General features: G+C 45.8%; 1 protein-coding gene across 5 annotated transcripts; it reads right to left on the reverse strand.

The window, feature by feature from the left end:
- Positions 1–515: 515 nt before the first annotated feature.
- Positions 516–86,043, reverse strand: NF2 (neurofibromin 2). Of its 5 annotated transcripts, XM_032309306.1 has the most exons (17): positions 85,394–86,041; positions 52,607–52,732; positions 50,528–50,650; positions 48,181–48,264; positions 39,386–39,454; positions 38,503–38,585; positions 36,564–36,639; positions 32,344–32,478; positions 29,295–29,369; positions 26,211–26,324; positions 23,530–23,652; positions 22,377–22,594; positions 20,920–21,025; positions 17,984–18,111; positions 16,035–16,200; positions 14,146–14,190; positions 516–3,420 (listed from the first exon to the last, which is right to left on the reverse strand). In XM_032309306.1, the coding sequence occupies exons 1-16, from the start codon at positions 85,505–85,507 to the stop codon at positions 14,155–14,157; spliced, it is 1,776 nt and encodes a 591-aa protein (XP_032165197.1). In that variant the 5' UTR covers positions 85,508–86,041; the 3' UTR covers positions 516–3,420; positions 14,146–14,154. The 5 variants fall into 5 exon arrangements, with proteins under 5 accessions (XP_032165197.1, XP_032165196.1, XP_032165198.1 ...); XM_032309305.1 differs by lacking the exon at positions 14,146–14,190 and having other exon boundaries at positions 85,394–86,040; XM_032309309.1 differs by lacking the exon at positions 516–3,420 and having other exon boundaries at positions 13,143–14,190; positions 16,028–16,200.
- Between the last annotated feature and the right edge of the window lie 14,911 nt (positions 86,044–100,954).

The following is a 100,954-nucleotide window of genomic DNA, read 5'->3' on the forward strand; positions in this document are numbered from 1 at the left end:
ACAGAGACCTGAAATGTATTCCGATGTGTGGCAGGCCCCCGAAAAGGCCTGATAAGGCATTGTGCTGCCTGAATCTTTCATTTTAGGCTGCATGATTTGAGATAGAGCTGTCCCATGGTAGTTGCAAGTCCTTATCTCCCACCCCCTCCTCTAGCGCCCAGAATGGGGACACCTGGACGCAGAAGCACCTGAAGGGGCTGCTGAGTCTAGCACCCTAGTTGTCAGGTCTGGCATTGAGGACAGGCAGGGAGGAAAGGAAACACAACGGGACCCTGTCCAGGGCCCTCTCCGAGACACTGAGTGCCCCACGGGGCGTGGTAGGGAAGGAAGGGCATTCCCAGGTGAAAGTACAGTTAGGGGTGATCTCGTCGACCCGGAAAAGGTGATCCTTCTGTTACAGGTGAGGTCCCTGGGGCAGGCAGGGAAGGTGGAGGCCAGGTTTCCTCAGCGCCCACAGAGCGAGCCCTGCCACACCCAGGCTGGGGCAGCAAGCAAACCAAAGAAGCCCAAGACACTTTTGACAGCTTAGAATTTTTATTAAAACAATCATTTAAATTACAACAATCCCCCGGAATAGAAAATAGCCTTCCGTGGTCAGGCCCTGACAGGAAACGAGACTCAGACCTCACTGGAACAAGTGTGGTCTGACATCTTTGAAAAGGGATGGAGATTCCCTGGAAGCCCACGGGGGTAAGGGGGGGGGGGACTGCCTGGCCCCAGGGCAGCTGGGAGGGGCTGTCCCCGCACTGAGGTGGCCCCTGCAGCCCCAGCCCTGGCGGCAGCGGCGAGTAGCACTCCGTCCCAGTCCTGGCTGTCGGCCTCTGGATTTGCTGTTCTGATTTGTCAGAGAGAAGAGAGGGAGAGAGAAGCCTGTCCCCAAGATTACAAAACACTATCACTTGAGAAGTGTTACATAATGGCACAGGGTGTTGTCTAGCGGGGCCTGGCAGGTACGTGAATAACTGAGTGGACACCACAGGTCAAAGCGCTGCTGGAGCTGACATAGGGCCCCGGTAAGGACGGACGAGGTGGTCTGTGCACAGCAGCAAAGGGCCAACGGCGTAGCCACAAGTAGTGTCACCAGTGGGGCAAGGACCGTCAGCAGCGGCTGAATGAAATTGCTGCGGTTAGGGCCCTGCTCTCAGGGGGGCTCAGAGGCCTCTACCTAATAAGATCCCATGCCCCCAAAATGTTCACTCGAAAAGAACACAGTCACCTGAGCCACAGGCACGAGTCCCTGTAAACCACATTCCTCTTTCATTCCTTTTCCTTCTGCTGTGGCTCAGGGCCTTTCGGAGGGCCATCACCCTCTCCGCCCACCCATCTCTGGGAGGTACACGCCAGCTCCCGCCTCCAACGAGGGCTGAAGTGTTCCTGGTTGAGCGAGGCTCTGCTGCCCACCGCACCCCCACCCCTCCAGTCTGCTCTTGGGCCCGAGGGTGCTCCTGCCACAGCTCAGATGCCAGCTGGCTCCCTTGTGGCCACATGGCTCGGCATTTCCCGGACTTGGAACACACACACAGCAGTTAAATAATAAAAAAAAACAAAGCCCGACAGCATTTATATAAACCACTACCATGCTCCTGTGCCCACAGCCACTGTTACAGATTCAATTTGCAGGTCGAAAAGAAAGGAACTCGTCATGGAAATTCAGGGGTGGGTGGTGAGGCCAGGGAGACAAAGCTTCAACACGAGAGCCAGGCCCTCCCTACATTACAAACGCCTCAGGACTCGCTTTACTGGGACCACATCTAGGGGGAAGAGGGTTTTGAGGGACAAGGAAACCCTGTCAGCCACAGCTATCCACACTTAGCACTGGAGGTGGAATTCTACCCTGCATGCCCCAAGCTTGAGTACACACACGGTTGCCTTCCTCAGGGCAAGGGGGTCCCAGGTGTGTGTGTGTGGGGGGGGGGTGGCCAACAGGGGACACCGTCAGGTCAGCCTGACTATGTAAAGAAGGCAGGATCTTTGTGAGTTTCTTGAAACCACAGAGGACAATCACAGACGCCCCCCTCTCCCGGGAAATCTCCAGACCCTCACTCACATGTCTACACTTAATAAGCCTCTTCTTGCTGGTTCTGACTTATCTCCTACTCTGTGTAATACCCCACTGGAGGGATTTGAATGGCCAGTGGGTCACAGCACCACCAAACCAGAGAAGAGAAAGTGGCCCCGAGCTGAGCAGCACGGTGCCTGGGGTGGCTCTGGGACCTGCTGCTGCCCAAGCAGCAGAAAGCCGTGCACAGCCGATGCAGAGCACCAACAGCGAGGGGACACCTGGCTTGTGCACCTGGCTTGTGCTGGGACCCCGTACGGCCCAAGGCGGAATATAAGATAAAGCCTGGGCTGCAAGGGCAACACCAAAAGGAGGCCCAGTACAATCAAGGCTTAGGAAGGGCTTGCCGGCGCTGGCCAGGACAGGTGATCTGGGTCAGCCGCACAGACGAGGGGCTCAGCAAGAAGTACCTGGGGGGACTCGAAGCCCTAATGGAGCCTGGCTGGGCTACCAGGGGCTAACTACCAGTGACCAGGGAGCTCCCCAGCCTGCCACGGCAGGAAAGACTAAGGTTGAAGGGGGGTGAGGAAGACACACAGCTCCCGCCTGCCTCCCTGGTCTGGGGCGTGAGCGCGTGTTCTGTGGAGCAGATTCCCACACAGCTCTGCTGGCCTCCCTGCCCCTCTGCTGGCAGCCAGCCCGTCATCACAGCCTCAGCCTGAAGTCTTCCCCCCGTCACAGCTGTCTTCCCCCTTGCCCACCAGCTGGCAGCCAGAGCGCGGTCTCGGGGGTGCCTGGGCTGAAGACCCATTGTGTGGCCTGTCACGAGCCACACACCAGCTCGCCGGTGACATGCAGCAGGCAGGCTGGCAGGCAGGCCGCTCCGGGCCTGGGCCTAGGCAAACCACACTTCTTTCCATGCCAGTTCCTCACCAGTGGAGATGAATGTTCTGGAACCCAGGGTGGGGTGGGGGCAGAGGCACCAGCCTCCCTGTCTCTGGGGCTCCCATGCACTGCACTCCCTACAGCCACTTCCCTGGGTTGGGGAGGTCAGCGCTGGACAAGGACCCACATGCCCCAGGGTGCCTTTGACAAAGGAAGTATGGAACCCCACATCAGATGAGGAAAGACAAATACTTCTTTAAAAATTTTAAAAAGAGCTAGAACCCCATAAGAGAGCTCTCTGCAGGTCACAGTTCAAGGCAATTGCACATGAAGGGGGTTGGGCTCTCCACTCAGCTGGGGAAAGTTCCAGAGCTCCCACAGAAGCTCCAAGCCAGCACACCTATGAGGACTCCCACGGTGTCTGACCCATCCCTCTGGCGCCGGGAGCAGCAGACGTGACAGATCCTGGGGTGGCTGGGCACCTGCTAGAGCTCTTCAAAGAAGGCCACTCGGGACTTGGCGCTCTGCAGGGTGAGCTGCAAGGAAGCAGAGAAGAAGTTGAAAGGCAGCTGGATTCCTGCTTTCGCGACAGGTGCCGTCCTGCCTTGGGCACTAAGGGGTCCAACCTCAGCGCTGGTTTGGAGTGAAAGGGAAGACTGCTCAGAGACACTGAAGAAGCTGGCGGCCAGTCCCAAGTAAGTTTCCAGATTTGCCCAGGAACTCAAATGAGGAAGTGACAAATGAGGACATGCCAGGAGGGATGGCTGGTGGACAGAAGCATGTCAGCAGGAATGTCATCAATGTCATCTTTTCACAGAGGGCAGGAGATCCCTGGACACTGTAAGAGTCTCACGTCCCCATCTGCAGGAGTCTCTAATGTGCCTCTGTGGGGCCGTGCCTATGGTCATGTCAGCCTGGGATGCTCATAGTCTCCAGGGCTCAGAGGACCAGCTCAGCAGCACAAGCCTCAGGCAAGGCAGGCCTGTGTCAGACAAGGAGGTGTGTGTCCCTTCCACTGCTGGTTCCCCTGGTGGCCCCAAAGCAGACTTGCCCGTGACCCGGCAGCTCAGAGTGGGTTTCCATCTACAGGCTGGGAGGCAATGATCTTTCTAGCTGAGGCTGGTTTGGGCAAGGAGGATGGTGTCCAAGGGGCAGTGCTCTGTCTGGAAACTACAAGACCTTCCCAGGAAGGCTGCTGCCCTGAGATGCACAGGGTGGGGAAACAGCAGAGGGAAGGGGAGGATCAGGGGTTGAGCTCTTGGCGTGCTGGCAAAGGCATGAGAGTTTGTGACCCCCTGGACTGCTGAACCCCTATCCCCTGACTCAGGAAGCCACCTCCCAGATCTCCCCCAACAGAAGCATCCGACTCCTGACATCACCCCCCTGGGTGAGACTGTGCTCTACATCCAGCTCCTGGACTTGGCAAAGGGGGTCTTTAGGGAAGGGGGACACTGATCACCTTCATATCCCCTAAACCCAGTTAGCTTACTGTTTCCTACCTAGTAGCAGCTCCAGTGTTTGCTGAGTGAATCAGACGTAGGCTAGAAAGGGTGGGATGCACAGGAAAGGCAAGAGCTCCACATGGGGCTGAGAAGACCTGGGCACTAATTCTCCTCTGTCACCAGCTTGCTGTGTGGCCTCAGTGGACCTCTCTGAGCCTCTTCCCGCTGGAGTTAAACCACAGAAGCCAGCTGGATGGTCTGGCCATAGCCTCGAGCTCTGGCAGTCTCTAAATCTGAAAAGTCCTTGGTACTATCTCTGCTCCCTAAAGGTGGGGGAGGAAGGCTCGAAACCCATTGCTTCGCCATCAAACACAGGCAGCGTCGGTGTGCTCAGATGAGACAGCTTGAGAGCCGGCTCTTTAAACCCTGCCAAATCTTGTGGCCTTGAAGTTCCTGACTAACAAGCTGAGTGTAGGGAGGCGTCTGAGCTGTCTTCTTTGGTGGAACCAATTTCAGAAGCCCTCTGGAAGAGCCAGCTCTAATAAGACTGGAGAGAGCTTTCATTTCTTTGCTTAAATGGAACTCCCTCTAGAAGGGAGCCAAGTTTGGATGGGTTTCTCCCTAAATGCAGTCAGAGGAGAACGGCCAGGAGTTATGTGCTCTGTGATAATGGGACTCACAATGGTAACCAGGAAAGAACGAGAACCCGAGTCTCACTGGGACAAAATCCTCTCAGGGGAGAATTTAAATCAAAAGGTGTGAAACCAGGGGCACCTAGATGGTGCACTCATGAAGAGTCCAACGTGGCTTCTACTTGGGTCCTGATCTCAGGGTCCTGGGATTGAGCCCCGTGTCAGACTCTGCAGTCAGGATGGAGTCTGCTTGAGATTGTCTCTCCCTCTCCCGCTGCCCCCTGCCTCCACTCATGCTCACATGCATGCTCTCTCACTCTCTCAAATAAATAAATACACTTTTTTTTCCCCCTAAAAAAAAGGTGTGAAAACCCAGTGTCTCCATTGAGGTTTCTTAGACCTCAGGTGGGCTCCTCAGGGGGACAGGGAGACACCCACAGCCCTTCCCCACACTGAGTCACACACAGGCACAGCCAGGCTGCCTGATCCAAAGGCACTGACCAGCTGGGTGGCCCTGGGCGGGTCACTCACTCGCTGTGCCCTCAGCAGTCGGCTGTGAAGAGGGGTGGTGGCGCCCCTTCCTCACAGGGGGACACGCAGTTACTGGGAAGCACCGTGAGGCACTCAGCAACATGCGTGAGGTGCGCTGAGAACTCAACAGCTGTTGTTACTCATCACGACACCCCGCTTTCCCCCAGCTCTGGCTCCTCTCCTTCCAGGGGGGAGCAGGGCAGAGTGCAGGCTGGAGGTGGTACAGGAGAGGGCAGGCTCAAGCTCTGTGCCGGCCCTCACAGCCTCCAAGATCAGGCACGAGGCTGCCCCCAAGAGACCTGGCTACTTCCCCAGGCAGGAAGCCCAGGCTGCGGGGGCCTCCGAGAGCTTTCCGCTCGTTTGTACGATGTTGGCTCCAAGAATTCCTGGATCCTCTACCCAAGTTGCATGCTGGCTGTCCCCTTGAGGTGCCAGGGGAAGGTTTTGGCAGCTCCGGCAGCACCACATTCCAGTTACTCAAGCCTGTGTTTGTTGGGATGCAAAACCCTGTTCCGGTGGGCAGAGGCTTCCCTAGATCCGCACCCGACACTGCAGGCCAGGGGCTCAGCCTGACTTCTTATCTTGCGAGAGCAGAAGTGGCACCCCAGTCCGAGGAAGGGTTTGGAGTAAAGTCAAATACTCTGGCCACACAGAAGTAGGAAAGCACCGTAGACCCATGCCCTCAGCAAGAGGAGAGAGCACCATGGTCTTCCATAAGGCACTAGGCTGCTACAGCGACAGGCAGACCCACCAGACCGAGGTGGCTGACCACACTGCTGCCACTGAGGATGCTAGGAGCCTCCCGCATCGGGCACAGGCAGACTTGACTGTTGTGTGGCTCCTGGCGGTCCTAATTCCATTAGGGACCCTGCTGTCTGAGGAAATTACCTCCATAAGCCCACTTATCTGCTGCTGGAACCCATCCAGTCACCACCCTGGCCTCTGCCTGCTCCCCCTTTAGCAGCATTCTTTCTCTTAGACATCAAAATGTCCTCCTCCTGAGTCAGCCAGCCAGCTCTCCCTGTGCTCGTGCAGGAAAGCAGGTGGGGGAGGCAGCCAGTGAGAGAAGGGTCTGCAAGGAGAAGCCCTGGGGTTCCTTCCTCTGGGCGGCAACTCAGAAGCCCAGGGGCAGAGGTCAGGAGGGCCTCCTGGACACTGCCAACAGCAGCTCCCAGCTGTGCTCCGGCCTGGTTCCTCTCACCTGTGGGATCTGTCACCACCTGCTGTTTCTAGAAACCTCACTGACTGTCACGTTTACTGTACAGCTACAGGCAGGAGGTATTCATAAGAGAGAAGGGGAGGGTTCAGAGGATCACAGCACAAAGCAAGCCCTTCAGAAAACAAACGGCCTTTGTGTGTCTTTGTGTGCTCATGAGAATTGGCTAACAAGCGTCCTGGTTTCCCTGCCACCCGCTCATGCCCTAAGGTGTATGAGCTCACGTCAGTGTTTGGTCTGCCTTGTCGCTCAGTGACAGGACCGGCTCTCTCCTCACAGCACCACGGAGCTGGCCTGAAGAATGCCCTCACCTCGCTCCTGCGGGTCAACTCCCATGGGTCACACCGTGAGAACTGAAGCCAGTTTCTCAGCACCCCCCCCACCACCCTGCACTCTCTTTAGCGGCCCAGCGCTACCCCTCCTCACCCTCCTGCCTGACCTGCTGCGGGAGGGGGAGCACTGCCTCTAGGAGCCAGGCGAATTCCCCAAGGGGCGTGGGCTCTATGACCACACCACCACGGCTTATCTCCACGTCTGACCAGGAAGAGGTCTCCTCCGAGCTTCAGTAGGTGTTGAAGCAGAAAAGCCTCAGGATGCCTCGCAGACAATGGCTGCATCATTCTCGAGTGGGCTGAATCTGGTCCACCTTTTTGGATTCCTCCTGAGGACAGGCGGCAAGAGCTCTGTCTGAACACAACTAGTGACCGTGTCTGCCACGCGCCATTCAAAAGTCACACTGACTCCAGACAAGGGCCAGCCACGGGGCTCTTGGAGGTCATGCCCAGTGCCTCGGGGAAGCGGTAAACCACAGAGGCCCTGCGCAAAGCCCCCAGCCCGCAGTGCTCTTGCCAGTTCCCTGAAGATGACTAAGAGAACATGAAGTTTCCTCACCAGGCACTGGGCTGACCCGCTTCTCTCTTCCAGCTGTCTCTTCACATCTGATTAAAATCAGCCGTGTGAATAATACAGGAGGAATTAAGTTCTCTCTCGACCGAACCGGCTGTTCAAGTCTGTCACTAATCCAATTCCACTCTGAGGAGACAAACTTCCTCTGCTTTCCCTGCCGCAGATCTATACAGCTTGGTTTTTATCTTACAGTGGCTCTGATCCACCTGTTGGGCTGGACCCTTCTTCCTGCCCAGCATCAACAGCCTCGAGCCCGGTAGAGTCCCCCTCGCCTCCTGCTCATTCGTCCCTCAAACTGCCAGTTGTTCTGTGGCCACCAGGCTGGGAAAGGGCAGGAGAGGGAGCCACCCAGAGAGCTACACCTCTTCAAGCAATCACAGGTGTGTGTGGTGTCACCATGTGGACACATCCACGTACTCCCAAGTTCAGATTCGGCAGACATATATGCCTCCTTAAAGAGACAGAGGAGGCTGGCTGCTCTCAAGCCTCGGCAGGACTGGGTGCCCAGCAGGCGCTCCCTAACCTGGGCATGCAGGCCAGATGCAGACTCAACCGGTTCCTGCTCAGGTCAGCATTTCGGGCAGCCCCTTGGGATACAATGATCTGGCACTTGCCCGCTCCTGAGAAATGGCTCCAGGGTCTGGGGACACCAAGCCTGGAAGGCACCTGTGACAAGCCCAGGCTCACCAACCCCCCAACCCCCCCCCCCCCAGGGGAAGGCTCCCAGCTACAAAGGATCCTCCAGCATCATTCCCAATAGTGCCCCCTGCTGGAAAAACACAGCAGGAGGCGATCTGCCAACTCTCCTTCCAGCTCTCCTCTAAAAGTCCTTTTGGGAGAATCATTTCCCAAAGTGATGTGAGGGTAACGAAATGTATTCCGGCACGGAGCCTGCAGCAGCAAGGCTGCTTGATTAAGAATGAATTACACTTTCATCAGCACATAGGGAAAATTGATTCACAAGCCTGCATTGTGATAATCTTGTTCCTAAAGCAAAAAGGGGTGGCGTGGGGGTGGGCAGGACACAGAGCCACTTCGGCTATCAGTGACGAGAGAAAGGAAGTGCTACAATTAAGCTGGGAGAACAAAACTAATCAGAGCGCCAGGATTCATCCAACTCGTCTCTGGAGGCCTTGCCTCAATCCACGCATCCCCAGGGAGGAGAAAGGAAGGTGGGAGGGGGACCGTCTAATTCATTTTCAACAATAAGACCCACAATGCTGAACCCATTTTAGATACTAACCTAATAACTCTAGGCTCGGAGACTCTTCTTGTCCCATAAAAATGCAGTGGAATTGAAACGCAAGCCCTAAAATCATGTTATACTTCCTCTCCACCACTACATATTGAAAATGAAGGAGCGGGGGAGGGCACAGATTCAAAAGGACATGCAGATTCTCTGGCGCTGGGATCCTCCAGGAGAGAGCCAACTCTGGAGCAGAAAGGTGACAGCCAAATCCAGCAGTGGCAAATTCCAACATAATCTTTGGTTTCGGGTATAATCAACATTCCCCCTTCCAAATCAGAGCTGAGGGGGCAGGGCCAGGGAAAGGGGACAGTTGTTGTAAGGTGGCCAGATTGAGCATTTCTGTCATCTTGCTAGTGATGGCTTGCACCCAGATGCCATCTGGCGATGTGCACGGGGAGAGAGCTGTGCGCACACTTACCCCTAAGCAGGGGTGGGATGAAAGGCCAAGTCCATCCCAATTAACACATTCATTCAATTTGCTATTAGCTTCTTCATCTGCTCTGGAGAGAAATCGCCAGGGAAAACCCCGAGGGCCTCTTTCATACACTAATCCTTTAGGGACCTAAAGCAGGAAGATGCCTGGAAACTGATGCGTGCCTGTGTCTTGAGCTGCCCATGTGATGCTGGCAGGGCCCTTTGCTACCCCGTTCCTCTGTCTGGAAATCGGACTAATCGGCCTGATTGACCTCCCTGGGCAGGTAGAGGCTAACTCACAGCTAAGGCATACTCTGAGCGCGAGTACCTCTGCAAGAAGTTGCAGATATCCTGGTGTCGTTTTCAAATCGCCACTATCAGAAGGGAAATCACGGCAAGGATCGTAAGAACAGAACCTCCAGCCCGCAGAATGAGTTTGCATCCCGTCTCTTCCCTCCCACTGTTGCAGTAACAAATCAGGTGCTGGAGGAGAGCTGCACTGAAACACATCTCCAGTGCTGAGGGACCAAATGGGATGTTTTACTGCATCAAATAAGGCCCAATAATGTCCTCAGGCACTTCCAAACAGTTGTAAAATATCCTAGGAGGGCAAAGCAGGTTTTGTAGGCTCCTCAACGCCTCCCAAAGGGCAACTGCTTGACGGGGTAAAGTCTCCCAACCAAAAAGAGGAACTAGGTCATGGTCTTTTGGAAGAGAGGTTGACAGAACCTTCTACCTAGAGAGCTACCGGAAACAAGCAAGAGAACAGTACGCCCACCCCAATGGAGAGGCCCGTGGACATCTAGTTGGTGCGTGTATGAGGTAGGAGTGGCCCTGGTGGGGGGGTGAGCCCCGGAGCATCCAGGGAGACCACATTCCCTGAAACCAGGCTGAGCTTCCCAGCGCCTTCCCTGGGCTTCCCCCAGAGTGGGGAGGAGTTCACCACTGCCCTCTCTTCCATGTGTTTTCTATCCTGCCTGCTGCTGGGCCTTGCTAATCCTTGCTTCCACCCTGTGCCCACCCCCCTTTCTTCTTCTGCCCCGCTCCAGCCTCTGCCGCCCTTCAACAACAGCAACAATGGAAGATTCTGGAGCCAGGGAGCCAGTGCGCTGCCTCTTATGTCAGGGAGGAGGATGCTGCAGAGGTCAGGGCCCAGTCTGCAAAGCAGGCAGAGCCACTAGGCTTGAGCTACCGCGGTCACGGAAGGGCTGAACACATGAACCACACACCAGCAACAGCAACTGTTCAGAGGTGGCTGACCAGAGGTCACCAGGGAGGCTCTGGCCGTTTGTTTTAATTGTGGGAGACGCCTTTCACGCATACGCAGTCTTGCCCTGTGATTTATCACTTCCCCGGGTGTTTTAAGTGTTCTACTTCACTTCGCCAGCCCTACGTCTCCAAGGGGAGTCCGCGCAAATTGAAGATGACATTGGACTTTTATGTCTTCCTGATTCAAGAGGCAGCTACGGCTTCAGAGTACTGTCAGGGCTCCTCATTACTGCTCCTCCACCAGCGCAAACCATAGCTGGACCTTGAAGGCTCAAACCATTTTACTAATAAAACAAGTGTTCTAAGCTCTATGACCCCCATGATTCTCATCTGTCAACTTCCTTTGAAATCCCATGCTTCCTTGGAGATTGGGGGCACAAAACTGATGACAAGTCTGCGGGCACTCAGATAGACTCGGGATCGGGGGAGTTGAAATCTGTCCCTTGAGAGGAGATGAAAGCAAGACCCTGAAGTGTGCAAGCTCCCGGACTGCATTTTCGCCTCCCAAGTGTGCAGCACAGCTGGCCACTGCTCACCTCATTAGCACTGTGGCTCTGAAGCCCATGACACCTGTGTTCCCCTCACCCCAGTCTCACTGCTAGACCTCGCTCCCTCACTCACAAGACTCAGAGGCCAGGAATATGTGTCACTGTCACTCTCCCTGAGAATGAAATGAATCTCGGTTCGGGGGTGGGGGAGATGGCTTTTGATCACAACGTGCCAATCTGGGTCAGGCGCAAATGTCAAACCAACTGATTGTCAGTTGAGGGGGAAAATGTGGGGAGTTAAGATCGGCAGGAGGGGCAAAATACACCCTCGCAAACTCAAATCAGATAGTAAAAGAACCAGGGAAGTTAATTCTGGCTTTTTCTAAGTTTTTACCTCCAAATTCCTGGAAATTAATTGCTGAAGTCTTATGGTAAGCTATTTCCTGTGTATTACCTCATTTACTGCTCAAAACAATCCTGGGGGTTAAGGACTGTTTCATTCACTTTTTATAGCAGGTGAGGACACTGGGCTTTAAGAGTAAGTAAGAATTATGGAGAAAGTAAGTGGCAAAGCAGTGGTAAGCTCAGTTAACCAGACCAGACAGCCTCTTGGCATTTCTAAGGGAACACGGTAACCCCTGAACCAAAGGGTAATCCCCTGGAAGTTAGCATCCCCGAGGGTACTGCGCAGACAGTGTCAGACACGGAAGCCTCACGGTTAGGAAGAAGAGCACTGAAGGCGAGGAGGAGGAGGAGGAACGTGCCCGGATCACGGTAGGTAGGTTGGCAGATCCATTCTTTCCTTGAAGAAATCAAGGATCAGAAAACATTAAAAACAAAACAAAAAGCAGGGCAGGCTGCTTTGAACCAAGACTCAGGAGTGAAACTCTCTAGTTCACCACCAGCCTTCCATATCCCGGACTTTGCAGACGGAGCTTTGCCCTTTACATTCTCAGTGGTCTCACTTGCAAAGCCCACAGTGGTGTTTTTTCTTCAGTTAGGCTCACTTTGGCCCAGATGGGAGCAGGCACGACCCCAGAGCTCCCTCTGAACAGGCAGGTGGCTGCTCGGCAAGTGTGGTCACTGGCCCCAGGGACTACCGAAGTCCAGGCAATGGAAAGGGTATCAAACTTCAGGTGTAGCAAAAACTCCATTATTTCATCTAGTGATCCTGAGATAAGTCCAGCTGTATTAAAAGCCAAGTACATGCTTTTATTAACCCTCGAGTAATCAGAATCCTTGATTAACTGGAACATGGCAGCCTGCTTTGAAAACAAGTTCACATCAAGATTTTTTTTAAAAAAAGGCTTCTGTGAATATCCTAGGAGCAGTACAAATTTGACTACAAATCAAACCTCATTTGTCTATAATAAGAGCTCAGTGAGAACTGATGGTCAAAATCAGGCCCCTGAAGAATCTAATCGTTCTGAATCATTACAGAAAGAAGAAAGATGAAATCGTCTCAAGGTGGAATGGTAGGGTCATATGCAGGCATAGCTGACAGCACCGGCTGAGACAGGAAGGGACTTTCTGCTGGGCCCGGTGCCAGCCACAAAGTCCAGGAAACCACAGTGGATCCACCCCATGGTCTTCTGGGCACCACGGGGTCATGAGAACAGATGATCCCCCTGTCCTGCCTAATTCTGGGATTCGGTCATATCGCCCTGCTCAGAACATGCACGGCTTGGTGCTGGGGCCTTTGATGTCAATGTGTGGTATGAAAGCTGAAGAAACAGGAGTCTGCTAACTCAAAGCATCACACACAAATCGGGTTCATGCTATGGGATCTTGGAGCCACTGACAGATAGAATCCATCTTGTAATGCGATCCATCTGGGACTTTAATAGCGAACCTCTCTTGCTTGGCTAATAATCGCAAATAAGATCTATCTTATGCCAGATCTCGCTTTTTGGTAGAAAGCTTCCAATGTGGGGCACCTGGGTGGCTCAGTGGGTTAAGGCCTCTGCCTTCGGGTCAGGTCATGATCCCAGGGTTCTGGGATTGAGCCCCGCGTCGGGCTCTCTGCTCGGCAGGGAACCTGCTTCCTTTCCTCTCTCTCTGCCTGCCTCTCTGCCTACTTGTAAACTCTGTCAAATAAATAAATAAAATCTTTAAAAAAAAAAAAAGAAAAAAAAGAAAGCTTCCAATGAAGCTACCTATTTTATTCTAATAGCAGAAACTGTGCTGAGGACACCAAAGGACATGTCCTACGTGACCGTCGGGTGTCAGTGGACTCACTGGCTTTCATACCGCTGGGGATCAGGAGCACAGGGAGGGTGTTATGTTATTCTGGGCACTAAAATGCTCCCCTACTGCTGAGGCATGTTGGGAGGATGACGAAGCACTGCAGAAGGAAAGCAACAATCATTCCACTTATTCACTCAACAACCACTGACTCTGCTCATGTGCTGGGTGCCGGTGGCTGTCCCAATGTGAGTTCGTGCTGGCCACAGCTCTACCCCAGGCTATGGCGGAGCTGAAGCAGAAGATGGCCTTTATGGTGCCGACGGACAGACGGTCCACTTAAACAGACTACAGATCAGACTGCTGTGCTGGTGGTTTGCTTGACTTGGAAAGAAAGAGGATGTGTACAGAAAGGGGAGGCTCTAACGGGAAACGAGAGATTGCGGGCAGCCCCTTCATTCCACCACCAGAAGTGGCCCGCTTTGACCATGGGTCTTTGGAAACTGTCACCACATGAAAGTCTTGATCTGGAGTTAAAGATGTCCCAATTTATCCCGTTTCCATGCTCAGGCTATTTGTCTAAGGACTACACCACTGAGACAAAGGACTTTTAGACAGACCTCACTGGACAAGAAGCCACGACCATCCCCAGCCCAACGATAACACAAGATGTGAAGGACAGCCGGTCCTATAGCCCCATGACATGCTCTTCAGAACGAGGCAGCCTTCTGGACCCCGGAGGCTGGTCTGGCCCCACAGGGTGGACGCCTGCTCTCAGACTCAAAGCATGCTGCGGCCAGTACCCAGGTACCACCTGCCCTTGGGAGGGCTCGGCATGGCCCAGGGACAGAGACAGGCAAGCTCATGCATGGGTTAGTATCACAGAGGGTAGTACCATCACCACATACAGAGTACCTGGGAATAACCTACTTTGAGGGCTCAAATGCAGATAGGTCTTCTGCCTTGGGCTTGAGGCTAAACCAGCAAAATAAAATGAAGAAAAACAAAAACATACCCTGTGATATCAACAATGCCACATGTGCCATTTGCAAAATGCTCAGACAGGCCTGAAATTGTGACAAGTGACTTCATTTGTTTGTGTTTATGGCTGGGAAACAGGTCTCTCCGGCTTCCAGCACTCCAGGTTCCCGTGGCTGAGGGCCCAGCTCACCGCAGCAGCTGCAAAGATGAGACTGCTTTGGGGACCCAGACAGGGGATCCGGGGGCTGGGGAGGGGACGGTGCTGGGGTAGCTCCTTCAAGGGCGGACTGGCTCACCGGCCCAGGGGTCATTTTACCTCTAGGCTCCCTGCGTGAGGCCTCACTTGACCTCTCCTTCTGCTAACTGTTTAATAATTTCATTTCGGAAGGGAAACCCAGTAAATGACGGGAGCAGAGGAAAGCAGAATGTGCACTGAGGTAAAGTCTTTCCTTTCCGGTTATGCTAGTAAAAGGAATTCTCTACGGGGTGCCAATACTAAACTGGAGTTCGGGAGAATTCCGGGCTCCTGACTATACCCATCAACAATGGCAAGGAGGTAAGGAGCCCTTGGGAGTTTTCAGATACAGCTCAACTATTGAAAACAGATACTCCTGGGGCGCCTGGGTGGCTCAGTCGGTTAAGCATCTGCCTTTGGTTCAGGTCTTGATACCGGAGTCCTGGGATCAAGCCCCACAGCAGGCTCCCTGCTCAGTGGGAAGCCTCCTTCTCCCTCTTCCCAGCCCTTACTCATGCTCTCTCTTGCTCTCTCTCTAATAAATAAATAAAATCTTTTTTTTTTTTTTAAATAAAATCTAAACAACACCACCAGATACTCCTTAACCTGGGACACCACTTTAAAGACTAAGGTAAAGAATAAAAAACCTATCTAAACCATCAAGATCGAAACTGAATGAACAGTCTAATCTTAATGACACCTCTTTTACAGGCATGTGCCTGACCCTGGGCTATCAGTCAGAAGCAGGTGACTAGTAGGATAGGCCATTTCTGCTTTGCCCAATGTGAGAGAAATACACTCTTGGGCTGACATGTATACGGGATGTAACCTCCTCTAAAATGTTGAAAGCTCAAAGTATCAGTAGAGAACGATCTGAAACTACTAGCAACATAAATAAAATTTCACTTTTTAAAACGTTAAGCTTCTTCTAGATAGTTCCGTGTTAAGTATGAAAAAATGTTAAAAATTCAGGATTTAGGGGGCGCCTGGGTGATTCAGTGGGTTACAGCCTCTGCTTTCGGCTCAGGTCATGATCCCAGGGTCCTGGGATGGAGCCCCGCATCGGGCTCTCTGCTCAGCAGGGAGCCTGCTTCCCACCCCCCTCTGCCTGCCTCTCTGTCTACTTGTGATCTCTGTCTGTCAAATAAATAAATAAAATCTTAAAAAAAAAAAATTCAGGATTTGGTTTCTTTAAAACAAGAACAGAATTTTTTTATAGTCCTTGCATTTAAAAACCCAAAAAGACCATTCTCAACAGCCTCTGTTTCGTTTTGCTTTCTCAAGAAGTAAGACAGCTCCCTGGGCAGAACTCCCCTTGGCTTAAAAGACAGAATCGCTTTACTGCTAAATGATGGATCAAAACCCATCTCGTAACAGTGATTCATTTCATCTGAGCTTTTAATACAGGCTCCCCTTCCATCAGGCCAATGGGTTCACAGTCATTGGTGGATTAAATTCCCTTTCTGGCATGAGTTAAAAAATTTCCTCAAGTACATATAAAAAATGGTAACAGTCTAATGACTCGGCTGCTCAGGAAACCAGATGCCAACCTCACATTTCATTAACAACCATCCTGATCGGAGAAGGACTGGAGACTCCATACCTTTTTGATGGTATTGTGCTTGCTGCTGGTGCCACCCCGGTCGGAGTTCTCGTTATGCAGAATATCCAAGGCTGTCTCCCTCTCTTTGAGTTTCAGGGCCTCGATCTCAGTCTTGAGTTCATTTAGCTGCTCCTGCAAATGCTTGCTCTTCTCCATGTACTCCACTCTGTCAGCAAAAGGACAGTGTGTGTCACAGCTTTTGGTGGCCCTGAGACATGGGATCCAGAGCCCCATGCAGTCCAGGGTCCACGTCTCTGCCTAGCCACTACCAGGCTGAGAGAGCCTGGGCCCATCACCTAACAGGTCTGTTTCCTCAGGGTAATGCTCACAGAGCTATGGTCAGAATTAAGTAAAAGCAAGTGCAGGAAAGGCCTCTGGTAAACTCTCATAAAGCAGTCTCTACAAATACCCATGACGGCAGAGAGCTTTGAGTTCTGCACAAGCAACGACACATGAATCAACACTCCCGGCAACCAAGACAATTTCCTTGTCTCAGTCCTGCTCTGATAAGTGATTCTGTTCAAGCGACCTCTTCTGATAGGCCCTGGCCACATCCCTACTTGTTTTGCGATGTCATCTCCTAAAGAGCATGCAACCCCAGGAAGAAAAAGATCCCCACCATCGCCTGCAAGTAAATACTCTGTATCTGTGACGGTGAAAATCTGGAAATCATCCTCAAAGTGCCTTCAAGGGCATCAGGCAAACCATGCAACACAAACATAGGCACTTTCTGTAGCGATGCCCATGGCTGGCATGTGGAGTCTGTCATGTACACCGGTAATAAGGAAACACAAAGTATAAAAAAACAGGACTCAACAGAAAGTAGCCTCACCTGCTCACAACCATGAAATGCTCACTGTGCCTGGTCATCGGAGAAAGGCTGGAAGGGCAACTGGGACAGCAGATACCACAGACAAAGAAGCCGTGGCTGCTCAGCCTGGGCTCCAAGGAGACACTGTCCTGAGAGAGCAAGCCCAAGGATACTGGACAAGGTGAGAGCCTCACAGAGGCCTCACACAAAGACTCACATAGGCTTGGAGCTGAATCCTCGTTCTGCCCCTCACCAGCCCTGTGATGCTGGATGAGCTCATTAAACGATGTAGATCTCATTTTTAAATGTCACACTAAAACCTACCTCTGATGTCAGCTTGATGTTCGTTAGCAAGAATGAAATGAGACAATGCTAGAAAGCCCCACCACCCAGGCACTCTACATGGTTCTCCAGCAAGCCGTGGCACAAGCGGCCAATTTGGGGGTATAGCTCAGTGGTAGAGCATTTGACTGCACAAGCGGCCAATTTACCTATGGCTGGGAACTGGGGGAACTGCAGCCGGATTTCTTCTGCAGCGAGACTCCTTGCTTGCCTCGGTTCCACCAACCGGGAAAGGAAGGAGGAGCGCACAGCAGAAGCCGCTACAAACAGGGCAGGCAGGGCTCAGCTCAGGGCTGCCCCAAGCAGCAGGGCTAGCCTGACCCAGATGTTTGCTTTCCTCTGACCTTGAACCCAAGTCTCTTCCCTGACCCTCATTCTAGACCTGGGAAGTGCCACCCGCACCTGACTCAAGCGCCAGAGAAGACAACCAGGAAACCTGTTCTGTTCCCGTGTTCGGACATTATCACAGGCTCTACGTCCATGCGAACAGCAGTCTGACTGACTCGGAGATCCCTGACAAGCAGTCCTAGACTGTAGATGAGGTTTCAAGCCGCCATAAACTCCAGGTCACCAATCAAGGATCATTGTTAGCCTGCAAGACTGAATGCTGGCGTGATGTCCTTCACTTCTGATGAGGAAATTCTTCCTTCAGAGGGTGGGAACAGAGCAACCCCTGCAGGGCTAGTGACAGGCTCCTATGGTGACCCTCCACATTCTCCAGGTCCAGATGACCCCACTCTAGCTGGGGAGGGGACAAGGTCGGGGGGAGGGGACAAGGTCAGGGGGGACTACGTACTTTTCTTTCTCTATCTCCATGGAAAGCCGCTTCATGTCAGTATCCTTGAAGTCGAAAGACAGGCTGTCACCAATGAGGTTGAAGCTTGGTATATCAGGAGGCAGTGGTGCTGGAATTGGGTTCATGGGCTATGAATGAGAAATCTCCAGTTAGGAGGGCCAGGTTCTATAAGAACTGAGCCACTGCTGTGTTTACCATCCCCCTCCAGCAGCCACAGAGGCAATGGGCACAGCTCGGGCCCTGCTCCCACCCAGCACCACCATGGCCTCGCATCACCACTGTCACTCATTTCTCCTCCTCCAATCTACCCATGTTGGCTGCTGCCAGGTGATAGACCCCAAAGATCTCAGATCCAGGTAAATCATTCCATTCCTCTCCCCTCAGACCTTTAACAGCTCTTCGTGCTCAGCCAAATTGAAAAACAAACTCCTACTCACTTCTTCGTTGAAAAAGACCCCGGGCCCTGGGCTAGGAGCTGGAGAGGCAGAGAACAAGACAGAGTCCCTAGCTTGGAACAGCTGAAAGTATTATCCAGTCAACAGAGGTGCTCATAGACCATCATGGTTAGGTAAGAGAGATGCCGTAGCCAGAGAGTAAACAGTGGCCAAGGGAGCTGGAGAAGGCTTGCTAGAAGAGATGCTACTTCTGCTGGTACCAGAGGATGTGCCAGAGGAAAAAGCTTAACCGGCAAGAGGCATGGAACTGGGCAGCGCAGAGAAGGCTCAGTGAGAACGCTGACGGAGGTGGGTGGGAGACAGAACCAGACCCTAAGGAGCTACCCTGCATGCTGAGGGGCTTGGGTTCAGATGGAGACAGAGGAGGGCTTGAAGCAGAGGATGAAGGGATTGGATGTGAGGACTTTCTCATCCCAAAACAAAGGGTCATCTCAAATATGGTCCCAATCTAGTCTAGCTTTTCCGAGGAACTGGTTGCCCTAACCAAACGTGAACAGTACCATTTCTGTTCCTTTGCTGAAACCACTGCTCTCCCTATACACAATCTCTCTTTCAAGGCCCTTCTCAAATACTAGGATTTCTCACCAAAGCCTTTCTAGACCCCTCTTGGCCAGATGGCAACTCTCTGCTATGCATTAACATTGTGTTTCTGGTTCTGTTAGGGCACTTCCCTAACTCCGCCCTGTAAAAAAAAATCCCTTTTGGCTATGTCTTCTTCCTCGCTGTTGGCAAGTTTCCTAAGGGCAGGAAGATCTGCCTCTCTCTTCACCCTTGGATCCTTGGCTGAGTCTGGGATGGCATCTGGGAAAGGGGAGAGGCCCCGAGTACTCATCTGAGACGATGACAAGGCCTGAGGCAGACTGCCTGCGTGGGCGTTGAAGGTGGTGCTGAGAGGGGGCTTCTGGGGTACTAGGACGTTCTGTTTTCTTATTTGGGTGCTGGATGCATGGGTGTATTGAGTTTGTGAGAATTCATCAAGCTGTACACTTATAATCTGGGCACTTCTCTGTACATACGCTATAGTCCATCAAAATTTCCGAAAAGATGGGCACAGAGTGCTGCACTGTGGGTGAGAACAGACATTGGTACGACCCCTGTGGAGAGCATCTCGACGGAAAACCTAACCCCACGGCTCTATTTATGAGAAGTTATTCTACCAGTATATTCACCGTATGTGCGAAGATTTGTGCTCAGGGGTATTTTCTGCAGTTTTGTTCACAACTGCGGAAGAAAACAGACTAAACACTCATCCACAGAGAACCACTTAAATGAATTACAATCCATCCGTACTGCAAAATATGATTAAAAGACTGATATGAACTCCTCCACAACTTATTTATTTACTGCGTGTAGAGTGTATAAAGTTTGCTCCAGTGTGCGTTGTTTTATTTATTTCTAAGATTTTATTTTTGAGTTATCTCTACACCCAACGTGTGACTCGAACCCGCCATGGCGAGATCAAGAGTCACATGCTCTTATCGACTGAGCCAGCCACGAACCCCCCACATCTCAGGTGCCCAGCCCAGACAGTGGCAACCCGGCAGGACCAGCGGCCCACTCAACCCACCGGGCCGTGAGAGACAATAAGGAATGGCTGGCTTGGGGTAACCTAGAGAACTGGAACAGATGACAAGAGCACACTGCTCACATTTCCCTCCACTTCAAACCCTGGGCTACTTCAGTCGCTGTGCACCTCTTCACTGCCTATGCCGTACGAGTGGCCAGTGCGTGTGTTTGTGCCTGTGGGTTACACGCGCACACCTGTGTGGTGGCTGAAAACACCCCCCAGTCTCTTGCCCACCTAGCTCGTTCTGACATCCCCTCTAAGAGCCTGCCCAGGTGCCACCCTATGCCTCTCCTGCCGTCCTCAGGCTGGGCTACATTCTCCTCCGGGCCCCTGTGCACCCTGTCTGGGTACAGACTGAGCATCTGCCTGGTATTACATGGAACAGAACTGTCTACTGAACTGAATGCACAGAGGAAGGGGCAGGGAAGAGACTTCTCTATTCACTGTGTGGCCCTGTTAAATTGAAGTCTGCCTCCTTGTCCCAAAATTGAGTCTGGAAGCTTGTTTTTACGTGGCAATCATTCATTCTGAGGTACATGGGGTACCCCTGCCCAGAACTACAATGACAATATATGGTATACACAGGTAGCTGAAGGTTACATTCAGCTTGGCATCCAGAGCCTATCCTCTTCTGAGGATAACCTGGGACTATACTACTTAGAATAAGAAAAACATTTCAGAGCTGGGAAAGGCCCTGCTGCCTGTTATCTAAGTAACTGGACAGGTGACTTGTCCAAGGCCAGACGGCAGACCAGGCATCCTCTCCAGTCCCCAGCTGCAGGCCCGCAGCAGCACTCACTCTGCCATGGCCACCCGGGGAACCGGAGAAAGCAGGGGAGCAGAAGGGCTGGGAGGGAAGGGAAAGCTGTGAGGTCTGCAGCAGCTCAAGGCCGGCAGCCCCCAGCCAGGCTCACCGGGTATGTGGGCTTGGTGGTGATTTCCAGGAGCTTCTGCTTGGCTCTTCGCTCTGCCTCACGGGCTTCCTGCAGGTCCTGCTTCAGCTGATCAGCCTCCTTAGCCCTGCAAGGAAAGGAGGAGCCAGTCAGCTCCACGAAGGCGACAGGTGGCAGAAAACGAGCCCTCTGCCCGACTATTCCCCTGGAAATGAAGGTCATGGGTTAATCCTGAGGATGGCACCAGATCAGGCAAACAAGGCCAGTGGCTGTGGGGGCATTTATATGAAAATCAGAACTTCCAAAGCAAGGACAACATTCCTGAGTTCTGTTCATTGCAACAGTAAATCTAAACCAGAAGAGCAGGGAAGCTAGTGGGCATAAGTCAAGTTCAAACCTTTGCAGTTGGTGGAGGGGGAGGAGAAGTGGGGGAGAAGCTAGCAGCTTCCTCTGCTTCTCTTCTGGGTGAGAGTGGGCTGGGCAAAGGTACAGTACAGTGGATCGGAGGTCTTATATTGGATTCTGAAGGGCAGGATGGGAGAGAACTGATTCTTCACAGCCCCTAAGTAAAACCCCTGCAGGCCTGGGGCCAACCTCAAGCAAGATGACGAGCACCAACGCTGAGGGCGTCACACCTCACCCTGCAAGACACAGGACCCAGGGGGCCCGGCCCAACATGCATCAGTCAGCAGGGAAAGTGACCTGCACACAGAAAGAAAAGGGCCCGAAACAGGGCAGGAAACCAAGAACCATATTCCCAGAACGACATGCAAAAAGGGGAGAGGAAACTGTAGTGAATGCACCTTGGTAGCAAAAAGCCAAATTCAGGTGTTCTGAATCAACAGAGCCAAACACTGTGGGGAATGCGCCAGTGTTAATCTGAAGATGGCAGGGCCAGAACAATCCCGAGCCTAGAATAGTCTTTGGGAAGTAGAGACTACAGTTGCATCCTTCAACCTGGTTGTGAGCTGGCCACAAAGAGGATCCTGGCCCTCCCCTCCTATCTGCCTCAGGAGCCTTAGCACCAAGAAGGGCTGCAGGGAAGGGGGTTCCTCCTTACTTCGTTAAAGGTAAATAGCTGCTGTCTCCCCACATGTCCCCTAAATGAAAAGGGAAAAGAACCACATTTTTTAAATATAAGAAGAGCCTGCTTACAGCTCCTCAGCTGAAAGCAGCTGGCGGCTGTGCTTGATGGCTTTCCTGCCAACACAACTATCAGAGGGACGGCGGTTTATCACAGGCCCAAGCATGACCAGAGGTCCACTCAACAAGAGAACTGTGTTCCTGTGCCTTTTTACTAATTCCAGCCCTCAAACCCTCTATCGGCTTAGGTACCAGTTCTCACCAACCTGTCAAGGGAGGAGCCTCCCCCCGCCCCAGAAGATGGAGAAGCGGCTTGCGGACAAGTGCAGTCAAGCTCTGCAGGACCGGATGGGCCTTCGCCTGAGCCCCAGGGCCCGGGACTCCCGACCTCTCACCTCCTCTCTGACTCCTCGGCCATCTTCAGTGCCAGCACCTCGGCCTCCAGCACCTTCTGCTCCATCAGGCGCTTCTCCTCCTCTGTCCGAATGGCTGTGGCCTTGATGCGCTGCATTTCCTGTTCAGCCTCTGCAGCCTTCTGTGCCAGGAGTTTGGCCTCCTCCTCTGTGATTTGGGCCTTTTCTGCCAACAGGTCAGCCGTCTCCTCAGACCGCATCTGGAGAAGAGCACTGTCAGCTGAGACGGGGACCACGTACCCATCATCCCCCTCCAGCTGTGGCCTCAGACATTCAGGTCAGCGAGAACCGGGGCCTCCAGGGCCCTGCCACTGAATGTCCCGTCAGAGGACACTTGGGCACGGGATGACAAGCCAAACTTTCAACTGTTTGGAAAGGTTCTTCAGGTTCTGCCTACGGGGAGCAAGAAGAAAGCACCTTTCTGAGTGTCCACTTGAGCTGAGGCATATGCTGTATGAGGAAGAAAACCAACTTTACCTTGTTTTTTCCTTTTAAATCAGTGGTTTAAACCAGTAGAGACTGCTCCCCTGGGAGACAGGTAACAATGTCTGGAGGCATTTTTGATTGTCACAAGTGGTGGTGGGGGGGCGTGCTACTGGCATCTAGCGGGTAGGGGTCAGGGACACTGCTAAGCATCCTGTGAGCCACTGGACAGCTCCCACCATAAAGGGTGATCTGCCCTAAGTATCAGCTGAGAAGCCCCGCTTTATTTATTTATTTTTTAAAGAAAGATTTTATTTATTTGACAGACAGAGATCACAAGTAGGCAAAGAGGCAGGCAGTGGGGCGGGGGTGGGGTAAGCAGGCTCCCTGAGAGCCCAGTGTGGAGCTCGATTGTGATCATGACCTGAGCAGAGCCGAAGGCAGAGGCTTTAACCCACTGAGCCACCCAGGCGCCCCAAGAAGCCCCACTTTAAAGGCGAGGCCCAGTCAAAGTGGGGCTTGGCCGCACATGAACTTCACCAGTCCGCTTCCGCCGACACAGGTGGAAAGAAAGGCACTGATTTTTTTTTTTTTTTTTAGCTGAAATGTCAAAGCATATGTTAATAATCTGTGGTCGTTGGGAGGCTTAACTTCCTAAACCCACGCGAGTCCCCATGTAGCCTCCAGGGGCCCAGACCCCCAAAGCAATCACCAGAGCTTCGTTGGCCATTGTTGCCTCTTCTTTCATCTGCAGCAGCCTCCTCTCCAGCTCGTCCCTCGTGCGCTCTGCCTCCTCCCTCATCTGCTTCTCTCGAGCAAGTCGCTGCCGCTCCATCTGAGGGCCAATGACAGTGGCCACTGAGTCACGGAACCCATGGCCTGCAGTGCCACAGAGGCCCGAGAATGCCCAGTGTCCAGAGTCCCCCAAGGAGACCCTCTTCTCTCCCCTTTACTTTAGGTTGCCAGTGTCATTCTTGTCACCCGCCACCCTTTGTCCTTCGAAACCAGCTGTAGGATTGAAGGCTGTGTCCCTTGAAAAAACATCTAGAGGTGAGAGAACAAACACAACAATAAAAAGGCAAGCCCTGTCAAGTGTACCCAGATCGAAGGTGCCATTCTTCCACACTGTGTGCTGAAATGGCCACCCTGCCAATATCCCTTTTTGTTGGGAGACCTCACGTGGCTCTGCCCTGCGGCTGAGAGGACACAATGCAGGTCCCTTCTCCCTGAGACGGAGCCCCAGAAACACACCGCTCACTTCTGGCTGGAAGAGCCACTTTGCCATTTCTCTTCCACACGGACCCCTCCCACATCTCTAATTTCTTCCCCAGTCGCTCCTGCCGCTGACCCACAGAGAAGATGGAATGGTTCTACGTGAGACATCGGGAGTTCACACAGTGTGTGTCACGGTGGGGAAGCTGCAATGCCACCATACAGGGGCCCAGCCTCACGCAGAGGCAGCTCCTGGCCAGGACTGCGACAGGAGGGAGCCGAGCAGGGAACGCAGCAACCTCCCCCAACCCCGTCCTTAAGGCACCAGTACAAAGCCACTGCTGCCTCCCATGCCTTCTGGATCACTGTATTAATTGGGCCACATGCAGAGCTTAATAAGGGGAACAAGCACAGGACAAGTGCTATTCTCTGTGATCGCAGGGTATTAACTGAGTTCAGAAAGCAGAAGCCAGAAGTGACCACAGCTCTATTTTCTTCCTTAAATAGAGCACATTTAATTACTTCTTGCTTCAATCTTCTCCCAAACACAAGATTTTTAAGACTGCTGCCTTTTCTAAACACTGAGCCAAAAAAAGGGCATTGGGCCTCGAAGGAATAATGCAAAGACAGCAATAAAATACTGTAAATTCTTCTCCAATTTTCCACTTGCAGATCAGTGAAAAGCTTGGCCAATTTTTTTTTTCCTAATTTCCACTGCATTATGATTTCCATTAGGTAGATTACTGTACCTCCATTATTCTCCACTTGAAAAAAATCCCAGGAAACCACCTTCTGTTCCCAGCACTGCACTTTCCTGAGACCGCCACCCACTAATAAGGGGCCTCTTGCCTACAAGGTCGTTTCAGTCTGCAAAGGCTTTCAGGGGCAATGGTCCTTTGATCTGAGACCGAGAAGACATACCATTAGCTCCACTGGACAGATAGGAAAACTGAGGTCTGGGAGGTAAGTCATTTACTAATGTCACATACTAAGTTTCCCATCTGGCTCCAAGGTCTGTGTCTATTCCACTGGGCCATGAAGCCCTCAGCCTGTGGCTGCCAGATGCCAGGGACATGTCTCTGGTGTTCTACAAGCAGTGCAGGCCAGGGCCGTTTGCATTCTACTCTCTGCCAACAGCTCCAAGGCTGTCGCACTCATTGCTGTTTTCAGATCTCTCACTTCTAAGCTTTGCTTGTCTGAAAAGAGGTCAAAGAAGGCTCTTCATGAAGTTGCCACCTAGACCTGTGCTGGCTCAGGAGTATTTCTTTGTCCAAGAAAACCCACTCCACCACTGTGGCCCCCAAAGCAGCCCAACAGTCTGTGGTCTCACAGAGCAAAGGGATGGAAGGCTGAAGGCATGCTGGCTCAAACTGGGCATTTCGTTCCAAATCTCAGGGCAGGGAGCCAGCCTCACCGGAGTCCCCACATCAGAGAGCTGCACACAGACTAATGATTACACCTCTGAGCCTGCAAGTCCTGAGGGCAGCTGACTGCAGCTGCTGCTACTCTGTCTAGGAGTTGGTCCAAAACCACAGTGGATATTCTCGGCAGCAAGGCTGAGATTAGTTGTGTGGATTTCGGTGAGTCAACATGATTTGTGAGTAGAAAACAATGATGCGGACTGTCCAGTCTGCTGATAAGCACTCCCAGCACCTCCCACCATGGGCAACATGCCGCCTGGGCTGACCTGTGGCAGGGAAGTGGGGCCGGAGTCTAATTAGCATTCCCTCAGCAAGCATGAGACGCTGCTGTGCATTCTATCACCATCTAATTAGAAAAGGACAAGGCTGGGCAAAGGAGACAGGCAGGCAGAAAGAAAGCAAGCTAGCTAGGTGGACAGACTATGGGTGGATGGATGGATGGATGGATGGACGGACGGATGGAGAGATGGATGGACATAGGCTTGCCTATCCCTTCCCAAGCCTGCATTAATCACACTTCACTTACTTAAGTGGGGAAATACTAGAAATGTTTCTTTTACATATGCTGTCAGAGTTTATTCCTCCTTTCAGAGCAGACACCCCATTGGCTGGGCATCAGCCAGTGAAGATCCAACAGAGATAAAATGAGAGAAGGTGTACCTATGGCTGAACGACACCTGTCAGCCCATGACTGCTGCTCACCTCCCAGGCCAAGACCACGAAGCAGCGACAAGGGTGGTTCAGACACGGTCTTGCTCACCTGCTTTCTAGCCTTCTCCTCCCTGGCCTGGGCTTTCATCTGCTGAACTTCCAAAGAATCGGCCTTCCTTCTCCTCATAAAAAGGTCATGGTTCCCGATACAGAGCTGGAGAATCTGTGGTTGGAAGCAGTGGCAATGTTAAAGCCAGAAGTTTACTTCACTGCCTACCAGCTCACTAGCCCTATGGCGTCTTGGTTTCAGGGCTCTTGGGGTCAGCAGAAAACCTGAGAAATAAAGCACGGAGTGAAACACTGAGGCCCTCCCTACTACCGGCCTCCAGGGCTCTCTGCTCCAGAGACAGGCAAAACGGAGGTGCCTTAAGGATGCCAGGGGGGCAAAAATCACAAGTGAGGAGAGGAACAGATGACACTTCTGCATGTCTTCTGGCTGCATCTCATTCTCCTAAGATGTAGCTCTGCAGAGGAGGGAGGGTAGGAAAGTTCATTCAATAGATTGGGCTGGGACGACAGGTGATTCACGTGGAGAAAAAGAAGCTAGGCCCCTCCCTTACACCGTACACAAAAATCAGAAGGATTAAACACTTATTTATTTTTATTTTTTAAAAGATTTTATTTATTTATTTGACAGAGACACAGCGAGAGAGGGAACACAAGCAGAAGGAATGGGAGAGGGAGAAGCAGGCTTCCCTCCAAGCAGGGAGCCTGATGCAGGGTTCAATCCCAGGACCCCGGGATCATGACCTGAGCCAAAGGCAGATGCTTAATGACTGAGACATCCAGGCACCCTGGATTAAAGATTTATATATTTATTTTATAGTAAGATTTTATTTATTTATTTGACAGAGATCATAGGTAGGCAGAGAGGCATGCAGAGAGAGAGGGGGAAGCAGGCTCCCTGCTGAGAGAGCCCGATGCGGGACTCGATCCCAGGACCCTGAGATCATGACCTGAGCCAAAGGCAGATGCTTAATGACTGAGCCATCCAGGCACCCTGGATTAAAGATTTAAATGTGAAGACTAAGCCCTTGAAATTTTTTAAGAGACTGTAGAAGAGGGGCGCCTGGGTGGCTCTCTGCTCAGTGGAGAGCCTGCTTCCCCTTCTCTGTCTGTCTGTCAAATAAATAAATAAAATCTTTAAAAAAAAAAATGAGGGTGCCTGGGTGGCTCAGTGGGTTAAGCCGCTGCCTTCAGCTCAGGTCATGATCTCAGGGTCCTGGGATCAAGGCCCGCATCGGGCTCTCTGCTCAGCAGGGAGCCTGCTTCCCTCTCTCTCTCTGCCTGCCTCTCCATCTACTTGTGATTTCTCTCTGTCAAATAAATAAATAAAATCTTTAAAAAAAAATAATAAATAAAATAAAAAATAAAAAAATAAATAAAAAAAAAATGAGAGAGAATGTAGAAGAATATCTTTATGATCATAGGATAAAAAAAGATGTCAAACAAGACACAAACAGTACAAAGGATTAAGGAAAAGATGTATATATTTGTCTATATTAAAATCAAACATTCTTTGTTAAGACCTTAAAAAGGGAGGGAAAACAAGCCACAGGATGGGAGAAGGTATAACCAATAAAGAGTACAAACATCCCTGAAAATGATGACCGAAGGGCATCAAGTGCTTGACAAAAGAGACAATGAACTCAGGGAGGGCATGTGTTGTAATAAGCACTGGGTATTATATACAAGACTGATGAATCACAGACCTGTAGCCCTGAAACAAATATATGTTAATTATTACAGACAAATTATATGTTAATTAATTAAATTTAAAATTTTTTAAAAAGACAATAAGCTTGACCAAAAAATATATAAAAAGATGTTCAACTTCATTAGTAAATAGATAGATGCACATTAACTTGCACTGAGATACTATTTCATATGCACAAGAGTGACAAAAAAAATGTTAAAGGCTGATAATATAAGCACGGAAGATTCAAAAAAGGAAGTTGCACCCACTGCATGGGATCTGCCAATTAATTCACCTTCTTTGAAAAACAACATGGTGTAATCCTGAATTTGGACATACACTACAGTCTTGCATCTGTACTCCTAAGCAGATACTCTCTAGAGAGACTACTGCAGGAGGCAGGTACAAGAATGTTCACAACAGCCTGGTTAAAATGGCAGAGAACTAAAAGCAATTATTCATTAATAGAAGAATGACAAATACACACACACACACACACATATATCCATAAAAGGAATACTATATAGCAATGAAAATAAAGGGATCATATCTTGAAGCATCAACAGAGATACACCTCAGAAAATAATAATGTATGAAAAAAGGTGACAGAAGAACACAGACAGTTGATAGCACTTGGTATACTTCAAAAGGTCACAAAACTTAACAGTATATTCATTTTGCTATATATGAAGTCAAGTTCTGAGGAAAAGCAAGGGAATAATAGGCACACAGCTTAGAATGGTGATCACCCTTGGGGAGGTGGGTGGGGGAAGCCAGCGGGATGCTAACATGAAGGGTTCTAACAGTACTGGAAGTGTGTTGTTTCTTAAAGTTGGGTAGTGGGTACGTAGGTGTTCATTTTTGCCCCTTTTTATACCTAATACACATACTTATCCTTTTATATGTATAAAGTACCTCCATAAAAATAATTTTTAAAAATTTCCCATCATGGGCACCTGAGTGGCTCAGTTGTTAAATGTCTGCCTTCGGCTCAGGTCATGATCCCAGAGTCCTGGGATCGAGGCCTGCATCAGGCTCCCTGCTCAGCAGGAAGCCTGCTTCTCCTTCTCCCACTCCCTCTGCTTGCATTCCCTCTCTCACAGTCTCTGTCAAATAAAGAAATAAAATATTTTTTAAAAAAACTCCACATCACAAAATCTAGGTTTGACTCGTTAGGTTAAGCTAAAGGGAAGAGTCTTTCAAGGTCTATTGGAAAAGCGTGTAGCAGGTGAGGTATCCTTCTACACTTCACTTGAGGTTATGGGGCTCTCTGCTCGGCTAGAAGCCTGCTTCTCTCGCTCTTCCACTCCCCCTGCACTCTCTCTCTCTGTCAAACAAATAAATAAAAAATCTTTAAAAAAAAAAAAAAAGCACTCAGAAAAAAGTATCTCAGAAAAACTATAGTTATCAGTAATAAAAACCAGGATCTCAACTTACCAGCTTATTAACACGAAGCTTTGACGAGTTAAATTTGAAGACATCGATTTTCTTATCCAATGGCTTAATAGTAAACTGAAAGAAGGAAGCAGAAAACAGTTTCAGTCTCACAGCCTAGAGTGTGAGCACCAACTGGGAAATTCCACAAAAGCAGCAACCAAGCTGGCAAAGATCCAGCATGAGGCTGTTGTGCCTTGTCCTGGCTTCCTGGTGCCTGGGCACTAAACCATGGTAAATTATAAGCGGCTGAGGGCGCCAAGTCTGGGGCTGTAGAAGTCCAGGATCCTGGAAGGTGTGCTGTCAGCACCATCTTAGGCTTTGGAACTTGAAACACCAGCCTTCAGTGGGCCCCACTGTGAGGCCAACAAATGGGAAGCCTATTGCAGAGCCGCAGGCCCAGTTCTGCCTTCAGGAAGCTCACCACCTAGCAGGAACCAGACTAATGACGGTCAGTTACTCGAGAAATCACATCATCTATTAGTGCCTCATTGGGAAGCACAAATCACAAATGTCATGGGGGTTCAGCATCAACCTACCATAAGTAGGAGGGGAACTTCAGCTGGTCAGACACATAGAGTATGAGAGGGAAGTTAAAAGGTTGGACGGAGGGCCATTCGGGACAGGGCAAACAACAAAAATGAGGGGGAGATAAGGAAATGAGCTGCGTGTGTGAGAGAGAGACACACACACACACACACACACTATTAGCTCTCTGATGACTAGCTGTCATGAGCTCAGACTGGGAGGAAGGCAGGGGTAGGCTGGGGTTTGATGGGGCAGCACACAGGTCATCACTCCAGGTTCTGAACATGGGGATTCTCAGCTAAAAGCTATTAATAAAAGGAATAAAGTGTGAAGAACAGACTGTGGTAGAAGGGGAAACTGGTCCTGAAATCAAAGGGGAGAGAAAGCTGAGTAAGGACAGAGTGGTAGCCAAGTAAGAGATCCCAGGACCAGACCGCTAGGCACAGAAGCATACGAAGAACAAATGGCAACCGCTGTTCTCAACCATTCCTATCAGACCAGTCGGATCCTCAGTTGCAAAGATGCACTGAGAAAAATGAGTACCTATTCCCAAGAAAGATGTGCTAAGCAGATAAATACGTCTGTGAAGATAAATTCTTGGGTATGTCTTTTGCATGTTATTTTGTCCGGGGAGGAGTCAGCACACGGAGGAAAATGATCCTTCGGTTAGCTTTTGGTCAAGCCAACTTGGAAGCACTATTGCTTTCGTGTAGGTCATTTGTAAATTTCGTGAGCTTATTTTTGGCTTTGAAGTCAAACCCCGGAGCTGTCAGTGGGAAACCACAAGTAGTGGGGAAACCACAGGCTATGTGCTAGGTCCGGACGTGCACAAAGAATCAATGGATCACTTAAAATAAACCAACATTTCTGTTTTGACAGCACAGCTGTCATGCATAACTACTAAGACTACTTCCTATTATGTCAAGTCAGCTTGAGGTCCTCTTACTGCCTGAGTTATTGACGTGATGGAACATGATGGCACCCTGCCCCTGGAGAGGGTGTATTAGGGTTTATTGTGTCAGGCTGTACTAGGGGAGACTTTAAGCCTTGGATTCTGTGAAAAACGAGTGTCTTGGGAGCCTTTAGCACACAAATGTGGGGATATGCAGTAAACAGACTTTATGAAATTAGAGATAAAAAACTACCACACCATAGCATACCTACTGCTTTAAGTCACGGGGATCGTTCAACTGAAGTACTTTAAAAAAGAAACACCTAAGTGCTGCTCTTCTGGGCTACTTACAGAAAATTCGAGAGCCAGCATGTTTTGAATTACGCAGCTCGATCTGTCTCATCAAGCATGGCTGAGGAGATCTCAACCACATTACTGGAAACCAGAGGCCTGGGGTTCCCTTTCTCGAGTTGCTATTAGGAAAGGGAAAACAGGAAATCTGTTCCGGTGGGGGCTCCACACAAGCCGTCACCGTTCCTCACTCCACACTTGGCTTCCCAGCTCTGCGGGTGCCAATACGTCACTGAGCACCATCCGGGCCTGCTGCCTTCTGCCCAGTTCCCTGTGTTCTCAGGACTCATGCTCTGCACCCCCACCACCAAAGCCCCCCACCCCACCCCGGGGCCAGGACTTCAGGGAACATGGAGCTCAGCGCCTGCTAGTCCCTTCACAGATCACAGCTTGCCTGATTCCTCTGCAGCTCCGCTCCCTGATACAGCACAGACACCCCAAACCCGGCCCCTAATCTTGCTGCATGTTTTTAGGAGAAGGAATCAGAGTTGGGGTGAGAGCACCCGTGAGTGGTAAAACAGAAACGTACTGGGTCACCATCACCTGCACCATCAGTCAGGGCCTTGCTTGACTCTAACGTCCCTGGGGGCTGAGACTGGATTTCCTACATCTTTGTTATAAAACCTAACACAAAGCAGATGCTTGATAATTCCTTGAAAATTAACAAAGAACAAACAAGTGAAGAACTGAACATAAGATGACAGTGTTTGGGAAAGGTCACCATTCTGCATTGAAATATCTGACTTCTAACTTAGCATGTACAGCCAAGTTATTCGAACTGAATTATTCTCAGATTTTCACAAGTAGTTCTGATAGCCTTATTTGTATCATTGCTGCGACACACAGAGATAGACAGGTGGATAGATAGATAGATTAGATAGATAGATATCCCCACATGTATCAAGCACTGGACACTGAAAGAGGACTTAATGTCCCCCACACTTAAATGCACATAGCGAATTTCTCACTAGAAATAGCAAGGCAAGTAACAAGAAAAAGTTACTTTCTGGTTTGTTCACTATTCTTTGGAGGTTCTTCTGGACAAGCTGAGCTCCCCAGCCTCTTGTTAGTCAGCAGGAGGGGATTAGTGATGCCATTTGAATAAAGGATGCTGATACCATTCTCTAAACAGAAAACAACAACCCCAAACCCAAAGCCTGGGGATTAAAGGATTTTACTGGTAACAAGGAGCAGTCTGGCTGGGGACCGCTACAGCGAGGAGAGATGGGAAAAGCCTGAGAGCGGCACTGCTGGCGGGTCTGCATGCAAAGCACGTCCTACCTCCTTGTCGCTGTACGAGATGTTTCGGATTTCATTCCACGGGAAGGAGATCTTGGGGGTCAGCCTGTTCTCAGGGTCATAGATGTGAAGCCCCAGAGCATCCACTCCAAGCAGCAACTCGGTGCCCTTTTTATTCTGTAGATTCAATCAAGAGCAGCTACCATCAGCTCCAGCGGAAGTCTGAGATTTTATTCAACTTCCCAAAGAACCTGGCACACACTATTATATGTGACGAGTTCCAAGAGGTCCCAACAGAAGTCACAGCTGCTATGTAACCCAGGGGGCCTCCAGCTTCCTGAAACTGGGGCAGGCAGAGACAAAATACCATTCTCATGACTCGTGTCCCGGAGAGGGATCACGGGGGGCTTCTGTTACTGGCTCAATGGCTTTAGTCGCAACCTAAGCACTGTTACCTCCAGTTAAACACAGCGGTCGTCCCCAGCCCCCTTATCTGTGGTTTGGCTTTCTACGGTTTTGGTTACAAGGTCTGGAGGCAGATGATTCTCCTTCTGAGTTACTGTCAGGTCAGTAGTAGCTTAATGCTGCACTGTAACACCTAAATCAGTCATCTCACTTCATCTCATCACGTAGACACTTTATCATCTCACATCATCCTAAGAAGGGTGAGTACTACAGTAAGATGTTTTAAGAGAGAGAGAACGCGCTCACATAACTTTTGTTAGAGTACACTGTTATAACTATTTTTTATTGTTATTGTTAATTTCTTACACTGTGCCTAATTTATAAATTAAACTTATCACAGGTATGCATATATAAGAAAAAAAGCCATGGTATATAGGGTTTGGTACTATTCACAGTTTCAGGCATCTGCGGGGGAGACTATTAAAACCAGGTTATCATAGATGTAGAATAAAGACCTGTAGGATTGAATCTCTCTTAAATTAAAAGAAAATGTTGTACTACCAGAAAGAAAATTCTTTTTTTTTTTTATTTTAAAGTATGCTCTATGCCCAAAGTGGAGCCCAACATGGGGCTTGAATTCATGACCCTGAGATCAAGACCTGAGCTGAGATCAAGAGTCGGATGTCTCGGGGTGCCCGAGTGGCTCAGTGGGTTAATGCCTCTGCCTTCAGTTCAGGTCATGATCTCAGGGTCCTGGGATCGAGCCCCGCATCAGGTTCTCTGCTCAGTGGGAAACCTGCTTCCTTCTCTCTCTCTGCCTGCCTCTATGCCTACTTGGATCTCTGTCTGTCAAATAAACAAATAAAATCTTTGGGGGAAAAAAAAAAGAGTCGGATATCTAACCAACTGAGCCACCCAGGTGCCCCACCAGAAAAAAAATTGGGATCAAAGTGCTGGGATCAAATGGTTTTATGTTAAAATGTATTCTCAGTGTGATAAAGCCAATATAGTAAAATGTTAATTAAAGAACTCAGAAGTGGGTATATATGGGTATCCACTGTAAAATTCAACTTTCTTATATGTTTGAAATTATTTATAATAGGATGTTGGAAAAAAATATATCAAAATGAATTGTATATAAATGATACCTTGGGGTGCCTGAGTGGCTCAGTCAGTTAAGCATCCGACCCTTGGTTTTGGCTCAGCTCATGATCTCAGGGTCCTGGGATCAAGCCACAGGTAGGGCTCTGTGCTCAGTGGGGAGTCTGCTTGAGATTCTCTCCCTCTCCCTCTGCTCCTCCTACCATGCTCTCTCTCTAATAAATAAATAAATCTTTAAAAAATAAATTATACCTCAATAAAGCTCTATGAAAATTTAACTGCTGGCATATACATTGGTCGGCAGTCAGAGTAGACAGAGGACAAGTGCCCTTCACCCTCAGGTCACTGACCCAGCTATGGGCCTGGAGGCTACCTCCTCAGGCTGGAGGCCCAGTCACCTATACTGTGTAGTGTGTCCCTTGTGTGGTGGTGGAAGGAAGCTCCCTGCACAATGACCTAAAGCGCCTGACCCGTTGCTGACAACTAGGACATCGAACCAGTTTCAAGGACAGCAAAACAGGTCTGCAAACCAAGAAGGTGCTCAGACTGTGATGAGAAGGACCAATCGAAGAGCAGAGGTCAGGTGGACAAGTGAGTGCTCCAAGATACATCTTTTAGTCCTTCTAATGCTCCTTAAGTCAGGTGCTGTTACCAAACCCTAAAAGAGATTCCTCTTAGTCTGCAAAGCTCTTAAAAGTACTGCATTAACATAAGTGCGGCTTTGTACTTTTAAGTGCTACAGTACATTTTGGAAAAGGAGATATTTCATTACGTTTGTGTCTGGTTCTAATTATTAAAAAAAAAAAAAAAAAAGGGTTCTACCCTTTGATTCCTATCATGACCCCCAACACTTCTACAGAATAAACAGAGAGGCAAAGTTCAAGCAGTCTCTTCAATTGTTTTAAGCACTTAAGTTCCTTAGTTGATGTGAAATCACAGGAACTTGAACACAAAAGATACTAAAATATCTACCAGCTATGTCTACTGTGTAACACAAAACACACACACAATTGTGTATTTTAGTATGACTACTGAGAAATATTTCCTAATACACTGTTTTTTAAGGGCTGTAAAACACTACTTTTCTAAAATCTAGATGGTGGACATATGGGCCAAGAGGAGTTATGTTGCCAAAACCACAGAAATGTGTTAAACTAGCCTGCCCTTAAACAAACCAGACAATTAGCAAATAGAAATTAGTAAAACTTAAGAAAATAACCTTTTGCATTATTATCGAAAATCTTTTAGGCACTTGTTTACTATATGAAATAACAAAACTTACCATTGTAATTTTATACAAACTAATCCGTTTTTTAAAAGTCTATATTTAGAAAACAAATCAGGGGCACCTGGGTGGCTCAGTGGATTAAAGCCTCTGCCTTTTGCTTGGGTCATGATCCCGGAGTCCTGGGATCAAGACACACATCTAGCTCTCTGCTCAGCAAGGAGCCTGCTTCCTCTTGTCTCTCTGCCTGCCTCTCTGCCTACTTGTGATCACTGCTGTCGAATAAATAAATAAATAAATCTTAAAAAAAAAAAAAAAAGACAAATGAGGTAGAAAGCTATTATTTAAAATGTATTACAATTTACTCAAATTTCATACAAAAATTTTTTAAAGATTTTATTTATTTATTTGACAGAGAGAGCACAAGCAAGGGGAGCAGCAGGCAGAGGGAGAAGCAGGCTCCCGACTGAGCAGGGAGCCCAATAGAGGGCTCAATTCCAGGACCCTGGGATCATGACTTAAGCTGAAGGCAGATGCTTAACCCACTTTGCCACCCAGGTGCCCCTCATACAAAATTTCTTAACCGAAAAAAGGAAAGCAAACCATAACTATGGTGAGAAAGGTGGACCACAGGGGCACCTGGGTGGCTCAGCTGGTTAAGCATCTGACTTCTGATTTTGGCTCAGGTCATGATCTCTGGGTCCTGAGATTGAGGACCACCACCCTACCCCAACCCCCACCCCATGTCTCTGCATTGGTCATGGAGTCTGCTTAAGATTCTCTCTCCCTCTCCCACCCACCTCCCCACCCTAAAAAAAAGGAGGAAAAAAGGAAGGAAGGAAAGAAGGAAGGGGCGGGGAGGGAAGCAGGCCAGCCACTGTGGGCAATTGTTCAACATCTACTTATCTGCAGTCTGGAACCAGCAAAGGAATGGCTGAGCCAATGGCCTGAATTCCTTTAGAGGGAGCTTGTAGGTCCTGCATCTAGCAACAGAACCTTGGGAGAAAGATGCTGAAGGGGCCCACCCAGCCAGGACTGAAAACTGAAGCCTCTGGTACAGAAGCAGTGGGCTCCCAGAGGACAGTGGGACCATTAATGGTCGGAATAGAAAACCAATTAGCCTGCTCGTGAGAAGGAGAGTCCCACCCACAAATCAGTAATCTATAAAAGCAGCTTTACTCGCCTTGTGCCCTGGAGGAAGGAAGTATTTACAGGTGCTCCCTGTGGGCCAGATCTCACAGAGCCAGAAATAATCAAACATTACACTCAGAGCATTCAAACAGGTTTCTGCTGAGCACCGGACAGGCCCAAGTCCCCCTGGGGGCTCAACCGACACTTAATTATCAAGGATCTAATTAAAGTCCAAAAATAGAAAATGAGGCTGTAAGACCCTCTCCCCTTCCTCTTCTCTTGTCCTCCACTGAACCATTAAAGAGTGTCACTCTGGAATAAGGAAATAACCCACTTTAGCTGTCTGCCTCTAATTCAGTCTCTGTTTCTACACAGGGAACTCCAAGGGGCTTCAACACACCCGGATTGCAAAGTAGTTCACACCGTACATCTCCAGGTCCTGAGCTATCTTCAAATATTCCATTTCAGCTTCATCCCTGAGAGAAGAACGAAAGACAGTGTCACCAGAGCTAAGTGAGAAAACGGGGGGGGGGGGGGCACGCCAACCTGCACGCCGGAACATGCCAGCCAATGCAGACACCAACACGGCTCTTCCGAGCCCTGAGTCTATGAAATACACTGAGGTCAAGCAGAATTTCCCATCCCCATAAAAGCCAGAGAACAGATTCATTACAGCGTCTCTTGGCTTCAATTTCACGCTTTGCCCTTGGTAAATAATGACACCCGGCTCAAGGATTCAAGAAAAGCACGTGGTGTTATGTTCTTCCCTCGAATGGATTTGTACATGCAGATGTGATTTAAGTTGTTGCTTTATCTGATCATGAACTTTCTTCACCTAGGTTTTGGTATTGAAACAATTCTCTCTGCAGGCTACCTGAGAGCTACCTTCCTGATTTCATTTCTTTGGGTGCTGTCAGAGGTCAGGCCAAGAGCTATCTGGGCTGTAAACTCAAGCCACATCACCTACTTGTAAGCTGTGAGTCAAATTTAAAGTAAGCTCTTAAAGCAGCAATGACTTGCAGAAAACTCCCAAATAGATACACTCTTGAAATATTTTAACTGGATCTCCTGATGACCTTGCTCTTCTCTCTCTCCAGTCTCAAAATGCTCTCAAATGAATTTTTTAAAAATTCAACCTGAGAGAACACAGTGTTGGCAAGCATGTGGAGCAACTAGAAATCACACACACTGCTAATGTAAATTGGTACAATTACTCTGAAAAACTGTTTGCTGCTATTTATAATAGCAAAAACCAAGAGACAGCCTGACACCCTCAAGGTCCATCAACAGTGGAGTGGACAATTCATGCTTTAATATAGTGGAGTTCTGCACAGCAATGAAAATGAACATTTCACTGCTGTTACATACTACAAACCCGAATCTCACAATATGATGAGTAAAAGTGAGACACAAAAAATAGAGGCTGTCCCCCTGCATTCATGTAAAGCTTAAAACAGGTACCACTACTCTGTGGAGTTAGGGATCAGAAGAGTGGTTAGCTTTGGGGAGGAAGGATGTGGAGTTATGGCTGGTGGCAGGTGTGGGGGGGTGTCACATGCTCTCTTGTCACCTGGTGTTACACAGTGTTTTCACTTTGTGAAATTCACTGAGTGGTATGTTTACGTATTGTCCACTTTTCCCTATACATACTAGGAAGTTGATTTGAAGAAGAGGAAAGTATTTTAAAGGCTAATGAAAAGATGATCAATTCCTCAGGGATCAGGGAAATGCTAACAAATACTTAAGATACATTTTTTAGATTACAAAAATTAGACTGATAAAAATGAGTGTTGGGAAGAGAAACAGGGGAGGGGGGAAGACACGCACATACACTGCTGGTAGAGGTAGATAGGTATGACCTTTACCAAGGGCGATTTAGTGGCACCTGTCAACACAAAATGCTCACATCCTTTGACTCAGCAAGTCTTGTAAAGAATGTATCCTCAGAACTACTCATCTAATTATATAACAATATATTAGATTGTATACTGCAGGAAGCAAAAATCTATAGCTACTGCAAATGTCATCAGTAGAGGAATAGACACAAAAGCTATGGGATATCCATACACTCTAATTCTTAACATGAAACTGAGTCACCAGTGGAAGCAGTGGGGCTGTACATCTGGACAGGCTGTGCTCCTGCCTATCTTACACCATATGCGCTTGAGGGAGGACACACACAAAACTGAAGAGAGAGCTACTCCCAGCTTTCCCTTTTCCTTCTAACTACCTCAGGTACTGCCTTTTGTTCAACAAGCATGTCCTAATTTTGTAGTTCTTTGGAGAAAAAAAAAAAAAAGCCCATATGGAACTGTAAACCGATAATGAAGCAGCCTCACCTGGCTCGTCCTCGGTGCTCTGCATACCAGGCTGTAATTCTCTCCTCCCACATTTCTGGAGTCATTTGATACAGATTTATTACCTACCAAAAAATAGAGCAAAATAAAAAACCCACACACAAAAAAGTTTGGGTATTGTTTGCCATTTTTATAATTATGCATCATTTTTACAGAACAGCAAAGCTATTTATTACAAAGCCACATACAGGAAGAGCCAGTCACATTGCAGGGGTGGGCGTGTAAACAAGCGCCATTCAATATGAGTCACAACTTAGAAGGGTGTACCCTTCCTCGGGCCTAGGTGCAACCCTCACCCAGCTGAGGCCCCTCTTTCCCGGGCTGCATGTCCCAGAGGGAGGAGCTCGGCCAAGCGGAGTGTGCTGCTGCTTCCTCCCGCAGGAAAGCCATCAAAGGACCAGGGAAAGTCAGGGAGAGGTGAGAAGCAGGGCTTCATTACACAAGACAGATGAGTGGGACTATAAAATCAAGAGGAGTCAAAGGGTGGGAAGGCCTGCTTCTGTGGCTAATGAACAAGATGAACAGCACCAAGGATTAAAAACTACAATATCCCCCAATTCATCTTAACCCCCCTGCCCCTCTGCAAACATCTCAGCTCTCTGGGCGGAAGACAAGCTGGCTGCCCTCTTCCCCAGGAATCACATTCAAGGCCCTGCTAGCTCTGGCAACCGCAAACGGACTCCATGAATCTTTGCTTTTTAATATTCTGAACAGAGACTCTACATTCTTTACTCAAGACTGATTACAAAATATTTATTTAAATGATTTCGCCGTGTACTTCCAATATTCCTTCAAGTCCCTCAGTCAGCTTTTTCATAGACCACATATCTGCTGTGTTTTCCCAAACAGGGGATTGATCTCTTACCCTTTTTGGAAGCAATTCCTCTTGGGCCAAAAATCCACGCTTGTGAACAGAGGGGTCGTAGTCACCGTACTGGAAGGAGAAGAAAGGGAGGGCAAGCGACTGAGATTCTCGAGACAACTGCCATTTCTGAAAAGAGCTTGACTATGTCTTATCCCCTCCTGGCTTGGGGAGCAATTCCATTACAATTCAGTTCCGATGACAAATCAAGATTTCAACCTTGCTAGTTTGTTATCCTTGAATGAAAATACAAAGCTGATTATATCTATGAACAGCGTTGCATAATCCCATGAGGGATGGATGGGTGATGTGCTCATGTGACATTTGTATGGAAATGTAGCTGTTTTCTAACCCACAAAGAAAGCAGTCACTGCCAAAACATTAGCTTTTGAAAGGAAGTAACAAAACACAACTGTGAAAGTTGTAATTAGCAATGTGTGATAAGAGTCTTACCTACAAATCCTTCTAAGTGGCTGGTAATTGGAGCCAATTGCTAGGTTGGGAGTTGGTAATAACGCAGGCAATAGTTTTAATACCTTTCATTCAGGCTCTGAAAAAAGCTTTGGAGAAATCTGATGCCAACGTTGTCATTCCCATTGCAAAAACAAAGAAACGAGTCAAAGGTTAACTGATTTTCCCAAAGCTGCAGAGCAAGTCACTACCGGGTCCAGAAATGGGCCCTGTATTTGAAGGTACCCACCATTTAGGGATAATAACTTGGAAATTTGCTTTCTGATTTAAGAAAAAATATCCTCTTTTTCCTAGAAAACTTAAGTCTGACCAGGAAATAATAAAAAATGAAGGGATCTTTAGCTCTTTCTTTTTTTTCAGAGAGAGAGAGAGAGAGTGTGCATGAGCTTGCAGTGAGGAGGGGGGAGCAGGGAATCTTAGGCAGACTGCATACCCGGCACTGAGCCCAACACTGAGCTCAGTCTCACAACCCTGAGACCATGACCAGAGCCAAAATCAAGAGTCAGACACTTAACTGACTTAGTTTCCCAGGCGCCCCCTAAAATAAAGCCATTTTTTAGAAGAAATTATAAACATATAAATGTAAAATCAAAGCTTATCTCTTGGGATAGAACAATGTTTATCAGCAACTTTAAACTGTGCCTCATTCCCATACCACCCTGCTAAAAAAGCACTGTAAATTTAATGTTTTTTAAGAATCTATGGAGGGGGGGGCACCTGGGTGGCTCAGTGGGTTAAGCCTCTGCCTTCGGCTAGGGTTGTGATCCCAGGATCCTGGGATCGAGCCCTACATCAGGCTCTCTGCTTGGCGGAGAGCCTGTTTCCCCCCACCTCCGCCCCCCAGCCTGACTCTCTGCCTACTTGTGATCTGTCAAGTAAATAAATAAAATCTTAAAAAAAAAAAAAAAGAACCTATGGGGGGGCGCCTGGCTGTCTCAGTGGGTTAAGCCTCTGCCTTCGGCTCGGGTTGTGATCTCGGGATCCTGGAATCGAGCCCCGCATTGGGCTCTCTGCTTCTTGGGGAGCCTGCTTCCTCCTCTCTCTCTGCCTGCCTCTCTGACTACTTGTGATCTCTGTTTGTCAAATAAATAAATAAAAATCTTAAAAAAAAAAAAAAAAGAATCTCATCATTATCTTTCAAATAGCAGAACTGTACTGCATCATTTTTGTGTTAAACCAATTAATTCACCAAACTTAAATATTTAAAATATGCCAGTTTCTGTACCCCTGTCTAGGCACGTCATTTAAAAAAACCTGAAGGAACCTGGCCTCTCTTGATTTCCCAAAGGCCTGAGGGATGTGATGAGTTAAGTAACTAGATGGAGTTTTAAGGGCACTCTCTCAGGATGGAGCTGCAGGACACAGGTAGGAGACTGACTCTGGAGGCAGGCTGCGTAAAGTTCAGTCCCAGCTTTTCCACTTTTCAGCTGGGACCTTGGAAATTTTTGTGTCTCTGTTTTCTCATCTGTTAAATGGGGGATAATAACAGTATTTGTCTTATAGGACTCTGGGGGGATTAAATGAAATAATACCGATTATTAAATTAAAATTGTGAAAATATGCTTGACACAACACTCGATACAACCTGATACCAAAAGACAAAAACTCAGATTGTATTACCTCTGAGTCTGTTTCCTCATCCGTCACGTAAGAGCATCAGTCTTAGCGGATTTTGAATGGGGAGAGTCTCTGGTATCCCTCAGAGGCCTTAAGTAAGGATTCCTCTCTCTCTCAACCTCAGCTTTCTCATCTGGAAAGCCAGGGTCATAAGCGTGGCTGCCTCGTAAGAGGGTAACGAGGATGAAGATGATCTGGAGAAGCATTTTCCATACTGCCTGGCTCACGTAAATGTACTAGCGTTACCCTCTGCATTATTTATGACATTGGTCACTGTTTGCTTCTCTGATTTCTGAAGGGGTAGGATGCTAACGCAAGCCCTTGTTAGTCACATTTGCAAACCTCTTAATGGTGCTGACCAAACTCTAAATGCAGAAGTAAGCAGATATGCAAAGTTAAAGTTGTAAATTCAGGTTTCAAAGGCTTACGAGATTAACGACCCACATTATCATACTGAGCTCCCAGCTACTTCAGTGATCAAATGATGCACATCTGAGCAATGCGGAGGCAGCAAAGACCCTGCTTAAAGAACTTCTGCCACTGGACTAACTCCACTTAAAACTTTAAGGCCACCTTGATGCTTGTGTCTGCTCTCAAATGTCTCTTTAAAAAATAAAAGAAGGAGAAAATCCTTAAGTGTGGCAGTTGATTAATATAAAAGAAAGTCATACCACTCCATAGACAGAGATGGCTGTTCCTCATCCTCGCTGTACAGATACATTCTGATAACATAACCAGGAGTGAATTTATTTATTTATATTTCTTAAAATATTTTATTTATTTATTTGACAGAGAGAGACACAGTAAGAGAGGGAACACAAGCGGAAGAGTGGGAGAGGGAGAAGCAGACTCCCTGCTGAGCAGGGAGCCCAACATGGGGCTTGATCCCAGAACCCTGGGATCATGACCTAAGCGGAAGGTAGACACGACTGTGCCACCCAGGCACCCCATAACCAGGAGTGAACTTACTTTGAAACTAATGAAGTTTGGGTTTGAGGTCTCTGTATCTGTGTGGGCTTGACCCTAATTTTATATTCACAATTTGGTATTCTTGCATTGAAAAGAAGACCCCTAAGTTCTATCAGTGTCAGGCACCACAAAACCTGGATCCACCCCTGATATAAACCAGCTGAATTTAAATTCAAGAAGGGAGTTCACCATTTAAGGACTCTCGAAGTCAATTCTTAGGTTAAACAGATGCTCTTTCTGGTTATGAAATACTATCCTCTGCCAAATACGTGAAATATCAGACCAAATGCTCTGAACAGGATTTCACAAATCTTTTAAGATTTGATCAATACATACACAGAGTAAATAGTCAGATTCCTACCCACGCACCAGTCTACTAAATTCCAGGTGGATTAAAGGTCCAAACCTATAAATGAAAATCCATAAAAATACCAGAACAAAATACAGGGCATGTGTATAACAAAACGGCTGGTGAAACCATTCTAAAATCACTCAAAACACAAAAATATTGACAAGTCTGATACGTGTAAGAAAAGACAAAAGGTTAACACCCATACTATATGGCACTCCTACAAATCAATTAGAAAAAGATAAACAATACAGTATAAAAATGGGCAAGTTTTTGCAAACTTGATGCACAGAGGAAAGAAATACAATCACCAGTAAATCTGTGAAAAGGTTCTCAACCCACACGGTTATCAGGAAATAAATACTTAAAAAAAAAAAAAACCTGTCAGATTAGCAAAAATTTTGAAAGACTGATAGTATCCACTGTTGATGAGGATGTAGAAAAACAGGTATTCTCACATGCTGTTGTTAAAGGTTAAATTAGGACAAAACTTTTCGAGGACAATTTGGCCATAGATATTTAATGTTTTTCATTCTGATAAATACACAAAATTCACCATTTTAAGCAAACAATTCAGTGGGTTTTAGGATATTCAAAATGCTGTACAACCATCACCACTCTAATTACAGAATATTTCTATCACCCCAAAAAGAAATCCCATACCCATTAGCAGTTAAGTCCTGATTTCCTCCTCCTTCCAGCCCCTAGCAACCAGTAAATCGACTTTCTGTCTCTATAGATTTGCCTATTCTGGACATTTTATAGAAGTGGAATCACACAATAGGCAGCCTTTTGTGTCTAGCTTCTTTCATTTGGCATTATTTAAATTTTAAAGGTTCTTACCCTTCGGCCCAGTTATGCCATTTCTTGGTATTCATCCTAGAGAAAGACTGTTCATATGTGCCCAAAGAGGCATATGCAAAGATGTACGCTGCATTCATTTAAATAATAGGAAGAAAAACAAACGTACATATCTACCAACAAAGAGACGTTTAAATAATCCAGTCCCTCCTTTTCAGGAAATACTGTTCGGTAGTTTAAAAATGAAGTGGGACGATCTCTTTTGATGGTTTTCAGTAAAAATGACAGCTGTATGGGAGTTCCTCTGGAGTAGCCAGAGGAACTAGAACCAGAGCTAGAAGTGGGATTTCAGGGACTCGGAGATGGGGTATCCCCTCTTCTGATGGGTTCTTACTGCATCCATCGCTCTACAGAGGTCATGCCAGTTCATAGTCCTTTTCCACCAGCACATGAACTCAAATGCTGCTCTCCTATTTAGAAATCCCGTCAACCTTATGGGTTTGAAATGGTATGTTGGTGAGGCTTTTAATTTTTCTTTTTCTTGAGTACCAGTGAGATTGAACATCTTTTTGTATTTACTGACCATTCTCATGTTCTCTTCTATAATGTACCTGTTATGCATGCTCTTTGTACCCATTTTTTTTGCTGTCTTTTTCTCATATACTCAAGAGTTCTTTATATTCAGGGATATAGCCACAATTCTGCTAGTAGAAATCAACCTTAAGCGGAGAAAGCTTTTGCACATGTACACAAGGACTCATTTAAAAAGATTTTCAGTAAAGCACTGTTTATGATAGGCGGAAAAAGGAGGAACTAAACCTACCTCTTCCTTAAAGGGGGGATGGATCAGTAAATTAGGTTTACTCATCAATGTCCACCACATAACAATTTAGATCAACGTACATCTACACATACAACATAATACATCTCAAAATCAATGCTGAGTGGGGAAAAAATGTCAATGTCTAAAAGCACAAGCCAAAAAAGTGGGGAGGGATATGCAAAGTATAGCACCATTTATATTCAACTTTTACGTCCTGGATATTTTCAAGTTGGTCTCCTCCCATCCAACTGAACAATGCCTGAGGTACGACCCCAGAACCTCTTACCAGTTCGACCACGATATAGCCTTCTAACAGGTCTCCCTGCTTCCAAACCTGCCTCACTCCAATCTGTCCTTCACAGAGCCACCAAAGGGTCTGTCTAAAATATGAACCCTTCACTGTCTCTGCACCACCCACATGATCAAGTTAAGACCTGATCATAAGACTTTATGACCTGGCCCCTTACAGACCTCTCCAGCCTCAACTCTTCACCTATACTTTACATATACCCAACTTTTTTTTTTTTTTTAAAGATTTTATTTACTTATTTGATAGAGATCACAAGTGGGCAGAGAGGCAGGCAGAGAGACCGGGAAGCAGGCTCCCTGCTGAGCAGATAGCCTGTTGTGGGGCTTGAACTCAGGTCCCTGAGACGATGACCTGAGCCAAAGGCAGAGGCTTAACCCACTGAGTCCCGCAGGTGCCCCTATACCCAACTTCTTTTTTTTTTTTTTAATTTTTAAAAAAATTTTTTAAAGGTTTTATTTATTTGACAGAGATCACAAGTAGGCAGAGAGGCAGGCAGAGAGAGAGTTAGGAAGCAGGCTCCCCGCTGAGCAGAGTGCCCGATGTGGGGCTTGATCCCAGGACCCTGAGATCATGACCTGAGCCGAAGGCAGAGGCTTAACCCACTGAGCCACCCAGGCGCCCATATACCCAACTTTTTAATTGCCTTTTGGCACTCTGTCCCTAACTGGCATCAAAGAGTACCAAGAAACACTAAGCCTCTTCTCCCACCATTCATTTCTCTCTCTGAACCCTAGGAGTCTATAGGCCAGCGCTACATAGAACTCTCTCCCAAAGTCATTTTTAATAAGAAAACATTTCAAACACCAAAATCCAACAGGTGGCTTAAAACATTGCAAGATGGCTTGCTGTGTCATATCAATGGACCCAAAAAAAACCCCCAAAAAACAAAAACCAAAAACCCAACAAAACCCAGCTCAAACATTTTGATTCAAACATTCAAACATAACTCAAACTCTAACCAAGAAATACGGTTCTTGTTAACTGAACCATGTGATTAATATTTGTATTTATACTTTGAGGGTAATTGTTTCTTTATGCCTTGGAATTAGCTGTGTCTGTATCATTCGAACAGCTGAAATACTGTAATGAATACATTTGTGCATAATTACATTCCATGTGTTAATGAGCCCGATTCCCTTTCCGCAACCACACTTCTAAAGTTCCTTTCTGTTTCAGAAAGGTTGTGGAAGAAAACAAACTGAATAGGAAACCAGTATGGTTTGCTGAAAAGTTTGGACTTATGTGACCCTATAAATGAATCTGGAATTTGGTCGAGGCAGTGCGTGCTTCCCAGAGACCTCCCTCACACGCTACACAGGGAGGTAAGAGCCGAGTGCTGAGTTAGGCAACCCGGATGTTAGGGTTCTCATCCTGGCTCCACTCTCACGTTCCGTTCTGCTTCAAATCCTGTCCATCAAGAAGTGGGCTATAAATTCCATTAAAAAGGAATTAACATAAAGTATTATGACATTAGACAAATTACTAATCCTTTCTGAGCCTTCAATTCCTCATCTGCAAAACGGGCATAATAGTCTCAAGCTGCGGCTCATGGAAAAGACTACGCTGAGTACAGCACGAAATATTCATGTGTAACACTCTGTAAAACTGTAAAACATTACAGGTGCGTCAGATCATATTAATACTGTAATCAGAGGCACCTTTGTAATATTAACCAACAGTTTTAGAAACCGGAAGCAAGCTATAATAATCTTTTGCAGACTTGAAGCCATAGATTACCTTTATTTGTAAGATCCTGAAAATTTACACCGGAAAAAACAGTTAGAACATCCTCCTCCATATGAACCACATATGCTGTCTGTGAATCACTTTCATCTCTAAATTAGTAGGATCCAAATTAGTAGGGCTTTCCTACAGTGAAATCTGTTTAAGCAAACATCTGCTGGTTCCCTGAAAAGTTTTTTTTTCCACAGGTGGCCTTTGAATTTGTGGCCCAAAATCTATGCAAAGGAAATGTAGCCTTTGAGGCTGAAGCCCTTCAAAGAGAGGTAATGTCCTTGAGAGTTTGGGTCTCCTCTCAGCTGGGGAGAAAGCGTGCTAAAAAGGAACTCGGTTCTGGGCCAGGAAGTGCTCGGATTTGATGAGAGTGACAATGACTGCTTCATCACTGTCGGGGCAATACTGATTGAAAGGACACATTTTTCCTGTTATTAATATTCTTAATCAAAGCATAAAAGGAAGCATATGTTTTAGTTGAATCAAGGCCCATTTTCTGTTTTTTCAATTACTCATTTTTCTGGGCAGCAGAAGAGGGGAGGCACAAAACACAATCCCAAAGCCATGAATTCTGCCCTTAGCTTTACCCAAGATTGTCCAAATGACCTTGGGCAAATTGCTAAGAGCAGATACTCGCTTTTGTGTCTGTATCTATGACAGAGTCAACAATCCCTCCACAGGCCTGATGAATACTCAGCAAATATTAGACGAGTCATCAAATCATTGAATTGATTCTGGTGCTTCTGTTAGTCTAACCAGCATGAACAGACTCTTTTTTTCCCCCCAAATGACAGGCCAGTCATTTCCGGGCTTTGATCTGAAATTTTATTAAGCTACCCTAAAGAAGTGGGCTAAGAAGTTAAGAGTGTCTTACTAATTTTTATAACGCCCCAGGGAAATGGCTTTGTAGACACCTCTAACAAAAAAGGAAAATAAAAATGGAAAAGATTATGCAAAATCACAAAGGTAATGAAAGTGCCCCAATTCTGGGGACCTTTCCTTATGCTGCCGTGGGAGACAGGAAGCAGCAGAACCAAATACAAGGGGTACCTGAGGGACGTGAAGCGCCCGACTGCCCCTGCAGTTGGTCTTTTTTTTTTTTTTAACTTTATTTTTTATTTACTTTACTTTTATTTTATTTTATTTTTTGGAGTTGGTTTTATGAAAACAGAGAGGATAAAACACAAGAGCGGTGTGATCCTTCACCACAACTCCCAATCCGTGGTTACTTCTTCTCTGTGAACAACACCCCGGCAGCTCCACTGGGCTCAGGGCATCAAGGGGCCTGCCGTATCCAGCCAGGCAAGCGCGTCTGTCAGGGACCAATGAAGAAGGGCATTCTCTAGGCATTAGTGTGGTTCCCGCATACAGGGTGGCTGGTCCTCGAAAGATGAGTTTGGGGCCTTTCTGACCTAAAGGTTATAGTGGGGCCTGAACTGGAGACCATAAGTTCATTTTCCCTGGTTAATAAAAAGTCCTGTGACTGTAATTAATCACATGTGCATAATGAGATTACACAGACAGACTTCTCACAAGAATTCTCACAAGATTACACAGAATCTGGGACAGGGATAATGGTTTCCCCCAGCCCACAAGTCCTAAACCTCTCCCTCCTGCAGAAAGTTTCTCTGAAGCCTAGAAAACCCAAAGAAACAAAAGATTCAGTGATTCCCGTGACACACATTAATGCCAAGGAGGGAGGCACTTGCCTTCTTCAAGCCTACCTTGGCCTGGACGGCGTAAGAAGCCAGGAGCACAGAAGCCTCGGGAGGGCAGTAGATCTTTTCATCTAGAATCTGCTTCTTTACCTAAAAGGGGCAACAAGGGAGACATGACACTATGTGCGCGGAAGTGAGCTGTGCATGCTGGTCACGGCAGATGGCTGCAGGGTGTTCTAACGAGGGCTGCCAACCCAGCCTGTTAATGATTTTCTGACAAAGGGTACAATTTTTTTTATTGCTGCAGACAGGTTGGGAGTTCAGGAACTGAGAAGTTATTGGTAAGATGACTACGCATAAGAAAAACCCTTATCTCTTCTGTTCCTGATCAAATGCTGAAGAGGAAAAACACTTTTCTGTGGTTAAAACAGAGACTGATCTCCGGACTATGACAGAGAGGAGCTGTGAATTCGGGAAGTGTGAGGAGCAGCTCTGGTGGTGATTGTGGCCTTGGCCCCTGCTGAGCGCACACAGCACTGGAGGAAATGGAGTCTACTTTAAAGTCTTAACATAAGAGAAAAGTCAGCAAGGCCACTGAGTTATGACTGCGGGGTGGTGGTGGGGGAGTCTATCACATTCAAAATGCCTGCTCTAAGGAAAAAGGAAGCAATAAAGTTTGATTGATTAAACTTTTAAGTACATGTGAGGTCCAGGAAATATAATTCTTAAGCTATAATGTCGAATTAACATATCTCATTGCATTTAACTTCTTAGAATGGGGCAGCGTGTGATGTTCCAGACACAGAGGCAATGAGAGCCTCATAGGGGGGCGGGGGGCACAGTGAAATAAACACAACAGGAAAGCCAACTTCCTTGTCACAGATGTCAACAGTCACCAGATTCCTAAGAGTAGTAAATTTTGCCTTGCTCAGCCACGAAAACACTCCAGTTTTTCAGTATGAGGGAAAATTAAGCCAAAGTCACATGTGGGATGGGCACTGCTTCTAAGGAAGCACTAATAAGAAAACCATCTCTGTAACGCTAGCACATTCTGGGGCCTAGGAGATCATTATGTGGTTTTAGTCAAAGCAGTGCAAGTTTCTAACCCCTTGGTTTCTTTTCAAAGGGGGAAAAAAATCCACACTAGAGAAAAACTGCAAGGGTATCCTTTTGAAGGAAAATAACAGGGACAGGGATGTATGCATATATGTGTGTATATGTAAATATATATGCACTTGTGCTTTTTTTTTTTTTTTTTAATTTGACAGACAGAGATCACAAGTAGGCAGAGAGGCAGGCAAAGAGAGAGAAGAAGGAAAGCAGGCTCCCTGCTGAGCAGAGAGCCCGACTCGGGGCTCAATCCCAGGACCCTGGGATCATGACCAGAGCCGAAAGCAGAGGCTTTAACCTCTGCTGAGCCACCCAGGTGCCCCACTTGTGCTTTTTTTTTGCAAAATAAATTATTTGGGGGTTTTACTACCTTTAACTTAATATTTACTGGACGTAATAATCCAAGGCTCAAACTAATTATACGAGGACTCTGTGACAACACACATACATCCACTTTGGGAAGTCATGTAACTAACGCCCCGGGCAGTCTTTTCTGTCACTGACAGCAAGCACCTTTGGGCACACGGGCAGCTCCAGCATCAATCACTACAACTACCCATGAAACCGGAGCAGCGCTCTGATCAAGCGATAAGAACACCAGCAAAACTGACAGGGTTTTCATCCTCCCACTAATGCCCACTCACTGTACCCCCAACGGCCAACTAGCAGTCTTTGAACCCACAATTACAGAGCTCCGCCTTTCTTCAATTCGGTTGAGCACTTACTTCTGGAATGCCCACTGGGCACTCGGTGAGCCTTGCCTGTAAGGCGCTTACACTGTAATGAAGGAGTGGGAAACAAATAAGACATTTATAGATAATGAGCGGCATTAAGCACAGTGTTTGAATTTCCACCATGTGTGGGATTAGCCATATGGAGTTAAACTCCAGCTTACTGGCATTGTGAAGTCCTGTCTCAATGACAGCAGATTTCAAACTTTCGGAAGAACTACTCTTTCTAAGACCCTCTCTTTGGACTTCCTTTGTCACTCCCAGGTACTTTCCACTCAGTGACAAGAAAAGAGGATCCATCCTCAAAGAGGCTTCCGGTCAGGTACCCCTTCATATGTCACCACGGTTTTGCCATCTCCTCTGACACCCATCAACATCACTCGAGCTTAGCTCTAGCCTGAAGACTCTTCCCCATCACTACGGAACCAAACGGACTGACTTCCCAGAGGCATAACATCTTCACACCGCAAAGGAGTCTGTGGTCAGCTCTGAGGGAGCCATCCAGGCTGTCCTGGCAACCAGGCCTAGGGGAGTTCTCACAGAATGAGCGGGACTAGCATGCACTTGTGTACCTGCAAGAAGAAGAGATGCTGCGTGATCTCCTGAACCAGCTCCTCCTCTGCATTCTCAGGATAAAATTTGGCCAGGAAGTGAAAAGTGACCGGCTCTTCCTTTGAAACATCATGATCCAGTACCTGCACGGTTACAGAGCGAAGGAAGAACAAGCTATGTTGGCACCTGTTCCTCCCCTGCCACCACCAAAGAGCCTTTTACAGGGAGCATATAAATATTTTTCCCTCTCTAAATTCATCACATTTCCCAAAGGTTATGATCTTACGGTTTGAACCATTCACAAAGCCATCTATAACAAGGGGGAATGTTCACCTCCCATGGCGTTTCTGAACCAAATTAATCAATATCCCCAAGGGGTGAGTGTAACTGAGATTATTAAGGCACAGATGTTCTCAAGGCCACAGAGATAGTTAAAAACTACAAATTTTTAGCTCAAAGGTATTGGGCACTATCTTTTATAGTAGGATGAAGGGTTTTTTAATTTTCTAAACTCATGGAATCTTCCTTTTTTCTTTTTTCTTGCTGCTAACCCCCAATGTTTAGGTCCATATTGGGAGCGAGCTTAGAGATGATTGACCTTATCTTTGTGAAATCCCCTAAACATTAAGTGAGCAACAAAAGACAAACGTGTCCGTGGTGGCAACCCTTTGCTTCAAGGAACCTCTAGAGATGCCCTACGAAATACTTGAGCACAGTCAATAAACCATGCTGCCTTTAATCTTCCAACAATTTCATCCACCCACTGAAAAGCCTGGACCATCTGCTCTCCAGAATGAATTTCATTTCAGGACATAAACATGCCATGTGACAGGCTACAAGGCTCCATTAACATGTGTCATAATTTATTTCCTTTGAGCAGCAAGGTTCCACGGCTCCTGATGCCCCCAATCTAATATCCATTTGGCCAACACTCAGGTATGATTTAAAATTTACTTTGCGAAAGAATCACAAAAACATACAGAAAATTCTGCTGTCTTAGATAGGTAGCTCTTTGTGCCCCTACCCAAATTCCAGGGGGCAATGTCCAAGAGACCCACAATAAGCCAGATCTAGGACATGCTCACTGACATTGGCACATGGTGGCACTCTAATGTTCATGATCGTTGGCAATTACCATAGGAAATTTATTATCAGCGGAGAGTCCAACATGAAGATTCAGATTACTGCGTACATATGGAAACACAATTTGAACATTTGAGCTTAGAGTCAAACTTGTAAAAAAAAAAAAAAAAAAAAAACAGGAGGCATTCATTGTCTATCATGCCATGCAGCGGATGATAAAAATCAATTGCTGATGGTACCATTTGGGGTAAGGATTAGACACTGACTTACTTTGAGAGGGGTCTTTTAGTGGCTACTAACAAAAACAAATGGCTCCATTCCCAAATATCTTCCCGGTTAGGTAGGCAGGTAAGTAGGTAAGTGTGCCTCTGTGTGCACATGTGAATCCACACAGACAGCAACAATTCCCTATTCCCAGGCAATATCCATTTTTAAGCCACATTAGAACTGCCAGGAGCTCCAACTTGTCTTTCAAGCCTTAGAAGCCCCAGAGAATAATAAAGAAAAAATGGATATTCTTTCTTCACCACAGGAACCAGGGCACTCTCTATTCCTTAGATCATGTGAATGACTAAATTGAGTTGGGCCACAGTATTTCTCAAAGACTTAAAAACATTCCCTAAAGAACATGAGTCCCAAGCAAACCTTTCAAAGATATAAACTATTAAAAAAAAAAAAGCAACAGGTTATCATAGTAATTTTTATTCATAAAATCTGACTAGTGGTTCAATAAATTGAACAGCATAAAGCCAGAAGCTTTAGTGATGATGAGTAAAGAAGCCAGGGAGGGCAACAGTTTCCTCCTGGTTGGTTCTGTGGGCCTAGGAGAGTGTGTGAGGAGCAGAAAGCCTGTGGCGTCTCAGGAACCTGTTTTCTACACGACTTACTTCAGGACTTGCCCCCTTCTCTACTGGGTGTCCCTAGTGCCCCATGATGAGCAAAGAAGCTAGGCATATGCACAGGGAAAAACCGGAGCACACACTAGCCTCACTGATCTCATCAAGTTCCAGCCCAACCTTCTTGTCCATTTTGAGCCAGGCCACGGTGTCCTTGATCGTGTACTGCAGTCCAAAAAACCAAGTTTCCCGAAGCCCCAGGGTCCGGCATACCAAGTCGAAGAGGTCCTTCCCTTTCCACTTCATCTGGAATGTAACAGACCAAAAGGGAGGGTGTTGTGAGCAAAAGTCATAATCCACTTGAGCAAAAACCTTTTTTCTCTGCGCTCCCTGCTCTCAGGTTCCAAAACATGGGGATGACACTAAGACGAGCACAGCAGAATCCCTCAATAATTTTAAAGCTTCCTACACAAACCATGAGTGGGGAAAATACCAATTAGAGCTTAATGGCTTAATCACTGCAAAGCATACACAATACCTCCCTTGGATAGTTCCTTATAGATCTTAATATCCCCAAAGCTGCTAATTTAGGAAACCTGGTAAATAAGCACCTTCATTTAGGAGAGTCCAGCCTCTTGAGTTAACCCAGGGAGATGGCTAGCTTCTAGGACATTAACTGATTTTTTTTTCAATTGATTAATTGATTTTTTTTCCCTTTTTAAAATCATGACACTGTCCTTTGATAAAAAGCTACCAGGTTTTTTGTTTTGTTTTAAAGACTAGACTTCCTGCAAGTTTTTTTTTTTTTTTTTAAAGCAACAGAGGAGAGGAAATGGTAACTGAAGTCCTAAATCATGCACAAAAAGAACCATTAGCGACCAGTCAGCCGGACCACAGGTCTCTCCTAACCCAATGAAGAACTGAGGCTAAAGGAGAGGGGACTCAGCCACAGTCACACAGAGCAATTTCAGACTTTTGGTATTTAAACTTGGGGATGAAGAGACACCAATATACTGCAGCAAGCTTACCCCATAGCTTCACTTTCAAAAGGACCTAAAGCAAGGCTGCTAAACCCTTTTCTCAGCTTCAAGCTGAGAAAATGGAAAAGCAAGTTTAGCATCTCAATAAGAGAGGAAAATGCCCAGCCGTCTTGGTAAATGTTGCCACCTTGTGGTTTCCAAGTTCAATCACGCAGGATGTTCCCACACTAGACCCAGGCTCGCCCCTGGGCCCCCAGCTCCATTCCCAACCCCTCCATCTGGTGGACATTCAGATACACACCAGCTGCAGCTGTGAGCACATGAGACACATCCCAGAGATGGAGGTCACAGAAAGAATAATTTGGGGATTCAAATGCAAAGTCGCCAGACACCGGAAGGGCAAGACCACTCGGGTGCAAAAGCATCTGTCCTTCTGCCCTCATTAGAAATCTCCCAATGTCCTGGCACACGGAAGATGCATAATGAAAAGGACTGGGAGAAAATCTAGGGGTTAGAGACAGGTTATAATAGCAAAAGGAATAAGTAAGTTAGACCTCTGATACCAGATTGACTTTTGCCAAAACCTGATTGTACAGAGGATTTTTCAAGTAGGCCTTCTATTTTTAATATATATGAATGAACAGTGTGTTCTTTATGAGGTACTCAACAGGAAAGCCCATCCCTTCTCTGTTTACAAAGAGCAAAGTAGCAAGAGAGATGGAAGGGCACCAAAACCGCAGCAGACAAGTGGCTGAGATATGAATTGGCTTTTGTCCTTCACTGGGGCCATTTCTACTGTCTGCCCTTCCAGCTCCGCCCCATCAGCTCCCATGACTTCAGTGAGGCCCCTGGAACACTCTAAAGGTTGAGGTCTTTAGAAATGATTTTGAGTAGAATAAAATAAAATGACAAGTTCTATGTATAAAAAAAAAAAAAAAAAGAAAAAAAGATTTGCAAGGCTACGAAATGTTAGCACACCCATTTCTCCAGTCTGATAACAGCCCAAAGGGTTTTTTAATTCACGGCAGGTTTTAATTCCTACAGGCAGACTTCAATGAAGAAATGTTACTTTGGAAAACTAGAAGCTTCGGGACGCTGATTATCCTCTTGTCTCTATTTTAAGCCAGTACATAGTACATAAATTATAAATGACTACCTTTCTACAAGATAATGTAGCGCTAAAGAACAGACATTAACTTGGAGAAGTTGAACACCCAAGGGCCAGGAAGCTCATGGCGTCGATTCCCAGGCTGCCATAACTCACAGCCGCAGTGGGGCCCAAGCTCGGCCATGGAGGGGCCGTCCGCAAGCAGGATGAACACTGCATCTCAATCAAGGCTTCAAAGAGGATGAGTGAGTGAATTTCTTGACACTGGGGGAGTTTAAATTCTCAAGCATAGTATCATAAGAATGCAGTTTTCCTGTATTCCTTTCTACTTCTTTGTTTTTAAAATGCAAAACAATCCCTGCCAAATGCAAACAGACAAAGTCTTTGTTCTCAAGAAGCTTCCAATGGGGGGGGGGGATTCTCCCACCAATTCAGAATGCCCTATTTAGATTCTTAACTTTGACTCTAAGGATCACAGAATGTCAGAGTCAGATGTGAGAGCCAGAGTAATTACCTACTGTTAGACCCTTCCCTTTAATTATAAATAAGGAAACTGAGTCACAGGTTCTTTGGCAGCTTTCTGAGCCAGACACTGGTCTTCTCCCTGGTGATCTAAGGTGGGCAACCCCTCAGTTCCTCAGTGGCCTCTCTGCCTGCTCTGAGGGCTTCCATTTGTCTGGCTCTCCACCAGCACTCCCCAACTACCTTTTCCAGTAAGAAACTCATGTTGTAAAACTCTTCTGCCCTGAAACCAAACCCATTCTTGGAAGAGCCAGATACTGCTTCTTTACAGCTCAATTAAAGCCTCAGCTATTTCTTACTCTTTCAATAAGCACCACAGAGCCCGTCCTCTGTGCCCAGCAATGCCAGACACGGAGAATGCAAAATGTTGGACTCATGGTCCCTGGGAGACACAAGGAAGGACACTTAAGTGAGAAAAGGTGTTAGAGAACAAGTGAGAGCTAGACGAAGGAAGGAAGGAAAGAACTCTAAAAAAGAAAATCATGATATCTACAGGGAAATTCAAGTCATCTGATAGAGCTGAGACAGACAGCCTGAACTCAAGATGGGGTGTGGTGGGAATTCGGTGCCATGTGGGGCCAGGTGGCTCGCCATGGAGTCCTTGAAGACTCTTGGGAAGAGAGGTGATGGGATCAGATCAGGGTTCTGGAATGTGCCTCCATCAACAAGGCAGAGAACGGGTTGGAGGAAAGGAGCCTAGAATCAAGAAAAGAAAAAACAGAGGCCAACTCTGCCTGGATGAAGGAAGTGGGAGAGAGGGAAGACAGACTGAGCACTGGAAAGGAGGGAGTCGCCGAGCTGACTCCTGAGTGCCAGTGGGGACTGAGGGAACAAGAATGACGAGTAACACCTGCATTTCTGGCTTGAGCATGAGAGATGGCAAACAGGAGGAACTACACGTTTCAGGGGGAATAGATAAGCAACCAAGTGTTAGGATAAGTTAAAGTGCTGGAGGAAACCAGGTAGCAATGTGCTAAAGACTTTTGATTGTAACTCTTATTAGCTCTACTTATAAAAGAAGATGCTCTATCATTAAGAATTAAAAAGTTTTTCTTTTGGGTTAAATCTAACCTCCAACATGTTGTGTACCTACATGAGCTTCTACTTTTCAACATGCCCTTCCCCAAGTGTATGAGGTTTGCTTAGTCCTCCTAATTTGGGCTTCTCCTTCTTCACAAACAAGAACCACTGGTCACAGTTACTCTAGGTGGTTCCCATGACACTCTGTGAAGAGAGGTCCTAGGTTGTGAATGGGCTTCTCTGGTGCCCGCTGACTCACCAGAATGTGACCGTGCCTGTCTTTACAGTTTTATCAGTGACCCCCTGCACTGTGCTGATGCTGTAACATGATCTGAATATCTCCCAAGATTGTAGGCGCCTCAGAGCAAGAGGGACATCGGTCATCCTCTGTTGCCCACAGCACCCAGCTGACTTTGTATATACAAGACACAGCAAACAACGACCATCCAACAGAAGACTTGTCTAATTCAAAAACCCAAAGCTCAAAAACTTAAAGCAAAAATTAGCCCCCATAAGGGACACCTGGGTGACTTAGTTGGTTAGGTGTCCGACTCTTGATTTCAGCTCAGGTCTTGATCCCAGGGTCATGAGACTGAGCCCCACATTGGGCTCCACACTGGGCATGAACCTGCAGAGGATTCTCTCTCTCCCTCTCCCTTTGCCCCTCCCTGGTTCCCCTCCCTCACAGCTCACACACGCTCTAGCCCTCTCAAAAAAATAATCTGGAGCACCTGAGTGGCTCAGTAGGTAAAGCATCACCTTTGGCTCAGGTCATGATCCCAGGGTCCTGGGATCAAGCCACACAATGGGCTTCCTCCTCAGTGGGAAGCCTCCCTCTCCCTCTGCTCTTCCCCCTGCTTCTGCTCTTTCTCTCTCTGTCAAATACATAAAATCCTTTTTTTAAAAAATGATTTTTTTTTAAATCCTTCAAGAAATACTTGGTGAACACAGATTGTGTCTAAGCACCACCCAAGGTACAGGAGATAGAGAAAGAAGACAGTCTCTGCTCTTACAGAATAGGACTAGGGCATGAGTCAATCAGGAACAGATAATCACCTCCCTCACCCTACACACAATAATCAACTCCAGTTATGAGTGCCAAACAGGGACCCTCAGAGGGTGTAGGGACCCCTGAGAAAGAACCCTCTATCCTGGAGGGGTGGGAAATGGTATCTAAATCAACTATCACGGTAGGAGAGAAGCATTAAGTGAACACTGGGCTTGGGGAAGGAGCGAGCCGGGTAGTGTGTTCCAGGCACAGGGAATAGCATATGCAAAAGTCTAGAGGCAAAAAGCTCAGATGAGGGCACCTGGCTGGCTCAGTCAGTGGAGCATGTGACTCTTCATCTCAGGGTCGTGAATTCTAGCCCCACATTGGGTGTAGAGATCACCTAAACGAACTTAAAAAAAAAAAAAAAGTGGGGGGGCATCTGGGTGGCTCAGTGGGTTAAGCCTCTGCCTTCAGCTCAGGTCATGATCTCAGGGTCCTGGGATTGAGCCCCACATCGGGCTCTTTGCTCAGCGGGAAGCCTGCTTCTCCCTCTCTCTCTGCCTGCCTCTCTGCCTACTTGTGATATCTGTCAAATACATAAATAAAATCTTTAATTAAAAAAAAAGAAACAGCTTAGATGGTCCTTGTAGGAAATAAAAGCATTTATAGTTCAGTTTGACTGGAGAACACTGCTGTACTTCTAAAAAGACCAAAAGTACCACCTAAAACCAATTCTTTGTCAAAAAACTCCACCTCTTGTTCTAACCACAGAAAGTGGTTACCCACCAAAAAGTTATTCAGGTGACTGTTTTCTCCTTTTTTTCTTCCAAAGGATGGAATATAACCATATCTAGATATTCTAGATACACGGGAGAGAAGTGAAATCATTACTAAGATGGCTGCCTCTGTCTACTAGGGTTTAATTCTTTCCAGGAGCCGGTCTAAGAGGCAAAGACAGGCGATAGTTACCTAACATCAGTATGAATCTCAGCGCTGTCACTGTGTGACCTTGGGCAAGTTATTGAATTTCCTTGTGCTTCGCAACGGGGCTGATAAACAGACCCTGTCTTAGCAGACTGATCTAAGGATTAAGTGCATTAATATATTTTAGAAGCCTAAATGCTTTAGTAAATATAGTGCCCAGCCCATGGCAAATACTCAATAAAGGCTGGTTATTATTCACTCTAAGCCCTCCTCCTCTCCTTACATTCTCAAGTGGTGCCGTGTAAAGCCTCCCGGTCCTGTTTCACTCCAGGGATGATGGATGACAGATCAGAAAGGGCACCATCAATTCTCATCGAGCTACCCATACTATCACTCATTTGACAAACATTTATTGAGCACCCACTACGTCCTAGTCATTGTGCTCGGCACAAGAGATAAATGATGAGTTCAGGACAAGACGCTGTCCCCATTCATGTCTGACAGGAAAGAAAGGTAGGTAAATGAATAACGAAAACGCACCCTGGGAAATGCTAACAGAACAGGGAACACAGTTCAAGCCTGAGGGATGGGGGTCAGGGGCTTCACAGAGGGGACACTGTCTGAGCTGGGTCTGGGGAGCCAGGCAGTAGCTGGTACCCTGGTGAAGGGGCTAAAGAAAAGGAAGTCATGCCAGCCGGAGGGAACAGCATGTCTGCCACTCAGGTCCAAGCTGTTGCAAAGTGAAGGAATGTTCTTTGCACTTTTCTGGTATCTGACGAGCAGCCTAATTACGCTATCTGCAGTACTGAATGTTCAATGCGGTACTGAACACGCTTCTGCCCGATGCATGTGACGCTTCGGACTCCACAAGTTGACGACGAACTACGCTGCTCGGTCCCCCGTTCTGAACGGCCATGCGTCCCGTAACAATACCCACCAGGTCTCTAAGGAGCTATGGCCAGGGGGATGAGGCTCATGTTTATTTTGTTACTAAAATATTTCCTTTCCTGATACCTTTTAGCCCATAAGCCTTTCGGGCTTTGCACTTAACACTACTTAAAGGTCTTCTGCCAAAAACAGAACAGCTCCTGGGTCTATTAAGTGTTCACTGAGGCCCACGTCTCCACCTGGCCAGAGTGTTTGAACTGCTCCACACACACCAACACACCAACACTGCTCCCCTCTCAGCCCCTGAAGAGCAGGGACGCTCACAGGCTGGTGATCATTTTGCCGACAGAAAGAGAGAGACGGCAGGACTGAGAGAGGCGATCTGCAGGGAGAAGAGCAGGGAGGAGCGCAAATCTGGACTCCACAGTGTGACAGCTCCAGCTCCGTGGGCCTCGTCCTCAAGGTGCCCTTCAAGCGGGAGGGGGCTAATGGTAGTGAGCCTGGAAGTACAAGGCTTCTCACTTTGTGCCTCTGCTCTCCCATTACTTTAACAGGCTGCAGTGCTATTTCATAGATATATACTTGTGCCTGTATCAGAGATAGATGCGTATGAACTTTATAAACAGGACTAAGTGCTGTCAGCTTGTTATTTTTCGTAGGGGCTGGATTTATGAGCTTTACCCAAAGTGAAGTGCTTATAATTTATCAACCTAGAATGTTTTAAGTAAATAGCACTAAGCACTCACCCTCTGCAGCAGGGAACAGAGAGCTTTTCTGCTGTAGGAAGCAACTGGCATCAATAAACTACAGTGCTGATTGGGGTCTATTACCCCAGGAAATGTTATGAATAGCAACCACAACGGTCGTCTTACAGTTGGCCAGGTTTGGACACACAGCCCTAAAATTTCTTTCTTTTGAGCCTTCACACTGCATTCTCCCACTCCTTTCTCTGGGCCATGCAGCCATCAACAATCAAATCCTTCTCCTTCTTATGGATAGAACCAGGGAGGGTCAACAGGAAACCAGCCAGCCACATGGTGGGAAAAGGCTATGGCTGAACAACACGATTAAACGACAACTTTTTTGAAGAAAGAGAATCAAATTTGGCCGCCATATGTGAAATGCCCGAGAATTAGGCCACAGAGAAACTTCGACTTTACAGAGAAGACTCAGATCTGGGAAAAGCTACAGAGAAACAATACTCCATTTCATAGAGGTCTGGGGGACTACATATTTTGGCCACACAAAGCATGCTATTCGATTAGCTATCTATTACACAAAAGATCAAAGAGAACAACAGACCAGACAAACCCAGCATTCACTTCTTAGGGTTTAGCTCACAAGCTGCCCTAGCATTTGCCATAAAAACTGTAAAGAGGCTGGCCCTCTTACATATAGAGTGATGAAGGAACTGGGTCTCTCTGTGCTCAGGATATGTGCCACGTGTCTACCACTTTCAGAAACAGAAAACCAAGGATGACTGTGATTTCCCCTCTCAATATTTATCCCTGACCGACTTCTGCAGTCATAACTAGCCTACAAGAACTGGTTTATAAAAGTCTAGAAAACTTAAGATGTTAACCTAAAACAACTTTTATTTAACCATTTTGGAGGGAAAAAAACCTAGATGACAAATACTTCTATTTATAAGATAAACAAAATGGAAAAAGTTACAAAAAGGATTCTGCTGTGCAGTAAGTGAATGAGGAGCTCCATTAACATCTATTCTGGTTAATCAATGAGGATAAAAAAGTGTAGTAATGCAGAGGTAAAACCGACAGGACCCATTTCAGGATGTGGTATCATCACACTACAGAAGCGGGTTCTTGTGTTTCATGAGCCGAAATTGCAAAACTATCGAGTCATGTCTTGTCACAAGTAAAGGATATCCCAAGCCTAATCAGCCATTATTTCCCAACACAAGGGAAAGGGGGATCCTCCAAAAAAGAGACTAATTTCTTTGCTCTATCAATCACAACCCCTACATCCCTCATCTAAATCCGAGCAAAAACCTCTTTGCAAAAAACCCCACCTCCAATCTTTTGCCTGTCAGTTTCTGCCTTAATCAACTGCAGCCAGTAAATTTCCTCTCCCAGTCCTTAAATCATCTGCTGTTTGCCAAATCCATTTAAATTAATGGTTTCAAGGCCCTCCACCAATTACTTCCTCCCTGCAACCAATTACCCTGCTTGTTAAAACCCAGCCTGTGCCCTCCCCAGTCAGCAAACCTACGTGCTTCCATTTATCCAGAACCAGATTCTTCTGAAGTCCATCCCTCACCTCACTACTGTCCCCTCTCCCATCCAACTCCAGATAAGTCAGTATGTACTTTACATACACAGAAAAAGGAGGTGTTTGTCTTTCCCCAAGGTTCCTGTCTTTCCTCCAGTCTTACAGGTCACAAACTCTTTGAAGGCAAGGGTTACTACGTACACATCACACAGACACACACACTTTATGTCTCCCAGAACCCAAGCAGGTGCGGCATAACCTGTGGCCACCCTGTGCATGCTTCCGGTTGCCTGATGATGTTGATGGTGATGATGATGATGATGACCAGATAAGGCTTCTGAGTGGAACAGTCTTCTAAGTCATGATTGTAATGAAGAAGCAAGAAATTTATGACACTCCGTGTTAAAATTCAAACTGCAGAATTGGGCCTTAAGGTATGTATTTTCCCCCCTTTGGTGACACATACTCATTTCTTCTCTCTAAAAATTCCTTGGCAAGGAAATCCAAATCTCTGAGAACCAACCAAGAAAAATTTCCACAGAACCAAAGAAACGAGTAAGAAACAAGTCACAGACCCTTGGGAAGCGACAAAATGGAGGTTTTAAACCCTCAGTCTTTCGAAACTAAATGAATGATAGTTTTCTAGGGGAAAAAAGAAGTCCTTATTTTTGTAGCTTCTGGCATGTTTCCTGCTACAGTGGAGAGAGGTTATGTGAGCAGCAGTGAACCTAGAGAATGGATCTGGATCCTAAACTCCCTCCCTTTACCACACACACAAGCCCATATATAATCCTGAGTGAGCCACACAACTCCACTGGGCTTCGGTTTCTTCTTCTGTCAATCTCTTACACCCCATGCAAGGCCCCAATTCTATGATGTTATGAAAAAAGATGAGGCATTTCAAAGTCAGCTGACAGATGACAGAGCGAAAAGAAACAATACAGTTATAGTGTTATAAAAGCAATACAGTCCCCCAAAAGCCAAGGAGACAATCTCTATCTTTGGAATTTAGCTCACAACATGAGAGCAATCACAGCCTTGTCAAATAGCTACAAAACCCCCAAACCTGCTGTGTTGGGAAAGTCACTTAACCTCTCCGGGTCTCAGCTTTCACAGTCATCAAGTGGTCTTGGAGGATTAACACCCTCTGAGTCTATGAACTCGAGATGGTTTTGTATAAACCATGTAGCACTTTGTCCACTGCTGTAATAATTTTCTGGGTTTTTTTTTTTTTTTTTTTTTTTTTAGATTTTCTTCATTTATTTGAGAGAGAGCAAGCGAGAAAGCATAAGCAGGGGGAATGGCAGTGGGGAGGGAGAAACAAACTCCCAGCTGAGCAGGGAGCCCTCAGTGTGGGGCTGGATCCCAGGAGAGGATGCTTAACCAACCAAGCCACCCAGGCGCCCCAATACTTTACTTTTAATTCTGTAACATTCCATTCTGTATCTTAAAGTCATTTCAGGCATGTAAATGACACTTGACACTTAATTTATGTGTGCTTTCTATGTGCTTTTTCCTTACTTAGGTCCTACTATTGCTGCTGTGTTTCTTACTCATAATAATCAAGAGCTGACTATATTAAGAATAAACTCTCTAATGTAACAAAAGTGGTCATTGTAATGCTGCTGAAAAATAACCTTCTTTTAGCACCTAGCACCCTGCTGATATTCAGCAAATATCAACAATCACAAATGTTGAAATACTGAGAATAATTCCGCAGAGAGCTACAAATAGGAAACAATCGTAGATTCGATGCAGGTAGACACAGAGCTAAATTTTAAATGTCTAAATAGGTAAAACCAACAGACCGAAATAAAACGCATGATAAAATATCAACCAATTGATTAACTCCTCCTGCCCTGGACATCACAAAAATTACAGTCTGTATTTAAAAGAACATTCTTTCAAAAAACTTCCCACCAAAACAGAGCTAGAGCATTAATCCATTCATGCAAACCGGCTCATGAAGAACCCCAGCTCTAGCCTGGAAAGAATTTTTTTTTTTTTTTTTAATTTAATTTATTTATTTGACAGGCAGAGATCACAAGTAGGCAGAGAGAGAGGAAGAAGCAGGCTCCCTGCTGAGCAGAGAGCCTGATGTGGGGCTCGATCCCAGGACCCTGGGATCATGACCTGAGCCAAAGGCAGCATCTTTAACCCACTGAGCCACCCAGGCGCCCCGGAATTTTTTAAAAAGATTTTATTTATTTGACAGAGATCACAAGTAGGCAGAGAGGCAGGAAGAGAGGGGATGGGGGAAGCAGACTCCCCCCCTGAGCTGAAAGCCCAATGAGGGGCTGATCCCAGGACCCCAGGATTAAAACCTGAGCCAAAGGCAGAGACTTTAACCCACTGAGCCACCCAGATGCCCCTGGAAAGAAATTTTAAACATTCGGGTTCCATTTCTAGGTTGACTTTTTAATTCCGTTTCATAGTCATTGGCGATGTTGACACTGGTATAACAACGCTGGAAGGATTAGGTATGAGTGCACAGGGCTGGTAAACACGTCTGCAAATGGATGAGAACTACTGTGAGTTGTAAATTTCTTTAATACATTTATGAGACCTTTTTTTTTTAAGACTTTTATTTATTTGACAGAGGGAGACACAGCAAGAGAGGAAACACAAGCAGGAGTGGGAGAGGGAGAAGCAGGCTCTCCGCTAAGCAGGAAGCCCGATGTGGGGCTTGATCCCAGGACTCTGGGATCATGACTCTGGGACTCAAAATGATGACTCAAAGTCCAGGACTCTGGGATCATGACCTGAGCCAAAGGCAGACACTTAACTGACTGAACCACTCAGGTGCCCCTCTGAGACTCTTTTTTAATCTCCAGTCAATCTCCAATCAATACACTAGATAAAGAAACTGTTGCTGAATTTAAAACTTTAGATCAGTTCAGATAAGTTTAATAATGACTCTGGGCTTTGGTTTTAAGTTTTACCTGAAAGTCAAATGATCAAAACAACTACAACTAGGAGATTAAAACTGGCAAGGTGGATGGGGAAATTGTAAGTAACGTAACTCACTAACAGAGAACTTTTGGAAATTTCCAATGCTCAGTCCAAATTTGGCAAAGAAGGAAAAAGTCGGATGGTAGTGAGGGCTGAAGAGGAAAAGGACCCAGTGACTTTAGAAATGATGTGCTCTGACCCCACCTAGTGGCGACTGGAGTGATTTCTAACACCTTCAGTCTCCGCACTAGTGACTGAAGATTTGATTCGAGATTTTTTTCCTCCTGAGGTCAGCACTAGTTTGGTAATAAATTTTTACGTGCTAAAAATGTACTAAAACATGTGGATTTAGAATCTAAATTAGACAAAGCATAGACAGGAGGATGGAACACATCATCCTGTAACAAACCAGAGAAGCCTCATCACCAGCTGGCTAAAAAGATTAGCAGCTCTGAGAAAACTCAATTCTGGGTTTTTAAGACCTCAAATGCCTTTAACTTCTAAAATTAAAAATAAACAAGCACCAAAAATGTTCTTGGACAAGAATGCAAAACTAGCAGGAATAACTGGAAAAGTCATTAGAAACAAAAAAAAAAAGGGGGGGGGGGATTGACACACTGGGGACAAAAGAACAGGGAGCAAAAATGGCAGAAGAGAATCCTGCTATCACAGTGGACATCAAGCTAGACAGAGATCAATTACAAATAAATCTTTAAACAGAAATATGGTGTCAGATACAGTTTATAATTAGAGTCGAAGAGTCTACAATTGCAAAGGCATGGATAATCTGAAAAAGATTCAAAGAAAATGAAGATGATTAAAGGAGAAAATTCAGGGGTGCCTGGGTGGCTCAGTGGTTAAGCCTCTGCCTTTGGCTTGGGTATGGTCTCGGGGTCCTGGGATGGAGCCCTGCACCGGGCTCTCTACTCAGCGGGGAGCCAGCTTCCCGCCCCTCCCCCTGCCTGCTGCTCTGCCTACTTGTGATCTCTCTCTCTCTGTCAAATTAATAAATAAAATCTTTAAAAATAATAGTAAAAATAAAAAATAAAGGAGAAAATTCAGAGTGCCTTCTAACATGAGAGCCTTCCGCTTTACTCCCACACTCCCATCTCATGATAACATGAGAAGCTAGTATTTACCAAGAGCTTCCTAGACTCAGGCCCTGGGATAAGGGCCCATAAAGGTCCACCTCATTCATTCACACTTTAAACAATCCTATATGAAAAATGGTATTTTTCTCATTTTATAGATGTGGCAACTGAGGCTTAGAGAAGTAAGTCCAAGATCACTCAGACAGCAGGTGGCAGTGGTAGGACTTAAACTCAAACCAACATACCCCTTCTATTGGGATGCCAGCTCTTGTTCCCTAAGCAATATCCTTCCTGTCCTCCAGCAGATTTTTCTCACACCTACATGCTCAAATCCTGAGATGGTTTCCTACTAAGAAGGAAATATGAAAGGGGGAGTTGTGCAATGAGCTTCTTCCGCCCAGATCACCTAAAATAGGATGCTAAAGCAGAGGGCCTTTGGAAATCAAGTTCTTTCCTCTCATTTTTCAGACTAGGAACTGAGGCCTAGAGTTGGGGGAAAGAAGAGACATGGCCAAGATCACACAGAGGAGCTCTGCCTAGAAGCTAGGGGTTGTTCAAATACCAGTTCAGGGCTCTCAACGGGTTTATACAAGTAACATCCTGATTACAAACCCAGACCAGATACAGGAAGTGTGCTGACCGCCTGAGCACTATGCTGGCTAGGCTTGACTGAAAAATTGCCTCCTGCTTGGCTGGCCTTGAGGCCTGAGGACCAGCTCTAGACCTTGGTACCTCCTGAATCTGGGGCCTAGAGTTCCCCTACTCATTCTTTGTCACAGAAGGCCCTGATCCCTGGCCTCATCCTCCTAGTGCCCAGGCCTTTGGATTCAGTCCAGTTTTGTCCCAGGCCCTAGCTAGTTCAGGTTTTGGCGTGACACCTGGCCCAGAATGTTTGTCTTCTAATTGGGCTCTTTGTTTCCAAACTCTTCCCATTCCCACCCCCAAACATTTCAAGTCATTCTGCATGGAGACCACTTTAAATCACCATGATCACTATTGAAATCTGGGACCTTCCCTCTTAAATATCTTTCTGTGTGCCTGAATGCCTTAAATATTGGCTATTCTAAACCTGAACTGAAGCAGGGGGTGGGGGAAAAGGAGGTGGATTTCAAAGTTAAATAACTTTTCAAAACACATGAAAAGGTCTCAGAATAGAGAGGTTAACCAATTGCTATTTATGTGCACACACCAAATTTAAGAAAATATCAGGCTGAATAATAGGGAAGAATATTCGGACCACAAAGCTTATTAAATATGCAACCAGAAAATACTGAACTGTTGCAAAAGAAGGTCAAAGGCAAGGAATTGCAAACAGGATCACGGCAAGTGAAAAGGATTCACTTATGGAAAGTGTCCATCTGATTCAAAGGAAAACCAGACACTGATCCAATGCAACAGAGGTCATCAGTAACATCATCCACTGGCCAAAATTTAAGTCCACTGGCAAGTTCACAAAATGTTTTGAAACGGTATCTTATGGCAAATGCAAAAAATAATAATAATAATAATGCCATAGACAAATGATTGAGTTAGAAAGTCTAAGTACTTTACCAACGACTCAGTTTTAATCCCTGTAACAATCCCTTGCAGGAAGAATTATTATGCTCCCCATTTTACAGATGAGGAAATAGGCATCTGAAGAGGATTAAGGAACCTGTCTAAGGTCATTGAGCTGGTTAGGGCAGAGCCAAGGATCAGGCTCCTGAGACCAAGCTCTCCCCAGATGCTCATAACCTCCAGGCTGTGCTGCCTGTCTGTCAGAATCCAGACAAGTAAACTGGAACTTGAGCTAAGACCTCTCCAACTAGGGCGCCTGGGTGGCTCAGTCATTAAGCATCTCTCAGGTCATGATCCCAGGGTCCTGGGATCAAGCCCCGCATCAGGCTCTCTGCTCAGTGGAGAGCGTGCTACTCCCTCTCCTACTCCCCCTGCTTTGTTCCCTCTCACTGTGTTTTTCTCTGTCAAATAAATAAAAACCTTAAAAAAAAAAAAAAAAAGACCTCTCTAACTGACTTGAAAACTTCGTTGTGAGGTTCAAATAAGCACTGGTCATTAGTGAGATTCTCCTGCTGTCTAACAGTCCCTGTCCTCTTCTTTCTCTTTCAGAATAGACAGTGGCTCTGCGGGGACTTTAAGCAAGCTATGTACCCTGCTGGAGTTTCCAATTCCCACTCTGAAAATGAAGCCAATGACAAGACCTCCATCCTAAGTAGGTCTTGATCACTGCTACGTCCACACGGGTACTCAGTAAATATCTGTTGAGTGAATAAGTGAACGAGTCTCTGTTGTATCAAATGAGATAGTATATGTAAAGCATTTAGCATGGGACCTGGCACACAGTAACTGTTACTCCCTAGCCCTTCCTCCTACAAAAGAGCAGACATGGGGGCCAGCAGATGGCAGCACCAGCCAGTGTATGTCCGGCTTCCTTCTATCTTCACCAGCACAACTATATCCAGCATTCACCTGACTGCCCATGTCCCATATCCGCAGACCCAGGCCATCTGCGGGCATGCAAAAACCCCATGGGAGAATACGGATAAGGCAGAAACAATCTTTCTTCTGAAATAAGAAAAAAGGTTTCTCGGGGCACCTGGGTGGCTCAGTGGGTTGAGCCTCTGCCTTCAGCTCAGGTCATGATCTCAGGGTCCTGAGATCTAAACCCCCATCGGGCTCTCTGCTCAGCAGGGAGCCTGCTTCCTCCTCTCTCTCTGCCTGCCTCTCTGCCTACTTGTGATCTCTGTCAAATAAATAAATAAAATCTAAAAAAAAAAAAAATGAAAAAAGGTTTCTCAGTGCCCTCATATAGAGTCCCATTACTATACACAACTAGCAATGAAATGACCACCACTGCCCTCCAGAAGTCTGCATCCTTAGAAAGGAAGCATCTGCCTAAATCTTCAAGTGTCTGGGTTGTAACATCTTACTGAAAATACCAGGGTCGTTCTTTCTGTTTTCCCCTTTCAAAGGTTTCTACTTTTTGTCCACTTGTATGTTGGAATGATCTGTAATGCTGGTATTTAATCCAGTCATATTCCCACTTGGGTATGTGAAAACATTTGGGATGTCAACCAACAGAAGAAGGAGGCTTTGTTTCCAATATAAGATGGTATTAGAATCTCTCACAACTCAATTCGGAGAGCTTTTTCATATTTGGCTCTTCTTACTGATAGATTGAATTATTAGAGTAAAATTCCAGCCTAGATAAGAAATAACATAACCGTTTAGCCTCCTGGCAAATTATGTTCAGCACCCACTTTCTCAAAATGACAAATATCAAATCTCTCAAGTGGAAAAATCCTCTGAAACAACAAGCCAACTGTGCAATGCAGCAAGTAGTGCAAGAAAGAGATTTATTCCCTATCTCTGCAGCAAAAAAGTCTGAACTTATTAGCATAAGGTAACATGATTCATATGTTAACTACCACTGGTTCTGAAATTGAATCCTTAGACCATCACCTACCCTTGACCTCAAAAAAGTCAAGAATTCATCAAATACCATCTCTCCTCTTTTTTTTTTTTCCAAATGCATCTGTCATCTCCTTGCATTAGTACCTTCCTCAGTTAATGTACAACATAAAAATAGCAAGAGAGAAAGATAGTTTCTTAGAGCTCTATCCTCATAAATCAAACTACTGTTACTGGCTTTTTTTTTTTTTTTAGATTTTATTTATTTGACAGAGAGAGAGAGAGAGATCACAAGTAGGCAGAGAGGCAGGCAGAGAGAGAGGGGAAGCAGGCTCCCCGCTGAGCAGAGAGCTGATGCGGGGCTCCTTCCCAGGACCCTGAGATCATGACCCTAGCCAAAGGCAGAGGCCTAACCCACTGAGCCACCCAGGTGTCCCTACTGTTACTTTTTAAACAGAATATTTGAACATACTCATTTACAAACAGGTATTTACACTGAAAAGTCACTGAAATGCAACGGCTTGACAAATCATAACAGGGCAGTAACCATGGTGACCTGAGCTGCCTCCTACTTTTAGCCAACTCTAGTCCCTTCTAGTTCTTACTTTCTGCCAGGCACTATGCATTCCATGAATCCTTATAAAATCTTGCAAGGCCAAATAAATAAATAAAACAAAAATTGGCAGGGTCAGTATTACTAGTTCCATTTTACTGATGTGGAAACTGAGGTCCAAAGAGCTTAGGTATCTTATCTAAGCCAGGAGTAGGTTAGCTGGAATTCAAGCCCAGACCTATTTTATTTCAAAGCCTATACACTTTCCACTAATGCTTTGCTACTCAAAGGATGGTCCCTAAATCAGCAGCCCTGGCATCATTTGAGAATGTGTTAGAAATGCAGAATTCTCAGTCATACTATAGACGTACAGAGTCAGAATTCTCATTTTATCAAGATCCCAGGTCATTTACTGGCACATTTAAGTTTGACAGACTCTAAGCTATACCATTCTGACTCTCTAAATATCATTACTCTTACCTTCTTCTATAGATTAGTGGTTCTCAACACGGTGGCAGGGAGAGGGGGAGAAGGAAGGGTACTCCTCCCCCCCAGGGACACTTGATGATTTCTAAAGACATTTTTGGTTGTCTCAACTGGGAGGGTGGGGAGGTGCTACTGGCATCTAGCGGTGCTTCTAAACATCCTACAGGGCACAGGACAGCTGCGGCCCTGACAAAGAATTATTCAGCCAAAATATCAATAGTGTCAAGGTTGAGGGATGCCTGGGTGGCTCAGTGGGTTAAAGCCTCTGCCTTCGGCTCAGGTCATGATCTCAGGGTCCTGGGATCGAGCCCCGAATCGGGCTCTCTGCTCATCAGGGAGCCTGCTTTCTTCTCTCTCTGCCTGCCTCTCTGCCTACTTGTGATCTCTGTCTCTGTCAATAAATAAATAAATAAATAAATAAATAAATAAAATAGTGTCAAGGTTGAGAAGCCCTGCGATAGCTGGTAATATTGTACATTCTCTTTGGGTCTGGGGTCTGTTTAAAGAAAAAAAGAAGGGTGCCTGGGTGGCTCAGTGGGTTAAAGCCTCTGCCTTCAGCTCAGGTCATGATCCCAGGGTCCTGGGATTAGCCCTGCATTGGGCTCTCTGCTCAGCGGGGAGCCTGCTTCTCCGTCTCTCTCTGCCTACCTCTCTGCCTATTTGTGACCTCTGTCTGTCAAATAAATAAATAAAATATTTAAAAAAAAAAAAAAAGAAGAAGAGATTTTCATGGTAGAATTGTGGCTGAAGAATTCTCATACAAAATCCCTTTCCCTACCGGTCAGTCTCTCATAATCTCTCACAACATTTGCCAAACAGAAACTTGGATCAGGGGGGCAAATGGCTGGCTCAGTTGGTAAAGCATGTGACTCTTGATCTCAAGGATGTGAGTTCAAGTCCCACACTGGGTATGGAGATTACATACATACATGCATACATACACACATAAATAAGATATATTAGGGATCAGCAAACTATGGCCCACAACACAAACCTAATTTGCCCTCTATTATTGTACCATCTGAGAGCTGAGAGTAATTTTTCCATCTTTAAATGTAAAATTTACTCATTTATATATTTTTAAGATTTTATTTCTTTATTTGAGAGAGAGAGAGAGCACAAGTAGCGGGAGAGGCAGAGGAAGAGGGAAAAGCAGTCTCTCCGCTGAGCAGGGAGCCAATGTGGGGCTCAATCCCAGGACCCCAGGATCATGACCTGAGCCGAAGGCAGACACTTAATGACTGAGCCATCCAGGTGGCCCCTTAAATGTAATTTCTGAAACATTTCATCACTTGTGAAAATTATATGAAATTCAAATTTCAGTGTTCACAAATAGTTTTACTGGAACAAAGTCATGTCTTTTGTTCCCATTTTGTCAAAGGCCACATCTTCCTTAACACAGCCTGAGATTTAACTCATGTACCTTAAAAATTCACCTATTTAAAATGCACAGTTCAGGGAACCTGTGTGGCTTAGTCAGTTGGGTGGCAGCCTTCAGCTCAGGTCATGATCCCAAGGTTCTAGAATCAAGCCCCACATCGGGCTCCCTGCTCAGTAGGGAATCTGCTTCTCCCTCTCCCTGACTCATGTTCTCACTCACTCTGCTCTCTCTCTCTCATAAATAACCTTTTTTTAAAAAATGCACAATTCAAGGGCACCTGGGTGGCTCAGTGTGTTAAAGCCTCTGCCTTCGGCTCAGGTTATGATCCTGGGGTCCTGGGATTGAGCCCCGCATCAGGCTCTCTGCTCGGCGGGGAGCCTGCTTCTCTGCCTACTTGTGATCTCTGTCTGTCAAATAAATAAATAAAATCTTTTTAAAAAAATGCACAATTCAATGGTTTCTAGAATATTCACAGTGTTGTGCAACCATGACCCCTGTCAATTCTGGAATATATTCTTCACTCCACAAAGAAACCTTGCATCCCCTGGCTATCACTCCTGTATCCCTGTACCCTTTTCCCAGTTCTAAGCAACCACAAATCTACTTTTCATTTCCCTACATATCCCCACTCCAGACTTGCTGATGAATGAAATAATAAGCGCACTTTTGTGATTGCTGCTTCCACTTAGCAATAATGTTTTCAAGGTTTATCCATTTGTAGCATGTATTTATTATTTCATTCCTTCTTAGTGCCAAATAATATTTCATTGTACTGATATACCACCTTTTATTTACCCTTTCATCAGCTGATGGACAAATATTTGGGTTGTTTCTACCTTTTGGCTCTTATAAATGTTGCTATAGATACCTGTGTACAAGTTTCTCTGTAGATACACATGAATTTCTCTTGAGTAGATACCTAGTAGTGGGATTGCTAGGTCAGATGATAACTCTATATTTAACTGTTTGAAGGAATGGCCAGACTGTTTCTCAAAGTGGCTGTACTGTTCTACAGTCCCATCATCAGTGTATAAGGGTTCCAATTTCCTCATATTCTCACCAACATTTATTATTATATGACTTTTTTTTAAGATTTTATTTATTTATTTGACAGAGATCACAAGTAGGCAGAGCAGCAGGCAGAGAGAAAGAGGGGGAAGCAGGCTCCCTGCTGAGCAGACAGTCCAGTATGGGGCTCGATCCCAGGACCCTGGGATCATGACCTGAATCGAAGGCAGAGGTTTAACCCACTGAGCCACCCGGGCGCCCCATATTATATGACTTTTTGATTCTAATCATCCTAGTGGTTGGCTCTTATTGTGGTAAAGTGGTATCTCATGGTGTTTTTTATTTTCATGTCCCTGATGACTCATGATGTTGAGCATTTTTCATGTGCTTATTGGCCATTTGTATATCTTCCTCAATGAAATGTCTATTCAGATCCTTTGCCCATTTTTTTAAAGTAAACTCTATACCCACCATGGGGCTTGAACTCACAACCCTGATATCAAGACTAATGCTCTACTGAAAAGCCAGTCAGGCACCCCTCAGTTTGCCCACTTTCTAATTGAGTTATTTGCCTTCTTATTACTGAGCAATAAGAGTCCTTCATATATTTTAGATAGAAGAGCCTCATGAGATACATGATTTCCTAATATTTCTTTTCAGTTCTTGATGGCATCCTTCAAAGCATAAAAGTTTTTAATCTTGATGAAGTCAAGTCTACTACTTTTTCTTTTGTTACTCCTGCTTTTGTTATATCTAAGAATCCTATGCCAAATCCAAAGTCATGAAGGTTTATCCCTGTTTTAACGGTGTTATAGTTTTGGCTCTTATATTTACATCTTTGATGCATTTTTAATTTTTGTATGTGGTATGAAATAAGGGTTCAACCTCATTGTTTTGCATGTGGCTCACCAGTTGTCTCAGCACTGTTGGGAAGTCTATTCATTCCTCCACTGAACGGCCTTGGCACCCTTATCAAAAATCAGTTAACCATAGATAAATGGATCTATTTCTGGACTCTCAGTTCTATTCCATTGATCTATATGCCAGTACTTGACAATGGTTGTAGTAAGTTTTGAAATAAGGAAGTAAGAGTCTTCCTACTTTCCTCTTCTTTTACAAGATTGTTTTAGCTATTGTAGATCCCTTGCAATTCCATATAAATTTTAAAATCAGATTTTCAATTTCTACAAAGAAATAAACTGGGATTCTGATAGGGATTATGCTGAATGAGTAGATCAGCTAGGGGAATACTGCCCCCTTAACAATGTTAAATCTTATGATCTATGAACAAGGGATACCTTTCCATTTCCTTAGGTCCTTTAATTTCTACCAACAATGTTTTAATAATTTTCAGAGTATAAGTTTTACACTTCATTGGTTAAATTTGTTCCTAAGTATTTTATACTTTTTGATACTATTGTAAATAGAATTTTCTTTTCATTTTCATATTGTTCGTTGCAAGCATATAGAATTACAAGCGATTTTCGTGTATTGCTCTTGTATCCTGCCACCTTGTTTAACTCATTTATTAGTTCAAATAGTTTTATAGGAAAATCCCTATAGGGGATTTCTTAGGGTCTCTATATGTGATCATGTTATCTCTGAATATATTTTTATTTTCTTCCTTTCCAATATGAATGTCTTTTATTTCATTTTCTTGCTTAAGTGGCCTGGCTAGAACCTCTAGCACACTGTTGAACTGAAGTGGCAAGATAGGGGCGCCTGGGTGGCTCAGTCGGTTAAGTGGCTGCCTTTGGCTCAGGTCATGATCCCCAGTCCTCAGATGGAGCCCACACAGGGGTCCCTGCTCAGTGGAGAGCCTGCTTCTCCCTCTCCCTGCCACTCTGCCTACTTGTGTCCTCTCTCTCTGTCAAATAAATAAATCTTTTTTTTTTCAAATAAATAAATCTTAAAAAAAAAAAAAAAAGTGGCAAGATAGGGGCACCTGGGTGACTCAGATGGTTAAGTGTCTGCCTTCAGCTCAGGTCATGATCTCAGGGTCCTGGAATCAACTCCCACAGCAGGATACTTGCTCAGCAGGGAGTCTGCTTCTCCCTCTCCCTCTGTCTCTGTCTTTCCCCTTGCTCATTTTATGCGCTCTCAAATAAATAAAATCTTAAATAAAAAAAAAGTAGCAAGATATCCTTGTCTTATTCCTATTCCTGATCTCACTATTAAGTATGATAGTTAGCTGTGGGTTCTTCACAGATACTCTTTATCAGGTTGAGGAAGCTCCCTTCTATTCCTATTTTGTTCAGTGTTTTTTTCATGAAATGATGCTTGATTTTGTCAAGTGCTTTTCTGGCATGTATTGAAATATCATGTGATTTTTTTTTATTCTATTGATATGATGTATTATGTGTGGGGAGCCATGCACTTGTGGATGGCAGTCACGTAGGTGACTAGGCCCAGGATAATGGGACTGTGAATGTTTAACCCAAGGAAAATGGGTGCGCTCGTGGACGACGCACGTTCAATGCCTGGAGTCACAAGGAGGGTATATGATTAACCTGCAGTTTTGGGAAAGGCACAAGATCTGTAGAACAATAGAAACCTATGGAGTCACGTAGGTGCTCACGAGCATCTCACATGCTCATGGATAAGGTCACTAGTAGTCCTTCTGATTGGTGTTTAGGTGAATCGCGTGATATGGTGATTGGGCATTTGTAACTACTGATACTACTATAATGGGCTTAATTTGAGGAGCGGGGTTCCCGGATCAAGATATGTAGAAGACTGACAATAAAGAAGTTTGCCACTCAACCTCGTCTGCGGGTCGTTCTTGCGGGTCGAGAGCGACATCTGGTGCCGAAACCCGGGAACCCGACTCTGGACGTGGGCTGAGGATTGGGGTAAGTGCAAGAAGTTCACCCTAAAGGGCCCTAGGGTGACGAGCTAAAGTGCGCGCCTATTTCCTGTCTTTAGACGGGAGTGAAGTCTCTGGGGACTATTGTTAGTGGGCAATTTTTTAAGGTTCCTCAGAGGTGTAAGGGTTTCCAAAGATGGGAAACGAACTTGCCCGCTATAAAATGGAAGGTCCATTGAGAGACCTTTTGAAAGCTCATGGCACTCCATTAAAGACTAAAACTGCTCGCGCCTTCTTAAAAGAGGCCGGTGAAATTGACGATACAAGTGAAAGTTCCCTCGGCAGGGACGATACAAGTGAAAGTTCCCTCGGCAGGGACGATACAAGTGAAAGTTCCCTCGGCAGGGACGATACAAGTGAAAGTTCCCTCGGCAGGGACGATACAAGTGAAAGTTCCCTCGGCAGGGACGATACAAGTGAAAGTTCCCTCGGCAGGGACGATACAAGTGAAAGTTCCCTCGGCAGGGACGATACAAGTGAAAGTTCCCTCGGCAGGGACGATACAAGTGAAAGTTCCCTCGGCAGGGACGATACAAGTGAAAGTTCCCTCGGCAGGGACGATACAAGTGAAAGTTCCCTCGGCAGGGACGATACAAGTGAAAGTTTCCTCGGGATGGGGAACGAGCTTAGTAGACGTAGAATGGAAGATCCCCTAAAAGACGTTCTCAAGATGAACGGTACCCCCTTAAAGGCAAAAACAGCCCGAGCCTTTTTAAAAGAAGTAGCAGAGATTGCCCCCTGGTTTATAGAAGAAGGGCTCCTAAATGTGCCACAATGGAAACACCTGAGCGAGGACTTAAAACTCTGCCCCTCTACATCCCCGGGGACTCTCGCCGTGTGGTCCCTGGTGAAAGTATGTTTGCATTCCCCCCGAGAGCCCCTGCAGCGAGCAGTACTACAGGGAGGGGAAGTTTTTTTGCAAGTGAAAGAAGAATCCCGTAAGGGCTCCTCCCGAGACTCTGACCCTGAAAGCGAAAGCTCAGAAGGGATGTCAGAAAGCGAGTTGCAGGAGCTAGGAAAGGTAGAGGCAAACAACAAGAAGGAGGAATCTCCCAGTCTCCAGACAGACTTGGAAGCCATGAGGCAACAACTTGAGGATAAAGAGGCGGAATTGCAAAAACTATTAGGAGAGTTAAGAGTGCAGGGAGAAGTAATGGCGCAGCTGAGAGCAGGGGCGGAAGCCGCAGTTGTAGCGCAATCGAAATTAAAAACGAAAGTTACGCCGCTTCCGCATTTTAGCTCCACAGCGCCGCCCCATGAGTGGCCCCCGCCTTATAAGCCCAGCTGCACCAAGATGTGCTATTGTTCGGGCTGCGCCGCGGAGAATTGGAGAGAGGTCCTTGGCCCGGGAAAAGGTTTTTTTTTCAGTGTTAGAAGATCAGAATCAGCAGAGGACCACCAGCCACTAGATTTTAAGTTGGTGAAGCAGCTGAAGGAGGCAGTTAGCAGCTATGGTTCCCAAGCAGCCTTTACGGTCTCCCTTGTGGAGTCGCTGGGAGCACTCTATCTCGCTCCCGAAGATTGGGCTAACTTAGCCAGGGCGGTTTTGAGTGGGGGGCAGTATCTAGAATGGAAAATCCAAAATCAGGACAATTGTCTGGACACAGCACGAAGAAATGCAGCCACGGGTAACCCGCAATGGAATTTGGAAATGCTGACAGGCACGGGGCCATACCTCGGGGCCCAAGTGCAGAGTACATACCCCCCTGCGGTGTATCAACAGATAGCCACAGCGGCCCTCAGGGCTTGGAAGACACTGAGAGGGGCAGGAGACTTGCAAGGCCAATTATCCAAACCCGACCCGGTGCTTAGATGGCACCGAGGTTCCCTTTGTGTTTTCCCACAGGATGCGCCTGCTCCACTCTGGGTGCCGGAGTGGAACCTGTGGAGAGTGCTGGTGATGGTGATGATAGTAACGACGACCGTCCTACAGCCTGTTCCCATGAAGGCGGAGCCAGTTCAACTGTGGTCGAGACAAGAGACTGCCCAGCTTCAAGCCCTTCTTTAAATGGCTCAGCATAGAGTGCAATCTTCTCACCCTAACTCATGTTTGTTACTGACGCTTAAAACTTTGTAAGCTCTTTATTTTCTCACTTTCCTTCCCTGACGCATGTATGGTATGTTGTAGGAACTATTATAGGTGTGCTAGTAGTAGTTATTCTTTTCATGTGTCTCTTGCCCTGTGCAGAGATAATTGTCAAAAAAGCGGAGGGTCCTTTGTGGACTGAATGTTATTTGCCAAGACCATTGGTCATCTCCCCGACGGGTATTGATTTTCCTATCACGGACTGGTCTAAGAATGATACACGAAGTTCTTACCATTATCAATATATTCCAGGAAGTATACTTACTACACAACAAGAAATGTTTCATCCTGACCTGTGGAAACTGGTAGCCGCTATGGGACCTATTAATAATTCTAGAGCTATACCAGAATCGGGAAGTCTTACTTTTCGTACTTGTGTACCTAAACCATTTTTGCTTGTAATAGGGAGGGGGCAAGTGGTTAAGGATTATAGTCTCTATCACATAAGTTGTATTAATTGTAAGCTTTCTAATTGTGTGCCCGTTGATACGTATAATCCCAATGTACCTATTCATGTGTTTTTAGTTATGCAACCACCTTTTTTCTTGTTACCTGTTGAGGTGGAGGGACCGTGGTATGCTAATTATGGTTATCAATTTGCCTTAGAACTAGAAAATGCGCTGTCTAGAAAAAGGCGATTTATTGGAATGCTAATAGCTGGAATAGGCGCTCTTATTACTTTAATAGCTAGTGCTACGGTATCCTCTTTCGCATTGGCACAGACCATACATACTGCTGATCATGTTAACGCGTTATCTCAAAATATTTCATTAGCATTACATATACAACAAGATGTTGATCAGAAATTGTTAGCACGCCTTGATGGAATAGAAGAGGCTGTAGAATATCTAGGCACACAACTCTCTGCTCTAAAAGCGCAAATGTCTTTCATGTGCCATGGTGCCTATCAACATATTTGTGTGACGCCCTTGTCAGCCAATAATATTTCTTGGGAAAAAGTACACAACCATTTGTGGGGAATTTGGCATGATACTAATGTTAGTCTAGATCTTTTACAGTTACAACGAGAAATCACTACCATTGGGCATGCGCGATTAGATATATCTAATCCAGCAAAAATGGCTGGTCGTATTTTGACTACTTTAAAAGATGCTTTACAGGGATTTAACCCAGGAAATATTTTACATTATACCTTCTGGATTCTAGTAGGAATTTTGGGAATCATCTTATGTCTATTGCTTATAGGAGGAGGATTTCTAAAGGTCTGGTCCAACTTCAAAAAGAAAACATGTGCTCAGTTACATATGATACAATCAAAGCATAAGAAGAAAAATAATATAAAAGGTGCAGCATGAGGTAAAAATTATAAGTATTAGAATAACCATGCTGCAATGTCCACAATAGCCAAACTATGGAAAGAACCTAGATGTCCATCAACAGATGAATGGATCAAGAAGATGTGGTATATATACACAATGGAATACTATGCAGCCATCAAAAGAAATGAAATCTTGCCATTTGCGACAACATGGATGGAACTAGAGCGTATCATGCTTAGCGAAATAAGTCAAGCAGAGAAAGACAACTATCATATGATCTCCCTGATATGAGGAAGTGGTGATACAACATGGGGGCTTAAGTTGGTAGGAGAAGAATCAATGAAACAAGATGGGATTGGGAGGGAGACAAACCATAAGTGACTTTTAATCTCACAAAACAAACTGAGGGTTGCTGGGGGGAGGGGGGTTGGGAGAAGGGGGTGGGATTATGGACATTGGGGAGGGTATGTGCTTTGGTGAGTGCTGTGAAGTGTGTAAACCTGGTGATTCACAGACCTGTACCCCTGGGGATAGAGTATTATGCCTCCATCAGAAAGGATGAATACCCAACTTTTGTAGCAACATGGACGGGACTGGAAGAGATTATGCTGAGTGAAATAAGTCAAGCAGAGAGAGTCAACTATCATATGGTTTCACTTATTTGTGGAGCATAACAAATAGCATGGAGGACATGGGGACTTAGAGTGGAGAAGGGAGTTGGGGGAAATTGGAAGGGGAGGTGAACCATGAGAGACTATGGACTCTGAAAAACAATCTGAGGGTTTTGAAGGGACGGGGGGTGGGAGGTTGGGGTACCAGGTGGTGGGTATTATAGAGGGCACGGATTGCATGGAGCACGGGGTGTGGTGCAAAAATAATGAATACTGTTATGCTGGAAATAAAAATAAATAAATTAATTAATTAATTTAAAAAAAAAAAAAAAAAAAAAAAAAAGAATAACCATGCTGCGATTTCTGCCTTTCCTTCTTTGATCATTAGTATATTAATATTGCTCTATTGCCCTCTGACTCCTGTTCCCTCCTCAGGCTATATGTCTACCACACGCGTGACAATTTTAACTCACGTATGTATGTGGGCTCTGGAGCTGGTACCTCCCCCCAAATATGGCTTAGTATGCTGGATCGGTAGCCAAAGACGGGTAAGACTGATCCCTCACCATAGCAACCTAAGACAGGGGCTCCTCGGCCAGGGGGAGTACCCGATGACGGGTAAGCATGTGTGTTGAGGATTGGCAACCTAAGACAGGCACGATCCCTGCCATATATAAAAGAAAAGGGGGAGATGTGGGGAGCCATGCACTTGTGGATGGCAGTCACGTAGGTGACTAGGCCCAGGATAATGGGACTGTGAATGTTTAACCCAAGGAAAATGGGTGCGCTCGTGGACGACGCACGTTCAATGCCTGGAGTCACAAGGAGGGTATATGATTAACCTGCAGTTTTGGGAAAGGCACAAGATCTGTAGAACAATAGAAACCTATGGAGTCACGTAGGTGCTCACGAGCATCTCACATGCTCATGGATAAGGTCACTAGTAGTCCTTCTGATTGGTGTTTAGGTGAATCGCGTGATATGGTGATTGGGCATTTGTAACTACTGATACTATAATAAGGGGCTTAATTTGAGGAGCGGGGTTCCCGGATCAAGATATGTAGAAGACTGACAATAAAGAAGTTTGCCACTCAACCTCGTCTGCGGGTCGTTCTTGCGGGTCGAGAGCGACAATTATGTTAATTGATTTTCAGATATTAAACCAACCTTGAATTCCTGGAATAAATCTCACTTGGTTATGATGTACAATATACATATATATGTATATCATATAGATAGATAGAGAGATGCTGGATTCAGTTTGCTAATATTTTTGTTAAGAATTTTTGCTTCCAGGGGTGCCTGGATGGCTCAGTTAAAGCCTCTGACTTCGCCTCAGGTCATGATCCCAGGGTCCTGGGATGGAGCCCTGTGAGCCCCTGCTTTCCCCTCTCTCTCTCTGCCTGCCTCTCTGCCTACTTGTGATCTCTGTCTGTCAAATAAATGAATAAAATCTTTAAAAAAAAAAAAAAAAGAATTTTTGCTTCCAGGAGTACCTGGGTGGCTCAGTTGGTTAAGCATCTGCCTTCAGCTCAGGTAGAGATCCCAGGGTCCTGGGATTGAATCCTGTGGTCCTGCGTTGGGGCTCCCTGCTCAGCAAGGAGTCTGCTTCTCCCTATGCCCCGCCCCCCCAGCTCATGCTCTTTCTCTCTCACTCTCTATAAAATAAATAAAATTTTTAAAAATAAGAATTTTTGCTTCCATATTTTTTTCTAAGTAATCTACACCCAACATCGCTGGAACTCACAACTCCAAGATCAAGAGTCACATGACCTACTGAGACAGTCAGGCACCCCATTTTGCTTCCATATTCATAAGAGATCTTAGTCTCTAGTTTTCTTGTGATTGCTTTGTCAGGTTTTGGTATCAGGGTAATGCCAGCCTCATAAAATGAGTTGGGAAGTAGTCCCTGCTCTCCTTTTTTTTTTTTTTTTTTTTAAAAAAAAAAAAAAAAGATTTTATTTGGAGTGCCTGGGTGGCTCAGTGGGTTAAAGCCTCTGCCTTCGGCTCAGGTCATGATCCTAGAGTCCTGGGATCGAGCCCCACATCGGGCTCTCTGCTCGGCAGGGAGCCTGCTTCCTCCTCTCTCTCTGCCTGCCTCTCTGCCTACTTGTGATCTCTGTCTGTCAAATAAATAAATAAACAAAATCTTAAAAAAAAAAAAGATTTTATTTATTTATTTGACAGAGAGAGATCACAAGTAGATGGAGAGGCAGGCAGAGAGAGAGATAGAGGGAAGCAGGCTCCCTGCTGAGTAGAGAGCCTGATGTGGGACTCGATCCCAGGACCCTGAGATCATGACCTGAGCGAAGGCAGCAGCTTAACACACTGAGCCACCCAGGCACCCTCCTATTCTTTTGAAAGAGCATGTGAAGAACTGGTATTAATTGTTCTTGAAATGTTTGGTAGAATTCAGTAATAAAGCCATTTGGGCCTTTAGTACATACAGTCTGGACATTTCTTTGTGGGCGTTGTTATTACCAATTTAATCTCTTCACTGGTTATAGGTCTGTTCAGATTGTCTGTTTCTTCTCGAGTAAATTTTGGTAGTTGGTGTCTTTCCAGGAATTTGTCCATCTCATTTGAGTTATCTAATTATTTGGGGTACAGTTGTCATTTTATTTTTGTTTTCTATGTGTTTCACTTTTTTGTTTCTCCATCCCTCCTTTACTACTTGTTTTTACATTAGGTGAATATTTTCTAATGAAGCATTTACATTTATTTAGTGATTTCTTCATCATACTTTTTAAGTGTTTTGGGGGAATTTTTTTAGTGGTTGCTCCAGGGTTTACCAGATAATCTTATCAGAATCAGCTTGAGATTTATACTAGTTTAATTCCAGTGATATATACATCCTATATATCTATATATATAGATCCTATATCTATATATACCTATATATCCTTTCACTTTTCACCTTTTTTGTAGATTATTTATATTTGGATATTAAAATTATATATGTGTGTGTGTGTATATATATATATATATATATATAAATTATAAACCCAACAATACATTGTTGTTATTACTTTACCATCTGTGGTCATTTCCTTAGCCCATTACAGTTTTGCTTCCATCCACCTCCTTTGTGCTATTATTGGAAAGTACACTACACATATATTGCATTTGTATGTTATAGGCCCAACAGTATATTATATACGTTATTTTATACAATTGCTCTTAAATCAATTACAAGAGAAAAATATTAATTTCTACTGTCTTTTGTCGTTATATAATTACTTTTCCCAGTGTTTTTTTTAATTCCATGTAGATTTGATTACTGTCTGAGGCCACTTGCTTTCAGCCTGAAGAACTTCCTTTAGTATTTCTTGTAAAGCAGATCTTTGAACAACATCTACAATTTGCATTTACCTGGGAAAGTCTTTATTTCACCTTCATATTTTAAATAGCCATTTTGAAATATTATAGGATTCTTAGTTGACAAGTTTTTTCTTTGAGCACTTTAAATATGTTATCCCATAGCCTCTGGCCTCCACAGTTTCTGCAGAGAAGACAGCTGTTAATCTTACTGGGGTTTCCTTGTATGTTATAAGTCCTTTTTCTCTTGCTTTCAAGATTTTCTCCTTGTCTTTGACTTTCTGCATTTTCCCTCTTTCTATTTGTGGATCTCTTTGTGTTCATCCTCCTTGGAGTCTACTGAGCTTCCTGAATGTCTACGCTGTTGTTTTTCAATAAATTCAGAAAGTGTCAGCTACTGTTTTTTAAAATATTTTTTCTCTCTCCTCTCCTGGTATTCCCATACATATGTACACTTATGATTTCCCACATTTTTCTGAGGCCCTGTACATTTTTCTTCATTGTTTTTTCTATTTTTCAGCTTGCATCATCTCTATCATTCTATCTTCAAGCAGGCTAATTCTTCAATCTGCCTGTTTGAATCTACTCTGAGCCCCTCTAATGAATTTTTAACTTCAGTTGTGGTGCTTTACAACTCCAGAATTTTCATTTGATTCTTTTCTGTAATTCCTACCTTTTAACTTGATCTTCTCTACTTGATGTGAAAATGTCAAACCTTCCTTCTTTAATCATGCTTTCCTTTAGTTCTGAGAATGTATTTGTAAGGGTTATTGGAAATCTTTTCTGCTAAATCTGACATCTGGTCGCTCTCATGGCAATTTCTACTGCTAGTTTGTTTCCATCGTCTGGGTCATATTTCCCTACTTTTTTGCAAGTCTCACAATTTTTTTGCAGGAAACTGGACATTTTAAGTAATATATCATCTAAATAATATAGATACTGGACTGGTTCTCCCTACACCAGCGCCACGACTTTTTATTGTTCTTTGCTTATTTAGTGATGGGCTGGAATGTTTTAGTGAAATCTATTTCATTCACACAGTGTTAAGGCCTATGATGTTGTTGTTCCTCAAAGACACACAAATTTGTTTATGGCTACAGTCATCTGGAGTGACAGTGGTTTCAGCGGGGTACTTTCTCTTCCCCTGATCACACCTAGCTGTTAAAACTCCTTTAATGGTGTCTTACTATTCTATTATTTTCAACCAGACCCTGGGGCATAACTTGGTCTACAGAATAATCCAATCAAAGGTGACTCTTTTGAGGGAACAGTTTATTCAATCCCATGAGGGATCTTCCCCACCCCATCTTAATCTTTGACTCTCTCCTGCAAAGTAGTGGGTCTACAGCCTAGGCTGTATCTTCATTAAAGCCATAATCTCCTCCCAACTCCCCTTTTTTTGTTTGTTTGTTTGTTTTTGTTGTTTTTAAGATTTAATTTATTTGACAGAGAAAGAGAGAGACAGCGAGAGAGGGAACACCAGTAGGGGAAAGGGAAATGGAGAAGGCAGCTTCCTGCCCAGTGGAGAGCCAGATGTAGAGCTCAATCCCGGGACCCTGGGATCATGACCAGAGCTGAAGGCAGACACTTAACACAGACACTTAACAACTGAGCCACCCAGGTGCCCCCAAATCCTCCAGTTTTTAAGAGTTCCCTTAGTCATAAACTTCTCCACATTTTGTTGCAAATGAAGTAACTGTCTTTGGGAAGAGAGCAGGAGCCACAGGTTTTAAAGCCTTCTTCTCCTTCTAGGTAAAATCTCTGAATCCTTGATGGAAGGGGTGGGATGGCACACAACAGCCTGAGATTTTCTCAGTTTGCCTCCTCTGGCATGGAACCACCATTATGCAAGCTGGGTCTGGGATGAGAGCAACTGGGGAGCCCCAGTAGTCATGTGCCATGCTCAAGGCACAGCTCCCATTCTGTGAGTAGGAGCTGGATAGAAGAAGGAAGACTCATATTTCAACTACACACACCTGGGACTGTCTCAGCAACAAGTAGGCTTGAGCAGGATAAGAAACACTGAAGTACTGCTCCTCCTGGGAAGAAAGTGGTCTGACAGGGAGCTAGGGGAAGAGGGAGCCCTGTGTTCTGGACTGCAGCAGTCTGGAATGGAATCTCCACCTTGCTGAGTTGGAAGTGGGGAAGAGAGGTAGCAGCCTTGGTTCAAATACTATAGACTCTCACCTTTCTTAGCAAATTTTCGGATTTTCTTGAATAGATGTTTAATTCATTTGATAAATGTTTGCCCTTAGTGCCATTTCCAGATGGTTTAAATTGTTGAGTTTTTTTAAGTAATTTTCACCAGTCTTACAGACGAGCAACATCAATGACACCCCTCACACTGTCATGCTGGAAATGAATCCTAAGCTGCTTTTGTGCTATAATAGCTGAGCTGAAGAGCCAAGTGGTTGTAACAGAGATCCCATGGCCTGCAAAGCTGAAAGTATTTACTACGTGGCCCTTCACTGAAAAAGTTTGTCAATCCCTGACTTAGGTCACTACTGTCAATGCTGCTGTTTCACAGACCACACTTTGTACTAGCCAGGACTTAAATTACTTGAGAGACAGTACTTTTGGCTAAAAGTTTGACTTAAAATCCCACTTTGTCACTTACTAGATGATATATGGTTTGGGGTACCTACCTCATTGGGTAGTTGTGAGAATTAAATGTAGGAGCATCTGACACTTAGAATATATTCAACAAATAGTAACTGTTAATCATCATGATGTAAACTGCATCAAAAGTATTAGTCATCAACAGTTTCCCTTAAGGCTTTTGGAAAAGGGAAAGAAGTACAGACTTTCCAATATACAAGATGCAACTTTTAATGCCCGGGGCACATAATAATATCTAATGAAGTAAAATAAATAAATAAATAGATAGATAGATAAACCCAGAGCTGGAACTTAAGCCTGACACTGGAAACCAGAATTCGCCACCAAGGATGCTTCCAGCCTCTTGAAGCAACAATGAATGAAAACCTTCAGGAAGTGCTTCCAAACCCAAAGCCCTATGAAAAATGAGCAGCAATTATCTTTAACGTGAGTGGGCCTAGATGGCTCCTTCCGGTTCTGGTCACCTCTGTCTATGCTCAGAGATTATATAAGCTGAATCCCTCAAGCTTCCACCTTGACTGTCACCGCGGCAGGGGCGCCCCAGTTGGTGCCCGACCCACGACGGGGCCCGGCGAGCGGGGATTCCGCCGGATTCCCCCAGGCTCCCCCTTGCCGCAGCCCGTCGGGGCTGCCAGCCGGTTACCTCGCAATTGAACTCCATCTCGGCGTCCATGGTGACGATCCGCACGGTGAACGTCTTGGGCTGCTTCCTCTTGAGAGAGCTGAAGCTCATACGGGAGGCGATGGCCCCGGCCATGGCGCGGGGCTCAGACCCGGGACCCTCGCGCCCCGAGGCCTGCGCTCTGGACCTGTTAGCCCCCCTGGAGGAGTCGCACAGGCCTCAGGGCCACCATGGTAGCCAACTGGCCGGCCTGGGAGCTGTCTGGTCGGCACGGGCCCCCAGCGGCCAGCATGGGCCGTGAGGACCCTGCCCCGGGAGCGTAAAGGGGAGTTGGGGGGCGGGCCCTTACGGCCACGGAGACGAAACACGAGCCAGGACCGACGGGGTGGGCTCGGCCCGGCGCTCAGGAACTCGGGCCCGGGACGCTGGGGACGCCCCGGGACGGGGCCCCTAGACGGCAGCAGCCCAGCCCCCGCGCGCCTCTCAGCGGCCGGTGAAGGTCTCGGGGCCGCGCTGCGGCCAGGCGCGCACGTGCGCGCGTGGCTGTCACCGTCTCCGCTCCGCGCGCCCGCAGGAAGCGTCCCCTCCCCACAGACCCCGGCCTGCTCCCCGCCCCGCCCTCAGGCCCCAGATCATTACACACAGCGCAACCGAACAGGCGGCTGCCGCCCGGACTCTCCGGTTGGCCGAGAACCCCTAGGGAGGCGGGACTTTTCCCTCCCGTCCGCCCCACTTCAGAAAGGCCTCACCAATTGGAAGTTCCGCTGTGATTGGAGGCGCGGGCCTAGGCTAGGCGTTGAGTGGTCATAGCGGCAGTCACTCCGAACGCTTTTGTTCGCAGGGAGTACGCCTACTCTAGCAAGATTGGTTGATGCATCGGAACTCGGCGCGCCTTCTCCCGGGAACCACGTAGCGGCTGGTCCGCAGTTGCGTGTAGGTCAGTGAGGGACTGCCCGTCAGACCAAGTACCTGCCAAGTGTGGCGCCCCAGCAGACTGTGTTTCGGACACCCGGCGGATAATCCTCCTTGGCACTTAATTGCATATACTGAGCTCTGTGTTTCTCAACTTTTAAATCACGTGGAGGCTGCTTAGGTTGCCGGTGCTCTCTCCCAGATCCACTTCTTTTTGGGAGAAATTGTATTATTACCAAGGGAGGATAATAATTTTACCTACCTCGTGGGGTTGTTGAGGAATTTAAGGTAGTTAAAACATATAAAGCTTTAAAGCGGTGGCTGGTACATACTAAATTGAAACCCATGAAATTGCGCTTTTTTGTAGGTATAAATTGGTCGAAAAATGAAAGCTTTTCTCGTTTTGTACTCTGACTTCCATTTTCAAACCATATATGTGTTTTCTTTATTTCTTAAGTGTCACCAAGTTAAAATGGGTGTGTTGTGAGATGGGGAATATATAGTTTTCTGTATTTAAAAAAAAAAAAAAGCTTACTTTTAAATAACTCTTAATGGTTGAGTAGAGACAATTTCCTCTGTTTTGACTGAAGAATAAGCAGTCCTTAAATGTTAACTATCATTAGCATCACCTCAGTACAGTTGGGAAAAGTGAGAGAAGCTCAGCAGGACAGAGCCACATGCTAACTATTATCTAGATAATGAGAAGCAAAGATGGGACTGAAAACCCAGATTTATCTCATCCAGAGCTTGCTAGCATTACTATTTTTTTTTTAAAAAAACGATTTTATTTATTCATTTGACAGAGATCACAAGTAGGCAGAGAGGCAGGCAGAGAGAGAGGAGAAAGCAGGCTCCCTGCTGAGCAGAGAGCCCAATCGGTGGCTGGATCCCAGTACCCTGCGATCATGACCTGAGCCGAAGGCAGAGGCTTTAACCCACTGAGCCACGCAGGCGCTCCAGTGTTACCATTTCACTGCCCTGCTTCCCTAAGTGTGGCTGCCCAGTTGCTCCCTGTCGCAGCCCCCCAAACCATGAACTACCATTCTGGAGCTCGCAGCAGACACCGTTGCTGTAACCATACCATAGCATAAATCTAGATCTCTACAGGCCCCTTTGGGGCCATGAATCACCAGCGTTTGCTGCCCCACCCAGCAAAGCTGCTGTGGGGGAACTTTACATCCTGTCTACTGCTAGCAAATTCTCCCCACCAAAATGATTGTTCAGAGTAGCGTGGACTTGAAGCGAGAGTGTCTTCATTTTAATTGCTTCAGTTCTCCCCCATAGGTGGGAGAATGAGGGTGAATTCTCCTAAGGGCTCCCCCACACATGGTCAACGACTCAGGGCTTTAACCCAGGGCCAGGACTGCTGACAAAAAATAAGTGATTCTGGGATCCTACTGAGGAGTAGAAAGAGGATGTAGATCAGATGGCAGGGGTAAAAATGACATTGATGGCCAGTAGTAGCTCCTTTTTATGGAAGGCTTACTAGGTGCTAGGCACTGGGCTAATAGGCCAAACATGCCAAATTTAAACATTCTTGGGGAGACCCCAAGATAGATACATGGGTCTGGATCTCAGAAGGGAGGCCAGGATGAGAAATAAAAATAGATGTAATGGAATATTATGCTAGCATTAAAAGGGCCAATCACAGGAAATAAACACAAATGATAATACCTACCAGCTAAGGGCTTGAGAAGGAATAATTCAAGCAGAGCTCATTAAGAAAGATGTGGGGGACCCTGACTGGCTCAGTCAGTAGACCATGCAACTCTTTTCTTTTCTTTCTTTTTTTTTTTTTTTTTAAGACTTTATTTGTTTATTTGAGAGAGAGAGAACACAAGTGAGGTAAAGGGCAAAGGGAGAAGCAGACTTCCCCACTGAGCAGGGAGTCTGATACCCTGAGCCGAAGGCAGATGCTTAACCAACTGAGCCACCCAGGTGCCTTGAGCATGTAACTCTTTTTATTTATTTATTTATTTATTTATTTGACAGAGAGAGACATAGCAAGAGAGGAACACAAGCAGGGGGAGTGGGAGAGGGAGAGGGAGAAGCAGGTTTCCCGCCAAGCAGAGAGCCTGATGCGGGGTTCCGTCCCAGGACCCTGGGATCATGACCTGAGCTGAAGGCAGATGCTTAATGACTGAGCCACTCAGGCATCCCCCTGAGCATGTAACTCTTGATCGTGGGCTTGTGAGTTTGAACCCCACATTGGGAGGTAGAGTGTACTTAAAAAAAATTTTTTTTTTAATTTTTTTAAAAAGATTTTATTTATTTGACAGAGACACAGCAAGAGAAGGAACACAAGTAGGGGAGTGGGAGACAAAGAAGCAGGCCTCCTGATGAGCATGGAGCTGGATCCCAGGACCCTGGGACCATGACCCGAGCTGAAGGCAGATGCCCAACAACTGAACCACACAGGCGCCCCCAAAATATATACATACTTTTTAGAAAAATAATTAAGGGGCCCCGGCTGGCTCAGTGTGTGGAGCATGTGACTTTTGATCTCAGGTCATGAGTTCATGAGTTCATGAGTTCATCGGGGTTAGAGAATACATAAAAAAGTAAAACCTTGAAAAAGAAACAAAGAGGGGCACCTGGGTGGCTCAGTGGGTTAAGCCTCTGCCTTCAGCTCAGGTCATGGTCTTGGGGTCCTAAGATCGAGCCCCTTGTCAGTCTCTCTGCTTGGCAGGGAGCCTGCTTCCTCCTCTCTCTCTGCCTGCCTCTCTGACCACTTGTGATCTCTGTCTGTCAAATAAATAAAATCTTAAAAAGAAAGAAAGATCTGGACACACAGAACCCAGTTAGTAAATACATGTTGAATGAAGAAATAAAGGACATAAGGAAATACCTAATGGTCTCACCTATGGAAACAGTATTAATAACTACAATATCTTAAGTGCCTACCATATACGGTACTCTACAAAGGGCTTTGCACACTTTATTTCTTTTGATCTTTATCAAAACCCTGTTTGGTAGGTACTGTATCCTCAGTTTACACATGAAACTGACTAAGGCTGAAAGGAGGTAATTTACCCAAGATCATAACTGGAAGAGATGCAATTTGCATCCAGGACAGTTTTTTTTTTGTTTTTTGCTTTTTTTAGATTTTATTTATTTATTTGACAGAGATCACAGGTAGGCGGAGAGGCAGGAAGAGAGAGAGGGGGGAAGCAGGCTCCCTGCTGAGCAGCGTGCCTGATGTAGGGCTCAATCCCAGGACACGGAGACCATGACCTGAGGTGAAGGCAGAGGCTCAACCCACTGAGCCACCCAGGTGCCCCTCCAGGACAGTTTCTATCTAGATTTCACCTTAGTTACATTTGGTTCCTCCATTCTTCCGGAAGATCGGTGGCTCTCAAAGTAAGGTCCATTCTCTCCAGGAGACATTTGGCAACATCTAAAAGTTTTTTTTTTTTTTTCTTTTTGATTGTCACAAGTAGGGGATGTTCCTGCACTCCATGGTAAAGGCTGAGAATGCTCTTAAACATTGAACAATGCACAAGACAACCTCCCACAATGAAGAATTAGGCAACCCAAAGTATCGATAGGGTCCAGCTAAAGAAATCCTTCTCTAGAGCAATTATTCTTTTTTTATTTAAGATTTATTTATTTATTTATTTGAGAAAGAGAGAGAGCGCACAAATGGAAATGGCAGAGGAAGGAGAGAGAATCTCAAGCAGACTCCGTGCAGTGCAGAGCTTGACACTATCACAGTCTGAGTTGGTGCTTAACTTACCATGCCACCCAAGCACCCCTAGGGCAATGGTTCTTTAACTGTTTTTGTGGGCTTTTTTTTTTTAAGTCAAAAATACTCTATCAAAAATCTGATAAAACCATGGACTTTCTCCACAAAGTACTACACATACATACACATACACATACACATACACACACACACACATATATATGCACAAAACTTTAGAATGTTCATGAAAAGACTCCTCCAAAGCATATATTAAGCCCCAACGTAAATCAGCTCATCACCAAGATCGAATCAACTCTTACCAGATGCTGCATGTGAATGCAAGATTATAAGCTGTCTGCCAAAAATTGAACTTTGTTGTTTCTGGAATTACTTTTACTGTAACTTGGCATGATGCCATTGTCCCATGCCGCTATTCCCATGAGGAACAGCCCCGTGGAGCTCTGTCTTCAGTAGAGATTTAATTGACAAAGGTACACACAGCATCTTTTCTAGGAAGACTTGCAAGAGAAATGTCTCTTAAACTCTGGCACTTATATTGCTCATGGGAGACTGGTTTTCTTTCTATTTTTTTAATAACATTCATGGTGTTTTCCTTATCTCAAAAGTAATCCATATGTGTTACAGAAAAGAAATAGAAAGCGCAGATAAGCAGTGTGGTAGACATAATTCTAAGATGTTCCCCACTGAGGCACCTGGCATGGTTCAGTTGGTTAAGCGTCTGCCATCAGCTCAGGTCATGACCCTGGGATCCTGGTGTCCATTGAGCCTGGACTCCTTGCTTAGTGAGCATTCTGCCTCTTCCTCTCCCTCTACCCCTCCTCTTGTTTGTGCTCTATCTCTCTCACTCAAATAAATTTTAAAAATCTTGAAAAAAATAACTAAAAATTTTTTAAAAAGCAAAAAACAAAATGTCCCCCATTGATCTATAGACTTGCACAATCCTCCCCATTGGCCATGGGCAAGATCCAATAGATATGATGGAATATTATTCCTGTGATTATGTTGCTTTATACAGCAAAGGGAATTTTTGCAGATAAAATGCCATAATCAGTTGTGTTTATCAAAAGGGAGATTATCCCAGGAGGATACCAAACTCATCAGGTGAACTCTTTTTTGTTTTTTAATTCCAGTATAGTTAGCATACAATGTTATATTAGTTTTAGGGGTACAATATAGTATCAGATGAATTTTTTTTTTTAAGATTTTATGTATTTATTCAAGAGAGCGAAAACAGAGCCAGGGGCAGGGGCGGTGGGTGGTGAAGAGGGAGAGGGACAAACAGACTGTGCCCTGAGCACAGAGGCCTGAGCAATGCTTGATGCAGGGCTCGATTCCATGACCCAGAAATCATGACCTGAGCTGAAATCAAGAGTTGGACACTTAACCAACTGAGTCACTCAGGCGCCCCTCCAGGTGGACTCTTAAAAGGAGATTTAGGGATCAAAGATAAAGTAAGTCCAAGAGGGGCGCCTGGGTGCTCAGCAGGTTAAAGCCTCTGCCTTCGGCTCAGGTCATGATCCCCGGTCCTGGGATCCAGCCATCCATTGGGCTCTTTGCTGAGCAGGGAGCCTGCTTCCTCCTCTCTCTCTGCCTGCCTCTCTGCCTACTTGTGATCTCTGTCAAATAAATAAATAAATAAATACAGAAATAAAAATAATTAAAAAAAAAAAAAAAGGAAGTCCTGACCTGGAAGAAAGGAAACAATATCTATGCTGTGACGCTGCTTATAGGGCCTCATAGCAAGGAACTCTGGGTGACTTCTGGGAGTGGAGAGTGCCAGCTGTTGGATTTGACAGCTAGCAAAAAACCAGGGAATTGAATCCCACAGCCGTAAGGAGCTTACTCCGAGTAAGCTAGGGAGGAGGATCCTGAGGTCCAGGGCAGAACCACAGAATGGCTGACAGTTTGATTTTAGCTTTGTGAAACCCTGCATAGAAGATCATACAAAGCCATGCCTGCATTCAAGACCCATGATCACTGTCAGATAATAAATGTAATTACCACTAAGTGTGTGGTAATTTGTAAACACAGCCGTAGAAAATTGACACCAGCAGAGAGAAATAAACAAACAAAACAACTAATGAAATGTTTTATTTTGAAGTAACCAGACCTCTCCCATCATGTCCTCTACCCAGTTTCCTTTTTTTTTTTTTTAAAGATTTTATTTATTTATTTGACAGAGAGTGATGACAAGCAGGCAGAGAGGCAGGCAGAGAGAGAGGAGGAAGCAGGCTCCCTGCTGAGCAGAGAGCCCCATGCAGGGCTTGATCCCAGGACCCTGAGATCATGACCTGAGCCGAAGGCAGCAGCTTAACCCACTGAGCCACCCAGGCGCCCCCCCCCTTTTTTTAAGATTATTTATTTGACAGAGAGAGGAACACAAGCAGGAGGAGTGGGAGAGGGAGAAGCAGGCTTCCCACCGAGCAGGAAGCTCCATGTGGGGCTCAATCCCAGGAACCCCAGATCAGGACCCAAGCCAAAGGCAGACACTTAATGACTGAGCCACCCAGGCGTCCTTCTACCTAGTTTCCTTGATGGCAAAACCATCAAGGAAGCTAGAACTAGAACCAAGGCCACAACTGGGATCAACAGGCCTTTTCAATGATCAGAAATACATAGCAACACCCAGCAGATTTAAGTTACAGCTAATGATATAAAATGTGCTGGTACAAACCATTAAATCCTTTAAAGACTAATTTCCCCCCGAACTCCCTCTCACCAAATTGTTTGGCTAAACTAACACGTGAGTGATAGTTGCTCCTTTGTACTGCACACATGGGATAATTTCCCCCATTCATTTCGTTTGCAGTTAATTTATTAAAATAATTTCAGGGGCACCTGGGTGGCTTGGTTGGTTAAGCACCTACTCTTGATTTTGGCTCGGGCCCTGATCTCAGGGTTGTGATCTTGGATCAAGCTCCACACTGGGCATGAAGTCTGCTTAAAATTCTCTGGGGGCACCTGGGTTGCTCAGTGGGTTAAGCCTTTGCCTTCTGCTCAGGTCATGATCTCAGGGTCCTGGGATCAAGGCCCGTGTCGGGCTCTCTGCTCGGCAGGAAGCCTGCCTCCCCCTGGCCTTGCCTGCTTCTCTGCCTACTTGTGGTCTCTGTCTGTCAAATAAATAAATAAAATCTTTAAAACAAAACAGAACAACAACAACAAAAAAACATTCTCTCTCTGCCTTAGGCATCTGGGTGGCCTAAGTTGGTTAGGTGTCTGCCTTTGGCTCAGGTCATGATCCCAGAGTCCAGGGAATTGAGTCCCACATCAGGCTCCCTGCTCAGCTGGGAGTTTGCTTCTCCTGCCTGCCATGCCCACTGCTTGTGCTCTCTCTCTCTCTCTCTTTCTGTGTCAAATAAATAAAATCTTAAAAAAAATTTTTTTAAACATATTTTCTCTCTCTTTCTGCTCCCCCCACCCAATAATAAAAAAATAATAAAACACAGCCCATGGGGCGCCTGGGTGGCTCAGTGGGTTAAAGCCTCTGCCTTCAGCTCGGGTCATGATCTCAGGGTGCTGGGACTGAACCCGGCATCGGGCTCTCTGCTCAGCCTCTCTGCCTGCTTGTGATCTGTCCGTCAAATAAATAAATAAATAAAATCTTAAAAAAAAAAAACAAAAAAACCACATCCCAGATCTCAACATAGCCATATGTGTGTGGTTGGCACAATGCCCTCCGGGGTCCTGGGCTGATGCTGAGAGGGGGAAGATGCAGAAAGAAACAAATTCTAACTTGCATCATCCCCTGGCTGACCTTTCATATAGTCCATATTGTTTTGTGATTTGCTAATTGTTACTCATCAATATGTTGTGAATATTTTCCATATCATTACATATTCTATAATAAAGTCTTCTAAGGGCTGCATAGGATCCTATGTATGGATATAATTTAGTTTTTCTCTCTTAATACACATCGTATATCGTGTAACCAATCCCGTTTCCTTCTTGGAGTTTGCTGTTAGGAAGCTCAGAGTCAGATTTACAGTCAGCCTCTGGCAATTGCACAGGCCTTGCCTTATCTGTGGCTTTCCTGCCATTATTCCTTACTTTGCAGTAACTTTTTCCCTACCCACTCACTGTTTATTTGTTGCACTATTTGTTGTATTTTTACTCAGTTATGGATCCCTTAACTAAAGCTTTTTTCGATTATTTTTCTTAAGTTAGTATATATATTATATAAAATTATATTATATATTATATAAAATTAATGTATTATATAAAATTTATAAATATATATAAACAAAGTATTGTTTACATGTATCTAATTTTTTAAAGTAAGCTTCATGCCTAACATGGGGCTTGAACTCACTACCCTGAGATCAAGGGTCATGTGACCAAGACAACCAGGCACCCCAGCATCTAATTTTTTAACTTTTATTATTTAAAAAATTTTTTTAAAAGATTTTGTTTATTTATCGGAGAAAGATATGCACAAAGATACACACACAAGCAGGGGGAGCAGCAGGCAGAGGCAGAGGGAGAAGCAAGCTCCCGGCTGAGCAAGGAGCCCACAAGGGACCTGATCCCAACACCCCGAGACCACGACCCAAGCCAAAGGCAGATGCCCAACAAGCTGAGCCACTCAGGAGTCCCTACAAATTGTTTTATTTTTTAATTTTTTTAATTTTTAATTTTTTTAAAGATTTTATTTATTTATTTGACAGAGAGAAATCACAAGTAGACAGAGAGGCAGGCAGAGAGAGAGAGAGGGAAGCAGGCTCCCCGCTGAGCAGAGAACCCGATGCGAGACTCAATCCCAGGACCCCGAATCATGACCCGAGCTGAAGGCAGTGGCTTAACCCACTGAGCCACCCAGGCGCCCCCTTACAAATTGTTTTAAAAATTTATTTTACTTTTTAAAGATTTTATTTACTTATTTATTTTTTTATTTGACAGAGAGATACAGCGAGAGAGGGAACACAAAGCAGGGGTAGTGAGAGAGGGAGATGCAGGCTTCCTGCTGAGCAGGGACCCCAATGAGGGGCTCTATCCCAGGAGTCTGGGATCATGACCTGAGCCTGTAAGGGCCTATTTAGCCAGAGTGGCTCCATCTCGGTTGAACAGCCATTTTGTTGTTTATGCAGTAAAACTTAAACTGACCCTGCTCCCCCCACCCCCCCAGGGGACTTACTTAAAAGAAAGTCCGGGAAACTAGTAAAATATGGTCAACCAGTCCCAGGTAACAGAGCCCAAATACAAGGGCAGGTCAGGCCAGGTGGAGACATCCAATCAGTGGGGCGTGCATACTGTCATCCTAGCTACCAAAGAGTGTGGGCCCTGCCTTTTGGGCGCTTTTTGGGAGCCTTTTGGGCACCAATACTGACCAAGGTGATAGGCTAGTTCAAATAGCTACTATGGGGTGAATTGTAATTCAATTGGCCACCCATGTGTGACATAGCATGACTATGCAGCTTTCTATGTGTGTGTTGCAATCTCATTGGCTACCTGTGTGTGGCCAGGCTCAACCACATGGCCCTTGCTCTATAAAAATTAGTCTGTGAAGCTGGGAGGGGTCACCCTCTCTGTAAGAGGTGGCCCCGACCCGTCGGTTTGATTCTCGATGCTTGGCGTGAAATAAAGCTTTGCTTGACCTTCGCTTTGTATCAGTCTCGCTCCTTTGATCATGGACCCGTCAAGCCTAAGGCAGACGCTTAATGACTGAGCCACCAAGGCACCCCTAAGATTTTATTTTTAAGTTACCTCTACAGCCAACCTGTGTGTCAAACTTGCAACCTCGAGACCAAGAGTCTCACACTCTACCAACTGAGCCAGCCAAACGTCCCTTAACCTTTTGAAAACTAATATCAGACTTAAGGTTTGCAAAAATAGTAGTTTCTCCATATCCCTCACTCAGCTTTCCCTAATGTTAATATGTTACTTAATCATAGTACAATGATCAGAATCAAGAAATTAACACTGATGTACTACTATTAACTACAGACCATGTTCTAGTTTCACCATTTTCCCACTAATGCCCTCTTCTGTTCCAAGATCCCAGCCAGGATTCCGGGTAACATTTGGTTCTATCTCTTATTCTCCTGCAGCCTAGAACAGTTCCTCAGCCTTCCCTTGTTTTTCATGACCTCGACCCTTTTAAAGAGTATTGGGCAAGGATCTATCAAATGTCTCTCAAGTTAGGTTTGTCTTAAGTTTTCTCATTCCAGATATATTTTTGTAAGCTGCACCATATTCTTTTTGGAGTGGGGTGGAAGTCAAAATCCAAACAAACTGGGGGGCCTAGGTGGCTCAGTTGATTAAACATCTGACTCTTGGTTTCAGCTCAGGTCATGATCTCAGGGTAGTGAGATCAAGTCTCACTCAGTGGGGAGTCTATTTGAGATTCTCTCTCTCTCTTCTCCCTCCCCCTTTAACCCTCTCCCTGTTCATGCATGCTCTCTCTCAAATAATAAAATAAAATACAAAGAAAGAAACAGAACAAATGAACGGGTTCTGGCCTGTCTGCAGCCCGAGGCTCAGGGAGGTGATCTGATTCATGAAAATCACCCTGCCAGGTGATCTGAGACCTAAGACTTCTGAGGCCATGGCCAGGAACCAGTGTTCCAAGGTGCCATCCTGAGGCACTGAGCCTAAAGACAGGCAGACTGCAGGGAACAATCCTATCTGAAATAATAACAGGGAAAGGAACCTGGAACAGCTTAGGAAATCACTAGCACTCATCCTGTTCCCTTTGGGCGCAGAATTGAAGATCTTCGGATTTTCCCAGGATGTCCCTTGCAGTGTTAGAAAGGCAGGCAAACCTGAGTCAGAATTTCTACTTTTCTGTGATCTTGGACAGCATAGCTTCTCTGAGCTGCAGTTACCTCATCTGTAAAAATGGGCATTAATAATAGATGATATATTTAAGAGCCCTTTTAAAAATAAGAATTGAGGGCGCCTGGGTGGCTCAGTGGGTTAAGCCACTGCCTTCGGCTCGGGTCATGATCTCAGAGTCCTGGGATCGAGTCCCGCATCGGGCTCTCTGCTCAGCGGAGAGCCTGCTTCCCTCTCTCTCTCTCTGCCTGCCTCTCCATCTACTTGTGATTTCTCTCTGTCAAATAAATAAATAAAAATCTTTAATAAAAAAAAAAAAAAATAAGAATTGATGGGCACCTAAGTGGCTCAATGGGTCTTGATCTCAGGGTCCTGGGATCAAGCCCCACATCGGGGGCTCTGCTCAGCAGGGAGCCTGCTTTCCCCACCACCCCTGCCTGTCTCTCTGCCTACTTGTGATCTCTGTCTGTCAAATAAATAAATAAAAATCTTAAAAAATATAATAAGGGGTGCCTGGGTGGCTCAGTGGGTTGGGCCTCTGCCTTGGGTTCAGGTCATGATTTCAGGGTCCTGGGATGGAGCCCCGTGTCTGGCTCTCTGCTCAGAGGGGAGCTTGCTTCCCCCTCTCTGCCTACCTGTGATCGCTCTCTGTGTCAAATAAAATCTTTATTTTAAAAAAAGTAAATAAATAAATAAAAATTTAAAAATAAGAATTGATAATTATTGAGTGCCCTCTAGGTCTAAAGTGCTGTGTCACCTTGCAAAGGTGTTTTATCATCTCTGGAGCTCCATTTTACCATCACTTAAAATGGGAGAATAGAAAATGGGATTGCAAGTAGCAAAACCTCAAAGCACACATTTATTGCACTTTTACTGAGTGATCATTTCTGTACCCATGCATTCTCATTAAATTCTCATGGTTAAATAGGTTATTATGCCCATGAGACAGTTAAGGCAACTGAAGAGCCCAAAGCTGGCCAAACATAACAGAGAGACTGGATCCTAAACCCAGGTTTCTAGCTCCCAGCCCATGGTCTTCCAAGGATAGCATACTGCCGGTAGCAAGCATCCCTTTGTCTATAGCAGGTACTGAAAAATGGCCGTTGTCTGGCCTAAAATTTATAACTTGCCTAACTGGCATTTGATGCTGTTTCTGTGTTCCTTCCTGTGGTAGATACTTTTGAATCTCAAGCTAACAGTATGTATTAACTTCCCAGAGCTGCTATAACAAAGTAACACAAACCAGGCAGCTTGGAACAATAGAAATGTATGGCAGCATCCCTCCAGCCTGTACATGGCCTTTCTTTGTGTCTGCATATCATCTTTCTTCTGTGGATGCCTGGCCCATGTTCAGATCTCCCTTCTCCATGTAGACACTGGTCATGTTGGATGAGGACCCTCCCTAAAGACCTCATTTTAACCTGATTACCTCTGTAAAGACCTTATTTCTAAATAAGGTCACATTCGGAGGGCCTGGGAGTGGGACTTCAATATCTCTTATTTAGGGGGCATGAATGGGTAAACACTCTTATGTTTCTCCTTTACTGTCACTCTCCCTATGCTTCTGACACTAAATCTGGGGCTTTTCCACACCAGGACACCAGCTGGATGTCCCACAATTCAATTCAATTCAATTCTGACACTAACTAGAGTTAACGCAGACCCTATTGGGTAAGGACACAGTCCTATGAGACTACTCCTCGTTCAGACACCAATTCTAAGTCCTGGTTGTCATCTGTACTTCTAACTTATTGGCTACAATTTGGGGTTCTTGTGACCTCCTCCTTGGACTTGGTAATTTGCTAGAGGCTTGCAGAACTCAGGGGGAATACTTGGGTTGTTTTCTTATATAATAAAGGATACAGATGAACAGCAAAATGAAGAAGTATATAGGGAAAAGTTAAGAAGGATCCAGGGAGCAAGAATTTCTGTTTCCACAGAGTTGGGGATATATGGATACGTTCACCAAGCTGGAGGCTCTCCTAACCCCTACTTTTGGAGTTTTTATGGCAGTTTCATCTTGTAGGCATGTTTGGTCATTAACTCAACCTCCAGCCCCTCTCCCCTTCCAGGAAGGAGGGGGCTGGGGCTCAAAGATTCAAGTTTCTAATGATAGCTTCATCTTTCTGACAACCCACCCCCATCCAGGATCCCACAAGGCATTGCCTCATTAGAACAAAAGATGTTGCTATCACCCAGAAAGTTCCAAGGGATTTAAGAGCCCTGCATCAGGAACCAGGGTCAAAGACTAAATATTTGAACAAAAGGCGCTGGTAGCACTCTTATAACTTAAGAAATAACAAGGGAGCTTTGTGTCAGGAACTGAGGATACAGATGAAACATATTTTCTATAATCTCACAGGATGCAATTCAACCCTTAAGACTCCCCTTCCAAGAGCAGGCCCAAGGAGCTGCATTTAGGCCAGTATAGCTAGGAGATCCAGGAAAGTCACATTTTCCAGGAAGGATGCCTTCTGTAAACTTCTCATGATTCAAAACTTCGTATTCCAAGACCCGTTTTCCCACCCTGGGAATGAATGTAAAGTCGGTGATGGAATGTGCTCTCACAGTTCATTAATCTAGGACCGTCTTACTAAATATTCGTTTTTGATGCTGCTTTGTATCTTTGCAGCATTCTCTCTACCAGTGAGGACTCTTCTAAATCAACAGCAACACCTGTCGAGGAGGTGATTAAGTCTTCTTTTGTAGTGTTTTTACATATCAAGTGTCTACTCCTAAGGTATTGATCTGAATGTGTTTTTCAGCACTAGTATCTCTACTTTGTAAATGCTTGGATGATGTTGTTACAGCTTTTTCAAGTGGTTTGTAGGGGCGCGTGGGTGGCTTAGTCATGAAGTGTCTGCCTTTGGCTCACGTCATGATCTCAGCATCCTCGGATGGAGCTCTGCAACAGGCTCCCTGATCAATGGGAAGCCTGCTTCTCCCTCTCCCACACCCCTGCTTGTGTTCCCGACCCCAGGTCTCTCTCTGTCAAATGAATAAGTAAAAATCTTAAAAGAAAATAAAGTGGTTTGTAATGACCGTTATGGCAAAAATAACAGTTTAATGGGCACAAAAACAGTTGCTAGAGTCCAAGACATGTTAACAACAGTGTGATTTGCTCCATAAGGGCGCAGAGGTGGTTATTTGTTTCACCACCACACCCCCCGCCTCCACCGCCCCCCCCCCCCGCCCCCGCTGAAGTGGTGCCTCCTTGTGGCAGCAGCATAAATAGTTTTTCATTCATTCTATCCCCCCGTGGCTTTGATGTTGTTCAATATCTAAGGAGTAAAAATGTTTTCTTTTTCTGGCATTTGTGTGATTTCCAATTTACACATGGAGTGGCATTTTGTTAACATTTTTGTGGCACTGTGTCAGAGTCACATAATTCCTATCTGCATATGATGGTTAGAAATTGGCAGTGTGGCTTGTGCCCTCGATGAAACATAAAATCTTTCTTATACCTGTCCTTCCTGTTTGGGGTCCCATAGGAGCTAGGGGATGCAGTTCTCAGAGAGCAGTTGGGCCTGAGCAAAGAAGCCCATTAATAAGGAAGAGGTGACACTGCCACAGCTGGGTAATTTGTCTCTTTGCTCTTCTGCAGCCCATTTGGTGATGATGTATTTGTCCCAGAGAATAGATGATGGCAGGTTTGTTCATATTTTACACTTATGAACCTGCCTGTTCCTCTCCGCCTGCCTCTGCCCATTTGTCTTTGTCCCTTGCTCCTCTCATTTTATTTCACAGATTGGCAGCAGGCCTTGGCCATGAGTTATGAAGGTGGATTCTGTGAGGGCAGCTTTGGGAAAGGAGGAAGGAGAAGAGATGGGTCAGCTCTCTGCAGAGAGGGGAAGGATGGACAGGTCTGGGAAACAGAGATGTCACAGACTCGATGGTGGGCAAGAAGGGAGCTCAGAGAGGAAGAGGAGGGAGAGATCCTAGGACAGAAGACAAGGATACTAGGGTGGCCTGCTCACAGAGGACGGTTTGGAATGCTAGGTCCAGTCCCAATAATTAAGTTGGGCCTAGTACAAAACCTAATCACAGTAGCCATCCTCCCAGGTCGCCCCCATGACTCTTGCATCTTGATATTTATACCCTTGTAAAACCCCCTCCCACACTGAGCAGGACTGACATGCGTAACCAATACGACAGGCAGAAATGAAAAGTGCGATTTCCAAGGTCACAAGAGT

The sequence above is a fragment of the Mustela erminea genome, chromosome 13 (genome assembly GCF_009829155.1).
Source record: "Mustela erminea isolate mMusErm1 chromosome 13, mMusErm1.Pri, whole genome shotgun sequence".
Taxonomy (NCBI): domain Eukaryota; kingdom Metazoa; phylum Chordata; class Mammalia; order Carnivora; family Mustelidae; genus Mustela; species Mustela erminea.

Coding starts and splice junctions, on each gene's coding strand:
- NF2 (XM_032309309.1), bottom strand. CDS start 85,507: ATGGCCGGGGCCATCGCCTCCCGTATGAGCTTCAGCTCTCTCAAGAGG. Junction 52,733..85,393: donor AGATGGAGTTCAATTGCGAG/GTAACCGGCTGG, acceptor GTTACATTCCAG/ATGAAGTGGAAAGGGAAGGA. Junction 39,455..48,180: donor CTTACGCCGTCCAGGCCAAG/GTAGGCTTGAAG, acceptor TTCTCCTTCCAG/TACGGTGACTACGACCCCTC.